A 144,179-nucleotide genomic window follows, 5' to 3' on the forward strand; every position below is an offset into this window, starting at 1 on the left:
AGGGGAGGGAAGGAATATGTGTGTGTGTGTGTGTGTGTGTATATATAGATGTATATATTTACTGATATATATTCAGTGCATATTTATTTATATCTATTTATGTACAGAAGTAAGAATCGGTATCTCAGGGAAAACCGAGTATTTTTAGTTAACATGAGAATAAATAATACTGTTTCTTAGGCTGGAAGGGAGCAATGTGTGCACACAAATGCACACATCCCTGGTGGGAACTGGAGGCCTGAACTATTGTAGTTTTGGTAATGGCTGGAATGAAAGACAACTAAATCCAGGCTACAGTTGCCACCACCATAGCTCATGTCCTGAAGACATGGAGAAGCATGAGTAGGTGCCACAGTGCTTCCCCAAGTTTCCCATGAGAAGCCTTCAGGGGAACCATGTGTTTTATAAAGACCTTGGTCACTGCACTCTGTGCATGTGAAAAGTGATTATAAGGACAATAACCACATTTGTCTCCTTTCCCTGTAATAAGGAGCATCTTTAAGAGACAGAGAGAGCAAGCAGGTATCTCACTCAAATTCCTTTGTTGTGCTGCACCCATATTTCCCTAGCTTTGGTTGAGCCAGTCCCAGCAAACACCAGCCCTGACCTTGAGTCTCTCTCCATCCGCCCCAGGGGCTCAGCCCCTCTGTGAGGAAAGATGCTGTGGCCCAAAAAATCAGCATGTCAAAACATCAGCCAGTGCTTTTATAAATAAAGAGCAAGACCAGAGGATAACCCCCCTCAGAGGCCAGGCCTACGCTCGGAGCCCACGCGTGTGCACGGACACGGTGCCACCTGCGCAGGTGGGTGTGCAGCGCACAGCGGGGCAAACCTCACATGTGGCGATGCTGCCTGACTTGTGCAGAACAAAACCCTCCACCAACTCTTCCAGAAAAGAAAACAAAAGCCTTGAACAAACCATCCCCGGGCCATTTCAGCCAGCAACAAAGCTAACAAGCAAATCAAACAGAGAAATACCCCAGCAGACCTCAACTGGCTGAACAAACAAATGGAGAAACTCAGGTTCCAAAGAGCAGGGGAGCTGGGTTATGAAACAAGATTTTTGATACAAAAGGAAGCTTACAGCTATCGCTGATGATTAGACACGGAAGAGAAAGGTCGCTCTGCGTGTTAGACCACACTTCACACACACACAGAGGTTATTCAATCAATATTTGTCCTGGAATCACATGCAGCGGAAAAAATTTCAAGTGAATGGTCAGCAGAATTTAATGCTCGCATTCATTCATGTTGTGCTCTTGGATGAACATGTGTTTTTATATCTAGCACAACCTCAGCTTTAGAATCCAGGAGGTTTTTAATCAAAATACAGGAAAATCTTGGAATTAAATGCTACATTTGTATATGACTTTCAAGTACGTTTTCAGCAGGACAGGAACCCCTCACTTAAAATTTTAGAAAGGGATCTGTAGTCGGAGGGAGATTATTTGAATCTCCAAGTTCTGGAACTAACAGGAAAAACAATTCAGTTAAGGCTCCAGAAAGACAACACTGTCAACAAAAACCTCCCCAAAGCAGAAGGGAGGGACTTATTCCTGCCATCACTGTGTTCTTCAGCCATGCTGCTGTGCTGGCATTAGAGGTTTTATTTAGGGTCACAGCAGTAACAGCGGGAAGATATAATCCTCTGATGAACAGGCAGCTGTTACCCCCTGCCTTTGTGAAAATGATGATCTCAGGTTGATGATATTGTTGCCTTGAATCATCATATTTTTTTATCCCCCTGCAAGTTTGTCACAACAGATTGTTTGCTTATATTCAGATCATAAGGTCGTGACTCAATTTTCTCCCCTCAGCAAGAGTTAAAGGAAATTTGACTGTAGGTGCCCTAACCATGGACTTTAGAATTTGGGTGCAAATAATGACGATTAAAACACAAACAAAGCAAAACAAAACCAGACAAAACCCAACTCTCTTTCCTAGTGACTTAATGACAAAATATTTGGGAGGCGCAGCACAACATCCAGTTCAGGTTGTGATATACCTGGTGGGTGGCATTCAGATGACTATCACAGAGGCAGGATGCCCCTAAGTCCTTCAAATAGTGTCTTTGTGCGTCTGAAGTGAGATATTCGTGCTCTCTAAGATTGCATAGGGGCTCATTTCAGCTGCACAGGGGATAGCCTAGGAGAGGAGAGCCCCAGTGAACAGCACAGAGAGTTACAGAATAAAGGCAAATACAGGGTGGCTGCTTCAAGGCAGAAGCTTTCAAGCAGAAGTTTATTTTCATATCCTAGCTGGAAATTCACCTGGAAAACAGCTCCATCGGCCCTGGTCAGGAAGAGCGCGAGGGCAGGGATTGTGTTCCTCTGGCAGTCTGATGAAGCTCCCGTGCTGCAGCACAGGACAAAGCGTTGCCACGTTCTGCATCCAGTGCCTGTGCTTTCTTCCTCATGCAGCGAATGCAAAAGAGCAAAAGCCGCGAGTTGGTCACACTGCGCTAAGGATCGCTTTGATGGACTTCAAACAGCCTGCTGAAATCATCTGCTGCGCACGCAGTGCCACTCTGCTGCCAGAGGAGATGCTGCAGGAGGGCAGGGCCCGAGCGGGGAGCAATGCCCAGGTCAGGGACCACGTCCTGCTTCTCTTGCAAACCATTTTTCTTCACGTGCCCACCTCCTCCCCTCTACAAACACCCTCAGGGCAGTGCTGATGACCCGCGCTGGTGGCGTGTGCGGAGAGGAAGCTCCCTATTAAAAGCGGGCACCCTGGCACAAAAGAGGGTTTATCCTGCAAATGGGCTGGCAGGTTTCACATGGGGATTGCTCTTTCTAGGTTTCACCCACACGAGGCTATTGAATTTGTACTTCATAACACTTGTAAGGGAATATTCAAAGCAGAGAGGGAAAAGAAAGATCGCCCGTGAATGTGGTTTGTGATTCTCAGAGCTTTGGCTCTCGCTCTGTTTGGCACTGAGCACTACAGTGTCCTGCCTCACTGGTTCTCCGGCTCTGCATTGGGGCAAAACTGCACAGATTCAGGCACAATCAAAATGATGTTTCATGGGAGTCACCCAATGTTCTGTAATGTATTTCCTTACATAACCACAGATTTGGCTTAAAATTACTTGGCTTGATGCCCTTTAGAAATGTCCACCTCAGAAACAATTGCAAGCTGAATTTGAGCATTTGGATTTCTGGGACCAATTACGCTACACATGTTTGTCTTCCTCTTACCTTTATGGGCCATCATCTTCCTGCTTGTCTCTGCAGTCCAGGTATGCTTTGTACAGAGCAATAAAAACAACATATCCCTCACCTGTCTTGTTCTGGTTGGCAAGCAAATACTGAAGGCTCAAGACCAGCAGATGGCTGTTCAAACAAATTCAGGTCTTATCGAGCCTAGAAAGGGTTGACACACCCATGTTTTCACTGTGCGGCTCTCCTGTGAGCTGTAAGGGTTGTTCTGAAGACAGAAACTGCAAAATGTTTTTTCCAATGGAAAATAGTAATGGAATATAGTATCAAATATTGCATTTGGTCCACCGAAATGCTTATTAGGTGTCGGACAGTTTAAAATTCCTAAACATTCCTAAGAACAAAAATAGGGAGGGGTGACAACATGTCATTATTGTTTAGAGCACCGTGAAATTTAAACCAGGAAATTTCTTGATACTAGAAAGAGGAATTTCAACACTAATTGAAGTTCTGCCATTTTTTAACATTTCTCTATAGCTTGTTCCTCTTCACTTTTTTCTCAGAAACATGCTTATACCTCCCAAAATAAACAATCACTCGGATGAAACTGTACAGGTAGGTGGCACCTCATGGCCCCTCGTGAGCTGCTGAGGTGGCCCAAAACACCTGTACCACATAAATCAGTGAAGACAGCTCCTGAAATGTGCTTCAAGTTTCTCAACACCAAGTGTCAATCCTACCACATCATGACCAAAAATGTTCCTTGGAGGCTTTTACTGGTGCCTTAAACACAAAGGTTTCTTAGGCACCTTTAGGATTTTCCTCTTAGGGCCTCCTCACCACCATCTTCCCTAAGGGTGACAGGGGAAATGGCACTCACAAATGGTCCCCATCCCTGCAGCACGTTGATGTCTCACCCTGGCCCCTCAGAAACTCGAGTGAGGTGCAAGAGAAGTTGTATTGATGTAAGAGCAGCAGCGAGGGAAACCAGGACTATGTCAGCAGATAGAGATGAACCAGGGCTAAGAACAGAGCTAGAGAAAATATCTGAGCAGTGGTTACAGGAGGGATAAGATCCCAACTGGAAGACACAATTCTGACATCCTTGCTTTATTTCTTTCCATTAGAAAACTGGTATTTCTGCACTCCTACTACCCGATGGAACATAATGAGACCACACCTGGGGTTTCATTTATAGATCTACTCTTGATGTACAGGACTTCTGACTCCATTTAACTGTATTTCCCCCAACTTACAATCTTGCCTTGAAATCTGAGTTCCAGCCTCCCTCTAACTTCCAGTCCATTCATTCATTACCTGCTGGCAAAGAACTGCAGGTGAAATTCTGTTTCCCTCATATCACTTAGACATAAAAACTACTTTGCTGGCAATTTTAGCAGCTTGGAGTTAAAAGTAAAGCACAGATACATTTGATCAGCTTCAGATCAGGGAACGAGCACTCAGAATATAGGTTCAAATAAGTATTTAGCTAGCTGCAGCAATCGCTCCGGTCTCTGACCAGCTGGTCAGAGGAATGCTTTTCTTCCCCAGAACCCCTTCTTTTCAAGGCATATCATAGAATTGCAGAATATCCCAAGTTGGAAGGGACCCACAAGGATCATTGAAGTACAACTCCTGGCCCCACACAGGACATACCAAGAATCACACCATGTGCCTGAGAGCATTGTCCAAATGCATCTTCAGCTCTGGCAGGTTGGGTGCTGTGACCACTTCTTGGGGAGCCTGTTCCAACCTCTGGGTGAAAAACTCTATTCTAATACCTAACCTAAACCTCCCCTGACACAGCTTCATGCCATTCCCTTGGGTCCTGGTCACCAGAGAGAAGGTCAGCACCTGCCCCTCCACTTTCCCTCGTGAGGAAGCTGTAGACTGCTATGAGGTCTCCCCTCAGTCTCCCTCTTCTCCAGGCTGAATAAGCCAAGTGACCTCATCCACTCCTCGTATGGCTTCCACTCTAGGTCCTTTCCCTTGGAGCCTCCTTTGGATGCTCTCTAATAGCTTTGTATCTTTCATACGTTGTGGTGCCCACAGAGGGCTCGTGGTAAGGCTGCCCCAGTGCAGGGCAGAGCAGAGCAGGACAGTCCTTGCCCAGCTGGCCATGCTGTGCCTGGTGCCCCCCAGGACACAGTCGGCCCTCCTGGCTGCCTCATATTCAACTTGCCATCAACCAGGACCTTAATGTCCCTTTCCCCGGTGCCACTCTGCAGAGTTTCATTCCTGTCTATACACACATCCATCCCTGTCTCAGGTGCAAAATCCAGCACTTGCCCTTGTTAAATTCCACAGAGTTGGGGATTGCCCAGTCTGATGTCACCCCACTCACTGCAACCCTTTGCACCCAACCCATGAGCCCGCTGCTCACCCATCACATGATGTGTTTGTCATATTCAAGACAGCTTTGAAGTTCCAGGGTTTGCTTCTATAAGCACTGTTCCTGCTATAAGTCAACATTAGGACAACATAAAACACTTACAATATACAACACAAGACCTTGTTTTTCAGAGGAGATCTGCATTTCAGGCAAACATTAACATAAAGCCGGACTCCAGTGTGCTCCCTCCCACAGAACAGTACTTAAATCAAGCAGTAGTTCCATTAAAGCCTATGGGATTACTCCTGCAGTAAGGTGCTTCTCAAAGGGGATAGATAGCATCATCAGGCTGCAGCTCTGAGAAGTAACACTGTGGTTGCATGGAGGGTGCAAACAAGTGTTACTACCTAGGACCTCCTAATTAGTCCTAATGACGGCTTGAATGTGACTGATTGCTTCTTGCTTCTTGCAGAGTAGAAAAGAACTATTTCAATTAGTTTTGAAAATGAGTGAATTTAATTAGAATACTGTAAATATTAGAATATTTACAGAATATTGAATTTTGTGCTAAACACCAAATTTTTAGCCAGGATTTATGTACTCTTGCTATAGAACCCTCTTGCTTTGAGGGAGCTTGTTCCCATAGGAACACAGTCACACTGGCCACATGGAGACAGCTAAAACATTTCCAAAATCAGCCAGAAGAATAATTCTGCTATATATTCCTTCTACTGCTCTAGTTTAGGACATATATTATGTCCTATTGTATCTAGTTGGAATTACATGCCCACAGGGAAAAGTGAAATATATATACATATACATATATATATATATGCACAAACACACACACACAGAGAACTAAAATCTTATTAATTCTTTTTGGTGTGTATCTGAACTATTTCCTTTGTATTTTCTTTTTCCTGAGGGACTGGCCCAAAAAACAGCCATCTCCAAAGACAGTGCAGTAAATTAGAACTGATTTTTTTATTACTTTGGAAGATGGAACTACCAGTGTGTCCAACATCCCAACAGAGACACCTGCAGATGCAACAAGTATGTACCAAATGCCATGCTAGGAGAGTGGTACCCTCCTGCTACATTGCCATTTCTTTCCGTTTCCTTTCTGGCCCCTAAGTAAGATTTATTTTATCGTAAGTTTTAGGATGGACCTGACAGACTCTTTCCAGCTCTTATTTCTTACAACTTATTGGATTTATCCTTTCCTTGGGGCTCAAAGAAGCTTGAATTTTAGTCTTTCAAGCTGAATGCCATCTGTCTCTTCCCTTACTTTCTTCTACACTTGAATGCTTCATTTATTTAATGGCCTCATTGATCTCTACATGAAAATTATTACACCGAGGTGCAATTCAGTTTGAGCAGAGAAAGCAGAAGATTTTGTATGTGTCTTGTCAGGGGATTGCCTTCCCATTTATGTAATTTCCTGCCAAAACATTCAGAGCACAAATGTATCCTGTTTAGACCATTTTTAGCAGCTTTAATTGCTATCAGACTACATAAAACTTGCATGTGGCAAGTTGTGGTTACTGGGGGTAGGATTGAGCTGCTGTTTTCACCTGCCATGGCAGCAAGACATCCCTACCCCACAGGCAGCCCTGCTGTCCTGGCAGACCTCACTGTGCAGCTGGGGCACCCATGGCCATTCCTCTGGAGGTAAATTTGCTGTTCCTCCAGCGGGTGGCTGGACTCCCTCCCCTTGCACCATGAAGGCAAGCAGGAGGATTTGGAAAGTGGAGGCAGCAGCCCCACATGAGCACCACAGTCATGGCCCAGGGCTGCAGGGAGCAGTGGAAGAGCTCTGGAGGGCTGTGATGGGAAGCCTGTGACTTGACCAGGCTGTGATGAGAACAGCAGCCGGGCACATGCCAGATTAGAGGTGCACAGCCTTTGGCAACTCACAGCCTGGGGAGAGAGAAGCTGCCCATCATCCTCCTCCCACCCAGCCTGCAGCTGAGGCTCACCCATATTCCCCTGCCACCAAAGCCACTGCCATTTCACCTTCCCTCTCAGGAGCCCGGTCACTTGTGCCAGCTTTTCTGACCCTGCTGGAACAGAGACAGAGCTGGCCTGGCTGGGTTTTATCATGTTGGAAATTTGCCAATGGCAAATATTTAGCTGGAATATTGCTCAAGGGATCCAGGCAGGCTCTGTGCCCTATCCTGGTGGCAAGGTAAAGTGGCTGCAGACCCTCGGGACTCCCATGCCGGTGGCCCAAGGTGACAGACCACAAGGATGCAGGCACAGGTTTTATTTCTCCCCTCTGGCTGCAAGCTTTCCACACCAGCCTGCAATGAGCACTACCCACGGAGGATCTTCCAAAGTTAAAATGGCTCTGAAACCTTCCTTGAAATGTCAGAATGAACCAAGTGTGGCACTCATGGGATATCATGTTGCCTGCAGACCAGAAAAAAGCCACAAAGCTGAATACAAAAACCCAGCTTCTGCCACCAGAAGTTTTCCATTTGATTCCTTCATTCCCCTTGGAGTCATACTCCTTGAATATTTTCAAGAGGAGGAAAAAAAAAATCCTTTGAACTTTCTGGGTTTTTTTCTTGGATATTAAACATTTCCAGTCAAGTTGAATTTGTAGGAGAGTCTCTGAAACACTCCCCCAGCATGTCCCTCTGGGAACTTCAGATTCTACTTATTTAGTGTTTCCACTCACTGAAGACTGTCTGAGAAGGTGTCAACAGCATTTTCCTTCTCATCCAGCTCCTTGGTGTGACTGTCCCGTGAACTGGAGGGTTTTCTTACCCTCAGCAGCCAGCAAACTGAAGGACTTGCCAACATGAATGTTTCAGAAACCTGCAGCCTGTTTTAAAACTATCCCAAGGCGATTAAAAATTAACAGACACTGTGACAAAGACGGATGTTCTTCCAGGCTTCCCTCCGAAATCTTAGTGTCCAGTGATTCTGTACTTGATTCCAAATTGCCTCAGAATGGTAAAGAACAGGATAAATCATTGCTGTCACTTAATGAAAACCTTAAAACAGCTCTTCTTAGCAACCAGTCATGTTTTTCTACTGCAGTTGCAAGTTGATTTTTATTTACACCACTGCCTAAGCAGACAGGACATTTGCCCCTTCCTCATTTCAATAAAGATGACACCATTTTGAACCTCACGCCTGTGTTAACTGACTATGACACTGAAAAAACCCAAAAACCAAAATCTGATTTCAAAGAAGAAAACTGCAGGAAGACAAGGACAAATAGAAACAGGGGTTGTTTTCTGTACAAATGCCCACAGTTTTTGTTTTTCAAGGGAGGGAGGAGCTATGTGGCCCTGTTCCCATTTAATCACTCCAGTAGGAGCCAGTAGGAGCCAGCAACAGCCACATTCCAGTTACAGTTCTGACATGGCCACCTTCCTTGTTTTGTCTAGTTATCCTGCAAGCTCACTGAGGCATGGGAGAGCATTTTAACAGCAGCCAGTAAAATGGAGCTCCCGGTTTAGTGTGGGTCTTTAAGGGATCCAATATTATATACAGTGAAAAAACAACAGTGGCAACAACAAACAAACTCAAAGCCAGCTTAAGTTGAATGAGGAACTTTAAAAACTCAAGCATGCAAGAAAAAAGTGAGGAGGAATTCATGCTGGATGTGCAAGCCCTCAGCCCCCCTGCCGTGTGCATGCATCCCACCTGAGGATGGTATTTTTTGCTCCTGCAGCTTCTTCCCTCTCCACATATGAACTGCCTGACCCTTCCTCCACTCTGTTTGTCCACTCTGCGCCCGTGGTCCAGCAGCCACCTCCAGCATACCCCAGAGCAGCTGAGAACACCCCTCCCGGTGATCCTGTAGTTCTGGGGACTGCCTGTGCCAGCCCCATCAGCAAAGGCAGAAGCCTGAAGTTCACTCCATGAAGATATATCCTCACAGGCACTGGCAGTTTTAGCTGCCAGGCAGCAGTAAGTCCCTAGTTAGCATATGTGAGCTGTGATTCAAAAGGCTTAAAATTGGACAAAGGTGGGTGGATTTCAACAGGAAGGGCACCCCCTCCTCCTTCCCCAGCCCCACCTCAGAGACAGAAGCCCACCTCCTGAATTCTTATCTCGCTGTGGGGATGCTCGGGTACTTCAAAGGAGAGGTCATAAGAATTTCTAATGTGGGCAAAGTGATGTGTTTTTCTTGGTCTTGCCCTTGGAGCTCACATAACCATTTTGACCAGTGTTCCAAGAAATGCTTGGCCTGAATTGGATCTAGCACGGATCTAGCAATGGAAAACATTAAGTACTCTTAATGAAGGTGCAATAAGTTGGAGTAATGGTACAGAGGCCAGTTTTGACTTAACTAGATTGCCCTAAATTCTTTAAGAGACAAACAACTATCAAATTGGTTCTACCACCTGTTGTGTGCACTACCAGCTTACCGATGATCTCAAGAACCCTTCAACACAAACACGAACACCACGTATGCCGCACCTCTGACATCCAAAATAATTGGCAGGTTGGGTGCCCTGACCATCCACACCTCAGCTGATCTGAGGATACACTGTTTCACCTTTGCTGAGGGCACCTGCCTCTGTGTGTCCTGCCCCACAGTCACACACACCACTCCAACCATGATGTTAGTGCTCACAGATTTCTGTCACTTTCCCACTACTGTATTTGAATTTGGTTTCACGTTAACTTGGCAACGTTGGCACCTACTCCGGAATGATGCAAACAAAATTAGGTCCTTCACAGAGAGGCAAGTGAGGACCAATCCTATCCAAGGAATGCTGCTTTTCCAAGAAGGCAACACTCTTCTTAGTGTCACACTTCTACATTTCAATTAGCAAAGGTGACCCTTAACAAGCAAAACACTCAGGCTCCTGAAAAATCACCAGTGAGAAGCGCAAGCACTTAGCATTTCCACAATCAGGCTAAATTTACAACAGACTGAAGGTTTGGGCCTGGCACTAAAACAGATCTTGCTATCCAGGCACAGTATTAGTCTTCTGTAAAGAATTTGTACTGTCTTTATCCAATTTCCATTCTTAACTATGGCTCTCAGTGAAATTTGTTCAAACTCCCCCAACTTTTTTTCCTGCCAGACACTCCTTCTAAACAGAAGGATTATTAAATTCACATTCCAAATCTTATTCCAATCTTACAACTGCTTTCCCCTTTTGAAGTACAATTCTCTTCTGCAAAGTAAAGAAAAAAAAAGTGTTTCTAAAGATTGGATTTTGATTGTTTCTCCAAAGTCTTGCATGGCAAGATTAGAGTACTCACAGGCTATGGGAACTCTGCCTGGCTATGGGGATCTGATAGTGATACCCAAGACCACTGGTAATAATGATCTCTCTTCTCACCTAAAGGAGCATCATCACATCAAGCACATCTTTGCTGAGCTTTGCATAACAGATTTACCTGACTGAGCCTGACAGTCAGAAAATGAGACCGTCAAAATTACAAGAAACAATTGCATTTATTCTTTCTTCCCCCAGCTGTCTCGGTCCCGCAGCTCTAACAAGTACCAGTGACAATAAGAAACTTGGTTTTTGTCACCAAAGCAGGCAAGCACTGTGCAGAGGCCACTCAAGAATGAGCCTGGTGACTCACACTGTTGACTCAGGACCGGTTATTCCCGCGGAGTTAACTCTCAGTATAACACAAATCTTGCCTCTAACTCAAATTTTGGGTGAAGTTTTCAACTCACCTGCAAAGGTATTTTTAAACTTGGCTTGACAAACTACTCAGGACCCCAACTTTAGCTCAGAGTCTGTGGCCCTTCCGGCTGACTTTTCACATCCTGCTGGCCACACCCTTGCCTTTCAGCAGGACTGCACTCACACTAGTTAAACTAAACTAAAGACAGCATGAGGATTCTACACAGGAAAGTGTTAACTTTCCTCTGAGGGCAGGTATGTAAAGGCACTGTTTCTCCAATCCCATTCCTCAGACTGGTAAACTGCTGAGCTTTTGTTTTTGTCCAAACTCCCTCCACCCTCTTTAATCTCTATAAAGAAAGCCTCTCAATCACCTGTGTTAACAGGTCCCCCAAATTCCATGCTGCCTCTGAACACCCACAAACGATGATTCTCTCTTGCAGGTCTTCGTGCACTGGATGAAAAAGCCATCATGCTCCATCACTCCCATTACCACTTGTCATCCAACCACTTACATAAGCTTGTGACCTCCGAAGTAAAAACATTTGCTTGCACTTGGGTAGAACTGGTTGGTTGGAAGAGAACTTGGAGCAGGAAATGATTGAAAAAACAGTCACAGTAGCAAGCTTCCAGAATGTGCCTTTTCGGTTTTCCTTTCAACGTTGCTATTTCCTCTAGTCAACCACTGCTTCCCCATCAAACAAAAAAGTTTCAACCAGCAAAATCAATTTGTTTAACATTTTCACATATCCTCCAGCACACAGGACTTCTATAACACATGCAATCGCCTAAAGTTTTGCTAAGTACAGATCAAGAGGACATAAGTAACTGGAAAAAAAATTCACATTATGTTGTGCACATTAATTTAAATTTGCTACCAAATGTATAAATAGGTCTAGAGATCCTGGTATTTCTAACGTGCCAATTATCTTTGTACTGTGGTACCCCACTCGTTATCAAAAACAGCGTCACTTCACACTGAAAAAGTAATTTTATTCTTGTACGTGGCTTTCTCAAATGGGTTCATTTTCACTTGCAGTAGAAGGGATGTTTTAACCAGCCTTCAGTGTGATTTCTGGAAAAAGCAGTCTGTACACACGCAGTACCCCCAAAGGCAGCTTGTGCATATTAGACCATGAGCATCTGTTTGGGTCCCTGGGAGTATTTAGGCTGGTGAGCACAGACAAGCACTTTGCAAAGCAACAAAGTGAGCTCAGATGGATGAGCCAGGCCAGGAAAGACCGACAATTTATCCTGACCACTCTAATTTTCATACAAGGAGGTTGATAGGCTCAGCTATTCACTTCAGTGTTCCTGATCACAGAGACTGTAAAAAATTGTTTTGTAGAATTCAGGTGCCAAAATTATCAGGATGCACATGTGGAAAAGGGAAGGGGTAACATTTCCCTGTGGGTCAGCTGTAGAGGAGCTCTAGAACAGAGGCTGTGGCTTCACTTAAAAAAATGCTTCCAACAGATAGCAACTTATCCCATCACAAGAGTAATTTTGTGAAAGGAGTGCACACTTCTGCACTCATAAAAATGTCCCAAGTCAAACCAACCTCTGGAATGCCATCTGGCATTTTGGTGGTGGTTCTCTTTCCCTGACCTGTGCATTGTGAGAAGCTGAACTTGGGAGATACACACCAGCACTCAGTTGCCATACAGAGTTTTTGAACTCCAAAGGAAAATACACACTGTTGCTGCTGCCCCTCAGAAATGCAAGAGAAAAAAATAGCCCAGTGTATATCTTGGTTCTAATGTGGGAGGCCTAAGTTTCATGACCTATTAACAATTTGATAGTAGTCCTTGGACCAGGGGTCAGCATTCAGTAATGTACCAACTACCAGGCTACAGAGCTGTGACATTTTTCTGTGACCTGGGAGTCCTACTCCAAAAAGTCCTGAATTCTTTTAAAAGTGGTAGTCTCAAAAGAAACCTGGAACTCCTCCACAGGAGCCAAGTGCATCAGTGCCCCAATATCTCACTGGTCTTCCAGGAACAACATCTTTGGTCAGAAATAGGCACTGCCATCAATGGAAGGTGGCAGGCCTGAAATTCCTCAGCCTTCCTCTCCAAAACAGAAGTTTGAAGGAACCACTTTGCAACCACAGGGGTACAGAGCATCCTTCCAACAGATGGGACATGTCAGTTAGGCTTTTCTCTGGGGAGGAGAGTTTAGCACTCTGGACTATCCACTTTCCATCCAAATGATCCATCCTTGACATGCCACAGGGACAGGCGTAGAAGTACCCACTGATAAGAAAGACAAAATCAGTGTAAACCTCAAGAGAGCAGACTGAAATGAGAATGTCCATCTCAAAATAGCACTCACCTCTCTTAAGAAGGTGTGTGGTACTAGTGTTAGTAGAGGCTGAAGGCTCAGAAATAAATTCAAGTCACAGAGCTGGATTCTAAAATCTTTGAATGTTCAAAATATCATTTTTGAGAGGAACACCTACCTGGGTCCACAGCTTCCCCCAACAATGGGATTAGTTTCTCCTTTCTCATCAATCCTTTTTTTTTAATCATCAAATTAGCAAGGTTTTGATAAAATTGTAGGGGACATTACAATATTTTGTGACAGTTTGGGACGGCTTGTGAATCATCCTCCAGCTATAACTGGAATGTAATACAAGCTATTGTAATGCTTTATGAAGAAAGCGCGTGTTGCTATCTTGCGACAACCATATGTTCCGCTGTTTGTATGTATCTGTTATCCAACCCTTACATAAGCCCTTGGTGAAATTATCATCACAGGACAAGCACACTTATAGCACAGTTGAGTTGATCACAATAAAGTAACGAAGAAATGAAGGAACTTTATGCTGACGTGGGACTGGCCGCCCGCCTTCCCAAGCCACAGCTGCAGAAGGAGGCAGCGTGGCTGCTCAACAGCCATCACTTTGGGGACTACACGAATACAGACACTTGGGGCTTGGCCTATATGGAAAAGGGCAAAAGTGCTTTCTCTGGTGCAGGAGAGAGGGAAGCGTTGGGGAGGGAGTTTAGGGAAAGGCTTGAGGGAAGGAGGTTGCTTTAATGGTTTAGGGAACCCGTGAGATGTTACTTGCACGCACAGAGGCACTCGCACACCTCAGACTGCAGGAGGGGCAGCAGCGGCCGGGACAGCCCAGGCTTGCCGCACCGTCGGCATCCAAGCGCACCGCCGGGGGCTGTCCCCCGTCCCCGACTCTCCTCCCTGCCCATCGGGCACCACCAGCGCCTGCCCCAGGTACCAGCCCCCACCCGGGAAAACCAGCGGGCAGCGCCAGGGCCGCTAGCACGGCACGGCTGCATCCCGGTGCCGCTCCCAGCGCTGCTCCCGGTGCCGCAGACGGGCCGCGCCGAGCCACAACGCCGGGTCCGGTGCGCTCTGCGCCTGGCTCCGAGGGCCATGTGCCGTGTACTACGGGCACAGACTCCACCTTCCCCGGCTCCCGCCCGCCCCCACGCATCCAGGAAGGGAAAAAGAGGAGGAGGAGGAGGAGGAGGAGGAGGGAAGGGAAGGGAAGGGAAGGGGGTGAAAGGGAAGAAAAAAAAAGAGAGAGGTTGAAAGGAGGGAGCTCGCTGAGACCCACCCTTCTCCCTCCTCCTCCTCCGGGCTGCTGGCCGGGCTTTTGTTTTCCTCCAGCGCCCCGTTTCCCACACGTGATTGCCGTGTTATTGCACAGGGCGCTCGGCGGCGCGGCTGCTGCACCTATAAATACGGAGCGGGCGGGCGGCGGGGGCCCGGGGCAGCGCGGCGCGGCCGGGCGGAGCGCACCCCCCGACACCCCCATGCACCCCGGAGGGACCGCGGCGCCCATGCCCCGCCGCCCGCCCGCCTGACGGGCCGGCAGCGAGAGGCAGCGCCCGGCCAGCGGCGAGGGGAGGGGGAGCCGGCCGACAATGGCGGCGGCCGCCACCGCCGCCAGCCCCGGTAGTCCCGCCGCCGGGCCCCTGCCGCCGCCGGCGGAGCCCTGCCCCAGGAAAGCGCCGCAGTCGCCGCCGGGGCCGCCGCAGCCGCCGCCGCCGGCGCGCAGCGACCCCCGCCGCAGGCAGGCCGCGCTCTCCTTCCTCACCAGCATCTCCCTCGACGGGCGGCCCCCGCCGCCGGGCAACGACGGCCCCGCCGCCCGGCCCCGCCAGGCGCAGCCGCCGCCGCCGCGGCTCGGCAGCCCCCCGGCGGCGCCCGCCGAGCCCCCGGAGGAGGAGGAAGACGAGGAGGAGGAGGAGGACGCCTTCGCCTCGGTGCAGGTGCCGCCCGCCGCCTTCCTGGGCGCCGCGGCGGCGGGCAGCCGCGGCCGCCTCAACTCCTTCACGGCGGGGGTGCTGCCGGCTCCCTTCGGCCGCACCAGCCCCCAGGGCAGCGCCGGCGGCAGCGGAGAGCTGGGGCAGCCCGGCCTCGCCGCCGCCTTCGAGCTGCAGCGGTCCCGGTAAGCCGCGCCGCGGGGATGAGGGATGCGCGGGATGCGGGGATGGGGGATGCACAGGATGGCGATGGGCTCGGGAGGGGCGGGCACGGCCGCCGGGCGGCCGCGGGAAGCGGTGGGGAGGGAGGCCCGATAGCCGCGCCTCCCTCCGCGGGGCCGGCTGGGCGCTCCGCTGCCGCCCGGCCGGGGAAGCAGCGGCAGCGACGGGGATGTGCGAGCGTGTAGGGGCAGGTCAGCGGAGGTGCCCGAGCCTCCCGGGCGGCAGCAGCCGGTCGGTCGGTCGTCCCCGCCTGGGCACGAGTGCCTGAAAGTTTGTCTCCCGGTCAGCAGTGCGGGCGTGCGGCTGCACAGCCGCCGTGCCCCGCCGCAGCCCAGCCAGCTGCGGAGAGGTTGTCACTCTGCTCTTCGACTGGTGGTGGATTCATCCCGCCGTGCCGCCTATCCTATAGACAGCAAGCTGGGATCCAGTCCTGAGTCAAGTGCGCTGTAGCCAGGTCTGTAGACCACAAGAGGGAAGGAAATCTTTGCATCGAAATCCGCGGATTACGGTGCGAGCGCATGGTTTAAGAAGCGTCTTGCTACCACCCTAAATAAGCTCCTTATCTACAAGCGCTTTGTTCCTCTGGGTCGTTTCTTGCCGCCAGGTACTCTTTTGCCTTCTAATTCCCAAAGGACCAACCTTACCTGCTTCAGCTCTCAAGCTGAGATTTCTGGCTAAGAAGGCGCAATCATGTAAAAATGTGTGAATGCCTGTGGATACAAAATCACCTTCCTTCACTTCCTCAACAACATACTCAGATATCAAAGACGGGGGGGGGGGGGGGGGGAAGAAACGGGGAAGAAGCTGAAGGAAATGACTGTGCTCCCCAAGCCCTCATCGGCAGCCACTCCCACATTCCCCATTTGCCACACTCCCTCCTTGTTTCTCCCTTGGACAAATAGGTAGACTTTGAGTCACATGTTATTGCAAGGGTTTATAAGGGTAATTGAGCATAGATCGCTGTAGAAAAGTCCCATTCAAAACCAACCAGCTTGGAGGAATTGGAGGTATTCCAGGAGAAAGTTATCTTAGCTGCATGCCCCACTGTCGGTTGTTTTCTTTTCCCTTCCATCTGGGTTGTATTGGTGGCTTTTTTGAGCCCCGTTTCAGGTGCTGTGCTAGGGAGCCCCACCTTCCCAAGTAAAATGCCTGCTGGTGGGTTACCACCCTTCTTCTCCCAGTCATGTGTCTCTCAAAATATTTTCTGCAGTGACAACCTCTAACTGCTCTGTGGATCAACTGCACAGCTATGTCACACGCACACTCATGCAGTTTAGTCTGTGATGTGATTCTGCCCACAGCCTTGAGGGGGAGAAATGACCCACAGTCCATGATTCGGGAATTGCTTTTTTACTCTTGAACTTAACATTTAAAGACTAGATTCTCCTTGACCTTCTACTTAGTGAGTTTATTATTGATGCAAGATTCCAGTGTTACTTTTCTGGATTCCCAAGGATCATCCTTGGTTTTCCTTTCTTGCATGCTTTGATCCTGTGCTCAGTTCTGGGAAGGATGCTTAGATCTCACTAGCATCACTTCACTTAGCCCTTCCTCTTCCACTCATTTTTTTCCTTTGCTCCTGTTTGCCACTTTCTGAACGTTTCCTTCCACAACCCATGCTTTTTTTTTTTTTTAAATTACATGAGAACAGAGTAGGGTTTAAGAGGGAAAGGTAATTGCTGTTCTTGTTTACAACCTAGAAATTCAGTCTTGCAAGTTCAGCTGCACTGCTAGCACGCAAACAAACTGAATGCATAGCCCAAGTCCATGGCAAGGGAAGTCACTTAAGGAAACCTTGCCAGGATGCTCCTCCAGTCCTATAGCGGCCATCATTTGTGCTGTATGTTTTCTTGCCATGCGGGCTGCAAGGAAAGTGCTGGTTTTCTCGTGCTGTTTTGTGTTTTTGTGTTCTTGAGAGCTAGATTTAGCTGTGGTCAAGACCTTGCATTGCTCCACTGACGAGTATGAGGCTCTCCGTCGTAGCACTTGCTTGAGGCTGACACGGGTGCAGGAGAGCTCTGGGTAATGTCCCCGCCTTTGCTGGCTGTGGTGATGCTGCACGTGTGCCGTCGGGGGCAGACTTTGGCCTGCCTTCAATAGAGCTGTTTCTGTTCTGGAAAAGGGGTTTATTTTTAAACGTCAGGAACGGGCAGCTACAGACCATGGAGGTTGCACAGAACGTTAGTGCCTCATCTTCTTAATGAAAAGGTGTGGTAGAAGCTCTGATTGCTGGGTTCACTCTTGGCTGCACAGAAGATAAATCACAGGCGTGCACTGGGCTGGCACAAGCCCAAGAACAGAGGGTTCAAGCAGCCCTTCTGCTGCACTCTTAATGCACAGGAAGGAGCCAAATCCCCGGCACACAGCCAGCCCTTCTCAGGGCGACAGGGTGAAAGTCACAGCACCTGCCCAGAGATAGGCATTAGCTCACCTGAAGGATGATGCAGAGAGGAAAATCAGATTTTTTTGGTAGTTCACATGCGCACTGGCTGCCTTTCCTACCACCCTTCTGCTCTCCTTTCAGTGAACTTGAAATTGAGTTTGAAGAGTTGTTTGACAGACTAGTCCTCTGTGCTGAGACATGTAAGTTATCTTCTGTGAAAGCCTTTTTCTGTTACAGTATCAGGCAAGACAGGCTGCCTTATTTTGTTATCTTTATTTAGTTTTCAGAAGCCATTGTGAACATATAATCAGAGTTCCCTGCCTTTTTTGTTTGTGTTAGCAGTTTGTATAATTGCATACTAGTTTATATTTAACAAGGTTATCATTAATGTGGTTTGGGTTTGTGCTCTATGTGTGTTCACAAGACACAAACAATACAGAAAAAGGAATGTGGAGCTTCTAGCTGCTTGGAGGCTAGTATGTAATTATATGTAAGTGGCAGAAATTAGGATTGTTCAGAAGTTGGCTGGTTGGTGCCAAAGGCTTCTGTCTAGTGTAGAAGGAGTTTGTTTCAATTTGTGGTGAACAGGTGGGTGAGGACATGAGTTTACTAGAAACTAGGGCTGGGGTTTCTTTCATGTCAAATTATAATTTATTTTAATAGCATGATCTTAAATTAGCGAGGAGCTCTGTGAAACAAGGTTTTGGCAGCACTGGTTTAAAATAATTTCACATCCGGCATATTAGGTGATTGTCCAGGTACCTGTTTTTATGTATGCCTAGAATTCTTGTTGCCATTCTTTTCTTTGGGAAAAGTATTGCTGTTTCCATATGTGAAGTTTCCTTTTCCAGTGGGCCAGGTGGTTAGAAACAAGCACATGGGGTTTTTTTGTGTTGTTTGGTTTGGTTTTAGGGTTTTTTTTCTTGTTTTGCTGAGGAAGCAATTTGGTGATTTGGTTTGGAGTTTAAACATTGCTTACAGTTGCATTTGTCTTTGTTGCTGTGTCAGGTTTGAAGGCAGATGGACAGGAGAGTTCCTTCTGGGAGCAGCAGGTGCTGGGAAGCAAGGAGAGAATATCTGCTGAGTAATCACTGGGGAGAAGTCCACTCAGAAGGACACTGAGGTTATCATGGTCCAAATAGATTTTTCTTCAGAATTTACTGACCTACAATAAATCTAATTTCCTGAGTAATTCTAAAATTAATTTACAGTTAGTAAAGCTTGTGAAAATTCAATTTATTTCTACCTATTAGAAAGGAAAGAGCTGCATTTGGCCTCAGTATTTATCTTCTGGAGAGATGCAATGAAGGGGGATGCTGGAATGGTTGACTTGCCTGACTTTTGTAGGGCTTGCAAAGTTCCATGGGTTGTTAGTGCTGGAGGAAGCCTCCAGGATGTTGTTGAGGGGCTGAATCCTGCTGTTTAGTGTTTGCGTTGGAGGGCTGTGAGGTCAGAATCCAGTTCTCCATGGCCTTGGGCAGGCAGTGCAGTTTCAGCCCACAACAGAAGATGCCTCCAAACTGAACACAAGAGAGAGACAAAAGAAGAGTCTCTCAGAAACAAGTGTCTTACAGGCAGAGTCCTGAAAGGGGAGCAGAACAAAGAGCTGGGGGCACCGTCCACTCTGTGGGGTCATCCCAGCATCAGGAGCTGGGTTGTGAGCCGCTGGAAGCACATCAGCCCTTTTGTGTGTGATGGACACTGCTATTCACTGAACCTAAAGCCCTTCAGGCAGCCTGAATTTCAGAATGATGTATACAAGCATAGCATGAAAACAGTGATTTAATGGTCTGAGAAGTCAATGGGAAGTGCACATGCTAAACTAAGTCTTTTCTTAGGTGTGTGACTTTGTATACCACTGGTAGCTGCTGCCTCTAAAGAAGGGGATGCTTATTGACCTCAGCTGTCACTCCAGGAGGCTAAAGGGCCATCCTGTGCCACCCTGAAGGGGGGATGTTCAACAACAGTGTTAAGACTCAGGTAGTAAAGGCTGCTTCAATAGTAGCACACAGTGTACAAGTTCCTCCATGAGTCCTGTAAGGAACACTGGGCACGCCCATGTCCTTCAGCACGAGCACACTGAGAGGCTGGGTCCTCACACTCACAAAGAGCTGTGCAGGGGCAGTCAAGCTTCTGGGTTTTCTGAGCTGTGCATGTGCTGAGCATGACCAGCCCCGCATCACACGGACCGGCTTTCACCACCATTGGTCTCTGCCAGCCTTTTCCCTTGTTCAGGGCGCAGAGGTTAGTGCCTCCCTCTGTTCCTTCCTTTCAAACTGGTGGACATGGGGTCATCTTCCAGCTGTTAGTTGAAGTTGACCAGTGGTTGAGAAGTCATTGGAGTATGATGACACACAGATGGATGGACACCATAGATGCAGCAGCCTTGTTCCCTTACTATACAAGCTTTTAAAAACAGATCCCACAGAAATTTGTTCTGGCATATTTTAGGCTCTTATACTATTTAGCAAGCATCTCTGTCAGACAAAAAAAGGTTAATATTCATCAGACAAGGAAAAAAACCCTTTGCTTTCGGTTCTGAGGAGTAGAACAGTGGGACAGAACATAGTGTTCATGAATACTAGGGAATTAATTAGAGAACTTCACAGAGGGACAGATGCTGAGAGGCAGCTGTGTCTGCCAGAGCCTCAGGACTCTGCAGGTTTCAGAGTGAGGCAGCCTTAGAGCTGGACAGGTGAGAGGGGTCTACCTGGGTGGGTGCACATTAGCCCCTGTGAGGAAACCTAACTGATAACACATGAAAAGTCATGTTTGTGTTGGCTGCCTTCACTGGCTGCCAATTTAAAGCTTTCTGGGTCCAGCCCTGCCATGGGAAGTGCAGTGGTTGTACCACACAGGTGCGTGGCTGGTGTGCGGTGACCCCTCATTAGCTGTCGGGAGAGCAGAAGGAGCAAATTTCAGCAGGTGTGCTTATATGGTGGATGCATTTCCACTACTTGATCTTTTCTTTTCACCCTTTTCTTTACCAGCAAAGCTCCTGTGCAGGCAGCCAGACTGGATCTTTCCCTTAGAAGCCTGCCATACAGCTTTCCTCTGCACCATAATACTGTTAAAAGCACCTTGAAATGATGAAGATTGGTAGCAACCATGTGAGTCACCAGCCCTCCAGACCATCACAAAAATGTAGTTCCATGGTAGATAAATAGGATAATGACAGATCATAGTTTGATGATAGCTTTTGGATATGAAGTATGGTTTAGTCTGCAATTATTATGACTTCGAGAACTCTTCTGGCGGAAGATATTGCTTAGCTTGGAACAGTTCAAAACACCTAAAACACAAATCTGAGATTGCCAAGTGTGCTCTCTGAAAGGAAAAAAACCCCAATCCTCTAGTAATTCCGTGATTTCCTTGTTTCAAAAAATAAATATCAGGTGGGCTATCTGGAGATTCAGTAGTGCAGTGAGTATTAATGGAAGGTAAAGATGAGAAGCAGAACCAAATCTTGATTAATTTAATTTTTTTCTCCCTCTGATTTCAGCTGCATTACTCTTGTAATGCAAGTTCTCCACTACACGAATGAAAAGACTGCTCTTTATAATTTAACCTAAAAACGCAGAAGTTTGGTTTTATATTTTGGGACTTGGGCACACTTCTGTAGGCACCAGCTTGTCCTTTGAGAAGTGTGGGAAAGCAGATTCTGTTTGCAAATGGGACAAGCTGGTGTCTACAGAAATCTATATGCGAATATCCACAGAATTCACCCCTGAACATTTGCCAGCACCTCTGAGGGTGTACGCAGCCTTTATGACAAACTCTTTTCTGGACCCAGAATTGCTATGGGTGGCTGAGGGGCTGCCACCAGATACCAGGCTTAGCAACGCAGCAGGTGCAGCAAGACACAGAGCTGGCTCTTTTTCACAACTCAACTGAAAAAACCCTTGCCAGCTTGCTGTGAGAAGTATTCTTTCTAGAAAATGGAAATGACATAATTTGGCATATGGAGAGTATCTGCTTGCTGGCCTGTCGTTTGCAAATAACATGCTGAGAAATTTAAGGAATGGTGTTTGTTTTCATAAGAAGGGCTTTCAGAAGTTTCATTTGGTTTTGTTTGTTTGGGGTTTTTTTTGCTGCAAGGGTAGGGTAGAGAGCCTGGTAGAGCATTTAGGAGAAGAAAATTTAACAGTAGTTGGAAAAAACATGATGTGCCAGTGGGAGACTTCTAGGACTCTCGGGATTTGCTTCACAGTGTGCAATATGCAGATTTAGGGGGATACATATTTAAGGAACCATGAGGTTCCTTTACAAGGGCTACTGTGTTATGTTCGTAGCAACTGCTTTCCTGTCATCAATGCTAAATGTATTTTCTGTTCTCATGATGTATTTCAAAGCCAGCGCTGCTTTTAGAAGCAATGTTTCAGGGTGTTTGCCTAAGGAAGGTTTTCTGTTATGGAAAATGGAGAAGTGAAGCAAAGGCTTCACTTCTTTTCTAGAAGAAATATTTTTTTTTAAAAATAACCTTTCACCTCGTCTATGAATATAAAGCACAATTGCATGTTTTTAGCAGCAGCTGTGTTTTTCCCTGTGTTGTTACAGATCAGGCTAGCAATTTTGTGAAATTGGGGTTTGGGGAAAGATTCACTCACCACAATTGAAATGTGTTTTCCACTCGTGTTGGATGACAGAGGAAGGTATGTGCTCTCTGACAAGGGATCCTGAAAACCCTGGGCTGTATGTTTACCTATGTATAAAATTGCTCAGTTAAATCAAGCACCAGTGTATGATGTTTTGCTAGTAAGTAAATCTCTGCAATATCAGGGCTTTGACTCTATAGTATTGGTGGGATTAAAAAATAGAAAGCTAGAGAAGTTTATCATAATTTTTCAGTCAACAATGGATTGCATTTTGGTGCTCCTAGAGATAAACGTATTACCAAGGTAAATATGATTAGGTTTTCAAATCTGCATGCTGTCTAGGCAAATCAGACATAGACACATCATTTTATAGGTAAAGGCATTCAAAAGAAGCATACATTTCCCTGCAAAGAAAAAAAAATAGCCGTTTATTGTGTAACAGGAAAAATCTGTAAGGTGACATTATGATGACTTCTTTCTGCGCCATGTAGCTGGAACTGAGCTGTATGAAACAAACAGGGATGAAGCTCTTGAGCTTGCTTTTCCCTTTCTCTGGTCTTTGGGTAGGATGCTGAGCACCAGAAATTCCTCAGTGCCACTGGGTTTGCAGCCTGCTTGCACTAAGCTGTTTTTTCAGCTGTCCGTGTGCTGCCTGCTGTGTGTGGCTTCACCCATGACTGTGCAGGTCATACCTGCAGATTTTTTTGTGTACAGATTTTTTTGTGTACACAAGGGATAGAGGAGTGATACTGGGATGTGGTGATGGTGTCAGTGCAGCCTCAGTAGGTATCGACCACAAGTACTGTTGCTGTCCTGGCTGCTTGCGTCTTCTGCAGTGTGGGAAGGCTGGTGACAGGTTTTTCTCTATCCTCTCCCCTCTGTGGGGCATCGTTTCCTTTCCCATTTCAGGATGAAGAAAGAGCCACTGAAGGTGGCTAACAGGGTTAGTAGCTCCCCGTAAGGAAAGTGAATGGACAAATGTGGGAGGCTCCAGCATTTCCAGCATCGTTGTTTCAGGGGAGTCTGCCATGGGTGGAAGTGCAGGGGGATGTCCCAGCCCTCCAACAAGGTTGGATGACACAGAGGTTGATATACAAGAAAGGGGAGAGGAGAAGGCAAGAGACCCCAAGCTGAGCTCTGCCTTTTTGGCAGGAGGTGTACATGCTGGCACGGTGGCATGGATTTAGTTTCATCACGACTGAAAGATCAGGTATTATTACCATTGCTTTTTACAGAGATAACTTACAGCACTGGAGCAGTCTGTTGCCCACTGCAGCTCCTAGCAGAGAAGTGGATTCCATCCCCATCCTGGTGGTGTGCCCTTTGAAGGGTGCAAGCAGCACAGCTTCGCCAGCCTGCTTCAGAAAGCGGCCTGCTGAGTATCTGCTGAATTTCCTGGGTGCATGGTGCTGGAGAATGGGAGGGCAGAGCCTCACTGCCCCAAGGAGACAGGATGCCTTTGGCACTCAGGGAGGACCACAGCTGGAGGGGTTGTCTGGTTTCATCCAGTACCCCCAGCACACGGAGGGATGAAGAAAGGGGGAGCTAGGAGGTGAATGTCACGTAAGGCCCTTTGCCTTCAGGCCTGCTTCAGTCACGTACGTACATTTGTGTATGCACAAATGCAGCCCGTAGCCACAGTTCACAAAGCTCTCTTTGCTCCCTGTTCACAGTGACATGTGCTGCACTTCCAACCCCACTGGACTCAGCCTGTGTGAAGGGTGTAGCATAAAGCAGAAGCTAGATGTCAGCTGTGGTCTGAAATGTGTCTTGAAAATATCTTTCTGGTTTTTTAACTTGCCAACTTTATTCCTTGTGTTTTGTCAGTCACAGACAAACTTTTATTCTCCTGTTGCTTTCTGCGCCTGTGTTAATACCTACAGATCCAACAGAAAAGGAGATGCATTTCCTCCTTTTTCAGTCAAGGTTGCAATCAGCTACACCCAGACAAATGCAGAGTGACAGAAGTATTGCCCACGTGTCCATGGGGTGTGGTGGATGTGCACAACAGGGAGTGAAGTCCTGTTTAGGTGAGAGCTACATTAAAATGAAGACATCCATCTTGATACCTGGGACGTGGGCACAGTTGAGGAGGTTTGGCAGTTACAAGCACACCCGGTAGTTCCCTGAATTTAGTTAAGTGAATGATACTGTTTCTGACTGCAACACATGTAGATGTTTCTTGGGTAATAGGAAGAGAATCAAAATAGCTTTCAGATGCTACAGTGCAAAGTACAGTTTAATCGCCTAGGTAGGTGAGTCGTGCAGGTGCTGCATCAGGTTATGTAAAAAGGTGTGGAAAGCTCTCTGTTATTAATAGCTTTGGAAGTGAGAACTTTAAAGCACAAAGGGTTGTCTTTGTATTTTTAAAAACTGAGTTCACGTAACCTTGTATCTTCAGCATATTGTGTATCTTAGAAACCTCCTTAATTTTATGAGGCTGTTTTCCTAAAGCAAAACTGGGTTTGATTTTTAATTGGTGGTGTTCACTACTTTGTAGAATCCCATCTTTTAGCATAAGCTAATCCAGAAGAAGTGGCAGCTCAGAGGTGGTTGCTTAAAAAGGCAGAATTATTTACAGCAGAACACAAAGTGCCACTGTCAAGTACCTCCACTGTGACCTTTGAGATTTATTTGGAAAATCCGTATTTTTCCATGTGCATGACTCGACTCAGGATAAAATATTCTTCTATTTTAAAAGGCACTCCAGGTACTGCAGAACTCAAGAGCAGCCTCACAAGTAGCAAGTGTCTGCACACATTTGTTTTAAGGAACAGACTTCATTGTCCGAGGCTTTTTGCTTCTGTTTGTTTTAAAGAGATTATTATAAATATTCGTTTCTTGTTTGTTCATTAGTTTCCTTATTGATGTAAGGCTGTTCAAGTCAAAGATAGTGCTAGGGTGTAACAGGGAGAAACTTCGAGCAGACGCATTTGAAAATAAAAAACACAAATTGTATGAATATGCCAGCACCTTAAATGGGCACTTTGAGGGTATTTTGAGTATTTTCTGTTGCTGTCCTCACACTCTTGTGGGAAGGTTGAATGGATGATGTGAATGGAAATGTGTATTTTCTCACAGTGTGTTTGTGAGTTCACAGGCTTCCTTCTCCTGGAAGATGTAGCATTGCAGCAGGAGCGAGGATTTTTTTTTACAGTGTGGTACCAATGCTGTGCTCAGTGCTGTACAAAATGCCATTACTCCTCCATATTCCTTAGGAGCTAAGCCCCAAGCCCGTGACCTCTTGAGTGCAGTAGGGCACTGCAGAAGGGTGTAGGTTGTAATTGGAATTCTCTCCGTTGGATGGGCTGAGAGCAAAGAGGCTGGCATGAAAAAGCCCTTGTAAGCCACTGCCTGCTTGCAAAGATCAAGGCGTCTGAAAATGAACAACCTTTGAATTAATTGCAGGGTTGCTCAGGTACAAATGAGAACAGGATTCGGCCTGTCTTTTCTATTTTAAGTGCAGAGGTAATATTTCCAACCTGTCGAGTGATTGCATATCTTGAATATCTTACTGGATAAATGAATGTGATAGCAGCAGTCGAGGGTGGCGCGGTCTTTCGTGTAACTGGCACTTACCTTGCAGTTGTTGCAGTTCTGTGTTTTGTATGACCCAGGAATATTTCAACATGGTCTTGTCTGGTTTTTTGTTTGTTTGTTTGGAGGTTTTTTTGTGTCATTTTCGTATGTTAGAAGAAACTATCTTTTGAGAGGCTCTTGACCCTCACATCCAGTTTCCCGAGATGAGGGGTTATGGTAGTGAAGACTTCACGTCCCTGGTGAACTGGGGAGGGATCTGTTTTCTTCTTACTGGTCAGTTGTGGGCTGTCTAGATTTTCATTTTGTAATGTGGTAGATTCTGCAAAAATGGATATTATTTTTTTTTAAATTCAGTTGTTCGCATTAACAGACATCTTTCCTGTCTGTTTAGTGGAAAAGGTGAAACAGGAAAACCAAAATTTCAAAATTGTGTCACATGTTGATGGCAGTTTGTGAGCTTGATCAATACAGAGGTCTGATGTCATACCCAGTATGGTTTTACCCTTGTCCGGGGCTGTTTTTAGATGTGAACATGCAGTGTCTGAGGAAGTAGTGGTTTCTGTTTGTGTGGTCTGGTGAGGAGGGCTCATTTGTTTAATCAAAAGAAAGTAAAAAGCCCCACTTTTATACAAAGTATAGCTGATTTCATTTTCAGTGGAAGCAATAAGGCAAAATTTTGGCTGTGACTTCTATGTAAGTAGCTACCAAATGAGCCTTCATGTTGGATCCCTCCAGAGATTTGGCAGGGGGAACCACACCAAGGTTTTGCACAGAGGGAGAGGGTTGTGGTCTTCCATTGGTACTGCTGTCTGCAGCTTCTCACCCTTGTGAGAAGCACCTTTGTGTTTCCCCCTTATCCCAGCCAGATGCAGATGGTGTTTGGCAAGCACATTTCTGCATTTATCTGTTGTGACCTGTCCAAGCACGAAGCCATTCCACTCTTTCCTCCATGTTAGACAAGCTTGTTATTGTTCAGGTCTGAGGAGGCAAAGGGGACAGAAGAAAACAGTACAAGTTTTGCATAATTTGGTTTTTTTCCTGCTGCTGTGGGGGCCATGGCCTTCATAAAGTGGCACTTTGTTCAACCTTCTTCCTTTGCAGAGACTTGTGGGGTGGAGGGAAGATGCTGCGGGTTCTCAGGCAGCTGAAGAGACAGCAACAGAAGTGCTGTTTTGGTTCCATATCTGGACAGATTCTTAAGGTTCTGCTGCTTCAAAATGAAAAATAAAAGCATATGAATTTCCTGTTTCCCAAACAGCGGTTAGCAGATCCTGCCAGGAGAGGAAATCTTCACAGTTCTCATTGTTGGTCTGTCACAGGTAGATGAATGCTGGTCTGTTAGCACTTGCATCCCTCTTTTTACTAGATGAGTTTGTGGAAATGGTTTCCTGGTGTCAGGATCGAGTATTCCAACTACCACTGCTGGTAGTGCTACTCACTGCCCCACAGCGTTGCCTGTGAGGGGACCTCAGCATTGTCTGCAAACCCCATGTCTGCTCCCCTCCCCACTGCTGCAGCCTCCTGACACCTTCTTGCCCAGGAAATCTTCACCACAGGCAGATGGTGGTAACCATCACATTACTTGACCATCCCTTTCCTTGCTGACATTGTCCTGGCAGTCTGCAAGGCTGCACAGCGCCTGTTGGAGCGTGGCAGGGGGCTGGAGCTGTCACTGTGAAGGCTTTGGATGTGCTTTTCTTCAAACAATAGCTGTGTGTCTACATTATATTTGTTCTTATTAGTACAATCAAGGATGTTTATTCTGTATTCATAGCTGTATTTATTCTTTATGAGGTGCAGGAATAAGTTTTTCTGGTTGCTAAAACAGTTTTTCCTGTCCAGAACTGCAGCAGTTCTGCTCCCAAATTTGTTTTCCATTTTTTTTTCTTTCTTTTTCTTAAAAACCTTCAAAACATGTATGCATGTTGTGGTTTGGTGAAAAATTAGTTCATATATTAAAAAGAAGGGAAGGAATACTCAGTCCTAGGGCCTCTTTCTTTATACCCCTTCTGTCTAATATGAATACAGAGAAGATTTTGTATGCAAGCGAGTTCAAAAGGATGTTAAACAGTTTCTTCATGTGCTGTTGTATTGGCATCAGGATACTCTTTTCTGTGTATTACTTAGCCAGATATTACATTATAGATAATCTGAAAGCTTTAAGTTACCAAAAATATGCTACAAAAGTGTATGTTTCATGAGCTCCTACTTAAAGCAAAGAGAGAGAGATTTACAGATGTACATTTATAGATGATAAAACATATTGTTGGGGGGAGGATTATTGTTGCTTTAATAGCCTGTCTGATAGCCTCCTTGGAAGATTAAGTATTTTTGGTAGCAGCTTTGTGGTCTGTACCCTGTTGGCTTAATAACTGTCATAAAATGATGTGACTGTTACTGGCGCAGGTAAAATTGAGCTTGTGTTCAGCTCCCCGGGAGGGTGTTGTGAATGGGAAACTGTTGTATACACGTAATCCCATTAGTCAATATTGTTGTTCAAAATCCTTTTTTTTTTTCCCTTTCTCCTCTCACAACAAAGCTCCTAGGTCTATGGTGAAGTGTTTTGTGGCACATTTTTGAATGGGCCTTTTGCCCTGCTTTCAATTCTTTAATGCAAGAAGCTTTACCAGGAAACAAGAATCTCTTTCTTCTCTGTCTGTGTTTTTTCATCTTGGGGCTGTGATGCTGAATATGCAGACAGACACACAAGTCAGATGATCTAAGATGTGTGATATTACGAGGTTATCCATTTCATGTGATTAGTATCTGTGCTGGAGTTGTTTGGTCTGCATTTCATGTCTGTGCCGTCTAAATATGTCTTAATCCTTTTTAAAGAAGAGATTCTTGTGTGTTTTAACACACCTTCAAGGATGCTATAAAGTAAATCTTCCTTGCATTATATTTAGTGCCATCTCTTGAAAGAGGCAATTAGTTGGAAAGAAGTATTTTTTAAATTAGCTTTTGTCATTGATAAAAAGCTGTATGAAAATAAAGCCTGATCCTGCGAACACTTGCAGATATGTTCAGTCTTACTTTTCCAGGTAACTTGTTGCCTTTGGCTCATAAAGACATTGCCTAAAATAGTCAAAATGAGTAGTTTTGTAGTTTCATTTGAGCATGGGCCCCGTTAGCTGAGGTTTCTGCAGAAGTGCATCATTAGTCATGCAGTTAGCACCTTTGTTAAGAGTACTGAAGTGCGTGAGTTTTTACAGGATCGGATCCATTTATTGGTATAAGTGACTCCTTTGCACTACCGGGCTGGTATATTTTAAAATCTTAGAGGGAAAGTTTGAGATATTCTTGTAAATGAGTGTGTGCAATTAGTTCTTGTAATACTGAAAGCTGAATGTAGCCTGTGAGAATACTGGACACTAAATCAGTGAAGTCTGTGACAAAAAATCATTTTTATCCAAAGTGGGGTCAAAATGAGATTTTTTTTTCAAGGCACTTTGTGCTTTATGTTCTTTTTAATATACTTAATCTTCTAAGAAGACATGATGAGCTGCTGTCAAACTTTTCCCCAGCTGGTTTTACATTTAAGGGTTTTGTTGTCTGCACAATGCTGCTTACAGAACAAAGATTTTTCTGCCTGGAGGTGCCTCTAGGTGATTTGGGGCAATTAAAGGGATTACTGGCCCCAAAGCAGAGGCTCACTGAAGCAAGTATGTTCACAATTCCAAGATTTTATTTCACAACCCAAAGTATCACCTTACTCAAGTAGCTGCTGGTTTAAGCCAGGGAAGAAGGCTGCGTCTGCTTTTGTATTACCCCACATTTAGGGTTTTCAGCTTTCAGAAGTACACAGCTTTATTGATTGAATGGAGTAGGAGAGCCAGATCGATTTTATGCATTTTCAGGGACTCAAACTTACTTTTCTTTCTGCATATGCCCGTGACTTCAACAGAAGTCAGCAATCATGTTTGGAAGGTAGCATATGCAAGCATATCACATTCCTGGCTTGGGGAAATGGAAGAGCAAATGACAAATACTGTGAGCCATGACTTAGCAGTTTTTAAGATTCTTAGTAGCTGTTTTTAAGATTTTAATGTTTTTTTCATTGCAACTGGAAACATTAGCAACATTTGAGTCACATGACCTGATAAAGGGTTCCATGTCTCCTCTCCATCTTTTTGGCAGAGGAAGTTATTCCAGTATTTCCAGCTCCAAAGTCTTGCAATCTATGGTAGAGGCTTTTTAAAGTTCATGGGCTGTTGGGAAGAGGTGGAGATGCTCAGTCTAATCCCCTTGCATTCTGCCTTTTTGACAAAGTTTCTGACTTTCAAGATCCAAAGAAAAACAGATTTAAAAAGATAAAGCCCTAAAGAGCTACATAACAGAAGGCAGAAAATAAGATTCATTATGGATTCGTAGAAATTCATGAATGTTTAATATGTTTTAGCTTTGTTTTTGTTGTTCAAACAGTCACAGGTCTCTCATGCCTTCCACTTTCAGAGAATCCGCAATGAATACTGAATGAAGCATACGAACACACAAACGCAGAGTTCTTCTGCATACCTTTCCATGGAGATCAGGCTCTCTGGAAAATGCTGGATAACACCATGGAAGTGGTAACAACTGTGGCCATCAAAGTGTTGCTTTTAGTGTCTGCCTTGGTCCTGCTGTCACGGGAAGATGCAGCTGTTGGGACAGCTCAGGTCCCAAAGTGTGCCCCAGGAGTAGGGAGGGCTGTCTGGGAGTTGCCTCTGCACCGGCATCTCCCATAGCAGGAGCCAGGGTAAGGTAGATGTGAAACTGGAAAACAAGCCAACACAGCCAGATGATCAGCAGTGTAGTTCCTGAGTTTATAGGAGGAAGTGTAGAGAAATGCAAGGGGAACAGTGCATCCTTCTGGCTGCTCGACTTTGTTCTCGCATCCTCCACCCATCCGTTGGTATTTGAGGTTAGGGTCTGAGTGTGTGGACACCTTTTGTTCTCTTCTCCCAGAAACTTGTGATACTGAAGTCAGTCAGGAGGGGCTTCTGATTGTATTTCTTTTTGTTACTACTTTTCCTTTTCAGCAAGGCGATTGCCTTCTGTTTCAGTAATGCTTTATTCTGTGGATGTGACCTGGGGGCACCATTGCCTGTCTCAATGAAACCAGCCAGCTGCTCTGGGGCATGCTAAATCCCCAACCGGTTGTTAACCTGTCATGAGATGGGGTCTCATCTCCTTCTGGATTGAGATGTTCAAGTAGAGTTTGGAGCTTTTTCAGAATTACCTGTTTCGTGGTCATACTGGCAGCGGTGCCTGTGAGTAGCTCACTGCAGCTGCTCGCTTGGGTTGTGGTTACCTAACAGTCTTTGAAATAGCACATTTACTGTCAGTGGTAAAAGCACCTTGAAAACTGAGCAGTGGCACTGCAGAACTGTCCCAGTGTGTAATGTTGGGATGGGACACACAGCTGTCCCTTGTACTTAAGAGCCTTTTTTTAAAGAATTTCTCTCCAGTTGTTGCTGTGGTCTGTGAATTGAAATAAAAGTCGTACCTCCTCCCAAATATTCATGAAATTAGGCAATTCCATGGCCAGCTTCCCAGTCCATAGCTTGGGAGGTTGGTATTACTGAATTTCCTTTCGGTTTCTGATTTTTTTAATGTGTGTATGGTCTGTTAAATCATTTGCCCATGGAGTCAGAAGTTAGAGTGAGCATCTTTGAGATCAAGATAAATATTTCTGAAATTTAAGTCTTGTTTCTGTGAAAAGCTTAATGGACATTTTGTTGTGCTCTGGAGTAGTTCACTGGGCTTCAAGTGAGAATTAAAAAAAAATGCTGGGAGTAACAGTTGTCTTTGCACAGGATTCTGCAGCCCAGCAAAAGATGCTGCTTCAGCTCCCCAGCAAAACTGGCAGGGACAGGGTAGAAGATTTGCAGGAGTAAAGGAGGGTAAGGCTTTTTTGTCTATCTTTTTCCAGGACAAAGGGAAAGAAAGTAGCTCCTGTTATACTCTATGTATAAAGGGGAGATCAAAGCTTTCAGAAGAAATACCAGATTGGGAAGGGGAAGCAGCTGTTTCCTTCTTCCTCCTACTTTCCTCTTCACTTCCCTGTCCTCCCCCATCGCTGGGAGGATCTCAAAATCCTGCAGAGATTTGGGCTCAAGACTTGTTTGTGGTGAGATGTGGATTGTGAGAATGGTTGAGGAATGTGGCTTCTTGTGATTTTTCCTACATTTGCATTAAGTGCAGAGCTGGGGGCAACGTTCCTGAAACCTGCCCTAGAGAGGCAGGCTGTTGTGATGTGATCCTTGTGTTGCCCTCAGAAACTGCAATTTCATTTACATAAAAAAGTGTCTCTTGACTATTCTTGTTTAAGAATGGGATAGATGATTTGGTGTTCAGAGAGTGTGTGCCTCCTTTGGCATGCAGATCTGTGGAAAACCAAGGGTGTGCACACTTGTTTGGATGCATATGAAACTAGGCAGATTGTTCAAATGACCATTAGGTTGGTTTCGTCACTCTCTTGTTACAAATGCTTGTGGCAAATAACTGGGAGAACTAAATTCAGAGCAACTCCTTGTGGAGAGGTAGAACAGTTCAGGAGATAGACAGTAGTATGGGATCCTAGAATCATAGAATGGCTTGGGTTGGAAGGGACCTTCAAGATTATCCAGTTTCAACTCCCCTTCCATGGTCAGGGACACCTTCCACTAGCCCAGGTTGCTTAAAGTCCCATTCAGCCTGGCCTTGAGCACTCCCAGATATGGGGCATCCACAACTTCTCTGGTCAACCTGTTCCAGTGCCTCACCACCCTCAGAGGGAAGAATGTCTTCGTAGTATCTAACCTAAACCTGCTGTCTTTCCGTTCAAATATCATTTTGTTTATCTTTCTGGATAAATATGTTGGTTTAGTGATGCTTTGTTATGGCATCACACTGTGACCAGATGGGCAAGAGGAGAGAAACCTTGCCACCTCCAACCGTTTGGACTACTTTGCAAAATACTTTGAATTTTTCTTTTTTTTCCCCTTTTCTGTCCTCCACTGGCTCGCCTGATAGCAGTGGCAGAATACCTCCTGCTCCTCCTCTGGTTACAGCCTGGAATCAACTGCTGAAACAATTTCTAGACAATAAAATTGAAAGGTAATAGAGGATAGAGAACAGCATGGCCGCACTTCATATGTTATCTGTGATGCCTAACAGAGCTTCTTTAATAGAAGACAACTCTTCTCTGCTGTCCTTGTGTGAGTGGGGCACAATGCTACAAGAAAAAAGATGGGATAAGTGAATATTAATGAAATCTGTCATTAATTATCACCAGAGCAGACTGTGGAGAATTGGGTTGCATTTTCAGTGGTTTTAAATATAACTTTGCTTATGCAATCCTGTTAAACATTGTTGAAGTATGTCACTGAGAAAGCTCATTATATTTGCTATATAAAGATTACGACTTTTGGGGGAGATTAAAGTTTTAGCAGTGGTTGCCATCTTTCTTGTGGCCACAACAGTGACCTGTTATATGTGGAACAGAGGGGGGAAGCTGTGGGTAAGCCAGATTTTCTGTCTGTCTGGAAGCACAACATTTAAAGCTGTTAAGCCAAACCACAGAAAACTCTGTGAACTTTTCTTCAGGAAGCAAAATTCTTCAGAAAGGGGGCATGTTCAAACAGTGGGAAACATTCCTTTGTTTTCCTGAGTATGTATCTTTTATATCATGTATACAGATGAGTATGTGTGCTTGTGTGTATATAAGAAGAAAAAAGAAAATTCAAAGAGAAATACTGGCTTCAGGCAAATCAAAATGCTCTGTCCCCCATGAAATAGGAGATTTTTTTATTTTTCTGAGAATAGTGTCTAAAATAAAAGCAGAGAGTCTGAGCCTGGGTGTACAGGGAGGCAGGGCTGCCTTGGCTCACAGTTTTGGTGTGCTGGGCTGTGTCTGAGGGGGCTGATGTGCTGACACTGTCCTGCAGTGTATTTTATTCACACCAGCCAGTGCTTGCTCCAACAAGTCATCTGCTGGTCTGAGTTAAAGCAATGTCTGCAGATGGATAGCTCTAATTAGACACAAGGCACCTGCTGTATCAGTGATTAAAAATAAGAAACATTATGGCTAGTTATTGTACAACTTGCGAAAAACCTCTGTATAATGATGGTACATTTGCCATCAGATTAGGTCATGAAGCAGCTTTACTGCAGCTTGGAAAATTAGGATCAAAAATAGTCCTCTGATTAAAACTTGAGCTTCTGAAAGCTCTTCAGAGAAGAAAGATATGCAAATGCAGATGTATGGGAGAAATTAAGCAATCTGCATATGCACGATTCTTGAATTTAAAGAGAGCAATTGATGTAACCACTGTGCTACTCATTTCTCACAGTCACCCTGTCTTAATACAATTAAATGAAACATCAGAATCATCTGGGAATAAGTTGCTTAAAATACAATCCATAATGGCTCAATGTATTAACATAGTGAACTTAGGAGTTTCTGTGGTCATGCAGCTGTTCTGCATGTACCAATATCAGCCTGCAACAGCAGTTTTCTTGAGTTAGGTTTATTAATTTCTCCCACATTTAAAAAAAAAAACCCATAACTTTATCACATATTTATCAGCAGTCAAATACTTTCTCTTTGAAACAGCATTTGCTTTCTGATATCATCAGGAGTTGGTCTCCTCCTCCTTTGCACTTTGCTGCAGCAGCAAGATTCCATCAACCTCAGGGCATCTGCAGGTCCCCTACGTCCTGTCAGGCAATTTTTAAATGCTGGGGGAAAAAAAGAATGTTCCTATCAGTAGAGAAAAATTGTTAAGTTCCAAAGACTGGATGTGATCCATATTAGTCACAGGCCTGTTTGGCATCTGTCTGTTGAGCTTGAACAAGTCCAGCCTATTCCCTGTGACTGTTTTAGATGCTGCTCACTGGCTGAGTTGAAGGAGGTACCCGTAGCTGCAGTGGAGGAAGGACTGGGGACAGTCAGCAGCTATGGGAGCAGCTTCCTGGTATGCAGGAACAGTTAATCACTTCTTGTGATTTGAGGATTGTTTTGGGCTGATCCCATTGAGGACAGCAGATCTTTTCCTCCCTCACAAAACCCAGTAGAAGCTGATTACTAATCACTTGTGTGCTTTCCTTACCTGGCTGGCTGCAGAAGACCTTCTGCTGATGTGATGCAGGGGGTGGTAGATGGCTGAAGCAGCATGGTGCCTTTTGGTCATAGCATCAGCTTATTGGTATGAATGAGGCTGTTTTAAACAATTTGAAGCTGTAGTTCACAGGAGGTCTGTGCAGGGGCTGACCTTTACTTCATTTAATCTTACTTTGATGTCAGTAGATCTCCAAGGGTTAAGTTGTCCATGAAGAGTTTCTCTGCACATCAAGCCTGCAGTTTCAGGCTGTTCTGCATTTAAGGTGTCAGAGTTTGGTAAGACTTGATGATACTCCCTTTTTAAAACCTCGTACCCATTTTAGACAAAATTCAGCACAGTGTTTCTTGACATCTGTTTGACTGATGTCTGTTTGCACCTGACCCCAGCCCAGTTTGTATATTAAAAGTGATGCTCTGTTGAAGTAGATGTTGCCTGTTGTCTGTGAAACGGACTTGGTTTATGCTACTGGTTAAGGCTCATGATCATGGTGAATCCAGTTGCTTCCCGCTCCCTCTGCAGCAGCCCCATAAGCCTGAACCACCTACAAGTGTGGTCTTGGAGACGAGCAAGGAGCATGGAATAGAGCATTACAACTAATGATACAAACAAGCAGTATCAAGTAGGATGTACCCCAAGTTCAAACACGATGTACCCCAAAGTCAGAGGTCAGCACAAATCTCGTGCTTATTCAGAAAATTGCCACAGGTTCCGTTGGAAAGGGCAACAGTCCTGGCAGTGAGCATGCTCCCAGTTAGCTGGGGCAGTCAAATTCCCTTGCCTGTTTATCAGTGTTCCCAGGCTGAAAGGCTGATAGAAAGTGCTTCCTGATCAGCATGATAAATGGAATTTTGCATGATAATTATGTTTACAGCAGGACAGATGTACTAATAACACGTTCCCTAAGGACTTCAAATGAGCTATAAAAGAATCAAATCTCTGCTGAAAATGCTGGCAGCAGTATTATTAATTGTGTAAGTTACAGCTGATAATTGTCTTGTTTCATTTGAATGAGGCAGTCAGCTATTAATGGCTTGTGCTCTCTAGTACCAAAACAGCAGACTGCGCAAAATTTGTCAGTCTGGATAATATAGTTGTATATTAGCAGCGAGTCCTAATGGACATACTCTAGTGGCTAGGGAAGGGAAGAAGTGTTAGAGTTAATTTCTAATGCCGTTTCATCTTTTCTATCAAAATTCTTGCTTATGTGCCTTCAGGAAGAGAACTGGTTTTTCTTATCTACAAATTGTTTGATGTAAGACAATGCCTGCAGTAAAAAAACAAGCTCTCTTTGTGGTTGTCGAGGATTGAAATGGAGAATGACTAATTATCTGTCTTGTTCCACTTACCTCTTCCACAGTGGTGAAATGAACAAAAGTCTTACCCTTGTTTTTATGTTTGTGAGAGATGCCACTGTTGTGCAGATCTGTTACAGAGCATCCCTAAGTGTGCAATTGCATAGAGATAAATATACATATAATAGAGACATGACCTGAAAATCTGTTAGAAGTTATCAGGCCTGATTTTTAAAATAGCAGTAAAATGAATTTCAAATGGGAAATCATGGTAAGTATTGTACCAGGTTTACAGTTAAATAAAGATCTTGTAGGTAACTAACCAAATTCAAAACCCCACTGCTGCAAATTGAATTACTTTTTGTGACATCCTAATTCATTTGCATTCCCAAAGCACGTTTGATTTCATCTGCGGTAAGTTGAGCTGCAGATAATATCCCAGAGGAGCACGGTTCTCGTAGTCCTAACCTACATCCATGCTCTGGCTGATTAATCTGAAAATCCTTCAAAATTTCTCTCCCCTGCTATTACATCAAAGCATGCCCGAGTGAAAAACATGTGAGTAGAATCCTGAATTGTGTTCCCATAGCATGAGAGGGACTCTTTGTGTGTTTCATCAGGCAATACTTTGGGATTTTTTTATGGGGAAACAGACGGTTGACTTTGTAAAGAGTGTGAGATGTGTTCCTGGGTTAGCAAAAGAGAGCTGATGGTCTGGAAAAACTGCCTGGAGATGCTTTGTAAAAATTGTCCTTGGTTCCCTGTGACCTTTCATCAACTTAATTCACTGCTAATGAGCTGCAAATTCATTGCAATTCATTGCAGAGGTTTAAAATTGCCGCTGAGTCAGATGACAGAGTGCCTTGTTTTATGTTATCAAGAAAAGTCCTCCGACTGAGGGAGGACTAGGCAGCAACGCAACTCTGAAAAAGAAGTCACAGACCCTTTGTCTCTAAAGGCTGCTGGTGGAAGTGCAGAGATTTTGAGAAGAGAAAGGAAGGGGGAGACCAGAAAAACTACAAGTCTTACATCCGCATAGGTTCTATCCCTATGCCTGCTCACCCTAGGGAAATGGTAATGTGATTGATTTGTTCCACACAGATAGGCAGAGCCTTTAATATCAAATATATCCATTTCTGCATTGGCTTAGTGGTTTTTTTCTCCCTAAAGCCGTTTAAAAAGTGCATGTATATAAAGAAATTAAACACCCAAAAGAAAAAACCCACACAAAAGAAGGGTTTCCGCTAAAGAAGAATTAAATGTGTTTTTGCATCTCCAGTCATGGCGTTTGCCATCCAGAGGTCTGCCTAAGCTTGTGCTTAGCATGGCTGCAGTTACAGCCACAACACTACTCCTTCCAGACCTGGAAATCATTCTGAGTAAGTCATTTCAGACTAAGTCAGTTTACCACACCTTAGCTTTGAAAGAACCAGCCACCGCATCAGCTCAGGTTCCCATGCCAGGTGCTTTTCAGGCCTGGTGCTGCGATTTGCTCCTGTGCTTCCCAGATGCTTGGAGACAGAGACCTTGGGCAGCCAGCTTTGAGTGCTGGGACGATTCGGTAATGTTGAGTGGTGCTTTATGCCCTTCTAAATGCTTTTTTAGTAAAGCTGTTAACAAGGGGAGGTTCTTCATCAAGTATGGGATTATGGAAGCCATCCCTGCCTCTCCTGAGCCTCGTAAGAGGAGGAGGGAGATGGACTATCAAGCTGCCTGTCCTGAGACTTTACTGTCATTTTGAGACTTTTTGCCCCCACCTCCAGTGTGTATAGATGTCTGAAGTAATGTACAGGTTATATAAACTCACCAAAGCTTAATGCTGTGTTGTTTGTTTGTGGTGGGGAGAGCTGGGTAACTCAGATCCTTCAGACTTCCTGTAAAGTCAGGGTGTGACCCATTGTCAATTAATCATCTCTACCAGGAGATGGGTTTGCAACTACAGTTAATTGTTGATTATTTTCCTTTAATGATTGCTTTATCTACTTCTTTGTTTATATGCACTATAGACTAGATCATGTTGAGGGCTCAATACACATTTGAAGTGGATCACTGCAAATGTTGGGGTTGATCAGCCAACCTCTACTCTTCCTTATTGCATTATATGAATGCAATGTATCTTTTGGGTGTGCTGGGGAGAAACGGAACAAGTCAAGAATCATCACTGAGGTTATTTGGTGCTGCAGTCAGTGCAATTTGGTGCTTTTAAGAGGCTGCCTGCTCTTGCATCTGCCAGAGCTGCTGCATCTGATCCTTCTGGCACAGCATGAGGGAACCAAGACAGAGCAGTATGGAAAATGAGATATTTGGGTCTTGTGCTGCATGGCAGTCTTTGTTGGCCAGATTGGTCACTGAGATGCTATTTTATTGCTCTGATAATGTAAAGTATCAGTAGACTCAGTCTAACAGAGTGCTCTGGCAGTTTTCCTCACTTTTGGTGTGTTAATGAATCTGCTTTTAGAATAAAATAAAATATTGCAGTTGGAAGGGACCTGCAAGGATCATCTAATCCAACAGCCTGACCACTTCAGAGCTGACCAAAAGTTACAGTGTGTTGTTAAAGGCATTGTCCAAATTTCTTGAAGTTTTTTTGGGTTTTCTCCCCTCAAAAACTGATTGAAAACTTATATATCATTGCTGAGTATTTGCTAGCTAGCCAACTTGCACCCAGAAAAATTCAGTTCTCCAATAATTACATAAGCAGGAGATTGCTCAGGTTACATTTCATAACCCAGCACTGGGACAGTATGTGGGGAATATAAGAAAATAAAAGGCCATAAATTTGGGAACCTTTTGAGTCTGCATATCCAGCTGTTGGTGGGTTGGCAGAGCAGCACGTGTTCCCTGACTGAGTGGGGATGGTGCCTTGGGAAGAGGCTGTTTTCAGCAGAGAGTTAGGGAGGTGCCTTTGGCCTCTGCCAATTGCCATGTATGCTCTTGGGGGCATATTGATCCCGGGAAAGGCAGTTCTCCAGCCTGCAGATGTAGGCTGCATTTGTCAAGTCAATTAAATGTTCATTAGGGTGACTGCTGGGTACTCTCTGTTGTGAAAACAGGTGGGCAGGCTTCTTCCCAGCTTCTCTCAATATTGGACCCTACTGTACCCACCATGCCTTAAAACAGAGCAACGATACAGCTACACAACCAAATGTTACCAGTGTTATGAGAACAATTCTTCCTTACTGGAAGTAGGGGAGGCGAGGATTCCTCATGGAGATCCAGTCTCTTAAATGTCACCTTTTAAACCATGATTAGACTTTGTTTGTGCACCTGTGATAGGCTGAACCATGATGTTCAGTCTGTAGCTGGTCTTCCACCATGCAGACCTAAATGTTCACAATGCAATAAACTGGGTTTTGAAAACATTTAAATTGAGAGTAACCTCAAACTGGGAATGAGCCAATTGCTGTAAGCTATGCTGAGCAAGGGACCTCAACAGAGAGAGAAGAAAATGATCTAACCCTCTGCTACCAGCAGAAACCCAGTGTCCAGTAACAGGGAGGTGCCATGCCCAGTCATGGTGGCAGGGATGGGGGAAAGAGGACTATGTTTGCTTTTCCCAGAGTGAAAAGTGCTGAGTGGCTCCAGTGGCACTATGCTGAGTGGCTCCAGGATCTGTCCCTAGTGAGACAAGCAGGGAAGAACCAAGCTCTCCCCCTGCAAGACTCAGCTCCACAAACTCACTGGGACATTGAAGCAGTTCTGCTGGAGAGTAAGGATCTACCTTTACCCTAATAAAGGATCTTGTGGTACTGTTTTTGGAACGTGTCTCCTGTATTGCAAATGTGTTTCTTAGTTGAGCATAAGCAAATGCAATATTTTAAGTAAATACGTATTTTTGTACTCGAAGGCCTTTGACATTGAATCTGACTGTGCATGAACTAACAAGCAACAAGGCATTAATTCCTATGGATGTAATAATGTTTCGAATTATGGCACTGGACTGTCTCACCTTATCACAGATTTCAAGAAGTTAAGAGGTCTAAGCTGTCCAATATGATAGCTGATCTCTGAACAATATGCATAGGCTTGGTCTTCAGTAATGAATGGCCAGGGAAAGCAGGGCATTGACTCTTGGGTATGTAATAGGATGCTGGGAAAAGTGCCTGATCCCAAGGGTATGTGTAGCAAGTGTAGCCAGAACTAAATGCACAGTATGCACCAGTGAACACTCAGATTGCCACCACCTGTGCCAGCCTTCATATCTCATGCCCGAAATGCCTCATGCTAAGCTTTCTCCTATTAGTTTGTTCTTTGAGCCCTGCTCACACAGGGGGCTTTTCTTTCTCTGTCAAGAACTCTATCAAGACCATTCACAGTGTCTAGGATATGTATTTTTAGCAGTGCAATTAATTGTATGTTCAGCTCTCTTCCAAGTCTAAGAATGTTAAGATGTGGGATTGTGGAATATGTTCTCCCAGACAGCACATGCGCATCTGGAAGTGAGACAGGGATATGAGGCTGGGCTGTAGGTAACCTAAAAAACATTTTAAATGGAAGAGGAAAGGGCTGGGGTCTTAACTGCATGGTTATGTATGCAGGCTAGAATTAAAGTCTTTTTTTCAGGTGACTTAGTAGTGCATGTCTGTGTTTCCATGTGTTATGGTATCTACTGCATCAAGCCTTGATGTGCAGGCAAGTTTCTCAGTTAATTACAGGGCTTTGGGTGTTGTGGAATACAACATTTTGTGATTTGATACTTTAAAGACTTGCACTCTGGCAGTGTGTGGTTTCCTCAGATACTTGGTTTAAATGTTTCTTCATTTCCCTGGGATGTGATGTTTAAGGGGAAACATTGCTTTTGAAAAGAACTAAATATTCATTGTTTTGCAATGCACAAAGTTCTGTCAGATGAAGTATCTGTTACATTCATGTTAATCCAATGAAGGCTGTTAGGGTGTAGGTTTTACTGCAGAAAAAAGGAGATAAAGATGGACAGTTTGTATGTTCTTTACAGTGCTATTGTATCTGCTTTGGCAGGCATCCTTGTTTTCATAAGGTCAGATGATTAATCTTGTTATTTACTTCTTTCCTAGTTTTGAGTGTCTCTAATTAAGCTGATGCCCATTGATGTCTTACCATGATAATATGTGTTAGGTTATAAGGTAATGGTAGTTCTGAAAAATATAGCTGTGGCAGTGTTTGGGCATACTCAAAACAAATCACTGCACAGAAGCCTTCTGAAAGCTATCACACTGCTGCAGAGTCAGTAAAGTGAAGACAGTGAATCTGTAAATCATTGGTTAAAGATAATAGAGGATTTAGACTTTTGGCACTTCGGCATCTCGGAGAGCTCTGCTGTGTTTAAATTAATCTTACTGAATCGTGGCTGTAGCTCCTCCTGTTATGGCTTGGGCAGAGCCAACAGAATGAGGACTGGGTGCAGAGGCAGCTGCCTGCAGTGGGAAGATAGCATCGTTAAATCATGGAATCCTTTAGATTGACCTTTAAGTTCATTGTGTCCAACCATTAACAAGCACTGCCAAATCCACCACTAAACCATGATGTTAGGTTTCCAACAAGATACATATTTGGCGAATTGGGAATCCTACTGGGGAAGATGAAAATGAAATGTCCCCTGGAGTCAACAACGTGGTGATTGCTCTTCTGTTCTCCCTAGACTAAACCCTGGGAGTTTTTTGCCTTCACTGGAGATTTCTAGAAATCGTGTCTTCTAGAAAGACTCATAGTGTGTCAAGTTGAATTGTGCAAGATGCTAAAAAAGCCCAAAAGTCCAAAATTCCTCTTCTACCATACCTTCTGTTTTTCTGCACAATTGCATATACACATTCACACTAGACAAGTACTTCGACAGTGAACAGCTTACTACTCAGAACTTCGAGTGAAAGCTCCTTGTCTCTTTGCAGTGCTAGTACTCTTGATTTTATATTTGATGTAACCAGACCGAGATGATCTCTCTGGGGCATTGGGACAGGGCTGTGCTAGAATTTTGTATGCTATTTGGAGGATCACCTGTGTAAAGTGCAGGAGGTACCCTGGTTTAGGAGGAGTGTGTAACATGGAGCCGTGTTCATGCCATTGCTCTTCGTCATCTCTTTGTTTCTGTCCATCTTCCTGCTTATGCCCAAAAGGTTGATGGAGACTGAGGAGACATTTGGCATGGCATTATTCTCCTAGTTATCACTAGATTTGAAGGTCTGTCTCCTTGCAGTTCATATCCCAAGAAAGCAGGCTGTTAAGGGTCCTGCTAGCTCAGGATCTCTGCTTCAAAGACTTTCCTTCACAGCCCACTGCAGCAGGCTGCGGTCTTAGACTATATTAGCATCCTGCCTGCACGTAGGTGACAGCTAAATGGAGGGCTCTTGGTGTGTTCTCTGTGTGTTTGGGTTGGGCTGCTGAATTAACAAAATAACCCATTTTCAGCGTGTGCCAGATGCTTTTAACTCCCATTGTGGGCAATAAGCTGCTCAGCGTGGAAGTCTTAAATGGAGTTTGATGTTCTTTGCAGATAATGGCTCTGCTGCATAATTATGATAGCACACAATTAAAAATGGCTCTATATCACTTTGGGTAGCTCCTGGAAATTCTATTTCCCTTAATAATTTTCAATAGTCTCAGGGTTTGTTTTTCCTGTGTTTGTCTTCCTGTAATATTGGCAAAAGATAGGAAGAAAATGAGCTGGGACATAAGAATCCCAGCAAAAACTTCAGAGGGAGGGTGAGAGGTGACTCATTAGCAGGTCTTTCATCTGAGTTCATGCTGGGGCATGAAGTCAGGGGTCAGGAAGTGAATGGGGATTCGTTCACAGCTGATGTCTTGTATCATATTTCAGAAGAAGGCATTAATTGTCACAGCTTAGCCTGGGAGTTTGGGCAGAGGTGTGCAGTGGGCAGGCTGAGGAGGGGTTGGAGAGAAGTGGCATTTAAGTTTCCCTGGAGTGAGAAAGGGGCCAGAGCTGCTGGGGACAGGGCATGGCCTGCATCTGGCAACTCTGCTCTTAGCTACTCCCCTGGCCCTGGGGGCGGAGAGAGAGCCAGCATCTGCACTTCTGTTCATACCCAAATCCAACTCCAAAGGGGTTAGGGAAAAGAATGGCAAATGATAACTTACTCAAAACACAGAGTAGCCTGCAAGAGATGTTTGTAGCCATATTATTGTAATATATAAAATACATATATATGTATATATTTATTTATTTACTTTTAGTATTTTTTTCATTCTACTACATAGAAGCCTAATCTTAGATCTCATTGAATATTCTCCTTATTTGCCTTCTACTGTTCAAGCCATTTTGGTGCTGGAAGGAGCAATATGAAGCCCAAATGAAAAGAACAGCCCTAGTGTTGCTGTTCCCATAGAGGATCACAGTGATGCTCTGCCTGGTTTGACCCATGGGAGCCACAAGTCCAGTGTATGTCTTGGTGGCTCCTCAGGGAGTGCTTGCAAAGGACAGGTTGGCTTTTGAGCAAGACCTCCTCTTTGAGTCTGGAGCTGGCACCTTTCCAAGGGTGGATGGATGGCAGAGGGAAAGCCTTCACTTACACCCCTAGGCAGGCCCTGAGGTATCCTTACAGGTATCCTGATCTCATTCCCAATCACTGCAGGTTTCACGTTTACTTTCTTTCCACTCCCCTTCTGCACCTGTCTAGGGTAGTGTTCCTATGTGCAGGATACATCTTTTGTGATGAAGGCACAGTGGAAATAAAGAATCCAACATTTTTAAAGTGTCAAGCAGTCCTGTGCTTTTCTGATGCTTCCAAGCCACATTATTATAAACACTGCTGTGATCAGAAGGTAATGGCACAGACATTTCTGCCCTGTGGTTCTTGCCCATTTTGCCTGCCCACCTGAAGGGAGGAGGTGGCCCAGTGGACGTGGGAGCTGCCAACAGTCTTCAGCTCTTGAAATGTCTTTGTCATCCCAAGTTCTCCCATGACTGTTAATGCAGCCAGCAGGTGTTCAGATGATTGGCAATCGTGTGTCCCATGTCACTGCGTCTGAAGGGATGCAGTTGTTTCAGACAAAGTGAAGAAGCTTGTCCTGAAGGGATGTTTTGTGTTCTGGGAGCCAGCAGCACTCTAGATGCTGGCTTCAGCTGTTACAGGTTTGTGGTCTTAACAGAAGCAGCGGGAAAATTACACCCCCAACATTCACAGAAAGTAGTGGCATTTAAAGTGCATCTTTTTCTTCCTGATTTTGTAGCTGTGCTAGAAAGTCATTACACGTGGGTTTATTTTTCCTTATCTCTTGGATTATCATTGGCTTCTTTCCTGCCTTCCTTCCTTCCTGGATGAATTTATCCAGTGTTCTGATTGCAGCTCCTTTTTTTTTTTAATCACCTCCTGTCTATGTGGCTTAAGATTCTGTATGTTTAACATAACTGAGCTGAGTATTCTGCAGCAACTGAGAGCAAAGATAATTTCCCACTGATTGATGGGGTGGTTATGGTCAATATATTTGTAGTCTACTAGCTTTGGCTATTTGCTGTTTTGGTTACAGACCTGCCTTATTTTGTTTATCCTTGTATTTAGTTTCTTTTTTTTCCCTTGTATTTTATTTTATTTTTGCAACTGAGCCATGTATTAATCTGACTTTGAAGAGGGGAAATGAAGAGAACATTTCAGCTTTTAAGAAACTTCCACAGAGATACAGACAGCATTTTAAAATACAAAATAGGTATCAACACAGCTTTACATCAGAATGATGGTGATGTGTGATATAAAACAGTTTGGGTTATTTCAGTGCAAGTGTCTACATATACCAGCTGCTATAGCATGCTAATCAATTTTTGAAAAAAAAACCCTTTTAGGAGTTGTATGGACCTGGCTGCTTGCCTGAAGAGAGAAAGATGATTAATTTAAATACTAAGCACCAGTTGAGGTGATTAATTCTTAATGAAGTCAATGAAAAACTGATTTTGCTTGTATTCCCTGGAAGATCCTTTCAAAAGCTTTGCTTTTCCAAAATTGTTTTTTGTCCCGTGTGTGTGGTACAGGATGTGACTTCGTTCACAGCAGGTAGGCTCATTAGTTGGCATTTCTAGTATAATATCCAGCTGTGGAAAGCTTATAAAATACTGGTATTTAGGTCATCTTAATTAGGCCTTGAAATAAAGATTTAAGATAAAGTGGAATAATTGCATATCCTTCATTGCGTCTGAGCTTCCTCAGTGAGAAGAGGGTGCAATTCCCGGGCAGTATGAACTGATTTCAACAGAGTTGCTCCAAATCTGCCTCCCCAGTGCTCCTTTGACAGTGCTGGGAGTTGAAGTGATTAAAACTAATGATTCTGGGGAGAGGTGAAAGATGTGGCAGTGTTCAGCTGGGTTGGGGGGTGGGCTGGATATCCTTGCTCTCACTGCTGCTTGTGCCAGAACCTTTTATGCGTGCTTTCTTCCTTCCTAGATGGATGGGTTTATCTAGAGTCACGCTTGTATTATGCCCTAGTTGAGAGGGAGCTCAGGGATCAGTGTTCCTCTCCCAAGTTCGGGTGAACAAAGAGCTTCCCCCACTCCTTTGTGCTGGCTCACTTGCCATGTAAGGTACCCAAAATGCTGCAAAATCAGTACTGGTGAAAATCAGTGTGAGGTCTTTCATGCCAAGAGGGGATGGCAGCAATTCCCATCCAGCCTATGTTGCATTTGAGGTTAGCAAGCAAAAATCAGGAGGTGGCATCCCCAGTGCCGGGTTTAAGAAGTTGAGACCAGCGAGGGAAGCCAGAGGACTCTAGCAGGCAACAACTGGATGAGCAGCTGGTGAAATGCAGTTGGGTGTGTTCCTGCCACTGAGCGCATCTGCCTTCATGACAGATGCACATGTAGGATCTTCAAACCCTGTCTGACAAACTGTCAGCAATGAGGCTGAGGATGGTGCCTAACTTTGGGCAAGGAGACTCTTGGAAAAAGGTTTCAGTGGCAACTGGAATATGCACCTGCTGCTGTACAAGCACCTGGCATCTACAGGAAATACAGTGTGACTAATTTGATAAATTTAGTATGAAGAAGGTGGCAAGGTTGTACCGCTGTTTATCTCTCTTTGACTAACAACATGCCAAGTATGCTTTTGGTGTTGTAACACTACAAGATGGGAGCATGCCATTATTTGTGTTATTAAGCTAATGATGTATGAAGAGGTATTAAAAAGCCAGCAGCTGTTGTCTGCCACGTCATCTGCCAGTGGTGCTGGTAGTTGGAACCTACAGCTTTTGCTTATGGGTCAGTGAAACTGCAAGTGGAGGAGGAGCTCCTCCTGATCTGAATTTCTTCCAGTAAGAGCATTCCTGTGTCCTTTCTGACTGTGGATGGAGCTGAGGGAGCACCCATGGGTGCAGGAGACAGATATTTGGTCTCTTCTTCTTTGTCTATGCCAGCACATCCTGAAATGCAGACTTTTTTTTCATAGCATTTTGAAGGTGTATCCTATCTTGCACCAGATCTTCTAAAAATCCTAGTTTAGACAAAGCCTGAGGGGATTTAGGTTTGCATATTTTATCTAAGAGGATTATGCTTCACACTTAGTTGATCTATAAATTGTTTGAGGGGTTTTCTGTGATTTTCTAAGTGAGAAAAAGCTGCATGCACATTCAAATTGTCCTGAAATGTATTGTCTATGGGTCAGTGATAGAAATTTGATGTTTGAATTAATGGCAAATGGAATCAATGAACCTCAGGGTTATTTTGAACTGAAAAACATTTCAGTAATCAGATTTGCAGCATGGCTGCCGGAACAGTTGTAGCAGCACAACTGGAGGGGCAAGGGAATTGCAGGAAGGATTAGAAACTGCTAACACTGGCATCAGAGTAGACAATTTACTGTGAAAATACAGCCCAGGAATAAATTAATGAGCACCTTTCCAAGCATATAGGAGCGCTCATAACATTCTGGAAACTCTGCTTGCAGATCAAGGGAGTAAGGCAGCTCAGTGGGAATTGGGCAAGAAATAGTGATAGTCTTTGAAGACTTTTATCACTGAAGTTCATACTCCGAAGTCACTGGTGAGGTGCTCCGTGCCTCAGCCATGGCCCCTGGGATTGATGGGTGCTGGCATTGCTCCTGCCAGCTGGGTGCTGGGGCACAGTGCCACGGCTCTGCTGGCTGTTGCAGCTGTTTTGACGCCCATGGACGACGGAGTAGTTTCAATGATTGCCAGCTTGATTCTTCTTTATGTCCCTGTGGGTGGGCTGTATCTTACGCATTCATTTATGGTATTTTTGGTGCTTTTTGGAGGGCTGGGTGCAGTTCTTGTTTTGTGCTGCTGTCAGGGTGTTTGGAGGTTGTGCAGCAGCAATGGCTGCTAAAACAAAGCCTGTATGGGGGCTTCTTCCCTGCCTGCTGCAACAGCCAATGTAATGCTAAGACTTCCATAATTATTTCTCTGAAGGTGGAGGAAGGATGTGACTCAGACATAGGAAAATGGCTTAAAACAGAGCCTAGCTCACCTGTGCTGCTCACAGGGATGGTCAGAGCTTCTGTTTAAACTGCTATTTTATTACCAGTGTTGCTGACACCATTGTCTTTCATCTCACTTCAGACACTCCTCACAGGAGTGATGAGATGGACGTCATGGAGAAACAATTGGCACTTACTTGGTAGAAAGTGCGAGGGGCAAAGAGAAGTGTCCCGTGTGGCAGTGTGAAGGACAGGCAGTCTCTGTGGATCTATGTCTGCATTATTTTGTCAAAGCAATGTACTTGTAGCATTGCCAGCTGTACTGCAGCACCCGTGGGACTGTGTTAGATGGGTGTTAAACCCTTGAAGGAAGGGAAACATGAACTGAGGAGGAGCTGTTGCGAAGCTGCAACTTCTGCTTTACTGTAGCAGCCTGCATGGAGTAACTTAGCTTCTGGGTGGAATCAAATACACTAAGATAAGCAGAATGGAACAAAATTTAATAATATCCAAAGGTATGGCTTGGCTAGTGAAGGACAGTGTGTGATCTTTACTGAATAACAGCTCTGAGGACTTTCTCGTGCCCTCCAATCAGCAGTGATTGTGTTCTGTTTTCTCTGCAGACGTCGGCTGATCTCCCAGCGATCTTCTCTGGAAACTCTGGAGGACATCGAGGAAAATGCCCCACTGCGGAGGTCATTTTATTTACTGTCTCTCTGGCTTCTTGTCTGTAAAGCACATGCATGGGCAGGCTTGCTCTCCCTCCTTATGTTGAAAAGTAGCTGGGTCTTCACATTGAGATGTTCTTCATAGTGAGTAAAAGTGTTGAAACTTCACACGTCCTGCAAGGTGGTGGCTGATGTGAATTGCGTGTTCCCTGACTTTAGGTCATTAAACAAAAAGGCCATATTTAAATGAAATGTCAGGAATTAAAATGTCAAATTTGATTAATAGAAAAGTATCGTTGTCACCTATATGAATGACGAGCCCCAAGTCAATAGTACCCTAACATCTGTGGTACATTTAAAAAGTATGTACAGATGGTTTAATATAGTAAGTTTTTGAAGGCTAGTATTTTTAATGGATTTTTACTGTTTATCTGTTTATTCTCTCAGCACATGCAAACTTATTTCAGTTACCAGCATTGCTGTCTGTGTGTTGGCTAGTAGGTTTGTGACTGCTGCCCCACTAATAAATCTGCCCCCATCCTTGTTATATTGGCAGCTTCAGTGAAGTTTGATTTCTGCATCTAAGAGACCACAGCTTCCTTCTCTGGGGACCACAGTAATTAGTCACTAGGCAATCCTCTGGGGTGATGGAAAATGGAGCAACTGCTTAACAGTTCAGAAACTGGCTGGTCAGTAATCTGACCAGTGCATGGAATGCTTCCAGGTCAGCTGTTTGGCAAGACAGCAGTCTAAGTTTGACTGCCTCTTTATCTTGGGACCTGTAATTCAGCTGGTTTATATTGGTGTTTAGCCTATAGCATGCAGATTGGCTGTGTCTCCCTACCTCAAAGCAAAGAACAGCAGAGGCTGTACCAATTGGCTTATTACCAAGTCTTGATTATTTTTACAAAGCTTACCATGCTTTGCTTACCAGCATGTTATGAATTGTTCCCATAAGTGATTCAAACATGTATAATTGGTAAAAGATATAAACAAAGTATGGTTTGCCAGGCAGTATTTTTACTTGCTAATTTGCAGAATTGGTGGTAGAATGTCTCTCTTGATGGTATTTTCCTGTGAAGAAGCTAACAAGGCTAATTGCAATCAGAGGGTGAGGGAATCTCAAGGTCTTTACCAGCAGGAGGAAGGCAGAAGTGGCAGAGTGATGGGGTGCCCCTCTCGGGGTGTGCCCGTGCAGCCCGATGGCGTTTGGGTACAGCAGTGGGGACTGGCACAGTGGTCTGTGTTTTCAGTCCAACATAACGATCTCTTGTGCTTGAGAAGCTGTAGAATTCTGCCTGTGCAGGGGAGAGGATGGGAAAATTGGTTAGGGAAGCTTAACACAGAGGGACTGTGCTGGTCCCATGCACCAGCAGAGGATGCTGGTCCCGGAGGAGCCACGGAGGATGCAGCAGCCGCGGTTGCAGCCCTGGACTCATCTCCAGTGCCTGCGAGCTCTGCCTCGCCTCGCAGTGAAGCAGCTCTGGATGAGACAGAGAACGCTTTCACATGCACTGTGGTTTCAGCTGATTAGAAAGAGCAAGGGTAGTGGAAGGCGGGGGGGGGGGGGAAGGGGGGATATTGCTCTCATCTCTCCTCCCTCTGGCAATTTCTTTCTGTAACTGCAATTTATAAAGCCCATTCAGATGTAAAATAGATTTAAGGCTTAATGTTTTGAAGAATTGTATTTTTTTTTCCTGGAGTAGTTTATTTTATTTTTAGTTGGTTTGTATGCTGTCAGGAATGTGAAAAGCAATCTTTAGAGTTAAAATCAAATAGGAATTATCCTTCCAAATAGGAGATTTTAAATCTTTCTAAAATTAAAACAAGAAAGAACTTCCTTCAATGGCTCCTTTATCAATAGCTGAGGAGCATACAGAAGCGTGGGTGTTGGTGCGAGAGGGAAAAATTGCATACTTACTCGGTTTTGGTTTGGTTTAATTTTTTTTCTTCTGAAAGCTTGGGCTAAACTCTCATGGCAGATTACAGGAAGTTTTACTTCGCTGAGATTTTTTATGATTTTTTTTTTTTTTTTGCATGAAGGGAGGGGGATGATGCCTGTTCTTATTATTTTAATTTTTTTTTTGTTTGAACTGTCCCGTTTCCAGACTTATTGTCTTTATTGTTCTTGCTGATTCCTAACACAGGGTGACTTGAATCATTTGTCTCGTCTTTCCTTCCTGCTTTTGTGTAGACTTCTTGGCGGTACAGCAGGGAACTGAGAATTTTTTTTTTCTTCTCCCTCCCCTCCCTTGCAACTGATTTATTTTTCAGATGTCGGACACTCTCAGGATCACCCAGACCAAAGAACTTTAAGAAGGTTCATTTTATCAAGAACATGCGGCAACACGATACCAGAAACGGCAGGTACTGTGTGCATGCAGAGGCTGCTTCTGCAGAGGCAGCCCATGGGGTGTGAGGGAAGGGGCAGGATTGGCATCCCCCTGCAAGAGCACAGCCACTGCCACTCACCACATATCTCCTAATGGCCTTTCAAATAATCTTTGAGGGTGCAGGCTGCAGTGCATGCTCCATCCCCCAGGGAAGTACCGGTCAATGAAAATGCTAGCCCGCACATTTTAAGACCTGTGTCTCCTTAATACAAATAACCTGCATAAAAGAAAAATCTGTAATGCTGTTGGAGTGAACTAGGCATAATATGGTTGCATTTCTTCAAGGGTGTTGCCAGGTTCTAAGTGTGAGAGGGGCACATAGCTGAACCTGCCTGGACCAAGTTTAGCCATGGTTCAAGGATACTTCCAACATCTTTTAGTGGATACAGCTTGCTGGTAAATGCCAAGGATGGTCATGGCAAAATGAGGCATGGGATCCTGGTTTCCATGGCAGATGTAGGAAGAGAGCCTTCCAGGGGATGTGTGAGGGGTGCACCTGTGGCTGCAGCACACCCTGAACTGGGATGTGGACTACCCAGGTTACAGCCATAGGCACTGGGGGGACATGTACAGCAGCCATTGGCTGGGGCTTGGCTTACTGCAAAGGCATGGTGTTCCCATGAGCTGAAAGTGTTTCCATCAGCAAAATGGGTTCTCTCTTGTGGTATCGAGCTCAGAAGTTAAACTAGCTCCTCCCTGTTTATAAAGAAGATACCTATCCTCTCTGATTTTTCCAAAGACAATTTCTCTGTGTGCCTCATGATATTTTTTTTATTCTTCTTCCAAACCTGAATAGGTTTGAACTAGGCCACCTGAATAGGTTGCTTGTAGACTAAACTATCTCAGTGAGAGCTGATCCTTGCACATGCCTGTTCTCATGAAGCTGCCATGGCTGAGAACCATGTATGCTCTGATGGACCAATTTGTGCCCGCAGCCTTTGATTTCCATCAAACGTGGAACCACATCAGTAGAAATTCTAACATTGCATTGAACCACAGGTTTTATGAATTGAGTTCTGGTAGGTGTTACTTGACTCAAGAAAAATTTTCTTCGCTGTTATTCTCATACATACAATTAAATGGAGTGAAAGGTAGTAATCAACATAAATGTTGCAGAAGGTGTCCCTGAGAGATTTTAGAAACAGCTTTTAGACCCAGCTTTTGTATCAAACAGACACATACAGAACTATTGACTTGACTATTGTCTGACAAGCCGCTGGTTATTGTCTTTATCACAAATACATGTGGAATCAAACACTGAAAAGCAGCCCTTTAATTTTAGTCCATTTTGTGCATAAGTAGATCTATTCTCTGGGAATTTCTTACAGCAAATTATACTTACAAGGTATTAGACAAATTCCACAGAGAACAAGTAATTTCTGAGATGTGCATGTAAAATCTAGGCATAAACTTGACAGAAAGTCAAGTTCTGGAAAACAATGAATAAATATTTGATTTGTAAACTCTTTTCTCCATGTTTTGCAAAAAAGTATTTGTAGCATATGTGCAACATTTTATCTTAATTCATAGATCAGGCATTATGCCTGAAAATATAACTGAGTATTTTTCTTGCTAAGACAGCAGTGAGAAAGCTTCTGTTATTCAACTGGCTTCTTATCTTTATCAGCAGACAGAGTTTTCCAGAATATTTCCACAATCATAATCAAGATCTCTTTATCTAGAATACAAATACAATAAGAAACACAGTTTTGGAAATAGTTTTCATCCTATGGTCATAGAGCCACAATGATACTAGCTAAAAATAAAATGCAGAGTTAACACTTTGTGTCACCCCTTTGTCTAGCAGTAAGTAATCTGAGTGCAGACTGTTTTTCCCAGGGGTCTGGATGCAGTCACTGAAGTTAATAGGCATTCTGGATGAAAAAGACCTCTAGAAATACGGATGGATCTACTTTATGTATTCATCCTAGAATCAACAGTGTTTCTGAGTACCTTAAAACCTTTGAAGCTGGTGTTCTCCCCAGTTCCCTGTGACACAGGGGAGCCACAGGTGGTGTAATGGATAGAAAACCCTCCTGGGGCTCCTTTCCATGCCTGAGACCTTGTCCCAGGTGTCTCATGCATGGTTGTGCAGGATGCAGGCACTGAGCTGGGCTGGAGTGAGACTCTCTGAGCTTCCTCCAAAACCCCTGACCCTTCTGTCACAGGATGTCAGTCTTTTACTTAAGATGAGGAACCCAATTTTGAAAACATCTACATTGAATATATTGTTGGGTGGTGAATTTGATGACTGGACTTTAAAATAGCCAGCACTTTCAGAAGTCTTTTCACTGGCTTGTGAGTGTCACAGAAAAGAAAACTGCAGTGTGAGTGATGGCTCAGGGCTCCTCTCTCAGGTAACTGCCCTTGTTTGCATCTCTCAACCTGTAAAGTGGTGTGTCCTTGTCCTGTGGCAATGAGAGCTCTTCCCTCTAAGCCTCAGGGATGACACGTGTTGAGCAACAATGCTCTGGGTCCAGCCTTTGGCAGTCCTGCAGGCAAGGCAGGACCCGCTGTGGTTAAAATAAGAGTTCATCTATTTAGCACAGAGAAAAAGCTCCTACAGAAAAATACACAGACTGGAGCTTATCAGCAAGTCCTTGAAAAGCTTCCTGTTGATAGTTCTGTTCACTGGTTAAACCGGTTTCTTTGAATTTGTAGGTCGTGGCTTATTAAAGGAGTTAGAAAATTAGGGTTCCTAGACTGTGTTACCAAAGGAGTCTTGTAAAACAGCACAAAATAAATTTGAAGACAAAGACAAGTCAACCCTGACATACAAACTAGCACAGGTAGCCACCAGCATGTGGTTTTACCCCTTTACTCAGCAGGTTTATTGGTGATAGCCTCCATAAACACTGAAGCAGAAGATCAGCAAAAATGAGCCACTGAAATGGCAGCCTGAGCCAGCTGAACTAACAACTCCTGGTGGGAATGGGACAGGAACAACTCTAGAGTTATTGTATAGAGCAGGTATAAAAAGCAGTAAAACAATGTTCCTCTCCCACCCCCATGCCACTGCTTTCTCAGTTTTTTGTTAGCAAACACATCTAAGGGAACACCAAACACCATCATGAAAGGTCTCTTTTGCTGCTCTCTTAATTGCACACACATGCAGACTAAGAGGTTGATGATTGGCAGCACCCTCACAGTCCATAATTGCTCTCAGCCACCTTCTAACAGCCCTTGAACTTGTGAGACTCCAAAATGAGGGCTGCTACCCCGACAGCATCCATTGTTTGTGTGTCCCCCTTTGTGTGCAGGGCAGCGGAGCCCTGGCAGTCAAACATCATCAATCAGGAATGAGGAAAGAGGCTACAGTCTTCCACCTGTGGATGGTGTATATGATGTATATCACACTGCCTGATGGCAGCCTTTTGGTGCAACACAATCCAGCCTAGACAGATGCTGAGGAAAGCAGACATTATTCTTCAGGTCTTTACAAATTACTGATTCTGTCGAGAACTTTGTGCTCATTAAGGTTTTTTTGCAGTATACACTTCATAAAGAAATTGGAAGATTAACTTTTATAGCCTTTGCATATTGTCAAAACTCTCTTGCAAAATAATGGTTGCTGTGAGCCATAGTGATTAGTACAACTTTTCGGTGAAATGGGAGAATTAAAGAGTGAAAACCTTTTTATGAGGTGGTTTTAAACATGTCTAGGTGGCACAGTTGGAATCAAGGCATGTAAACACTCTCACACAGCTTCTGAGATAGCTCCTTCAGAGGTGTGCAAGATTCTAGATGCCCTTTGTTGAAGAGTTGAAATCCAGGAAAATACTTTTCTCCCATAAGCAATAATTTGATTTTTTTTTGAACAGCAATGGACTTCTACTACAACTTCTTCTCCAAAGCAAGCTTTGTGGCAAGTTTCTGGGTTTTCTGCCCCAGCAAACCATTGTAGGCCTTCAGAATTTTTTTGCTTCCATGCAAGTCATCAGGCCTATACATAAAATGCCATTTTATCCCTCCATGATGAGGATCTGACCACTGATTTCCCTGCTTCCTTTCCAGTCCAGCTCCTAAAGCTGTTTTGCATCACCCTCCCTCAGCAGCTTTGCAGATGAGGTTTATGTGGCATCCTTGCAGTGGAGGCTGTGAGCTCCTCTCATGCTCTGCCTGGGAGATCTTTGTGTAAAGAGCGTCCGCCGGTTTATGGAAAGAGAGGCAATACTTGGGTCCCAAGGGAAAGAAATCTGAAAAAAAATAGAGGCTGGGCTGGTGCTTTTTATTTCCTTTCTTGTCTGATTCCTTCTGATACACACAGTTCTGTGGTAACTTCCTACTGTTGTCTTTGCTTGTGGACATGGAAGCACCAGTTTGTTTTTCTTTTAAGTATTAAGAGTTGAGTGGTATTTTTAGGGAGGTGTAGGGCGTTGGTGGAAGAGCTGTATTTCCAGAAGCAACCAGAGGGAGGGGGATAATATGCTTAGTGGGTACTGTGGTTTTCCGAATTCAAAGATGCTTTCTGATGTCAGCCTCGAAACCTGTGCCAAGTTTCATACATCAGCAAACAAGGCTCCCAGTGAACAAGCAAGCTGTTGTGAGTAGCAACCATTCAGCAGCAAGCAGTAGCAAGCACAAAATTAATCATATGCTGGGGTTTTTTTGCTTGTAGATTGCTGTTCTCAAATGGGAAAAATTATTCCTGCCTCCTCTATATCTTACTGCCACACCATGAGACTATCTTGTAGGATCTGAGACATTTCCCTTAGGTCAAGAGTATTACAGCATTCAGACAACAATGAAATGTACTTCATCTGCTGCAGGAGAACTTCCTAAAGCTGTATGCACATTTATTATTAGAAACCCTTCTTCATTAAAGGGTAAATCCCTCTTTGCTTTTAAACGGGCTTTTAAGGAAGAAAATAGGATTGCTGTAGCAGAGTAATCCAGGAGAAGGAAAATTGATCATTCTGCATTTTTCCAAGGATTATGTGCAGCTCTCTTGGGGAGCTAAACCTTTTCCAAGAACAATGACTAAGCTGGTCCCTTAAGGAGACAGTGCTCTAATAGCAGCGTAACTGGTGGGAGATTCATAGGTGCGTGTGATGGTTTTTGGACAGCAAAGAGCAAAAGTGCTTGTTAGGGTTTGTTGTCCAGCTTTGACCAGTGTAGGACAATGGATAAAAAATTCAGGTTAAATCCTCGCATACAGGTCTGTGGGACACAATGTCAGAAGAGTCAACGTTGGAGAGCGGAGCAAGGAAGTGCAATAGCCCTGACAACCAATGTAGCAGTAGGTCCTAGCATTTTCACCACAAGTGGAGATTTTTAGAAAGGTAAGATATCAGTGAATTCTAACACTAATCAGATCAGGAAACAGCACAAATTGCTGCCACTGTGTCTTAGAGGAATTTGACATGGTGCAGCCTGTTGGCCTTTAGAGGGAAGAAGGGTCAGTTGTACAACTGTACAATTCTTGGTGTCCTGAAGGTAACAAGGAAGAAGGGTATATTTGTAAGCAGTTACTTATTGGCATTTTGTATCTTACTGCTTGGTCAAACTTCTCTTGGCTTCTTGCAAGTCTTCGTCTCCCAAAACTTTAGTAGTGTAGCTACTGGCATTCCGCTCTGTTTTATGGAATGTGGGTCTTGACCTCAGGGTGGTTTTGATGCTCCTTAATGAAATGTCAGAGCTCAATGGCTGAAGGCAACAGTGTGGCTGTGTAACAGGTGGGCTACTCCAAGCTATTGGATTTAAAGAAAATGTACTCTATCCAAGCTGAAACCAGGACAGTATCACACAGTGGCTTTGCAGATGTTGCAGAGATTTGGAGACTGGTTAGAAATGCAAGGCATTTGCTCTAAGAGTGTCCTGGATTCTGAGATAAGCTCTCCTGCAGGTAGATAATGTATGCTTTCATATAGCCAAATCTTGAGCTAACTGTCTATGAGGAATAAGGGCAAGCCATGCTTAGAGGAGGAGGGATTCAGCCCTGACAGTGACCAAGACACATGTAGTGCTGGAGGACAAATGGCAGGGAACTGTGGGATCAGTTATGCCTGAGTGTAAATGCAACATCATAACCAAGAGGTCTAGTGTGATTATAGAGCACAGAGCGTGGCAGGGTGTCACGGCTAGACACTGATCTTAAAGGTAAGACTGGAAGATGTGCAACTGCTGAGGTCAGGGATAATGTCTGGAGACAAGAAAGGTGATGTGGAAAAACTGGAGAAGACTCAAGGAGGAAGCTTGAAAACAGTGAAAGGATCTGAAAACTTAGGATAATCGCAAACCTGATTGATGGATGAAGCCTATTTCAGGAACAAAAAGCTGACTATCCAGGGAGTCCTTTGGTTTAGCAGAGAAAGGTCACAACCAGCAGCCAGAGTGTGTATCACCTGGATTGCTGCTGGATTTGTCTGTTGAATTTCAGCCATTATAGTGAGTTGGCAGAATGATCCTGTGCCTCTCTGGGGGAACTCCTTTCCCTAAGAAAGCACCTATCCTGGATTCCAAGTCACATATTCAAGATGGTCTTCCTAGAAAGCCCTTAGAGGGAATGGGACCCCACTACTCGTTCACTGCTGATTTGCTGCGGCACAGGCTTTAGCACTTCTGTAAAGGCTCCGTAGCACAATGTCTGTGAGATGTGGAAGAGGATGGAGAAATTGTCCATTATGGAAGTTTTATGATTGCAAATTCCTCAATGGTAACATCTGTTGCTTTGATTATTGTGGTGGGATTTTTCAATGTTAGTCTTTGATGTCTTTTATTTTCTTTTATATTTTAGAATAGTCCTTATCAGCAGCAGAAGATCCTTCTGTAGCATATTTTCAGTGCTGCCATATCGAGACTGTACCCAAGTCGGGTATGTATATTTATACATGTACTGCATAGTCTTTCTGGGCCTGCATGTAGACCTGATAACAGACACCAGCATGATGGAGGCTAATGCTTTTTACATGTCTGCTCTGAGAAGAGATAAATGCTCTTAGGTGTATTTGTCTTGTGGACCATTACCAGGTTAAAACTACAGCTCTCAGTCCCCACTTTATATATATGTGTTGTGGTGTCTTTGATTATTACGCTGGAGAAAACTATCCCCATGAAATCAATGTTCTTGAAAAATGCACTGCTTTTATTGTTTCTTCTGACTTCACTCATCTTTGACAAAACAAAGACCCTAGACAGCACAACTTTAATTGTATAAGCCATCTTAGCTTTCTCATTCTCCCATGCAAACATAGTGCTACTGTATCTAGATTTTTAGAACTATAAAGAAATATTTGGATTTAAACAGAATACTTTTTAATTTAATACTTTTAGTCACTGGTCAGATTGTTCAGTCAGTGAAGACATTATTTTGGCCATAATATTTTACAGGTTCATAGCTGTCCCTGCAGCTCTGCTTTGCATCCCCTGACATGCTGAGACACTGTAGCTCTGATAGAAAAGTTCCTTCGGAATGAAGTAGTTCTCCAAAGACTGAGGAAGCTTTTAGCTCTTTCAGTGAAACCACAGAAGTGGAAGAAACTGGCTTTGGCTGGAAGACATGGCCTCACAGGCTCTGATGGTCAGCTGGGTGCCTTTAGAGGTGCAGTGCAAGGTTGGGGCGGGCAGTGCTGGTGGGCAGCTGCTCTGTGACCCTGGGACAGGGGGGAAAAGCGTGGCCACCACGGCCACTTGCCAGAGACCTGAGAAGTCCTTGTGGCTGACTTAGTGACTGCAGAACACAAAATTCATGGGAAATAGCCAATTGATACACTGAGGTGGGTTTGAAAGATCCACAAATCATCTAGAGTCAAATCTATCAACTGTATAAAAGATGAATTTGGCTCATACTTTTCAGCCATCTATTTAGTTCTGGAGAATGATTTGTCGCAATCTCTTTCTGCACCAGTAATTTAAAACAAAGGGAGATTATTTTTATTGCCCAAAGGAAAGGAGGAAGCACCTTTGTTGGAGGGTTGACTTGGTCTGCTCTCTTACAGTAAATTTTAATTAAACTCTGATGACACATCAGGGAAATCCTTGTCAGACTGGCAGATTTGTTCTTTGTTCTTGAGTATACTGTCATTCTTTTATGGTCATCATGCTGTGGAAATTGCCTCTTTATTGAAAATTGAATAATTTTGAAATTCTGATGACTGGTTATACCTTCTAAATTACACCAGTAATGAGCCCAGCTGCAAAACTAAATATTATTTCAGCATGTCATATCTTGTATTGTGCTTGCACAGCAAGAAGGGCATGGGATGAGAAGGTAGCAATAGCCAATACACAACAATCCAACCCTGTTCCCTCTGCTAAAAGGCCAAGATTTTTTAAAAATGCCCTCTGTCTTTCTTCCAGAGCATCAGAGGAAGAGAGAAACAATTCAGTGGCACCTCCTTCCAGGAACAGCTGGTGCAAAGAACAGATGAGGCAGTATAGCATAAACTGTGGCCACTCTGTTCAGGCTGCACAATGCTTGCTTACTTGCACATTTTGGATGTTGAAATAGGAGTGGGGAGAGACACTGGATACTCTTATGAAGTACTGTAGTGACAGCATCCTTTAGCTTTGTTTTCTCTGGATCTCTGGATTGCTAATGTCTGTCCCCAGGCAAGACATCCCAACTGGTTTGTGTTCTGCAAACATTGCTGAATAGTTAATGAAAAGAAGCAGGTCATTGCAGGGAGCCATGGGCACATCTGAAATTTGACTGGAGAAAGCCCCTGCAGGAGTGGGAGAGTAGGATGGATGAGCAGGCAGGAGGAACTGTTCCATGTGAGAGGAGCACACAGTGGGGCTGCTGCTGCTTCTTCACCTCTGCTCCAACTCACAGGCACTGTGGCCAGTGAGGAAATCTCCAGGCACAGCTGTTTTGTGGAAGCTGCCAGCCCATGTTGTACAGTAGGCAGTACAGAAGAGCTGTACTCTACCAATGCTCGTAGATACAGTCTGCAGGAGCAGATCCATTATAAAAACATGGTAAAAGGCACTTTCTGAAGTCACAACTCTATGTACCTGTCCTGTGTGGATGGGGCAGCACACCCCTCACCAATGAGGTGCAAGCAGTGTACTGTAGAACTGTGGCCCTCGCCTGCCTGCCCTCCATACAGAGGTCAAACTACAACAGCAAGAACCCTCTCCAAAAACCTCCAAACCATGTTTTTAAGTGGTTGTACCAATACAAATGGAGGTCTGGGCATTGCAGGGAGGAGAGCCATACAAGTACATGAGAAAAATAAGTTTGAGGTGCCCCTGGAATAAGTTTCCTAAATGCTTACTTTTCTTCCTCTGTCTAGACCAGCAGAGCAAGTGTGACAGCAGACATAGCCGGGTGAAAACAATGTAAGGAAAGCTACATTGCAAGTCAGGAGCTGAAGGAGGTGCTGAGTATCTTGCCTGTTGGCATTCCTTGGCCCACAGTTTCTCTTGATGTTACAACCCAAAGTCATCAGACCCTAGGCAGGGTTTAGTGGTGGCTAAGGGGAGTGATGCAGGTTGTCTTGCACCTGTGAAAAGGCTTGTAACAGTGTTATTGCCTCTGTTCTTAATTTAACAGACACAGAGAAAGATTGTCTGAGTGTTTGGCTTTGATGATGTCTTTATGTATTGGTCAAACCATAACACTTTATGACATACAAAGTCATAGTGTGATGCACAGGTTCAGGCAAGTGCTAGTACTGCAGGTTTGGTTTGTGCAGTTGTCTCTTTTTTCAATGTATGGGAAACCTTAATGGATAAAGGGTTCCTCTTTCTTCTTTAAATATAATATTCTGAAAGAGGTGAGATCGACTTTGTGAACAGTGTTGAAACTTCCTCAGTATCCACTTCATATCTTCCTTGCCACAGATTAGCATTAATCCCCATCTAATTCTATAGATGGGCAGAAAATTGGAGGTGTTGACCTCCCATTTTTATCTGAGGTGCACCCTGTGCATCCCCTGATGCTGCTGTGGCACACACCTCTGTCAGAGGTTGGTTGTCGCTGTGGAAGCTCACAGCAAGCAAAGTTGAGCCTTGATACTGTTCCGCTTCCAGGGCAGGGGAGCACGCCTCAGGTCTACAGCACGTAGCTGTCCTACCACACACACCCTCAGCACAGGCATATAAACCCCCATGCTGACCTGCTCTGGGCCCTCAAAGGGGATTTGTGTCATGGCAAACCAAAGAGTGAAGCTGTGGATTAAATAAGACTTGAAGGAATTACTCACTTGGAGATGGGCTCCAGATGGTTTGAGATGAATTGGATTTCAGGCCTTTGAGACAGGAGACGGGGATCAGACACAGCAGATATTATCCTTTTAGCCATTAGGCAGGTCATGCTCTGGACACTTGAGTCCCCAAAGAGGAACCATTACAGCCACAGTCTTCAGGAATGTTCCTGCAGATTTCTGCCCACCCCATTCCCCAGCATGGTGTGTGCAAGGGCACTCTGTGGACCCACCGTGTAGCCCCAGCCAGGATGGAGAAGAACCAGGTTCAACTCTGCTTACCCTGGAAAAAGCAGATATCCTGGGCAGGGGAGGAGGGAATCTGTTCTCCATTGCTTGCCTGCTCTTGAAGCTTTTCTAGGCACCACTTCTCCATCAGCTTCCAAGGAAACAACTCTGGCAGTGCCCACAGACATCAAAGTTGCTCCATGTGGCCAGCAGGACACGGTGGCCTGCAAAAATGCTCTGCATATGCTTGCAGCCAAGTGAGAACAATCCAGTCCTCATTAGTATAGCCTAAGCCATTTCAAAAAAAGGACAATGGTGGTGTATGTCTGTCACTGTTAGAGGTATAATAAAGGAGGAAGAAGGTACCGTGTTGTTTTTCTCCCCAAGAATAAAAGCTGTTGTGGTTAGTTGGGTTTATGGTTCTGTTGTGTGGGTTGTTTTTTATCTTTGGCACACACCGTTATGCTCCATGATTTCAAAACGTGTTTTGGAAAAGGGACTTTTTAGGCTTGTTTTTATCAATGGCAAAAGCATTCACAGATTGAAATCATACCTATTCTGCTGATATATTTTGTGATGTTGTAAGAACTCTTTTAAGAGCTTTCAAGTTCCTGTGAAGTCCTGTCCAGAAGATTAATCTGGAGAATCTGGGGGAGGAGGAGAGCTGGCGGTGTGACACAAATGCAGCACTGCAGCCTGGTTAGTCTTACATGGAACATTCAGACCTGGGCTTGCAAGTGACTGCCTGACAGCAGGGCTGGAGGTGATGAGCTACAGGACAGAAAACTCAGAGCATCAGATAGTGCACATCCTTTTAAAAATGGCCAGTTCACCTCATCTTTTATTCTTCGTGGCACTGAACTCATTAAGTGGTTAGAAAGTTACCTGCAGCAGGCATAGCTGCTGAATATTCGTGTCTTGACAAAAATACAGGTATTCATCTGATGAAACTTGCCTCCAGCTAAAGGAAATAATGCAGTATGAGTAATCAAATGGATTGAAGCCCAAGAAACAGACCGTTCTTCTGAAGTAAAGCAGCAAGTCATTAGATAAAAAGAATGTGTGTCCTTCTCAGAAATGCTATTAAACCAGCTTCATCCAGTTTCTAAAGATAAATCACTGCTGAATTTAACTTGGAATTTAACTAAATGCTGACCGGAACAATAATGTGTTCAATGATGCCAGGAGCAAGAGGTTTTCAATACCATCACCCCAGATAATACCTAACCAAAATGATCTGTTAGTCCATAGCCCTGGCATTCCGAACAGCCTTCTTTACCCGAACTCTGCAATCTTTGTTCATATTTAGTGTTTAAACTGGGTAAGAAAGTCATATGCAAAATGAGGCAAGAAGAAGGACTCATGTGAGGTTGTTGTGCTGCTGTCGGTTATTTGGCAGGTTAGTGAGTGTAGAAAATGGGGCAATATTTACAGGAGAAATTAGAGCATCTAAATTGCCATATGGATAGTAGCAATAAGCAGACAGCAAAGCAGGATACTCTGTTACATCCTTGCTGTTCTTCCCCAACAGATTTTGTATGCGAGGTAGTTTTGATTAAGTCATCAATCTTGAGTGCTTTTCCTGAGCATTTATCATTCTGTAGACCTGGGGAAGAACAACTATCTGTTTTTAGCCTGTGACAGGGAAACTGAAATATCTCTGCTTTTCTTTACCATCGCCCATTTTCCCTGCTTCTCGCAAATTGAACAAAAAATGAAACCAAGCACATACTAGCTTTACAGAAAGGCACAAATCTGAGGCTTTTTTTCTCACAACAGGACATTTCAAAACTAATCATTTCATGTATGAATTTTATAGAGCCACCATTGCTCATTCTTGTGAGTTGCCCTGTTCCCTTAGGTTGAAATTAACCAATAAATCTCCAAAAGCTAATAAGTTTAAATTTTGAACTTTAACTCTCTTTTGGGCAAAACATCAGGAAAAGAGCTGGCATGCTGACAGCTAAGTATCTTTGGAGAGAGAAAAAGGAGGCTGGCCCATTAGAGCCATCTTTCCAGGAGTTCTTTTGCTCCTTCTCCCTGTAAATTGCAGCTGGAGTTGTTCTAGCAACACTAATGGCATTAGGATCTGAAAGCTCTTGATCAATTATAGCAGGCAGTCTCAGGCAGCGGGAGATCTGCTGCTGGACTGACTGGCAGTGTGGCTTTTCCAGAGCTGTCATTGTCCTTGTCTTCATAAACAGAGATGATAAGTAGGAATTATTTACACTGATGGGTGAGAATGGCATCTTTTCTTGATGTCTCATGAACCTCTTTTGCTTTTAGAATAAATCTTAACAGTCAGGAATAGCTAAGCATAAAATACAGGCACAGAAGGCTGACATCTCTAAATAATAATTATCAGATTCCTTTTTGCAATAAGCAGAAGGCTTTTTCATGTATCTAGAAGTCTGTTTAATATTTCATGGACTCCTAAATTATTCACAGGTTAGAGTGCTCAACTGTTACTGTCATTTAAAGAGCAAGTGCCCAGCAGGAGTGTTGCATGAGACTTTGTAGATCACGTCAAAGCATAACATTTGGTTCATTAAAGAAGTGTTATACTTCCGAAGGTAACAGCATCCAATTTATACTCTCTTAATCCTGGCCTGGCTAATAAAAGACAGGATGAGATTGCTTGTTTGGATCCTTATCTATCTGCTCAGTAAAACTTTTCACCATCTGACAACAAATCTGGGATCTCATGTCACCTGGTATGGTTCCAAGAAAATCTGTGAACTCTGTTAGATGGAGAAACTGTAATTTTTTTCCTGCTAAGGAAACTATCCAGTCTGGCTGCTCAGGAGGCTGCTGGTCTCACTCCCAAGGCCAGAGATTTTCACTGCTGGGACTGAAACCCCTTCACAGCAGGAGGCTCCAGTGTCCCAGTGGGTCCCCACTTGACTCCTCACACACCCCATTCAGACCAGATTTCCTCACCAGTTCAACCCCAGGTTTCCCATGGCAAAGACTCAGATGTCTCATTCCATACAGCCGCTTACTCATGGTGCAGTAACACAGAAACAGCTCAAGCTGGTGCCTCTGAGGAGGATCCCCAACCAAGGAACCCCTGGGCTTTTACACCCTCACAGTCTCCCAGAAGTCTCCTCATCCTCCTGAGTCTTTGGCTCCTGCCCCCCTGCTCTCTGTGTCCATCCACCTCACTGGCTCATGGCCTTTATCTCCTTTGTTATCTCGCTGTGTTTCCCAGTGTCCATTCACCTGGCTGCTGTTACCCACCTCCACGCCCTCTGTTATCCCAAAGGCTGGCAGTTCGCAGCCTCCCTTCTCAGGCTCCTACCTGGAGCTCTGCATTTCAGTCTGCATCTCAGTCTGCAGCTTGTGAGCCTGGCTACTTGGACCAGATGTATTCCTCAACATTCTGCAGTCATGGGTAACTAAGACAATACATTTTGTTTTGAGGGTAGTTTCTAACGCTGCTCAGCCTTCCAGAAATGGTATCCATGAATAGAATACTAGAGCTTGACATTGATGTAAACCAGGGTAGCTCCCCAAACTTTGTCAGAAACTGGAATCTAGTTTTTTGCCTCCTAAGGAAATGTTATCCCTGATCTTCTCATTTTCTCAAGCTTTCCCTGCTCAAATAAGGTGAAGGTAGTAAAATTAAGTTCCCATGGTTCATTTTTGGTTTTGAGTGTCTGCTTGAATTCCTTGAAGTTTCTTAAACAGCAATTTTGGAAATAAAGCAGGAAAATCAAAACTGAGGAAGAGGAGGTAGGAAGTTTTCTTTATTTAAATGCCTCTTTGGCAAGGACTGTCTTTCCTACTCTGCATTTTCTAAGCACTGCTTACTACTGGATATTGGTTTGTGCAGTTCCTGAGTCCCACTGGTAATTTAAATAACTTAAACACAGTGAAAGCTTGATTTGGTTTTTTATATGAAGTGCCTGTCCTCCATATGCTTCTGCCTTGCAGAGCCCCTTGGCTGTGGTGCCGTTCCAAGGACATGTGTCCTAAAGAACCTGGTGGCAGTGGATGGCTACACTGGTGCAGTGGCTTTACCCAAACAACCATCCTGACCCTTCCCCAGGCACAACTCACCCTTTTGGAGTGGGCTAAGGGAAAGCATCCCCCAGATCTTTCCTAGTTGTTCTTGGGATGTTGGGGCTGTGGGGAGGAAGCAGCTGTGCTGGGACTCCCCCCAGCAGCGGGCTGGCAGCCTTTGGGCTTGCTGTCCCAGCAAGAGCTTTGCTGAGGGATTCTTGAACTCTTTGTCTTTAATAGGAGTGAGGGAAAATAAATAAAGGCTTGTCATGCAAAAGTTTTATTAGCTTGCTGTAGGTCATACTGATAGGGAACTCAAAAAGGATACAGTAAAGTTGCTTAGGAATTCCTTATGATGTTAACCAATTCCTTATGGTGTTAACCAAGATCTTTTATGAGAGAGAGGAGGATGTGTATAAGCCAGGGTGAGCCTTTCCGTTTATACACTCATAAGAAACTGCACATTGTTTAGCACTGATTTGCCTCAAGAGAGAGAGTTTAATTCTCTGGTTTATAGACAGTTTTCTCTCCAAACAGAATATTTTATTACTCCATTTTACAACACAAGCAGTCATATACTGTCGAGAAATACAGAGCATACGTAGAGAAGGGGAACACCCCAAGTAGCCTTTGCAAAACAGGGAGAATTACTGCAGTGTTGCAGTAAGGTCCTGAAAGGAGAGTCCTCTTTGGAAACATCAAAAAGATGGGGAAATGGAGGCATTAGTGTCCATCGATCTTCAGCTGATGTCCAGGAATCATTCCTGTGTGTGCTTGCACTTGCCAGCTGACCATGCTCCCTGCTTCAAAAGCTCTGATTTCTTTCCAGTCCCCAGAGCTGGCCTTTATTTTTTAAAGCTGCTGTACTGACTCTTCAAAGCGTGATGGATTTCCATTTGATGAATAGCAGAGTTATCCGTCCATGTCTGTTAATTACATGGAAAAATTTCTCCATGACATGTTTTTAGAGTTGTAACAGCATTATTTATTGCTCTGTGTCTGTAAGGTCTTGAGTGGAATGAAACTACACTGTTCTGGTGTCAGGTGGTTCAGATATTTGTTTTCATTTTGGGGTTCAGAGGCTTCCTCAAATTGTGTGTTTGTTTCATAGATAAGACCTGCTGAAATAGTTACAATTTGGCATTTATCTCTTTGAGAAGTAGCTCCCTTAAGCACTTTCTGCGCAGGAGCAGAGAGGCTAATACCATGCTTCTGACAGAGGGTTATTTTTACATAATTATTTGTCCAGCCCCTCAGTAACATGATATCAGGAAACAAGAATGATAATATGACACTGTGCTGAGTGAACTCCAATCAAGAAACTAAGAGGACTTTGTTGGGATTAGAAACTTGATACAATCTTTTCCTTTGTCACTGAAGTATGTTTTCCAGCAGATAGATGTGTTGGATTTTTCCAGCAGTGAGGTACATGACATACTGGGGACTCAGGATAGCAGTGCTTCAGAGAAATAAAATGTGTGATAGGTTGGAGAGGAAAGACAAGGAAAGAGGGTGTGTTGTATGTCAGAGCAGGAGATAGCCCAGCCCTGCGACTGGGTGAAGAGCCTGCGGGGCTCTCCCGGCCTCCATGTCAGCATCTCTCCCACGCAGAGTTTTGAGCACAAACTTGGACCTCGGCAGCAATCAGCCAGGAAAATACTGCAAGATAAATATTACGGAGTTCTGTACAGCTGTCATTAGTGAAGCACAAATTTGCTCCTGGTCTTTTTTACCTTTGCTCACATTTTATCATGAGGCTAAAGCATGGGATACAGCCTGCTTGTCTCAGGCATCTTATTTATCTCCAAATGGAAGATGCCGGATGGGTCAGTCCTTTTAAAGTAGATCCCCAAGTTTCCATGCCAGGGTCAGGGAGAACTGGGTTTCTCCTGTCAGTCTCCAGCAGCAGAGTCACTGGGCTTTTGCCACTCTCCTGTGTTCTTGGAGGAGCAGGAATCCTTCCTGGAATCTTCCATGGGAAATTACCTCTGTTTCATGGGTATGTGGCCTGGGAACATCTGCTGGCCAGATACATGGCAGTCAAGTGTTCAGGCTGGATTGGTGTATCTCACCTGAAGTGGATATGACTTCCAGTTCCTTCCCAGTGCCAGGTTCTGCCGCAGGTACCCAATGAAGGGGAACCTTGCTATGCATCGTAGGTGGGGTATGAGCTGCAACCGTGAGCAAAGTGGGGGTTTTCTCTGTTAAGTGTTTGGAACACACACTTTGGGAAGCACAACACGAGTGCTTCCCATAGGAAGAGTTGTCTGATCTGTGCTTTGCATTGGCATGTCGGGATTAATGCTGCACCTTATTTCAGCACTGGTGGTGGGAGGTGAACAGGGCACATGTATTAAGAGCTTTTTCTGCTCTTCTTTGCTTCTCAGGGATATGAAGCTGGATGGTGGACGCCAGTGCCATTCTACTGGAGTGTGTCTGAAAGACATAATTGGTCTTGAAGGTGTGGAGCTTGGAGCAGATGGGAAGGTGGGGATGCTTCAGTTCCTACTCGCTTACATTTTATTTTGTAAGGGGAAAAAATGGCTTAACTAATAACAAGTGCAAATATAATGCGCAGTGTAACCCAGTAGTTAGAGCACAGTATGTGCAACTGTAAATAAGCTTAGCAGAAATTCATGAGGACTGCCCAAGCTGTCAATGCAGACAACTCTGTATCCTTGAAGAAATTTGCCTCTGGCAATATCCAAGTCTGTAAAGCGTTACTGAATTACACAGCCTTCCCCTGGCTCTAGTAGGAGGTATCACTGCAGGGTATATTGTTAGGAGCTTGAAAATAATTTCTGGTGAGAGTTGTAGCTGTAATCCTGTTTGCTTTCAATTGTATGTAATAACATTTTGCTTAATAATATATTTTTCCAAAGAGCAGGAAGACAGTAGCACAAATCTGATGAGTCTTTCAAAATCCAGGAGTTCATTCTCTTGAATAGAATAAGCAAATATGAATCTTTAGGGAAATGATACATTTTAAGGAAATATGTAGAGGAGAGACAGTTTTGATCATAGAAGAAAATGTTTCTTCCTGAAAGCTGATTTACTTTCGACAGTTCAGTTTGCTCAGTCTCCTGTCATATATGGATTTAAAGGCCCTGGGTCAATGCTGCTACAGGTTGTGCTCACCTAACCAGGTGTCAGGCCAGACTACAGGCTGTAAATTCCTGAGGACAATCTGTCTGCCTATAAATAATGAAAGCTCACATTTTTTATTTGATACCTGTTCTGACCTCCTCATAAACCAGTCTAGAGTCTCAGCCTCAGTTTTTTCCTTCAATGCAATGTTATTTTTGGAAAATAAGCCAACAAGAAGCAAGGCATAGCTTTTTCTTGGCCAGGGGTGCAAGCAGAGAATCAGTGCACTCTAAAAATAATTTTGTCACAAGTTACTCATTCACACTTAGTCCATGTTGGGGGGTAGTAAATGATCCCCCACAACCATTGCTGTGAACTGGAGCTCACTTATTACATCAATAAGACTCTGCCAGACGAGGCCCTAAGGAAGAAAAATAGCAGAGAAAGTGCTTCAGTTTAGCAATGTTGAAGTGATTTGCCTCTGTGTGCTGAGGGACCTATACAGATGATGCTAGTTCAGTGAAGAAGCTGCTGAAATGTGGTACAGAGAAGGCCCACTGGAAAAAGCCTGACCAAACTGACATATTTTTAAATCTGACCCTTGAGTAGGATTTGGTAAATCCAGTGTATTAGAGCTTGTGCGTATGTGTGTTTGTTTTGCTGAAGAATTAATGCCTTTGCAAAGGCATTTTTTGCATGGATAAACTGACTGCACTGAAGCAAATGTAGGTGACTGGTTTTTATTATCTGTGCCTAACTACTAAATCCAGAAAATCCTCCATTAATTTGGCTTCTCTTGATTCCAGTTGGAATGCACCAAAGGCATCCCACTGCATCCAGGCTGGGCTGAAAGTAACTCTGTCCATTTTTTTTTATTTTTTTTTTTAGACAGTTTCTTACACACAGTTCCTATTTCCCACCAATGCTCTGGGAACTCGGAGAAACACGATAGATTCCACCTCATCTTTCTCCCAATTCCGCAATGCAAGCCATCGTAGCCTTTCTTTGGGAAGAGCTAACAGCACCCAGGGAAGCATTGATGCAGGTAACTTCTCAAGTGGCTTGTTTTAATATCCTTGGGTACCCTGATGGTAGGCAGTTATTGCAAAGGACTGATGTGTTTCAGCCCCCCATTAGCTTAAACTAAGTAAAATATGGTCTTGTGTTGTGGGTGGAACACAGTTCATTCCCTATTTGCTTAGAAAGCTTGCTTGTGGGGGATGGAAAGTTAAATACACAAGCACGTTGGTTGTATTGACAGCCCCGATGGCACCCGGCGTGTCTCCTCCTGTCATCAGCATTGTTTGTTCCTCCTGCTTCAGGCTTATCCTTACCTTCCTTTGCTATGGAAAATTTACAGTGGCAACACAGTAGTCATAAGCTAAAGGTGTAAATTCCACTTGTGACCTTTGTTAGGCTGGAAAGGGCTGTGTTTACAAAACCGGACACGAAACATAAGCCAAAGCACTATATGCTTAAGATATTTTGGCATGATAAATGAGATGAATCAAAACATTTGCTTGAACAGATGAAACTTGTTGCTGGGAATAAAAGCCGTTGTGGAGCTTTATATAATTCTGCAGTTCTCTAAGCCCTAAATTCACATTTACCAGGTAATTCATAAGCTGTAGGTCCTCTATATCTTGGCAGATCACCTTAGTATAGAAATGCTTAGAGTTGTCAAAATTTAGAGCAATTTTTCATGTCTTGAAAAAGTCTTGAATGGAGATAATATTGTGCATTATCTGTGAACTCGCTTGCCACTTCTGTTAAGTCCGGAGATTTCTTGATGTAATTAATTCATTTCTTCTATATCTAAACTGTTGTTTTATAGGTAGTGACCTGGGAGACTTTGTTGAATACGACCCAAATCTTTTAGATGATCCCCAGTGGCCATGTGGCAAACATAAGCGGGTTTTAATATTTCCTTCATATATGGTAAGTGATTCTGTGTAGGACAGAGAAATTCTGGTAACAAAATTCTGAAGGTTGAGGTTTCATTTGGCCATATTTTAAGAAGACTATTATTATTTTTAATCTACTAATAAGAGCTGTTCAGAATGCTTTGTTCTAAATGACAGTTACTTCTCGAGACATGTTAAAACAAGCTCATGGAAGTATTACAAAAGCAAACGCTTTTATTACCACTGTATTTCATAAATGCTTTAGATGAAAGGCTTGCTCAAACAATGCACCCATTCATTGGCATTTAGAGGAAAATATATACTTCCTCAAACTGGCATCTATTACAAAACAGGAGGATGCCCACTGGGGTTTTTCTGAAGTCATGAAGCTACGCTGTGTTTTGATGCTAATCATTCACTCTCTGAACAGCTTTGTTTCCCAGGTATTTATTTCACCATGGGATAGTTCTTCCTTTGATTGCAGCAATTGTGAGCAGAGTCTGTATATTTCTCACTATATCCAAACCCATAATGATACAGACATATAACTGTTCCATGGTCTGTCCTCTGACTAAATGTTTCCTTGGTGACAGACTTTTGTTGCCTTTTTTTTTGGTTCCTCCAAAAACTGTTTTGGCAGGACTGTTGCAAGATGCAGGGCAGTCATACACGTGTGAGCATGTATCTGTCTGGATTATACATCCAGAGTAATAGTAGGCAGTAGGGAAAAGATTCTTCTTTTTTTTTTTCCCCCAAAGTGGTGACCTCTACTACTCTTTTCTCTGTAAAGATATGACAGGATTTGAAACACTGAGGTCTAAAGTGTTGTCCATGTTCTTGTTTAATTTGGAACAGAAGACATGATTTAAGAAACTGCTAATGTATGTAAAGATACAGCCTTGGTATGTTCTTATCTGCCCCCACCCCAGGGGTAGTTTGGCTCTTGGGTGCTCCTTCTTCAAAATAAGCTCTGTGTTTCATGTAGGTTGAAGATTATTTCCATGCTAGCAGGAATGTTCTGTCTGTTGCACACAGAGGCTTAACTGAGTTCTGAGGCTGTGTTTATGCTAGATTTTCAAATGGGAAGTCCAGAATGTCCTCTGCTTACTTGCTGCCAGTTTTCCTTTAAGGGTTGGCAAGTTATTTTTTGGCTGCCAACCCACAAAGTGGCAACCTTTTATAGCCGCTACATCTGTGTGGGAAAATATTTGTCAGGTTTTGATATGGTTACTGGACAGGGAACTATCTTCCCTCAAGGAGAAAGACATTATTAGCCAACATCCAAAGGGAACATAGCTTTAGCAGTCATGGCTCTGTTTCTGACCTTCCTCAGGCTGCGAGTGTCTGCCAGGCAGTACAAGTCCCCATGGATCACCTGAAATCTTTGATCCCTTTGTAACTTGATGTTGTCGTGGACATGGTTAAATGAGTCAAACAGGGGCAGCCAGGATGGCATCCCGCAAGGGAGTTCTCCACCCAGGAGTGGGTGTTCAGTGCCATTCTTCTCCACATGCTGGTTAACCACAGCGTTTCAAAGTCTTGTATTTGTACTTCTATTGTGAAAAAAAGGAGCTGCCAGGGGTATGACTAGATGCCCTAAAGGTGAAAAATGGACTTCAAGGACAATTGTTAAAATCAGTGTCAGTGTTTATCTAGAATATATTTGCATCAGCAGGGATCTCCCTGCTTTTTAATTTTCTCTAGGGATTAATTACTGCTGTGTCTGGAATAATGTCTTACTTCACAGTTGAGGGGTCTTTTCTTGACTTTGCCTTCCAGATATCACCTTTTCAGCACTGCCTGAGGGTCTGTGGGACGCCCGTCTCCCTTTCTGTAGGCAGGTACTAATCTAAGAAAGCATTGAAGGACATTAAGTGCTCTGTTTCTTTTGTTGAGGGGAATCACAGGCAGGTGCCAAGGTCTCTCTCAGCTGGGGTTTTGCCAGCCCGCAGCCAAAGCAGCATAGCTGTGATGCCATGCAGGAGCTGCACGGCTTTGCAAGAAACTGAGGGGCGGGTGGTTTTTCTTCAGTGCTCAGCTGAAAGATGTGACAAGGTGCTGGTGCTTCCTTCAGCTGGGAGAAGGGAAAAAAGGTAGTGCTGGAGTGTCCTGGGAGCCTGTGGGTTAAATAGGGTTTTGCAGTTTGGGCAAGGACTTGTGCATACAGCTGGTGAATCTAAGGCCATACTGGCTATGCAGGAGACTTTACTCACATTGTTTTAGACTTTCCTGACTCTACTGCATTCCCTCTCCCTGCAGTTCACATCAGTGCGAGCAGGAGCATAATAGGCTGGTGATTTCAAGTCATCTTCTCTCCCTCCCCCCCCCCCCCCCCCCCCAGTATAAAAATCAGTGCACACTACAATTAAAGCACATTGCAGTCTGGGGGCCAGCGAGAGAACTGTGGTCTTTTCCTGACTCTGCACAGCCACTGCAGCAGTGCCAGACCTCTGCCAAATGACCGCAGAGGCCGGGAGCAGCCGCTGGTCCTGGGCGGAACGTGGCTGTAATTGCTGCCTCTCGCAAGCGCCAGAGCAGCTGAGAGCGGCTCTGATGTCAGCTCCCAGCATTTTGTTGTGCGTGGAGAGCCGCAGCTTGTAATTAAAGTTTCGTTACTTGGCCAGGATTTAGCATTAATGCTTGGCAGCTGCAAGCTTGTAGATACTCCCCTCACCCCTCCTTATGGATATCAGAGCAATTAATGAGGGGAAGGTGTGGAAGAGGAGTGGATGCTGGGCTGCGGCACTGCCTGCGGGATAGAGCTACATGCACTGATATTACTCCCATGAGCCTGGCTTGTGCTTTGCAGGCCAGGATTTCTCTGCTGGGAAAGCTCTGTTGAGGTCTGTGTGAATGCTGCATCAGTAAACACTGCAGGCTTTATCCTGAGGCATAAGACAGACAAAATGTGTGGTCTGGCTTGGAGTTTACTCAGAAATACATGCAACTGGCACTCTATGTGCTCAATTTTTGTGGAGCCCAAGTTTATCATCACTGTCATTGACTTTATAGTCTTTTAATTTTACTGAGCTGAATTAGCCCTGACTCTTGGTGAGGAGTGTTAGCTACAAGTCCTCAGCTGTTTTCAAGGAGGAGCCGAACTTCCTCCTTGAAGATAGCTGTGGGGAAGAAGTGCTTTTGGTTTGGTCTCTTTTTTTTTTTTTTTTTTCTGTAGGGAAGTCCCAAGCTTAAAAGAGCATACACTTTCCTGTCCCATTTCTAAAAGTAATACCCACAAATTGCCTGTCATAGGACAATTTTGAAAGTATTCTTCAATACTTTCCCAACACAAACTCTACAGCTTCAATGAATTGTATTAGTTATATTTAAACTCTGGTCAGCCCTGGAGAAATTATTTCATTTTGTGTTGTCTTTGTAGGAGAGTCTGCAATCTCTGCTGCAATATAAACAGTAAGAGGTAGAAAAAAATCTTGCTGGGGGTGGGGGGGAAGGGAAACATCATGTCATGCTTAACAGATGTCTTCCTGGCTGATACTGCTGAAACAGGAATTCGTGCAGATTCTTAAATCTCTCTAGAACAGGAACTTTATCTACCCGACTGAGCATTAATTTCTTTCCTCGAATCTCATGTTGACTAGCATACGTGCGGACTCATCAATGCCCCCTGGTCTCTCTGCATTCTTTCCAGCAGGAACTCCTTCTGTGCTGAACTAGAAAACTCATTCACAGCAGGCTTGAGGTGATCCTGCAGTCCTGCTTTCGTTGGTAACACAGAAACACAGGAGCATGTTAGCTGGTCACTGCATGCTGCCAAAACTTACAGCAAAAGAAGAAAAGCCCAGATCAGCAGCATGTTGACTTTGAGTGACCCTTCTGTAGTTGAATCCCTGTAATATCCATCCATCTGTTCTCAAGGGATACACGTGGAATTAGGTTTGGGTACTGAACTACGATGTCACTGTGTTGGTTTAATAATATAAAAATAAATTGACATCTCCACAGCACTAATAAGAAAAGCATGTCACAAAAGTCTGCAGAGCTGTTACAGTGCCTGTCTGCCAGCCTGCACTTGCCAGGTACCGCTGTAGCAGCGAGCACAGCCAGGCTGCATTATTTAATATTAGTCCTCCAGTGTGATTTTCAAATTAGAACTGCTTGCTGCCCTGGCCCTTTGGTCTAACAAAAGCCCTGCATGATGATATAATGCATTTGGTCTCTCATTCCCCCATTCTGTCTTTCATGAGGAGCACCAAGGTCAGGAAGACTCCGCTACAGCCAGTGTCCTTCAGTGCTGTCACCCTGTTCTTCGAGCCACTTCCGTAGTTGTATATTAAGTATCTCCAGACTGTTTTTTTATCAGCTGCTGACATTGTACCCAAAAGTCTCAGGGAGCAGAGGATTGCAGTGGTAGATAACCGTATTTAAACCCTGTGCTCTATACATTTGATGCTATGTTTGGCTGAGACTCCAACAAACAATTATTTTGTAACAATGACACACTGTATTAATTGAGAATAATTCCAGAGTGTTAACATTATAAAATAAACTGGTGTCCTTCCATGTATTTAATTTCAAAGAGGCAGTTTTGAGACTATTTGCCTTGTGAAATTCAAAATCTTTCAGTTTAAGGTCCTTGAATGTTTATAACTTCGTAAAAACAGAAACATCTTATTTTAGTCTATCTTTTCTTTTTTTAGAATTTTAACTATAATTCGGAATCACTCCCATTTTCCATCACAGTTTAAAGTCTCTTCACTATCAGGAATTCCCTTATATATCCATCATAAGCCATAAGTATATGAATTAGGTTACTGGCAGTTGATAGATACATAGCTGGTCACTTATGGGATGCATTAGTCAGAGAATGCAGAGTCATTGACTTCTTTTCACTTCTTGTGTGGCTGAGAACTTATCAGTGACCTACTGAAAGTCTGTTTCAGGTATCAGTCTTCCATCTGCTCTCTGTGGAGTAGATTTGTCAGGGGTACACAGTAACAACAGCTGAAGAGAGCCTATCGTATATCTTTCATTTTATTCACCTATTTTATTCTGATTTTATCCTTCTTAAGCTAAGAGATAGAGGCATCCAAGGCTGGATCATCTTTTACTGGTGGCATGCCAAAGTAGGATTTATTTTCAACAATATTTCATCCTGTCAGTCTTTCCAACCATTTCAGGAATCCTCTCTCCTCCCATATTTATGAAACTATATATACAGCTTTCCTATGAGAAAGCAGCTGCTTGAAAATGCTTGTGAGTAACACACGAGCTGAGCTCCAAGTTCAAAACTGCCAGCCACGCAAAAAGTGTGCAGAGTAGAGACTTGGGCTGAAGCGTTTATCACGCTGTCCAGGCATCTGTCAGCTACCATATATCAAGGCTTTCATTTGTCTTGTGCCTTCCATGGCCAAACTAAAATATACATACACAGACTTGTATACAGAGAACGTAACAGAGCCCACAAAGGAGTATTGCTGAATGCTGAACTGAAATGTGTTCTGTGCAAATAAGCTGTGAGAAACAAGACAGACGGTTCTGGATGACAGAAGTTAAAAACATTGGAGATTAGAGTATGAGAGACAGTTTAGTAGTTCCCAGTGCCTTTTTCATGTGTCTGACAGCTCTGGGAGTACAGAGTGCCTGGCTGGTAGGGAATAATATTATGTAAAAGAAAGCATGTTTGGAGATAGAGAAAAGCTGTTCTCCTTTTAGGGAAGTATTTGCAAACCCTTCATAAAATTTGGAGCATCAGTATTGATCAGAGCCCTGACACAGGCAATACCAGAATTATCCTGGACAAACAGACGTGTATTTTTCTTCCCATGGCAGCTTCGTTTGGGACATGCAGGCAACTCAAGTGCAATGAGGCGGCCTGAAACAGAAGAGCAGTGTAAACGTTGAGCAGGGAGCAGGCCAAGAAGGATGGCGTTGTGTCCAAGCCCTCCCCTGTCAGATCCCAGCTGGTTCTTGTGGGTTGCTGAACCACCCCAGAGCTATCGTCTGCTCCTTTACTCGTGGGCAGGGGCAGTAGTGAGGGTTGCTGCTCAGTGCCAAGCTGTCTGCAGGGTGCATGAGGTGCCCTGGGCAGGATCAGGGTTGGGGACCAAGATTTCTTTGTAGCGTCATGAGTGCTGTGCCCCAGCAGGAGGGGTACTCAGGTGCCTGGTCAGAAACCATCTGAAAGGGTAACTGATTGATCACTCAACAGATGCTAATTCAGCATTGATTTTAAATTACCTCTCAACAGATATTCTTCAGGGTTTTTTTCTGCCTGCCTCTCGGATGGGCAGGGTCCTGCATGCACAGGATGCATTTCTGTAGGTACCAGCTGGACAAGCAGCATCCCATTGCTCAAAGTCTGGCTTCTACAGCAGCTACGAAGGAAAAAAAAAATCAAGGAACAAAAAAAGAACTTGCACAAATTCTTTTCTTGAGAATAAGGGCAGTTAGCTGAGCTCTCCAGCATGGCACTGACAAGATGAGACAGCTGCCTTAGAGCCAGTGTGTTCAAACATGCTGCCGTTATCCTGTTACATGAATCAAAACCAGCACACACCAGCTTTCATCTGGATTTCATTATTGTGATTTATATCGTAGAGACTGTTGTCTCGCAGGAAGCAACAGTATTCAGAGTTGGAGAGGGGGAGATTCTTATCAACAGGACAAAATTGACAAATCTCTGTGTTTAAAAATAACCATACCTCTTTACTGTTCTCAGTTTTAAGCTGCCTGCTTAGTCTCAAGCCTCTGAGTGCTTTGCTTTAAATGAAATTTTTAAAAAGAGCTTTTCTCCTTCCAAAAAGCATTTAGCTGAATTCTGGCAAAGCTCCCACAGGCTGGAGGAGTCCCAGGTAAAACAAGTCAGTGCCTGCAGAGCAGCCGTGGGGAAAGGTGCATGCCAGGGGGCTGCTGCTGCTGTCTGGCAGAGCCCAGGACTCGCTCCCCCTCTGCACAGTGGCCCGCAGAGCTGGGGTCACCCTGATACTCACTTGTTAGAGGTGAAAACAGCTGAAACTCGCTGTCTGGCACAACTTCTGTGCAGCCCTTCAGCTCAGGCTGGAAGATGGACAGGGCCTCCCACCGCTGCTGTTCCCCTTCTCTTGGGAAGTGGTTTCTGTTGTGCACACAAGCAGGGGAAGAAGATAACCTGGAGAGAGCTCAAGGCAAGTTAATTAAGATAAAACTAAGAGCTCTGGTAATGAAGAACAAATAGTGGGCAGTTAGGTTTGTAGTTAAACATGAAATAAGGTGTCAGGTAGCTTTGTACAGTAACACTGAGCTCACTATATCTAGGATTAACCAAGACAACCAAAAAATACTGGTAGTAACTAAAATCGTCTTTACATTTAGTAGGATGTATGTGCTTTGTGTGTCTCTTGACTCTGTAAGCAAGAGCAGCATGGACCCATGTTTCTGTACCCCAAGTAGCAGACAGCAGTGGTCTAAATTAGAGGTGGCTTGTTTTAGTGTCCTCTTGTAGGAGTACTGAGAGGAAGCCTCTTAACACATAAAACTCCCAGCATATCTGTACATCAGCAGCACCCAGCTGCAGCACCCAGCTTGCTGATGATCGTTTGGCAACAATACCAAGGAGTAGGCAGGCAGGCTGCAACATTCCAGGGAAAGAAAGGAAAGGAGTAGTTGTTAAGATCTTAATTCTTCTTCTTTAGAGGGCTGAGCCGTGCCTGGTGAGACAAAGCATGTGAGAGGCTGGCTGCAGTGAAGGGCTGCACCATGCATGCATACATCCTTCCAAACTCATCAGGGTTAAAACCAGGCAGGCCCACACATTCCATTGAAGGCTTTCCCACCTATCCTGGGTAGGGCAAGGCTTCTCCTCCCTGTCTTTTCCTCTCTTCCTTTTCTTCAGGTGTGGCAGCACTTTTCCTGCTTCAGCATCAAGGCAGCTTATGAATTTTTAACCTCAGGGGAACTGCACTGTCTGCCTGAACCTGCAGTCAGACTCATCCCTGCACATGCAGGGCAGCAGGTGTGGCTGAAGGGTGTTGATGCTGCAGAATGGCCCATGTTTTCAAACATGTGCACGACCATAACAACACCCCATGGCAAAAACTTGGTTTTCCTCTCTGTTACAGTGTGTTTGCCTCAAATACTGCTGGGCACTATTCAGGGGAAACACATGCTCTGCTCTGTTTTAAATTCCTATAATTCCTAGTAATTCAGTACCGTATCTCCTAAATAAAGTGCAGGAAAAGTTAGGTGTGTTTTACTCTCCTTCATGCTTATTTTGGAAACAAGAGAACAACATGACTGGATAAAGGGAATTGTCTGCTTTCTCTCTAGAGCCATTGCACTTTGTATTCCCAAGCCCTTCCATATATTATTTTGATTGAAAAAAAAGCCTGAAAGCATATGCAGTCAGTCTTTTTGGCTGATTTTGATTCCCATGAGGGTATGTTACAGCAGAGCTCCACCTTCTATAAATGCTTAACATGCAGCAAGGGTTCTGCATGCCTCTTTCCACCTCCTGTTATTTGGTGTTAACAGCCCTTTGCCATAATACAAATTAATCAAAACCAGAAATTAGAAGGGAAGTATTATTTTACAAGCCAGGAGAATGCACTGCTGCTCTCTTACATGCTTGACGCTGGCAGGGAGCTGGATGCCTGGGGACTAGGCTGTCCCCCAGGTGCCCAAGCCTGGACTCTTCTCCACTTCTGTCCACTTCTGCCAAAGCATGGAAGAGAATTGACACATTTCCAAGATAAAGGTTGGTTTGTTGTTGAGCTGGTAGATTTTGGCCAGGTGAGTGGTGACAGAGGATTCGGGCAAAGTGCTACCTGAACAAAGACTGAGGGAATGAGAGAAGTGCGGGGCACCCGCAGATGCAGGTGCTGTGTTGGCCAGGAGAACCCTCTGCAACCTGGGGAGATTCCTTAGGTTGTAACAAAAAGGAACAGGAAGCTCAAAGGAAAAAGACTGTGCACTTTGAATGTTGTCCTGACTCTTCTGTCCGCTTACTGCCTAACTTAGCACAGCATAACTGCCTTCCACTCTACTGGGTGACCTGCCATATAAGCTAATTACTTGCCTTATCATAAATGTATGCTGCAGCAGTCAAGAGTTTGTACCAGTGGTTTCTTTGAAGAATCACTTTGAGAGAAACTCACAAATGTGTCTCAGAACCACATGGAGGTATGCCCAAAAATCTGGTCATCATATCAGTTATTGTGATGATTTTTTTTTGTTTTACAAGACTTCTCAGGTAGGTTTCATCCAGCCACATATAGCTTAAACTCACTCTTAACAATACTTGGAGGATGCTAATGAGGTATGTATTGTTCAAAGCTTGTGCTGAACAGGTCACTTGTTTTGTCAGTCACAAATAAATAGATGCCTTATTTCAGACTTAATTTTCCTGTCTTCTGAAAGCATTGGGACTGACTGGCACTTGTTTGGCATTCCCTACTTCTGGGAATCGAGTGATCTTCTTCGTTACAAACTAAGAGAGTAATTCTCTCCTGACATGTGTTACAGACCACGGTCATAGACTACGTGAAGCCATCTGATCTCAAGAAGGACATGAATGAGACCTTTAAGGAGAAGTTCCCTCACATCAAGCTAACCTTGAGTAAAATAAGAAGGTACGTTGCAAAGCTCAATAAGGCTGCGATGTGATGCAGCTGTCTCACATGTCAGTGAAATTCCTGCTGTACATTAGGGGAAGCACAACACTGATTGATCTTCCAGGAGCAGTGACCAGCAGAGGTGCAGAGTAAGTCAGATGATTGCTTTGATTACTGGGATGAGCAAACAGGATAGAGGAATGTGCAAACACACACTGGTCAGGTGTCAAACACAGCGTCTAACGGCATGAGGATGAGAGCTGGGCATGCACTATATTAAAATACCCAGAAAAACAACACAACAGAGTCTCTAAGCTCTTGGCAATTAGCTTAAAAAGAGACTGAGGAAAGAGAAGTGCTGACTTTTGTGCCTTGGCCAGAAGCAAAAAAAGAGTTGGCTTCACAGCAAAGTTGTAATATTCCATCTCTGTTTCCAGTGTAGCAGGCTAGACATATTGCTCCACTGAAGTAACGATAATTTCATTTGACCCTAGTGGCCAGAAGGACACTGAGCCACACTGCTCTGTAACCAGAGAGTGCTGCAGTACATGGACAGAACTGTCAGTTTGGATTTGACCAACCATAACCAGCAGCAAAAGCTGCATACAGAGCACCAGAAATCAAAACGTTGTTTCTAAACAAACGGTATGCAGCACAGGACCTCTGATGAAATATTGTTGCTAAAAATGTCAGAGCCTTTTTGGTTGCTTTTATAGCTTGACACAACTGTCTGTTAGGGGCAGTGAGGGGGAAGGGTGATGTAAATATGTGCTCTGAAATGTGCCTCCAAAACAGCACAAAGATATCTGCCCAGTAAATTATGTTTTCCCTTCCATTTGACTAAGCAGGAATCCCTGAAAGCATGGGTCTTGGGGTGAAATAAGAAATGCTTTAAAACTCATCTCACAGCATACTTGTCTGGTCTCTTTACTCAGCTTGAAGAGAGAAATGCGCAAGCTCGCTCAAGAAGAATGTGGTTTTGAAGAGCCCACAGTGGCCATGGCCTTTGTCTACTTTGAGAAGCTCGCTCTCAAGGGGAAGCTGAACAAGCAGAATAGAAAGCTTTGTGCTGGAGCTTGTGTTCTTTTAGCAGCCAAAATTGGCAGTGACCTCAGAAAACATGAAGTGAAGCATCTTATAGATGTACGTATCCATAGGTTTCCGGTGTTCCATCTACATAAAGTGCCAGTGTGTGGTCTGTGCAAGCCTGTTTGTCAATGGACATGCTCTCCTTCAGGCTTCCAGATGTACAACCAGCTAAATATCTTCTTTTGTTACACATTTTTGTGGTGGAAGTAGTAGTGATCAGTGTTACTCCAGAGGCGTGGGAAGCTTTTTTGATGGGATAGAAGGCCCTGGTGTCAGATACTGAGAGGTTTGAGATGTATCTGACCATCATTCTGTCAATACAAGGCAAAAGGTGAACCCTCAGGAAACTAATTTTCTTTTAATTATGTTGTCAAGAGTTCCAGTAAGGATTCTCCTATTAAATATAGATACTAATTTCAAATGGAGTCCAATAGACATTTGCATTTCTTTTATCAAGTTCAGTGTTTAGGCAAGAAAACCTAAGGAGGTGTTCCCATTAGAACACCTCACTCTGGATGTTTTTTGTAGAGTAAGGGGTTTGGTCCTCCAGCCGCTCCATATGGAAGAGGTAACATGGGGGAGTGTTAGGAGATAATCCCCTGCAAGCACCGAGGTACCAATCTGATTTAATGCTACAGACGGTTAGGTCGGTATCTGGGTATGTGGCTACAACCAGCTCACTCCATGGAATAAACATGGGATCATGGATGGGGGGCAGGATGGGCCTCATGCCCTCCTCCCACAGTCACAGAGCTGGGTTGGCAGTCAGTTTGTTAGAAAGCCCTCTGAATAACCACAAAAAAAATCGGCCAAGTGGGAATTGGAAGATCTGGCCTCTCTTGCTATCTTGAAACATCGGTCCATCCATAAGACACATTGAACTTTGCAGTACCCAGTGGGCAGAGAAGTAACAAGCCAGGGAGATCCTAAGAAGAGGATGAGGGGGGAAATATCCCTGAGCAACTGGTTGCCTACTTGTAGCATCCAAATCCAGTGAAAACAGCAGAGCATGTGGGAGGTTTAGTACATTACAGCACAAAACCGACTATAAAACCCATCTCATCCCCCGTGAGGATAGCAGTTTCTATTACTCACTGTTCTTGTGGTTACTGCAGATGACACCTTCTGCCTCTGAGGTATTAAGATCAAATTGTGGCAAAAATCATTTCCCCGGTAGGGCGTTGTAGCACAGTCTAATGCTGAGAGGAAAACTAGTGATTTCAAGTGGTGCAGGAAATTTATGGACAATTACAAGATGCGTGTCTTCTATTACACAAGTGATTTTGATGTTTGCATGAAGCCAGGAATTTCCTGTTGTTGCAGTGGTAATCACTGTGATCGGTGGGATATATCTGCTGGCAGTGGAATGAGTGAAATGACGAACGTGTCAGAAATAGCATGGCTGGCTGAGCTTTATGAGTTCATCTTCACAGTAAGGATCCGGTACATCCAGTTCACACAGCTCTGATTTTCTAAACCTAAGGCTGTGCAAGTTGATCAGGACAGGAGTTCAATGACAGCAGCACGCGTGTTTTGAATAATGTCATTTGTGGAAAGCACTAGAAAGGCAAACCCTCATTCCTTTTTTTTTTAATTTGTTTTTTGCCCCTTGGCTGTGGCTGCAGAAACTGGAAGAGAAGTTCCGGCTGAACAGGCGAGAGCTGATTGCCTTCGAGTTCCCGGTGCTGGTGGCCTTGGAGTTTGCTCTCCACCTTCCCGAGCACGAAGTGATGCCACACTACAGACGCTTGGTGCAGAACTCCTAGCGCTGGCTGCCCTGCGGGGAAGGGGCTCCTGACTGTTCCCGCTTGGCTCTCCCGAGCCACAGTAACTACTGGAAATGCAAAATCAGACTCCTAACACTTTGCGCTCTCTCTCCCCCCAAAAACAGTTTTTCTGGCTACATACAGGAAACACTGCATCGACTCTCGGCTTTGATGGATTTATGTATCATTACTTTCTCAAAGCAGGTGAATACTAAGCTGTTGGTAAATAGTTCATGTGCTGAAACTGGGTGGCAACTGACCCTACCTGTAGGGACTACAGCTATAAAAGTAGGCAGAAAATAGAAGGGCAGCCTCCATGACCACCCCTCTCTCCATCACACAAACCCTGGAAGCCCACTGAGTGCATTCTCGTAGCGCTTTTTCTACAGACCTGCTGCAAATTCCAAGAGGACTTCTTAAAGTGAAAAAGCTTTTAAAGAAGATATCTTCACTGTGTCAAAACGAATGTGCCAATCTATTTTTGTATCAGCAATTGAAAGTGCACTTTTTCCTGTGGGGTATTTGTGTGTGTATCCGTGTGTGTGTGCGTGTGCGACACTGAACTGATCTTAGTCCAGGTGGTTGGCTTAGCTGTTTCCAAGTGTATCAGTTACTGATGGTGAAGATCAAGGTGACCTTACACGTTTACTTCTTGAAAAACATAACTACTGGAAAAGTGGTAAATGGGATCATTTTTGGACACTTGGGTTTTTTTATTCTCTGATCTTTCCAACATTGTACCTTTGAAAGGATTACACTGCTACTACTGCGAGAGAAGGATCAGCAACTGACCTTAAGTTTTCAGTCATGTTTGTGGTAAAGATGAAAGCATTAGTATAAGATTTCCATGTCATGTTTTTTAAAAATATCTTGTGTTAAGCCACATGCATATTTTTAACCTTCGCACTTTTCCCACTGTGGAGATGGTTAGACTTGCACTCTGTAGTGTTGTATTTCTGTGCTCTATGTTAGAGTGCGTAATAAGCACATTTATTGTGCTCTATCTTAAAACAGTGTTTTATTAAAAAAAAAAAAGAGTAGGGCTCAGCAGTATAACGGGTGTCTTCAGGCTCCAACAGCAGGGGCATCAGCCATTATAGTTTTAGGGTTTTAATTAGGATTGACTGTGCAAAACCTAAAATCTGTGCCCATTGAGATTCAGTTCCTTTAGACATTGCAGTACTGGAGTTTTACAGTAAAATATCTTGCAGCTTCCCTGGTTCTGACTGGACACCCAGAAAGCTTAAAGGCTTTATCCAAGCTCCTGATGCTATATCCACACTAAGCTAATGCCGTGCTGATGGACATTGTTCAACTGCTGTTATCACGTGAGATTCCACCCCTGTCCAATCTTCTCTTGTGCTGGTTCACTTAACATGCCTTGCCCTCAACGTGCCCCACATGGATCCGCTAAAGTCAAGTTATTACATTTGTGGTAATTACAAAATAAATAATAGTCTCAACTGTGAGATTTCAGCTGAAGCCTTACCTCTCTAAGTTTGGGAGTGCTTGCTCAGAGTATGGAAAGGGCTTGTGAGCAGAACATAGAGAAGTGGGACATATCAGAGGATGCAGACACACTAATGCTTACTTTCTTTTGCTCTTGCTTTAATCAGTTTTATTATTTCCTTCAGTTAGGCCAGGAAACATCCAGTTTCTTTACCAGCTTTGACTCCTTTAAATTCTAGTATGAAAAAAGCCTGCATACGATTGCTATACAGGATCTGGAAAGGTTACATGTCGGGACAAATGGGAATTTGTTTGATGCTATTGCTCTCCCCCCATTCTAAGGGGGAGGGTGACTATGCTAGCTTACAGTTATTATTAATACTTACCTGATTACTGATATAGATACATTCCAGCAGGATTGGGGAGGAGGGAGTAAAGAGAAAAGTGTGCACTTAAACCTTCCCAGTGTAACATACTATGTCACTGCAACCCTTGCGTCACTCAGCCAGCTGCAAAGTGAGGGGAGGGGGGCCCTTGACAGAACTCTTTCTCCTTCCTCCTCCTTCTCCTTCTCCTGGCCCCCTCACAGCCGAGGAACGGTGGAGCCAAGAGCCTGGAGCACACCTAGAGCCTGCTGGTTTATTCAGACCAAAAGGCAGTGGGTGTAGTATAGACCTACGATCCAAAACAGTTTGTGGGTCAGCTAGGAGGGCTTCCACCCTTGGTCATATCCCTTTCCACCCAAATTGTGTATATACGTTCAACATTTGTTTCTGATTGCAGAGGTCTGTTTCTAATAATGACCACTCAAGGCTGAGCAGAAGCTTTACCTTTCTGTGTAGGCTTCTACCTTTTGCTTTTGAGTCTGATTTTTTTCTTATATTGCTTTATAGCATTGCAGGGAAAAAGCAAATTGTGATTGCAAGATGCAGACTAAAGAATGACAGTCTTACAGTAGTCTTTAGAGACGCTGTTGAGTCATGCTGTCACATCTTTCGTCTTCTGTGCTGCTACCCAACCCTGACCTACAGTTTACACAGATTTCTGGGATGAAATCTGATTGCTGGAGACTTTCTGCTTTTCGTTGTTATTGCTGTTGTTTTGGGGGCAGAAAAGGGGTTCAGAGTGATGTTCAGTTACAGTTTGAATGTGGAATAAACACTTAAGGTGGTGATGATGTTGCACTGTTCACTTAGGAACGTATATAAAGCCATATGTTGCTAGATCTCAGAGCACAAAGCTTGGTCAGTACAATTATGGTTAGGACAATGGGCAGGATCTGTCCCCCTTTTCTGCCCAACCCTGGGAAAATTCAGGCTAAAGAGGTAGAGAAAATCTGTACCAAACAAAAAACATGTTGATTGTTTTCCTTTGTCTTACATGGCAATGAGTGTTGATTTACAAATGATTTTAGGTTCAACTTTAAATAGTTTGGGAAAATAATCCATTCCATATAACTTGTTCTGTTTTGAAATTATATACCGTATACTCTACCATGCAGAGTTTATTCCTTTTCTAAAAAAAATAAATAAAAGTTGTAAAAAAATTGAGAAACACGGACTCTTTTCCACCAGTGACAGTATGTAAAATTGTTCTGTCTCTCATCTGTATGTGAAAAGGAGTTTGGTTTTGTCTCCCTCTGGGACATAGAGCTGCATAGTAATAAGCCAGTGGTGGGATTGCCAGAGGACCCTGGCCATCTCCTGGCGTTCAGCTCCCTGCAGAGCCCTCACTTCAAACATCTTCCCTCCGCTCAAGATCATAACCTTCCCAGACCACTGTTTTGAGTTCCTTGGGATTTTAAGCCCTTCTTTTTGGCAGCACCTGAAACTGCCAGAAGCAGGTTCTCTGAGTCCCAGCTGTCGATATGCCAAAGGATGAGGCACAGGCAGGCTCTTCAGCACTGTTTGTATCTCATGACCCCTTGTTCACAGGAGAATTCAGAATATGCTACTTTGGTTTAGTCCGGGTGATGGTAAAACTGACAACCAGCCCACGTGCCAGTTGTAGTTCACGAGCAGCTGCTTCCTGTTTGGAGCTTGGAAAGTTGTGTTTTGGACATTCATGTGTTGCACACCCAGTTGCCCACCACGTGTTTGCATTCAAGCTATATTTTTTTACACCTATGACACCCCCTAAATCCAACATCTGTCTAGGTGGTCTCATCAAACACACCCATTTACTTGCATTTTCATTCCACATTAATCTATGAGAAAGGTTTGCCTCCCTCCCTTTACCCATCACTGCAGAGACTCACAACTTTAAATCGTATGTGTGACAATAAAAACATTAGCGTGATTTAAACAGACCCTAGAACATACAGATATACAGAAAAATACTTGGCAATCATTTTCCTAAACTTACTACTAAATGGCAATGGCTTATTTGGGATAGTTTGTAACATATGAAGTGGCACAATTTAAGCTAATTGCTCCAGCCTCCTAAAATAAAGAACTCACAGCCTGAGACTTCTGTGGAAGCAGTGAGGAGTGGTTTGCTAAGAGATGATTGCACCTTCCCACGATGCTAAAGGATTTTGGCACTGGGCCCCACAATAAACATATAAAAAAACACAAACAAGGTAAAAGTAGTTGAGCGAGGCGAGAGACTGAGCAATCGGAGTAACAATGCCAACATCACTAGCTGAGACTGAAATCTGTCCCAAGTTGCATCTTTGGGAAGGGAGGAGAGTGTGGGAAGCAGATTTGAACTTAGTTTGTTCATCTCCCGTTGTAAACTCTGTACCAAAGAGGGAGAAAAAACGAGGGAAAAAACCATCAGATGCATCCTTTCGCAGAATGTTGTATGCAGAGCAAAAAGGCCTTTGTGAAATCCTAAACTGTGGTGCTTCCCACTGACTTCATGTGAGCCTGTAACAGCCAGAGACCCCCACCTCAGCCTGGCACCTGATGGTCTGGGTGAGCTCAGAGGAGAGCTCTTCAGTCACTGAAAAAAAACAGCAAACATACACCCTGCCCAGACCCCAGCAGCAAATACCAGGACCAACAGAGAGAGAGGAGAAGCAGTGCTTATTATGTGGTACTGGGAAAGAGCAGGAGCTATGATCCTGGAAAATGGCCTGCGCCCCTTCAGAGCAAGGCTGGGGTGGACCAAGAAGTTGCTCCTGACTTGAGCAGCAATCACATCCTCCCCTTAACAAAACCTAAATACTGGCTGCTATCATAAGTTGCCCTTCCTACATGTTCATCTAGCCTGTGATAACACCCCTTTCCATAGTCTTGTTAAACACCATCTTAAGCCAGCCAGGACCCTTGCCTCTGTTACACTGTTTAGATAGATGTTCCAGGACTTAATTCCTCAAACCTGAAGAAGTCTTCCAGTTTGCAGTCAAATTTCATTGGTGACCAGTTTATAACTTTTTGAACTCATGTCAGTATTTCATCCAACTTGAAACTGAAATCTTTCCCCTAAGTGAACTCTGGGGTGTGGTGCTCCTTAGCAGTAATCCTTAACAAAGTTCTGGAATTTAGTTAAGACACTAAAAGGAGAAAGTAGAGGCAAGAAAACCAGTCCTCTCCCAGGGGCTTCCAAGTGTAGTGAAATGTTGTCTTGCTTAACATCAGTGCGTGTGACTACCGGGGAAGAGGCTGTACAAGTCAGGTTTTCACAACCACTGATGTGAGACCTAAACTTCCCTCATTTTCAATGCACCAGCAGCCGTGAGCTAGCCTTTTTACCCTTCTATCCCTTCTTTCACCCAAAGGGCAAGTTTTCCTCGTCTCCATTGCTTCCCTTCACCAACAGCTGGAGACTTTAGAGTTGACTGGGAGAGCAAAAGGATGAAGAGGCAGATGGGTTTATTTGCAAACCAGTATTAAATCACCCATGTTCAAAAACAAAGACTGATTTACCAGGAATGGATCCTGTTCATTGATGTAGGAGAGGAATACTGGGATTTTCGCTTCAGTCCTGGGCTGAGCTTTAGATAAGCTTTTCTTTAGGCTGGAGCCTTCCAGCAAGGAAATGTTTGGAGACATCTAGACTAACTCAAGCCACCTGTTCTTCCCCTGTTGCTGTAGCACTTACGTTGCCCGCAGGGCTGAACTTTGCTGAGTTTTTACAAAGGACAAAGGCAGAGTTTTGCAGCATAAAAATGACAGGCATAGCCTCAACTTTTAGTCTCTCACACCAGAAGACTAAAAGAACCCAGTTCTGGTCCCTAGATCTCTTCCCATCTGTTTGTGTATCAGGAACCCCTGGGAGTGCATGGGTCTCAGCTCTTTCTCCTTATCTCGCACTTCTCCAATCATCGCATACATCCAAATTAAAATAAAAAGGAGGTGAGGTGGCAAATCGCAACATATTTATAGAGTGCTAAGAAAAGAGCAAGCTCAGCTCACCAAACACTAAGCACAAGACTTTCATGCTGGTTTTCTCCCTTCTTGCAAGGAATGCTCGTGGCAGTCCCTGGCTGGGGAAGCAGCACACTCATGACGGCCTCCCCCAGCCCTTCACAACTTAACATGCTCTTAACTAAGCAGCCACTCTGGATGGGGAGGGAAGATAACACACCAGGAATAGATTCAGAAGAATTGCAGAGCTGAACAGTCTGACAGGCTGCGTGAGGGAAGGAGGAATGGTTTGCAAAATCATAAATACCCAGAAAACAATGGGAGGCTGTGGTTTCTCATGGTATTTTTTTCGTTGGCAACCAAAGAAGCGTGAGTATTAGGGTGGGATTTTTGTTAAAAAAGATAAAAAACTAATGAAGAAACAGTAGCTATGAAGCTTTAAAAAGTTTTTTTCATCCCACTCAGGCAGAAATGACTGAATTGCTACCATCTGAGTTGGATTAATGGTCTAGACCATGCTGTTTTCCCAGTCCCTCCCCACTTGCCAGCACATCCGTAACCAGAAGCCTGAACCCCAGACACCTTTTTCACGTTGCCCTGCATCTGTGAGTGAGCGTGCAGCCTGTGAAGCAATTAACACCTGTCAGTTAAACTGCCTCATGCAGTCCTTTTTAATTGGGAAAGATGTGGTTCTGTCCTCAGTGCAGGGCAAGAGCTCATGGTGGGCCTGGCTCCCACCTGGATACATAGGCTGCTGCTTAGTTGCTTGCTGTGGTAAGACCTGGCTGTGCACCCACTCGTACCCATTCAGCTTCCCTTGAACAGGAAACCCTCAGCACTGACAAGAAGGGAAGCAAGAGGCCATCACCTCAGCTGTCCATGTGACACCCCTAGAGGAAAAGGGAGAAGGAAGGAGAACTGAAGCAGTGACCCACTCATCATTGTTGTCATTATTGTCAGCATCATCTTCACCTTCATCTCTTCTTAAGAAGTGGGCTTCTCTTCTCCCACCAGCTGTGAGAGGACTAAGAGGGTGCTGAATGAACAGCATGGTTGAAATGCAACCATTAGCAACCTTCCTTCTGCCTTCAAGGTCTAAAGTGAGCTATTCAAAGAGGGCTTAGTCTGAGCTCTGACCTGCCACGATGCAACCCAGGCACTGACTGCACTGGGGCTCCTCATGGAACACAAGTCTTTCAGCAAAACATCGAAGGACAGACTTAGACATTTTAGGTGGACCAAGTCCAACACATTTCCAAACATCAGTGTGTTGTGGCAATGTCAGTCTCTTCTAGTTGTGAGCATTTTTTCTAGTTAAATCTAGATCAACTCCAGCTTATAAGCAACCCCAAAGCATTTACATCATTTACATGCAGATCTTCCAAAAGCACAGCATGTTTTTGAAAGCTTAATATTTAATGCCTTCTTCCAGAGCAACATTCTCCCAGCTATCCTGAAACATCCTCCCATGAGCAGCAGAGACTATGGTGTCAACATCTGGGGTTGTTTCCATGGGCCAGGGTGGAAATGCACACAAAACCAAAACCGGGACTGCAACAGCCTGGGAGGTTCATTAATGTTTTCTGAATACAAGACTCTGCAAGCTGCCATCTGCCTATCAGGGTGACCTGTGTATCTGTAGAGAACGGAGGTGAATTAAGACAACAACCCACACAGAAGAAAAAAAGAAGAAAAAAAAAAGGGGTTTTTTCTGTTTAGTACATAATCTTTCATTTCCTCAAACCTGAGAAATATCATGCCAAGTCAGACCTCCACCAGTCAGCAGAGCATAGGAGGCATTGTATTCAGAGGTACTTTCTAAGGAACATTTCAGATCACAGTTTAAATTATGGATCATGCAGATGGATTAAGAACTAGATCCCATTTCCTGGTTTATTCCTTGTTATGTGCTTTTCTCTTGAATGCTGCTGTTTAGGCATCTTATTTTCCTTCCCCCCTTTTTGTTCACCTTTTATTATTTCAATAAGCACACAGATAAACAGAAAGAAGCTGATGCAGAGCTGGAAGTTGGGTCTGCCTGACTCTTTCACATGGTGCATCTGGAGCTGCAGACTCCACCCTTCGTCTGATTTATTTTAAAAGCCTGCTGTGTCCATTAATGGAAAATTGGACCCTTTTCAGGCTGTGATGGTGTCCATGGACAGGAAAATGGAAAGTTTCAGATTAAAGCTGCAGGGGACCAGGAAGAAAAATATCTGGAGAATTTAATTGATGGTGGCAGTGCAATAATTGCAGACAAATATTTAAGAAATGGCAGTCTGTGACCCAAAGCAGATCCCTGGGTCACAAGGAGGGGAGCATGAACATCTGCAAGGCCACAGGGCTGAGAAATTAAAATATTCCTCACCAGCAGGAAATTCAAACATTTCACAAAACAGAACACATAGGATAGAACCACTATCACTGTGATGTTACATTTGCTAACCATCCAAGTTATTCACCTCCTAAGATTTGAGACATATCTGATGACACCCGTCTGATTTGAGAAAGTGATAGGAATCTTGGAGACAACATTCTGCAGTTTCATTAGAATAAACAGCTTAGAGAAGTCACCTTTACTGAAAACCTGATCAGACACTGGAGAAGCCCATCAAGGCACATGGAAAACCATCTACACCTGGGTTGCTGCTGCCCATGGAGCAGAAGGCAATGAATCAGTTAAGAGACTTCTCAAATCCCAACCAAGCTTAGAGACTAGCAATGGGATTTCTAGAGGGAAAAATAAATACATTAAAAGCTGTAAAACCAAGCAGAATTGCAGCTTTTAAACCCACTGATTTGTATAATAACAATACTGTCCTCGTACGATGGGTTTTTTTCTTTTTTTAGCAGTTAACAGAGTAGCAATAAAGTAAAAGCATAACTGTAATTATGGCTATTTATATAAGACTACTATAGAATACAGGAGAAGATAAAACCAGTATGATGAAATGGAACCTTAATATATTCTACAAGCACCCCCCTCGCCCCCCCTCCCAAATTCCAAAACCTTAAAGAATGCTCTAGCTGAAATCGCATGCCATGCTCTTGCTTTATTGTTTGTTTTTAAACTGTTACATGGAAAATGATGATAGAATTCTATAGCAGGAACATATTTTTGGAGTTGTCAAAAATATTTCGGGCTACTTGGTACCTTCCTATTAAGGCAAGACAGCCAAATCTCCAGCCCATGAAAGAATTTGTCATGAAGTGAGCTCGTGACTTTCAGTCTTTCAGAGAGACCAACATGAAAGACACTGGCTCTTTAAGAGCATGTTCCCCTCTCTCCTTTCACTAAGAAACACAAACACTTGCAAAACCTTTCCAGTCTTTACCTTTGGATGCAACGATTGCATGGACTGGGAGCTGGTGCAACATAATATTCCATTATTTTCCTCCTCCTAGATGAAGTCACAACCTAAGACATTCCCATCAGCACAGCCATCTGTTTACAGGAGCTGTATCTAGCCTGAAGCCCATACAAAGTGAGGTGAGAGGAACATGATTGATACAGCAGATTCAATATGCATCAGTTTAAAAGTTGTGGCTTATTAACTCACAGTGCAGAACACCTTCCTTCAGTGAGTTGCCTTTAGTCTAGAAAACTCCCCCTGTTTTCCCATGATCTGTTGAAGCCCCAGACACTGGCAGCAAGAGGTTACACAATCATCTCAGCTGTTTTCCACTGCATATACTCACTCCTTTAAAACAGGCTTTCCATGGTTTCAAAGAGGGGTTTGAACCAGAATGGTGCCTTTGTGTCATGTTTTCAGAAACAAGAAAAGTAAAAAAACATGAGAGGGATTTTGAAGGGAAAGGGGAAGTTATTCTCTAGCTTTTACAGCACTTTCTGTAGCAGGAGGTTAAGGGTTCCTCGGTCAAAATTTTCAGTGGCACTGCCTTTGCAATTCAGCATTTGCTCTGGTGAACTACACCGCTTCTCTCCAAACATTTCTGAATCACAGAGGGTTTGTTTTATGGGTTTGTTTGTTTGTTTTAACCCAAAAGAAAACAATATAGTTGAGTTTTTTCCATCTGAGAGACTGCGGTAAGCAACTTACCCATACAGACGGCTATTCACAACAAGAGCCATTCAATTCTTTGCTCAGCAATTTTAATATTCCCCTTTGAATACAGCTGAGCCACATGAAATTCTGTTGTGTAAGGCTCTCCTTCAAAGTAGAGATTTATTTTCTTTGGTAACAGCTCATCAAGTCTTGAGGCTACAACCATCTGTGTTAATCTCTGCACAGTCTGTTCTTATTCGTCATCAATAATAAGACCAAGGAGCGTCCATGCTGAAGACAGTCTGAACAGACAACTATAATAAAGAAATAAAAGCTGCCTTGCTGAAATTTTTAGCTTCTGTGTCTATCCTACATCCTAATTCTTTGACCATAACTGGAGACATCAAATGAGGGAAAACAATTAACTTCACCCTGAAGGAACATAATGTTTGAAAGAAAGTTCAGCTATGTTTTCTGAGTGGCCATTATGGCAGTGCAGACCTCAGGCCTTGGCAGTGGGACAGCCGGCAGCAGAATGGCAAAGAGAAGAACTTGGATGCTGTTTGCTTCTGCCTGCTTATTTTGTCTCTTACACTACAGCTGTGGGGATGTTCTCTACTAACTGCTGAAGCTTCCTGCACAAGCAGACTGGGTCGCTCAACTGCTGGCAGGCAAGATCCAGGGCGATGCCTGCAGAGTCACGTAATAGCGTTACCTCCAGCTTGATCTCCACTGACACCAGAATGGGGTTGTCACTTCTGTTGTTCAGCTCAAATGAAGAAACTCACTGTAAGGGCTGATCATGCTGAGCATCCTTGGCAACACGCTGATAATCTTTTTCCTGGCATTGGACTGCCCACAGGCTTGCAGACTGACAGGCATGAAGGGTCTCAATTAAAATTTCTTCTGTCTGCTCAAACCTGAAGGAACTTAATTTGCTAACTTGTGAACTTGTGGTGGCAACTGGTGCAGGGACCCTTTCCCTGAGAAGGCAAAGAACAGTCTAATTTCTAGGCAATCAGTAAGGGAGAAGTGACTCCTTAAGAGATGTTTTCTGTGACTTGTTCGAAGCCAAAGCTCATCCCTTGGTGTCCCAGAAGGCATGTGACAGAGAAACAGCAAAAATCCCTTCTGGTTCCCGTCTCTAGCCACCAGGACTAGAGGGGACGATTAGCCAGACTTGCTTGGTCTCCACAGCTTTCAAAGGAAGGTCTGAGAAATATTTGCCTTGAGGTGTTTCCAACCCCAGTCAATGAACGTTTTCTGCTTTTGTGACGTGACTGCTAGTTACAGCCACACAGTTCTTACAGTGGACATTTGCAAATCCCCAAAACATTTCTGCTTAACAACTTCATGCCTGAACCACAGTCCTCTTAGCCGAAACTCCAACCCTTTTGTTAGTCTAACTGGTGTCAGTGATACTCCTGTGCTTATGCATGGCAAACAGCATTCCCAGCTCTCCGCCTTTCCTTTCCATCTTTGTTGCCTAATGACCAGTTTCTCAATCTGAATAACCATTTCCTCCAAACAACATCAACCCTTCTCCTTATCAGTTTCAAAGGGGTTGTGCTGGTTGTTTTATTCAGCCAGCTTGCTCCAGGCAGGTGCTGTTCTTACACAGTATCACAAGGCACTGGTTGCCTGCAACTCCAGCATAAACAAACTTGTTGGTGCACCAGCTTTCCCCATCGGCAGTGGTACAGAAATCAGAAGTTTAAGTGTAAACAGGGATCGAACTCCTACAGGAAAATGGGCCTTGCCTTTGATTCCCAAGCTGTACTGGCCCTCAAGTACTTGAACCAACATGAATCTTAGAGTAGAGCAACCATTTCTTCACCATCCTCACCTATAAACGTAAAAGTTTTCTTCCCTCTCAAAGTGATGTTTGTCAGGAGTCATGAAAGGTACAGGACTGCTGATGGCAGACAGGAAGCAGAAAAGCTTGAGCAGTCACAGGGTCTCTCACAGTCACGGCTGTGAGCGCAGTTACGGGATTTCACCCATTACCTGGCAGGGGCACAGGGAGAGATTGGCACCCATTTCACAACATTCTTCTATATACAGCCTTCTCTATATGGGCAGCATGTTCACAGCTGAACAAGTTCTGGGCTATATGTTTTCAAATCTTAATGACAGGACAAAAGACAAAATATACTAATCATGCTCCCAGTCTGGCTTTCAAAGGGGTTTTGTATACCATCAAATCAAGAAATTAACATGCCGTCTGGCTACTTCCACCTACTCTGGAAGCCAAGAGAGTTACTAAAAGGTAAAAGAGTAGTGTAACTTGTTCCCATCACAGATAGTGAAGAGGAGCCAGACTCCCCATCTTGGTGATCAAGATGAGAGCACAACTTTTTAACCAGCATTATTACAAAAACCACTCCATTTTCTAGAAGAAATCAAGGCTTACAAAAAGACACTTTAGTTTAAAAAAGGGTTAAGCTTCTCAAACCAGGAAAATAATATGGAAATAGTTACACAACCTTCATAGGCTCCTCTAATTCCTTTTTGGGACTAAACAGACATGTATTTGTAATACACCCTAATTTAAAAAAAGCAAAACAACAAACCCACAAAGAAAAGCTCCAACCCCCACTCCCCCCCAACCTATGAATAAGAAACACATTTTCAGAAGCAAATCTCATCCCATTTTATCTTCTTGTACAAAAGTATTTCAGCCCTAATTTTTTTCAATCCTGCGCCCAATCTCCTTCCCCTCACCCACGCCTTCTTTTCAAACCAAATGAGCCTGTCCCTGTGTCTGTCCTCCGGAACAGGATTAAAGTTTCACACTGAGCCTGCTGCCTCGTTCACAGTAGCAGATGATCTGTCTGAAAGCTGTTCATTCAGCTCTGGGCAAGGCAAATTTGTTATGGAGTTTTCTTCAACCCACCATCTCCCTTAGTTTACAGGTAAAACAATGCTGGAGGAAACCTTTCCTCAGCACTCAGTACAGCTCCCAGCAACTAACTTCTCTACAATACTTAAAAGAGCATCCTTTCCAAAGCATGTTCTATGTTGACATCACATTACTTGAATTCTTCAGATCTTCTTGTTTGAGGGTGGGAAACAAGAATGTAAACAAACAAACAAATAAATAAATAAATACACTTATGCACCAACTCAGACATAATACATAGGTATTACAAAAAGTAATGGTAGATCAGAATTCTATCCCTTACCAAATGTTTTAACAGGTCCAGAGTTTCTTTTAAAAATAATTTTAAAGGTTTTCCTATTGCATTTTGCTAAGATCACTTGTTCTGCAGATTTTCAGCTTCAGTATTGGAAGACTGGCATAGATTCTCTGCCAACACAACACAGCAATAAGCAACAACAGAATCACTTCAGTGTTAAGAACCAGGTTCATTTAATTTATTTAGTAACATTTTTCTGCTGGAAGCTATGTTACAGCAGCCAGATTGTTTCAAAATAGAATCCCTGTTGCCTGCATTTTTGTAATCCACTTGTAGTCCATATCCAGCAGCTTTACTCTTCGAGTCTTCTTTTCATGGCACTTGGCTTTAAGCACAGGCTCTTTATGATGAAGGCCAGCCACATGCATGAGTCATGCCACTGCAGTGGGTAATACAAGCCTTTTCCCAATTACTTGGTAAGAAAAAAAAAGACGCTTGGAAAATAAGTGTGAGCAAGGTAGGATCAAAAAAGGTATGACGTGATTCAGGGTCTTCTCTGCCAGTGGTTTGATCAAAACCAGCAGATGTGAAAAGGGCATGATGGAACAGCCTCCAGCACCTGCTGCCTCTCAGAAAAACCAGCAGACTCCAATTTTTCTCTCTAGTCTCATGTGTTGACAACCCAAGAACAGTAAATTCCTTAAATGATGGATACCAATAAATCTGGAGGGTTTTGCATCAGCTGAGCTACAGACCCACCGCTTTGCATCCAGGCATTACTTGGTGTCATTGCTTCTCTGCAACGTAAAGGAGCTCCTCCTTCCTTAGAGCTGTGTGTTCGGCACTTTGTATTTTTGACCGACTGGAAAAAAGTTCAGTTAGATATAAATGGTGCACCCTTGCATATTCCTGCTCTAAATTACTTAACATAACTGTTGACTAGTCTTGCAAGAGCTGTTTTAAGCTTGAACTTCTGAGGTTTTTGGCTTTGAAGATCACTTTAACAACCCTGAAGTGTGTTCTTTATTATGCAGCACCCCTCCTTCTGTGGCAGGGCTGAATTAAAGACCAGGGTGCTGCTTTCTCAGGAAATCGCCAGGTTTGCTCTTCCCCCTCCCCTCCAGTCCCCAACCTCTGCAAGCAGCCAGTAGGTTCTGAAGCAGGTGGGGGTTGGTTCGAAGGGTACTTCCTCTTCCCAGTTGTGTTCGAAAGAGAACCCCAACTTCACTGACTCTGGTTCTTTGATTTGCTTGTGTAGCAACCAATTTAAACCTGCACTTTTTACTTACCTCAAGCAGAGTCTTAGAAATGCAAGCACATTGCACTAAGGCACAAAAAAATGCAGGCAGAGGTTAAACAGTTCAGTGTTGTTTAACACACATAAGTTAAATAAAAAGGCAGTTGCCTTACTGTGCAGGGGTATACTAATGCAGTATCTGCAGGGACTGAATTCCCCCAGAGCCCAGGCAACATAAATATGCCTGTCACAGCTAAACAAGCTTCCTACAGCCATCCAAAGATGCCCTCTGATCAAAGTGCTACAGCAACCCTGGCTGCTGGTTTGGCCTCTGCCTTTCCACTGAGACCACAAGAAAGCAAATGGGTGTTCTGCTTTGATAAACTGCTATGAACAGCACAGGCAAGATAGAGGAAGAAAAAAAAGTCAGACTGCTGCCTATCCTTAAAAATTATGCAAGAAGAGAGGTACACGATGAGCTTTTCCCACAGCAGAGGTTCCAGCTACGATTGCAAAACCTCAGCAATCACCCAGGGACTCTTCCATGAGGTCTCCTAGGGTCACTATTCACTCCAAAGTCAGCAGAAAGGTGGCACGGCAAGGGTTCTACTGTATTGCCACAACTGGCTGGCAGAGAGAGTTGTCTGGGCAAAGCCAGAATGCTGCAGCCATCACTCCCAGCACTGTCTGAATTTACAGACTGGAATGCCATGAGGATCCATGGCTGGCTGTGTCATGGCTCACTGGATGTGAGGATGGGCCCAACTTCCCATGTGGCTCATTTTGGTTTCAGGACTAGGGCTCAGGTTTGAGCATTTATTTTTTCATGCTTGTCCCTCCCTCCCCCTTTCTTCCTAAACCTGAGTTTTCCACCTGGCAAAACAATGGCTCACACCAAACTCAAGCCAGAGTGGGACCCAACATGCATAGTCAACATACCAGTATAAGGAGACCTTTCATAATAAATTGAGATAAGCTTAGATACAATATAGACCAGAGTACTTCTCTTTTAAACTACAGCATTTTTTTTTTCTGAAAACCAACTAATCTTTATCTAAAACTCTCCAGTCATAGAAATTGACCGCAAACATTTGTAAAATTTATCTTCTTTGTTAACCTATGGTGTTTTATTTGGAATTAAAATGTAGCCATATTTTCAAGCCCATCTGGTGGAATTTGTTAGATTGAAGCAGATATGCCTCTGGTAACTGTAGCCTTGTAGAAACCATGTGTGTTGTCTACACCAGTCACCTGGTGTCTATCTACTGACAGATACACACTGCCTAACACAGCAATCTATTCAAGAAGGACGTGAGGGCAGCCCCCTTTCCATTGACTATGAAGGAAACTTGGTCAACTTAGATTAAGGGACTACACTTTACATACCAAACATCATGTGAGACAAGTCCCTCTCCTCCTTGAAGATTTGTTACCGAGTTCCTTTTACCATGTAGACCTTTCCCACAATCTTGTAAACTCATCATTTAATATTATTTTCACATATATTGGAGGCTGTAATATATCAAGACTTATTTCTAACAGCCATTAAGCAACCAGAAGTGCAATTATTTTAAGAACTCTTGAGATTCATTTCCTTACACTCTTTATGACATTCATTCAAGGTTCGTGTTCTTTGTTTCCTCTTGCAATAATTTAAGAGACAAACCACTGCTGGGAACAGTACGTGTCCCTCCACCCCCTCCAGCTGACAAAAACTGCCAGAGTTCAAGAGAAATTTTGGAGAATGGGAGACGAAAAAAATTCACAAAGTTCAATCACTACAGATATTGAGATTTATTGCTGATTTTCACTTTTTGCAAAGCTGTCAAACTGCCACAGTTCCAGAAGGGGATTATCTCCACAAGCCCCTTGGCCTCAGTCCCTGTACCAGTTCAGACAACTTGACTAGAGACCTGTGTGGCAGCTTGCCGCTTACAGAACAGTTGGAGGCAAAATCCGTCCTTCCAGATCCTGAATTTATGGCAGGATCTGGGCTCTGACATTGTTTGGTATGACCTGCTGTCTGCTTCAAACAAAAAAATCCACCGGGGGCATCCAGTGGGGAATGCTGCTTTTCCTGAGTTTAGTTCCCTGTGCAAGAAGCTGCTACTGAGTGGTTCTCACACAGAGCCATCAGCATGAGACAGTGCAGTTTTTCCTTTACCACATCAATCTGATATCGTTTGTCTTGTGCTTTGAGGCAAAGGCTCCTTACCATCTTTGCCAACTATGCTGCTCCTTTACCAGCACTATTAATAGCATAGGTTTTTTTCTTAATTAAAAAAAAAAAAAACAGTAGATCCCTTTCCTCATGTTTGGTTGCACTTCTTCATTCCTGCTGCCGCATTTTTTTCATGATAGCTCTAGGCTGCAAGTCAGCTCTTTTCCAGCTGCTGAGGTCTGGTTCCTCTTTATGTGCCTGTCCTTTCAGTGTAAACAAGCAATGCTTCTCCAACTCCACCAATCACAAGGCTGTAAACAAAGTATATCACAAATTTAGCATCAGGCAGATCCTTCTACTTGATACAAAAAAGATATTATTTTTTCTAAACACATTTCAACCTAGAAACAGTAACCCAGGTGATTTTTTTCATTTGTCTTTAATGAAGAATTGCTGAAACCCAAAATATCTTATTTAAATGATCTCATCAGAAACTACCTTTCCTGTGTTTTAGGGCTGGTGGTATTCAGTGAAAATGCACAGAAAGGAATCTAAATAGAGAAGGTTGCCCCTAGTTACAAGAATAGCTGCTCACCCTTACACTAGTAAGAATAGGAAAGGAAGGCAAGAGAGTCTGAACCTCATTAGCTTTATGATTCCCTCTTGCAACTTCTGTTTGTGTTCTGTCCTGAAAACTTGCCAACTGACAACACCAGGAGGAGATGTAAAGCCTAGGTTTTGGGGACAAGGGAAATCTGGGAAAACCCTTTTGCGCTGGGGTGATCCCACTGGCATAGTGAGGCCAGTGGAAGCTCCTGTCTTTGCCTCTCTTGGTGAAGAGCCTGGTGAAAGGAGCTGCCCCAGCCAAAAAGGCACATGGGCCCAAGCACTTCCTTCCTGTGCTGCTCATGGCACAGCAGTGGCACTAAGGCTGCTCCCCAAGACTCAGCCTAGGAGCAGGACTCTGAGTCAGGATGAATGGTTTTACAAAAACCTTCACTGAAATATGCCATCAACCCACTCAATGCATGTAACAGTTAATAATCCCTGGGTCTCCTCTGTTATCTCTCACAGCTGACAGGAGTATGGTAAGATGCCGACTTTTCTCCCCTTTTATAACAATGCAAAGCTAAGTGTACTGACCTTTCATCTTAGCCCCATGGCTTAATTAGCTTATGAAACAGAAAAGCTCCTTACTGAACTTTATAAACAAAACAAACTTCTGTTAAGTTCATGTCTAAGAGTACTCTTTTTTTTTTTCCTTGGAAAAAAAAAGCATGTAAAGCCGAAGGCTCCTTGGTCTAATAGCATTACATTCACTTAAATCGTAGCTTTGGTGAGCTGTTTTAAAAACCACATAATCGCCCTTGTTCCAGAGAGGAAAAAAAATTGTATAACAACAGCACAACATCTTATAATTACACAGTAAACAGCCCTGGAAAGTAGGTGCTACAGACAGTCTGGGATAGTCCACTGGCGAGACAGAATAGCTTTGGTGTGGAATTACCAACAAGGAGCAAAAGGCTGCAAGCTTTTCAAAAAGATTTAAACCACTGAGTCTGGTCACCTGCAATCGGTAACAACTTCTGAGTGCTTTTTTTCTGGAGAGGGTAAACCCCCATGTCTTATTTCAGCTCCAGTTATAAACACACCCTATGCATTAATTCCTTTGGAAGCTAAGGTTGGATAATACATTCTTTATCCTAAAGAAAAAAAACCAAAAACAAAACACTACATACAGAAGACCTAAACTCTAAAGAGCCTTAGAAATTTTTTTCCTGTTTCTACAGATGTGTTATTTTATAATTTTTTAACAGAGACCATTCTAAAAATTAGACTGGCAATTATGTACAAAAGACAGTAAACTGCCCAGCCTTGTTCTGGAAAAAGATGCTTGCACCTAAACTGCTCTTTAATACCATATGTCTTACATCAGAGAAGAAGAATCCCTTTCTGAAGGATTTGAAATCTTGGGTATCCACATGAGCATGCAGTCCAAATTACTAGGCAAAAGGAAACCATTGTTACATCTTCAAGATGAAGCAGAGCAAAAACCATGGCTAAATGCCAACCCTTGATTTTACCTTCAATTTACCATCTGGCAAATCCTCCAACTTCTGTTTATAGTGGGGTGACAGCTAACTGCATTTGCCCATCGTTCAAAAATTAACATATGATATTGTCCATGACCACACTGGAGCAACACTAAAATCCTCAGTGATTAATGTTCTCATGAGTGCTTTGCAGCTGCTATCATCCAACAAACTATTTCCAGAGCTTTGCTGATAAGCCAAGGCACTGCCAATGCACAAGCACTAACAGAATTAAAATTTAAAAAAATGAATTAAAGAAATTGTTTTCTTTTTGAATTATGACAAAGTCTAACAGTGGCCCATGGGCTAAAGCAAATTTTCTTTTAAACATACAGGTGTGTTCATCATTTATAGAAGTTTCAGTCCATATAGGGCAGGTGGCATGTGTGCAACTATATGGGTCTGTGTGCTCACATTAACAAAGGTACACATTAATTTTTAGTGCATGTGTCAGTGAATACAGAGATATAATCAAAGCCTAACTCTAGCACACACATGACGGACCTGCACAAACACATGTGAAACATGGTGAAGAGCAGCAAGTTAATGGCATAGACTAGGAGTGTTGGGGGTGCATTGATATTGGTTAAGTCTCTGACATGCACAGGCTGCATGTATTCCTAGAGCTAAAAGAATTACACAACTTACTTTAGCATTTGAGATGACATGTGCCTAAAATACAGATAGGGATGCATATTCACACATAAGTAAATGGGGCCAGTCTGAACTGGAGATTCTCCTTTCTCTAAGACGCTTATCACACCTGAAGAAAGGATATGCTAATTCCATTCAGTGAAGAGATGAATATTTAGGATGGCAATCAAACTGAAAGAATCACAAATCAAGTGGAAAAAAAGAAGCCTAAAGCTTTTCAAAAGTAAGTAGATTTTTATTTCCATTAACAAATCTGTCCTCAGAGACACATGCCTCACCCCATATTGAGATGTTATTCGTATGGTAGAAGCATTTAGGAGCATCAGCCATGCTCTGTGATTCCTTTTCACTGGGTGCTATACAAACATAGATCAAAATCACTTCCTTTCACCAAAGGAGTTTGCACTCCCATCCTTTATATTACTACCTAAAAAATTCATATTAGGTGATTTGTAATGTGTGGCCACGCATCACAAAATCCAGATACAGCTTTGGAAAAAGCTTATTATCATTATTTTTCTACTGTTTTAATTTTATGCATTCACAGTGCACAGTATGTTAGGGAAATTTGAATGCACCCTTTTGGTTAAAAAGATGCTGTCAGCAAACCTTGACTCCTGTGTTTTACTTCCAGTTCTGTCACTAAATTGCAGCATGACTTTGAATGGGTCATTTATTTGCCTGTTGGATCCATTTTCCTCACTGTAAAATGTGCTGAGTGAATTGTGGTGAGGCTTTATGTCCAAAATGTCCATGTTCTCCCACAGAGGCAGAAGAAACACTCTTCTATTACTGTACTGCATCCATCACTGCACACCTGGTTCTCCTTACATGCAAAGTAATACTGACAGCAATAGAACTTGACATTTAAAAGTATTTCCACATGAAGCACTGTGTGAAAATTCATCTTTACTGTTAAGCAAAAAGCTCATGTAGGCACTTACCAAGAAATTGTTAGTACATTGGCAGTCATGACAAAGAAGAACGGTGATAAACCAGCAGTGATAACCTGTTAAATTGAAAAGAAGGAAGAAACACTTTGTGAATTTGTGATATCACAAATGAAAACTTAAATACTTTTGCTGAAATTTAACTCCCATGCATGCAGTCATACTTTTTTTTCAGTTGGAGAAGATAGTATGATAGTCACACATCACAGCTCGATTTTGACTCTGACAGAACCAAGGACACAGCAGAGGCAGGGCAGGGAAGCAGAGCAGGGCATCCCTTAGCACATATCCTAGCCGGCTTGGCCTAGAAGCCTGCTGGCTTTTACTTGCCCACAGCAGACTGGGGAGAGCAGTCGGACCCCAGGTTTGGAAAGCCTTGTATTTCTGAGGAGAATGAGAGCTTGAAATGTGTTTATAGGTGTAGAAAAACCAAACAAAAATTAGCAGGGTATAGGGTAAAGAAAAATATCACAACTTCATTTGTTTATATTAAAAATCTCTCGTTACCCCCAGGTGTCCTGGGTAGAGAAGCTAGAGACAAATGACTTTATACTTTCCAAGTACTGATTCCAGAAGCAGCTAGATCCTGACATACAATGGTTTGTAACAGATCCCTGCCTCAGCAGCTATGGAGCTACCACATCTGCAGCCTGCGTGCAGTTTTGGATGTTTTGTTGCCAGATGGATAATGTAAAATGGAAAGAGTTCAAAGAACAGTGACAGTCATTAGATGGGGGGATTGATTTTCAGTCAACAGTTAGGATAAGCAATGCCTGTGGGAAAGGAAGACTTGGTAGTGGTTTACAAATACTTGGGAAACACAAGCACTGAGGAATGAAAGGAACTATTTAAGTTAATACAAAATTGCCCAAGGAAAAAGATGAAATTAAGAAACAAAACATTTAAACAATTATCAGCTAAGATTTCCTAATCATTGTTTGCCCAGTTGACTCCCAGGGGAGACAGCAGAAACTTCATTCTGTAATCTATTACTTGTTAAAGCATTACTACATGTGCAGTAGGGAAGCAAATGCCATTTCAGTGTAGATTCTGTGCACCAGAGCTTGGACTAAGAGTGTGTTAGTCAATACCTGCTACATTTTTTAAGGCCGCATGTTAAAAGGCAGGCTTTGAATCTGCCTGGAATATAATCAGTGCAGGTCCACAAGCAGCAGTGGCAGGTGAAGAGAAGGTTGTGTGTCTTCTCTCCAGCCACACTCTGAGTTAGGTGGAGAGGGGACAACAATCTAAATGGAGCAGTGAGACCATGCAATGGCACAGGAGCAAAGGTGTTCAGTGGGGACTACACAAGGACTACCTCCTCTGGCCTCTTTAGGGATGTTTTCTACTTCAGGGAGATTCAGGCGTGCAGGTGGCTTTTTTCTTCCTAGACATTACCGTAACTCACACCCTGACTGTTCTCCATGTGCCTATAGTCCAGGCACCTGACTGAGGAAACGAGGCAGGAGAAGGACTTGATCCAGGCAGGATAACACACGACTGCAGAACCACTCCAGACCCATGCCATTCCTGCAACCAAATTTCTGCTACCAATACAACCACAGACACACTGATACAAACTTCATCTAACTTCAGTGTTTTCACACAGCCACAGCAGTGTACCACAGAAGCAATGCTGTATAGTTCTAAGCCAACAGAAAAAGTGAGCTCCCACTCCTAGGGAAAATCAAAGATACATATCCTACCTCTACTCCTATAGTCTTGGATCTGTATATGTACACAAACATACAATTAAACATATATACCCAAAAGAGACTGACAGAGGACAAGGAAAAATCACAAACAGAGAGTTACGCTTCAAAATTCAAGATCATATTGCAACTGTGCATGTTCAGTGGCATGTCTCATAGTCATTTGCAGCCAGAGAGAGCTGACACCTACTCCAAACAGTGGAAATTAACCATTCAGGAGATGAATCTTTCATGCACTTTACCTAAAAACCAGCTGCGAGGCTGAATACCCGCTAGTTCAAAAGCAGTGCTCTAAAATACGTTTGCATCTTGTTCTAGTGGGCTGGATTCTCCCCTTACAAACCGTGCAGCAGATGCACTGACCTACAGGGAACCATTTCTCATTTACACTGGTGTGAATGCTCGTGGAATTTATTGTACTGAACTTATTTTAGGTTAATGTTAACTTATTACATAAAAATATACAATACCAATTAACGACCATGTAAACAGAAACTAATGAAGGATGGCAGCTGTGGTATGCACAGAGCATTCTTTTTTTAAGCTCTTCTCCTCAAAGAAACTGAAGTGCTGTATCTGAGAAGTGGCACTAGTTGAAGTTGTGTCACCCACTCCCTCATAGAGATTCCTGTTTATTAGAAACTTGATAAGAGGCCAAGAGCAGAGAAACAGACATTTAAGAAACGTCCAAAAAACAGGCCCTATCAGAAACAATACACCATTCTGTTTGAGATCATCCCAAACCTCTGCAAAAATGCAGGCTGTAGCCTTTTGGACTATTATAGCTGAACACTGTTGTATTTTTGAGAAATTATGTAAGAGTCTCTCAGTGCCAAAGACAAACAAAATGTGGGTTGGAAGAGCGCATGAAGTAAGTGTGTGTAAGGAAAGAAAAAACAAATCACAAACAAACTAAAAGGAAAACACATTGCTAAAATGTCTACCTTTGTTTGTCTAAAAGAAGAATATGTTTAAAAATGAAAAAGAAGTTTTCAGAGAAGCTAACTATGTAATGTGTTCCAGGGGAAGAATCTAAATTCTAGGGACATAGTAGAGAAGGTAATTTTATTTAAGTACTTCAGTATTATCTGAAGTGTTTAAAGTGCACATTTAGTTTGAAAAAAAATCCCACCTACACTGATGTTCTGAATGGCCTTTAAAAAAAACCAAACCAACAAAATAAAATCAAAACAAGCTAAGTGCAGTAATCTCTCTTTCTTCACTTTAAAGGTCACAGTTGTCCTCCTAGGCATTCAGATGCTTTAGTAAAAGGAATGAGCTTTCAAGACAAAAGAAAGCAAGTTAAAGGACAAACTAAGGTTAATGATTTCCAAATATATTTTGATGCTGAATCTTTAAAACTAAAAGGTGGAAAAAAAAATTTTAATTAGCTATAATATGCCCATTTTGAACAAAGCTCCCCAAGATTTCGACAGACAGTCACTAATTCTATCAAATGATACAGGCTGGATGGTTGAACGCCAACTATTTTAGAAACAGCAATAGCTCAATGGACTCTGCCTACTTTTAAAGGAACTGTGACCAATCAGTATTATAAAAGCTTCTTTAAAAACATTCAAACCCTGAAATTTTCTTACAAAATTCTGACATGGCTTTTCGTGATTAGGAAAAAATTCAAGTGTAGTATAACTTAACAAAATATTTCCATGTGAGTTGAAATATTTCCTGAGAAATCATTTCAAATTCTTACTTGAATGAAAAAAACAAAACAAAACAATACAAAACAACCTCCCCTTCAAGACTGTTACTTAAAATAAATCACTCTAAGTTTAATGTGTCATTCCATTGTACTGTGAAAACAAGACCCATTTTAAAGGAACACTTTATTAGCACCTATTTGCTGTTTCTGTAGTTCTAATCACTGAGTTATTCACAAGTAATTTTAAAAATGATCAAAAATCTTGGCATTTCAAATTGTGCTTCTTACCTCAACCAAAACCAGTTCTAGTTATTTACAATGTGCATCAGCATTGAAGGAAATAAAAGTATCCATGTACTGGGATGAGGTCTGAGGAGAGCGGGCTGATCTCCTCTGTATAAGAGATTGGGCCTGAGTAGTCAGATAACAAAACACGTAAGTACTCTGGTATTCTTCACATAAATACTCTAGTACAAGGGCTGGACAAGAACCAGGAGAAAAAAACGGAGCAATTCAGCCAGTTAGAGGTTTCAAACTTACTGGTTACAGGAGATTCCCAAATTCACGTCTCCACATAAAAGGACGAAAACTTCAGTTGTCCCCATTATTCTGGGAACCAGAGACAGGCTCTGTAATGGTTTGGTCCAAAATACTCATTACTTACTTATTTACCTTCTGTGAGATAAGAATTAGGAGAAAGCAAAGCAGGCACAAAACTTGGAAGAATATAAGTAAGTTTATTAACAGACCTAAAAGAAAGGAAACAAAAGGGGGAAAACCCCCCCCCACCTTCAGAACACTTCTCCCCCCACCTTTCTCGCTTCTCCCACTGACAATGTAAAAAGACAACCCTTGAGATGTTCAGTCTGTTTACCACTTCTATAACAACCTTGTTCAGTTCACTTAGGGAGAGGAGTCTCTCTTGCTCATGCTATGGAGACATCTCCACAAGAAGTTTTCTCATGGCTTCAGTGTCACAACAAGACAGCTGCCTGGGATGGTTCTCTGCTTGCATGTGAGAGTCCCTTCCCTCAGCTTGCAGCTTTTCCCACAACTGCTTTTGAGGGTCCAATCTTGAGCTACTGGGGCACCATTTTAAGGTTGAGCTGTTCAAAATCAAAAGTTCTCTTCACCCATCTCTGGGAGCATCTTCATCTCTAGAAATAGAGGCCCTCCCCCTTCCCTGGGAGCAGCAAGGGTCCTCATCATCTTCATCTCTACGAATCTCTCTGGGAGCATCTCTAGGAACAGAGGTCTTTCTCCTTCTGATTTGGAGCAAGAGTCCTCATCACTTCCATCTCTCCCTGTTCAAACTTCTCATCAAATTACAGCTGCTTCAACATTTGCTTATTCCAGCACAGGTGCTTTTGCTCACAAGTACAGTTTGAACGCTCCACCCCCCATGCTTTCATGAAATTACAACGGGTACTCTGATATATCATAGTCCATCACCACCATAGATTTACAACAGAATTTCAGCTCTTAAGCATCTCCTCTTTCTCCTCCCTCAGGTTTTCAGCTCTTCCTTCTTTACTTAATGTCAGCAGGCTTCATCTGTTCTGGAGGAAACTTACAGCACTAAAAGGGTTAATCTCACCCAGACCTTGCAGCTGGAATTCGCTTATCGCTGTTGGTCACATCATCTTTGCCGGGCAGCTGGGCAGCTTCAGCTGAATCTTTGGCTGCACTGGAGGGGGTTGGGTTGTGTAGAGCTGGGCCACGCCTGCATGGAGCAGGGCTGGGGGAGGCTGTGGGTGGAACAGGGCCACACGGCTCCAGGATGGCTGTGTCCCGGCCCAGGCCGAGCAGGGCCCGACACGGGCCTGCGGGGCCCCATACCTGTCCCAAGGCTGGAAGCAAGAGAGAGCTTTCCTGGGGTCTGTCCATTCTTAAATGTGGACCACAGAGGCAGTCAAAATTCTAAGTGGCTTAAGAAATTGTCAATATTCAAACTAGCCAGTTGATAGGTTCTGTCAGGTCATAGAGGAAGCCATAAGCACCTCTTTGCAAGAAAATCACTTTCGGAGCTATGCTTGCTAACCCATGACAGGCTCAGATGACATAACACATTCCACACACTGCTTACATTGCCATTTACATTTAAGAAGCCCCTCTCAAGGACAACACAGCACCCAACTTGAGGATCCAAAGAGATTCATTCAATTCTAGATCATCAGTTTGCCCATTATCAGGCTGAATGACTGGCAACTAGAAAAACAACAGCATCCTTGAAGTGCTGGGTAACAGACCAAGATCCATAAAGCAGAAATATTCCAGCGTGTGGAAGAACTTGCTGCCCAGTAGGGATAAATTCAGCACATATAATCACCTCTGCACAGGAAAAAAGGAGGCATAGGAAAAAATGTGCTCTGATGCGTCTGCTTTTTCTAAATCTGCTTTAGTGATTCCTGAGTGGAGGAAGACACAATTACCACTAGTTTTAAGGAGTTCTCAAGGAACTTTGATAGACAGACCACTGCACAACTCATGACATGAATGCTTTCCTCCTTTCTCCCCGTAACATTATGGTCAGATAAAAAAAAGTTTCCAAAGAGAAAGTAAAATTTGTCTCATAAACGTTGCTTTAAGAAAATAGGGGGGAAATGACATTTATTTTAGAATAAGAGATTAACTTAGTTTACAGATAACAAAATAAAAATAAAGACTGGAGAATTTCTTGCTGTAGACCTTAAGAACAGGCAAGATAACTACTGAGCCAGCTTCCCTAATAGCTGATTTTCTTGAACATATAATATCAGAAAACTCTGATAAGTCTGACATGTGGCTTGAAGACACAAGGAGATGGCATCCTAAGGGTTCCTGGTCCTTGACAAAGCAGGACTTTGGATCCTGGGAGATAGAGGAATGCGAAACTGCATTCTTCGCTGCCTTGCCTTCTCCACTGACCAGCTCTGGTTATACCGTAGCCTCCAGAGAGTCCAATCTCAATCAGTTCAAACCAGACAGCACTGGCCAGATAAATGCATCATTCTTGGCCAAGCTATCATGGACCCCTTTCATCCCTGACTTTACGATCACTTCAGAGAAAGATTTTCAAGCTACAGAAGCTGGCTCTAGATTTTGAATATCTAGCATTTCTGAGTTGTTCAGGAACATGTTGTTTATATAGCCAAGAAAACAGATGAGGACATTTTCAAAATTTAGATTCTGATTTAATCTTCCTATCTGGAATGGAAAGATATGGTGGGGATTTAGTCCTGACATGACCATGATTTGTTAATATTACAACTGTAGTTGTACATTCCATATAAAACTATGTTTCCTCTGAAACTTTTAAACTGCTAAGAAGTTAAATATCATAGTTCTCACTGTGAACACAGAATACTTTAAAAAAGTTTTCTTTAGTTTGTGTACGCAGAGCCAACTCTTGTAACTTCACTTCCTCAAACTGCCAAAACCCCTGTCCTTACAAAAAAGCATATTTTTTCCAAAGAGAGTGTTTTGAAACAGCTTGTCAAGTTCATTCAGTGTTCAAAATAAATCATTCTATTTACCATTGGGTCATCTTCTCAAAACATCAGGAAAAAGATTCTGATGTACATAACCTTTGTTTTCATTCTACTGTCAGAATTAAAGCAATATCAAGCTTTTTATAGGCATAATATTTGTTTTGTCCCTCTTCTGCATGGTTTAGCCAGCTGCTAAGATAATCATCGAAAAATTACCAGGGAAATGGATCATTGTTAGTGCCACTGAAAACAGCTTCATCAAGATAATCCAGTACTACCAAAAAGATAAAAATTACAGCAGACCAATATCAGTAACAACATATACTTTTTTTTCTTGAGGGAGAGCCACTGAAATAATTTCCCAGATTTCAGAGTTACATCTCTTTTGCACATACATTTACTTCAGAGTAAGCATATGTAACATGTGCACACAAAATGTTATGCCAGGTATGGAAATATGGCAAAACAAAACCAAAATCTTCAGAACAGAAAAAAGGAACAACTAATATTTTAATGCCATCTTCTGTATTGATTAATTCACATTAATTTTCTAAGCTATTAGCATAATTTCTCTTTGTTTACATACATTTTCCATCTTAGATGGTCTACAAACCATTTCTATCTAGCTCTCCTCTGCTTTCCTTCATCCAGATTTAAGGCAATGTAACATTGCTGCACCTTAGCAAGAATACTTTCATTCACAGACATCCAGCAGCTACAGAACCAGATGAACAGATGAAGGCATTGACTGGGACAGCCAAATACATGGAAGAACACTGAGGGACTGGGATCTCCCCTGTCCAAACCCTGACTGAAATGGTCCAGCAGGTACTGAAAAGTCTTTTTGAAATAACCCAGACTTGAGAGGAGATCTTTATAGAGCAGGTGCTGACAGTGAGGTTTCAAATGGCAAAAATTCAGCAATGAGCAAGGAGAGGCACCAATGACCACCTGTAAGCTCCCTGATTGTGCAATGCTGGTACTGTCACTGGAAATCTGCCATGAGTTGGCAGCAAAAATCCCTGCTAAAGATGACAAACCTGGTACATATCCTGCCTCACAAGGAAGAGAGGATGGGACTAGAACTAATGTCAAGTCTGACTGGATTTCTGTCAATTAGGACAGGGAATAAACAAATAAAAACAAGCTGTGTAGAAAAAACCACAGTTTATAATTTTTTCTCCATGGTCAGCAAACAAAATAAAGCACCATTAACAGCTGCAGATACTGTGCACTGGAGATGTCCTCCATCGTGAGCAGAAATAATGTATAGCTCTGAATGAATCCTGCATGCTGAACCAGACAAAATCAAAGTAGCATTCACTGTTTAATTTTAGGTCAGCTTTGGGGATGATCTACCAGAGAAATAAAAACTTCCCTGGAAGCTTTCAATTATATTGACTATTGCAATGACAAAACTTCCTATGCAATCATTCGAAGTTCAAAGACTCTTCGCAAACCGTTTTTACAATACCAAGGTCAGTCTCTGGTTAAAAAAGATACAGAAAATTCCGGCAAAATTCCTCTGACCAACTCTCCTTTAAAGTCTCCTCCCCATAGATATTAATTTAGTTGTATTAATCAATACAGTGAAATAAACTGTGAGAGTTTTCAACTTTGTTCTGAGGGTGTGTTGTTACCAATCAAAAAGCAAGACAAAATATGCTGCTTAACATAAGGGCTTCAGGTGATAATGCAGCCCCTGAAGGAGCACTACTAATAAATCCACTGACAAGGAAGGATTTCAATCAGCCACACAACTTTTTGCAAGGAAAGGTAATGAAGCTTTAACCTTGAACCACTAAAATAATGGCTCTTCCCAAAGGAAACAGCAATGCTGTGATCCTGCCTGAAAAGCTGAGCAGCCCAAACAAGGGAAGGAAACATTTCAAAGTGAAATAGATTGGAGGAAAAGGGAAAGCAAAACAGGCTTCACTCTCAATTCTGCCCGTTAGTTTAACATTAACTTGAGCACATCTGCTGTGTTACCCTCAGCCTGACCAAAGTGCAGACATGCCCTGAGGGATTTCATCCCCCATCAGACTTAACTGGAGACTGTCAGTCTATGAAATCAGCAGACAACACAATGAGTTTGTGCATTACTGCACACTTAGGTACACATTGCCCATAGGAGGACTCTGCTCAGCTCTTCTCAAGGAAGAAAACCCTTTAACCCTTCTGAAATGCAAGCTGTTCCTTAAAGGATAACCTGGTGATGCTGGCACCATGGCAACAGTGGCACCATGGCAACGGTGACAGAGTCAGTAACTTCATGATACGCACAGCTTTGATCCAGCCACACAGAAGTTTTTTCAGATGCTGTAAATTTCTTTGAGAACCTTTATTTCATATTTGCCTAAATGTCTGCATTCATCTCCATCTTCTCTAAAGCATCTTCTTTTTCAAAGGAGGTTTTGGTCACTCTCTTCTGTCCTTTCTTTATATTTTTTATTTCTTCTTTTTAAAAGCAATGATGGTCAGTTCCAGGGGTTAAGAACACAATTAATTCCATGTATTGGGACTCAAAAGTAGCCAGAGTTTAAACGTGCCTTAGCAGTCAAATGCCTAATGATAACGATAAAACTTAGTTCTAGTGTAAATTAATCTATCTGGTTTTCATAGCAATTAGCTTCTGACAAAGCTTAAAATCACCTACGTGTTACATTTAAAATATAGAACATGCTAAAAACAGAGGGAGAGGGTAGATCAAATGACAAACACAATCAGCCAACTTGCCCTCTAAAATGTTTTCACAACAAAAGCAACACAAATGCTTGCATCTAGAAAAATCATCAGATAGTTTAGGGTGGTTTTTCTTTCTTTTTCTTTCTCTCTTCTCTAATCCCTGTACTGCAGAGGAGTGTTTCTATATATTAGCTTTTAGACTGCTATAAGAAAGTAGATTTCTTAATTAGCCTTGGTATGCATTTAGAGGGAAGATAATCCTCCGCATTTCTGTGGCTAGGTACCTATATGCAGTTCCTGTATTTAAAGAATTTGGTATCCATCCTCTGCTTTCTATCACATTTATGAAGGTTATTTTAGTGCTGTTTTCTGTAAGTTCTTTTTGTTTCCAGGATTTGATGACCAATACAACCATGATGATGATCATGCAAGTGCAAGGTTGGACCAACAGGTGGTTGCATCCGTAAAGCCGCCTTAAAGTCATTGAGCATCCTGTCTTACCAGATTAATACATGAGTAATGTACAATCCTTTCAGATCAATATGCTACAGTAACTAGTTTTTAACTCTGAGCATCATGTGAATATCAGAAGAACTGCTGACTGCTGTCTAATTTCATAATTTTAAAATTCCATATAAGACAAAAGTGTCCAAGCTATTGTGCTTGCACCATATGCATCTCATTAGCAGTTTGGCTGCAGGAGAAAAGAAACCATTAAAGGATACTGAAGCTGTGGTTACTAGGTCGTTCTGGAACCCAGCTGTGTGCCCAGCCCCATCCTACAATTCAGAAAGGGCTCAGAAAAACCTGTATTCTTGTGTTTAAATCACTTCTAGAGAGTCCTCTGCCTTCACCTCTTTGAGGTATGTGGCACCTGTCTTACAGCTCTCAGCCATACCAAGACTTTGAGTATAGCTCATGGATAGCCATTTTGATTCTTGGCCTTAATTTCCTTGTCTCTCTCTTTTCTTAACTTTACAAGAGCCACCACAAAGATATGATGATTATTTTATGTTGCAGAAACACCTTAAAATGTTAAAGTACAGTAAGGAAAGAAGGATATGTGGGTTATGCAGTGTAATTAAGAGAATCTGTGTGAGAAAATTTTCCTCTTATGAGAAACAGGATATCATGGTCATATTTACAATGATCGAAGAGGAACAAGGCAAGGCAAGACAGGACTCTTCCTTTTCAGAAAGACCTACGTCTATCAAGGTATAAACATGTATCTATATATGCATTCATATATAAACATGTACTATATATATGCACCATAGAAATACATAAACATACATCATTGATGAGCTAGGACTGAACTATTACAAGTACATTATAACTTGTTTTGCTTTCCCCAACAAAAGTGAGACATTTAAAGAAAATCAAAACTCTTTGCTCCTTGGAAAATACCACATTGGGTTGAAAATTATGGTAGTGATTTCTTTCTGAACATCAAGTAGCCACTTAACACTAGCTTCACTCAAACATAAAGATCAGACTTTCTGGCCAAAGCTGAAAGAACAAGCATTTACCCTCCTCTATTGGAGATAATGGCCAAAACATCCATCTTCCCTTCCTGTGACTGAGATAGCTGGAGAAGGGACACCAATCCTCAGCCTATAAAGTGTAGAGTGGTTATAGCACAGAACACAACTTTAAGAGTACCTCTGCTCATATTTGAATATTTCTTTTAAATGTTCCCATCTGTAATCCAGATACTGTTACTACTTTCAGCGTTCCAGTTCAGTGCTAAGGACACAAAGGGAACAGCTGGCCCTAAGCGTGCTTTGCTGATATGGAAACACGATCAGTCATGATTCAAACAGGTGTGGGCACATGCACCAGACTCACAGCATCTGTTCAGGTCAGTTCTGCAAACGAGAGGCACAATCCATGTAGCTGAAGCTTTGTCAAGTAAGGACAACAAAAGTGATTTAACAAGGATCACAAGAAGGCTTCTTTATACCAAACAAATTTGATTTTCTTTGAATTTGCTGAGAAGCATTTTGCCTATTCTTGCTATTTCACCAAACTAAAGACCCAACACCTCCTGTTTCCTGTAAATGCTTCATGCATTATAATGTTTAACTGTTCTTTTCCTGTATCTTTTCAGCCTGTCAAGGAGTCTCTTTTGCTTATATGCTACCTCATTACTGCGAAGGTCAAAAATGACTCCTGACATTTAGCTTCTCCCCTGGAACCTCTAAGTTCAGAAGATGACAGGGCAATGTGATTCATCATCTTGTTCTTACTTTATGAATTATTAAATATTTGTGTAATGGAATAAGGATTTCAACAGCAACAACAACAACTGTAAAGTGTTCTACCCACTAGGATCTCAGACACAAATTAGATTGGAATAAAGGAAGGTTTAATCAAGTCAATACTTGATTGGCAGAGAATTTGGGAGAATTTATGATTCTCCCTTCATGCAGCAAGTCTGGCGTCAATGTGCACATCAGAAAAAAGGAGGTGTTTGCATCTTGACCTTAGTTGATACAAAATTTACATCTCACGGTATGCAGTTTATTAATCTTTCCCCTTTTGTCCTAGAAAAATTTCCATATAATGTCTACTACTGCTAAAATTGTTCACTCCTTGGAACCTTTTAAGCAGATCCAAGTCTGTTAAAAATATACACCTCTCTTTACTTTCACTCAGTCTCAGTATTATCTTCTGTTTGAGACACTGAATTTTACTGGTCAATGATATAGTACATTGTATAAGATAATTACTTTTTCTATCTGATTTGAAAAGTATTGATTTTCAGTTTTGGGCAGCAGTCAGCTGTACTGACCCTCTGCTGCTGTAAAATACCACAATAAAATATACTTCATCTTATGTTAAGCTCAGCAAGAGCTAGCCTTTTGGCATTCCGAATTTTTCTTCATCTCATGAGATCATGAAGGTAACCCAGATGAAATGATCATGCTTTTTGTTGTCACACTTAGCTGGCGAATTTAGCAGCCAAACAGACAGTTTGCTACGTATATCTGGCACAAAAGCAGCTGCCTCCTTGGGAAGGAACGAGGCCAGCATCTGTCTGTGCCTTACTTCCTCCCAAGTGCTAGATGCCCATGGGTGGGCTTCAACCAGGAACTGTTACTATAAGTGTCTTGCAGGAGAGGATGCACTTCCAAACTCCTCACAGGCGGACCATGACCTCCACAGCTGCAGTTCAGTGGTGACTCAGCTGGCATCCAGGAGAAAAGAAAAAGCTGGTCCCAGGAGATGGAGTGTTTTTAATAATGGGTTGTGATAACTCTTCATCATTTAGCTACTTTATGTGCACCATTTTATAATTCTTACTGAAGTCCAAATTAACCAGGCTGACTAATTCAATCCCTGTCAGTCTGATCTCTTTGAAAGTGCAAGAGATCATAGTTCAAGGACCCACAACTTCTGAAAGATAATTTTAATGATGAGGTGGCTAAGGCAAAAAAATGGGGCCAAATGCAGATGTTACAGGCTACATCAGCGTGTTTCCAAGCATCACAAAAACTGTGTGTCTATTCAAAAGTCAGCTGGACACTCAGCCCAAAGCCATGTGCTGAGGTGTTGCCCTATACTAGGTAATACCTTCACAAAACAGACCAGAAGCCTGAGAGCAGTAAATGCCCTCTGAGCAACCTAGAAACCCAACAGTGAACTTTTCATTTCCCCATAGGCATCAGGAGGGTGAACATCCACTCAGCTGTGCACTCTGAAGTCACTGCCACAACTGCCTCAAATGACTCAGATGGGAGCTAGCCCAAGACTGGTAACATCTGGGGCCCTTTGCTGTAGAGGGGGGTGTTGAATGGGAGGCTGCACACATTCTCAGAGATTGCTGTTTCTGTGTTAGATTCCCCGAAGGTCTCAAGCTGAACACTGCAGACTGAGGCCATTGTCAGTTCAAGATCTGTGCATTTCTTGAGTGCATTTTCAAACCTCTCCGTGCCCCTCAGTGTCGCTGCTGTAAGAGAACAGATCCTATGAATGCTGCTTGACTTATTCATGGAAAGCCCAAATGCTGCTGAAAGGGTTCAAGGGGGCTGTGAGAACCAATGAAGATGCCCAGCTCAAGGGGAATATTTTAGTGAAAAGCCGTGCAAGGCAATTTTCCATTGTTAAAATCTACAGAAATGCGTGAAGTGCCTATGTTCCTTATCAGCATTATCAAATGTAAAACATTTTTCTGTCATGACTAACTCAGAACTCTGTGGAGGATATCAGCAGTATCAAAATAGCATAGGAAACTTTGGGATGCACAATCAAGGGTTTTTAAAAAAAATCTGTTAGCAAAAATAGCAAGTTTCCATCAACTTCTCTCCCAGATGACACATTTTGGTATTTCTATGCATGTATAAAGTCCATTTCCTATTGTATTTCCCATCTCACAACTCCTTCGGGAAAACCTAATTCATAAACAAACAATTCCCAGAGCAGATAACTAAATCTCCCTACTGACCCCTTTCCATACTACCCAACAATAATAACAGAGGCACAGTCTCTGCATTGCCATTCTTTGGTGTGTTTATGCTGTTTTAGTAATGATGTAATGGAAAGAAAGTGACATGCTATTATTACTATTATTATGCTAAGGACTGCAAGGAAGAATTGGTATTCTTTAAGGTTTTATTTTTCCATTTAAAAATGACAGTCTTTCCAGGGCTTCTTAACCATTAAATGTTGCAAAAGGTCAAAATATTCCATCAGAAACTTTTTAAAATGTGATACTTGAAAAAATGCTTTTTTAAAAACATTTATACTGATCAATTTTGAGAAGTGCCTTTTATGAACAATGTCACAAGATTACACTGTGGGCCTCAGCAGTCTCTGTGTGTGCCATACATGGGAAGACAGTGACGGAAGTGACTATAACTGACTATACTCTTGGCCTTCCATTCCTTCAGAAAGGGCTGGGGAAGCCTCTGCAAGACAGACCCATTCCCTTCTAGCCCCTTAGAACAACCATCCACAGCAAAATGATGTGTATAGGTCAAGAACAGCCCACAGTCATCTCCTGAGATTGTCTGAAGCCTATGTGACTTCCCTGAGCACCACATATTTCAGGAACAGAATGTAATCCATTTAGCCTGCCTTCCCTAGAGCTCTATGGCTGTTTGCTGACTTTTGTTGGAAGTCAAATCTAATCCTTAAACAGGTGTACAGAGTTGGACTGAGAAATGAATGCACTTGAGGTTTGGCAAAGAGCTGGTATGAGTTGGGGAGAAGAGAAAGACACAGAGACCTGTTTCAGAGAGCAGCAGCTGAAGTTTCTGAAGGAAGCCACCTGAAGTGTGACACCCAGTGCCTATCACAGAGGCCAAGATCTCTGAGAAAGCCTGGAGACATTTCACCCATGAAGGTATTTAAAAATCAACAAGACACATCCTGAAAAGAACAGAGAACCAGCAAAGGAGAAGAATGTGGCTATATCTTGCTTGTTTTTGGAAGCCCAGCCTTAGCTAGCTTTGGAGCCTTCTGCATTAGTATGTTACACAGTGCACAGTTCTCCCATGTAATTTTGGCACTTACATCAGTGCATTAGCAACAGAAATGACTTCCAAAACAGTTCTCATTCTTTTGACTTCTCTTTGTCACAATAATGATTCATCTCCCAGCCTCAGCTCTCCATATGCAAGTAACTCCAGGAGACTAAATAAAAACATGGGAGACCAAGAATCTATTATGCAGAGGAACAAATGAACCTGCGTTCTATGCAATTCAAAATTCTGTTTGATCTGAAGAAAATTATTTTTGTATTGTCATTTTCTACTGTCGAGAATATAGACATGGCTTGTTAGGGGTAGGGATGAAAAAGTACCTTCCAAAGATATGGTCCAAGCTCATGGTTCTGCCTTTAGCTTTACATTAAAGAAAATGCCAATACCAAATGTACACTTCGAAAGGATAGCATACTAGATAAAAGGAAACAAACTATTTCAGAGCATCTCTTAGGGCTCAAAGTTAATGTCTGCTGAGACTGGATTTATTATATTGAGCACAGCTGAAAACTGTGCTGCGATACCACCCCCAAGTCACACCACATAACTTTATGTACTTATTTGTGTGACCATGTCATGCCCAAAAGCTGTGTAGCTGGCATTTTTAGTGGACACACAATTGCAGCCATTTACACCGCCTCCACAATATTAAAATTTTCCATTACCTGGAGATTCAAAATCTCCAACAAGTCTCAGCTGTTCTTACAAGACAGCTTCCTTAAATTGCAACAGTGCCCCAGGGAGCCTGTGTCACTTAGCTTAGTGGCCATGAAGCACACAATGAAGTTGTTATGGAGACTGATATCTCCCAAGCAATTGTAAGGTGTAATTAGTGTTGGCTGCTACAGCATTAACTATCAAGCTGTCTCCATGGAAACTACCTGAAAACCGGTATTTTTAAGGTTTCAGCAACTGATCTTCTTTATAGACCCTTACTATGCAGTGAAGTTCACACTGATTGCCTTCTCTGCTTGAAGCTCAGCTGAGAAACACATTTTCTTTTCCAAGGTATTTGCATAGTCCCCATGGTGACTCACAGGAATCAACTATGTGTAGCAAGAACAAATGTACATATTTCATACAGTGAGGACCAATCACAAAGCAATGAGGGTTTTTGCCATTTTTAGTTAACTTTATCCATATATGTGTGCACATCCACATGCATGCCAGTGCACAAGGTGTGTAGACTGAACAAGTTCAGTTCTTCTCTTATGAACCCCTTCTTGGAATCCTTGAAAACTTCAGGGTCACAGAACCTCTCTCTCTCAGATTAGAGATGCACTTCTACCCACACTGGTGCCACAAAGAGCTCCTACCAGTAGAGTCCGGATGACTCTAGCACACAATTCTCCCTCTCTCCCAGGGCTTTGGCTTGCAGCTGCACAGTTTTTCCAGATTGAGTGAGCAGAGATCTTGTGAAAGTCTTGCACACAGTGCAGGATCTTTGCCGAATGAAAACGCACTGTGTTTATGGAACTTCAGTGGGAGTTTATGACATTTTTGCCTAAAGCTTTATGAGGTCCAAGCCAAGAAAGTAATGTGATTTTCAGCCAAGAATCTCACTGTCACTTTTGCCTGAGCCCAGCAGCATGCAAAGAAGACACTGCTTCAGTCTACAATAAAACCAAGTGGGCAAGTGCCAGAAAACCAAACACATTCTTGTTCTAGTTATGATATACATATAAAATTTTTAAACAGACTTTTTAATTCCAGAATCCTGTTCCATTAGGGCAGAGAAGAACAGGGGAGAGACATTACCCATGGCAGGACTTTTTTATAGATTTTCTGCAAGTAAATAGTCCCCAGCAGAATATTTTCTAGCACTTGCATGCTAAGAGAGGAATTAAGAGGTATACAAATTGAAGCACATGCTTTGGCAGAGGCTTTAAATTGCAACAACATGAAAAAGCATTAATTCATTTTATTTCTCTTGATTGGTTTGCCCCTGGAATTACAGCAGATAAAATTCTCATGTGAACTGCTATGTGTGAAGAGAGGTGCAGTGAGCATAACTAGGCTAGGAGCCCCAGAAGACCTGCAGTTGTGGCCTCTCAATTTTATGAGAAGCAGAAAAAGGAGAATTTCTCCTTTAATAGAAACATCAGTACTTCTCCAGCCATTAAGATGGATATCATAAATTTTTTTTGCACTGACATGAAGAGGGATCTAGTCTATCCGTTCTCTTCAAGACACCATGGGGAGCAAAGAAGCAGAAACACAGACACAAAATATAAAATCCAAGACTACAGGAGTCATTCTGAATAGCAGGAGGGATTCTGAACTGCCACTATATATTTTGGGGGAAGACTAAACCTGCTGGGGTCTAAGTACAGTGGGCTACAGTTGGTACACAGAACCACAGATAAGAGATTCTTTCAGACACTCCTGCAAAGCTGCTTTCACAATGTCTGGCAGCCAGCATTAAACACAGGATGACCTGGGGCAAACACATCTATAGTTAACAAACAAGGAACCAAAGCAGCTGTCAGAGGATGCTTTTTTGTATTAGGGAGCCTCCAACACTGTTCAGATAAACTATAGATTATATAATAGTGCCTGGGATGGTTATATAGAAAATAGTTGCATGCTCCTGATCCGATTATTCTGTGTTTCCTTCCGACCCATGCATAGGAAAATCAGTGTAAACCTCAATGAAACCTGATTTCAGTTATTCAATTTCCTTTCTTCAGGTGAGGGAGGAAGAAAAAGAGAATTCAAAATCCACTGACCTTCCCATTTGTTCTTCCTATTTATAACGAGCTGCCTCAATAGGTTCCTACTGGAAACAAGCTGAATTCCCTACTGCAAGTTTATTAGGATAACACTGAACAAGATATGGGAATATGAATTCAGAGTAACCAATATCTTGCTGAATTTTTCCATTCTATTAATGATTTAAACTATTTCTGCCGCTTAACTTTTAGAGACCCTAACAGGCTTCATCACCAGATATAGATTGGCAACCTTAATCAAAACAAACTCACTGACAGCACTGTTAGAGCTCATTAGCATTCTCACCAGATGCTTCTGTCTGTATATATGAGCATCTCCAGTTTTTTCTTTCCAGTACATGACCCATGATACTAGCACAGCTTTCAAATTAAAGCAAGAAATCTCAGTACAGCTTCAAATCCTTGCTCTTCTGGGGATTAAATCTGTGCAAGGCTATGACAAAGCATTTCGTATTTCTTGGTCTTCTTAAAAATTTTTCTTTTTGGTTATACAGATCACTTCACTGATTTTTTGGCATGTCTCACAAATTTATACAGATATGACTAACACACACACTATTTGCTTTCACAGAAAAAGTGCAGAGAGCATTTGTCACTATAATTATCACACAGGACTATATACACAGATGAAACCTGTGCTTCATCTGTCTCTGCAGAAAGCAATGCTCTGACATGAAAGCTGTCAGAAATGATTACAGGGAAGAATTAAAAAACCTCATGCATTGATTAAGTTGCCGTGGTCAAAGTAAAGATCATAACAACAAGTTAAGACCCAGCTCCAGTTTTTAAGTGAATGAAAAATTAGAGGACAGGGAGGCCAAATATGTGGGCTTCACAAAGAATGTGTTCTTGGATATGCAAAGCAGAGCTGATCAGATCTCATGGTTAGTTTATTGGAAATGAAGCTGTGACAACGATCTCAGCCCCAGCTCATCAGTCACATAGGTACAAAGTGTCCAAATGGAAAACAGATTTTCCGATTCTCTGCACCTCCCTAGAGGCCTGTGCTGCTGTCTGAGGACTACAGCATTCTCCTATCTTGGCTCATTTGCAAGATAAACATATTCTGGCCTCAAACGCTGCTCCTTTCCAACTGCTGGTGAAAACTGCAGTCAGTCTGAGAGATTGAGAGGATGATCTAGGGCACTACTCAATCCAAGAAAAATGCTCATGTGGGAACGCAAAGCTGTTGTTGTGACCAGAGGTGTTTTGGTTTTTTTTCAACTGGATCCCATTCTGCAAGTCCAGCTACAAATACTTTCTATATTTATTCTTTATCCGCTTAACTTCCTTCCTTTTCTTTTTTTTTTTTTTTAAAGGGAGCCAGACACTTAGACTTAAACACATTTTTACAGTGCTAGTTAAATGCTGCTTTTCTGCACTTACAGTGATTTAAGATACGAGTGACACAGCCCTCATACCTGGGCAATGCTGAGCTGGATCAGTATGTAGTTTTAACACTTTCAAACACCTGCAGGAAGTAGTATTAATGACCAGACAGATGGGACTCAAATCTTAACTGCACAGTACATAAATTTATAGTTCCTTGTAGATGCAAGGTTCCTTGGGAGAGTTTTCTGGGAGCTGGTAGATCAGGCCCTATCCTTCAGGCAAGCTCCAATTCAGCTCTAGCTTTCTGCCTGTCCATCTCTGTCTCTGCAGTTTCTTTTGATCCCTGTTCTAAAACTGATGTATAGTGCTTCCAAACTTTTCAAGCATTCACTGACTTATAACTCCAAATCAGCTACATTTCAGCACTTGGAGCAGAAGTTCCTCCATGCTCCTCATGTGTCCTTAGGCAGGTATGGTAGAACCCTAAAATCAGTTGCATAGCAAGCTTTCAAACACTAGTGGATGACATTTACAAACACTAGTGGACATTTTAAACACTAGTGGAGAAACTGCTAGCGTTGATAAAATTATTAGTGCTACAGACAGATCTCATCTCATGTCTTCATTACTTATTGCCCTCTTCGAACTCAAGATAAGCCATATAATTTGAGCACTGGGTTAGAAGCTACAACAGGAAAAGGACTAATTGCTCTGTTACAAAAACCTTCCAAGCAAGATAATTAAACCATGTACATTAAAAAGCACTTTTAAGGCTAAAGAACAGATCAAATTCTCACAGTGACATGGGGACAAGTTTTTAGTTGCTATGAAGGCACATAATTCCATTGATAACAGTGACTAGAACACTTAGGTCTAAAGATGGCTAAATCCCCAGAAATCTAGAAACCCTTGAACTCTGGGAAGGCTTTAATCCAGTCCAGACTTTGTGGCTCTGATCCACTTCAGCTGGGACGGACTCAAATCTACTTAAAATATATTTCACAACACATCTTTTCTGCATTTTTCTCCAATAGGTCATAAATACCACATGTAGAACCATTTACCCTCATTCACAACACCTACCAGCAGAGCCGGCTATTCCAATCTCCAACCCAGAATGTTAAACAAACACCAGCCAAAAAAAACCCCAAAAAACTCAAGAGCAAGTTTTAGATCAGTTGACTTTGCTACCAAGGAGCAAGAAGAAAGCTAAAGTGCTAAAATCTGCACAGTCAGAATGTTTGGAAGAAATTCAAACTAGTGAGAAACTGCATGTGACTTCTACAGTGGGCAACAGCTTGCAAAGCACAAACCAACTCATATCACTCCATGCTTGTTATCCCCAGAAAAAACAGACTCATTTGACTACAGTTTCTAGAGAAGCATATTATGCAAATCTATGGTTTTGAGGGGTTTTTTGATAACGTAATAGCTTCATTCACTGTAGTAGGAAAGGTGAGATCACAAACCACATAGGAAGGTTGTGGTTTTCAGACATCCTAGCTGAAAGTGATGAAATTAAGCAAAATCTAACCAGGGAAAAGGAGTCTGACAAGTTCTTTTGACTGCACTCACCACCGATAATTTAAAAACTGAGTTGTTAATAGCTTAAATCAAGTACAGCCAGACCCTAGATCCACAGATCACAGGATAATTCCAGTAGGAATGGACCTCAGGAGGTCAGACTGGGTTGCTTAGGGCTTTATCCAGTCTTGTAAACCTTCAAAGACGGAAAGAGCACAGCCTTCCTGGGCAACCTCTGCCCTTGCCTGACTTGTCCTTGGGGTGAAAAAATTTGTCCTTGTACCTAATGTGAACCTCTCTGTTTATCTTACACACACACCCCTACGCAGCACTGTGAATAGCCTGGATCTGTCTCCTGGATGGTTTCTCCATAGCTACTGTGTGGCTGCTGTTTGTTAGGTGCTCCCAAAGATGTCCCTCTTCCAGGCTGAACAAGCCTGGTCCAGCAGCAACTCCCCAAAATGCAAGCGATCCAGTCCCCTGAGTTTCTTGGCAACCTTCTGCCAAACTCACTCCAGTTCATCAGTATCTTCCCTGTATTGAGGTGCCTAAAACAAGGCTCCCTATTCCAGAAGTCAACCAACAAATGCTGAGGAGAGGGTCATGATCACTTCCATGAATGTACTGTCTATCCTATTATAAGTACAGTCCAGGATACTTTGGGGGTTCTTAGCTGCCAGGGCACACTGCTGCCTCATGTGTAGCTTGCTGTCTACCAGAATCCCAGGTACTTTTCCACAGAGTTGCTTCCCACCTGGCAATAATACAGTCCTCAGGCTGTATTATTGCCACCAACTCTTCCTTCCCATGTGCAGGGCTTCATATCTGCCCTTGATGAATTTTCAAAGATTTCTGTTGGTCCATTTGTCCAGCCTATCCAGATCCCTCTGGAAGGCAACCCTAGCCTCCACTGTTATTGACACAATTTGATGTCCCTTGGAAGTGTGAGTGCACTCTCTTCTCATTCTTCAATAAAGATGTTAAAAAGGAAGGGACCCAGGACGTATCCCTGTGCCACTGCACTTGTCACAAGACTCCAGTTAGAGTAGGAATCATTAACCTCTACCTTCTGAACCTGATTCTCCAACCATTTTTTTTACCCATTTAGTTGTCTGCCCATCCAGACTGTAATAGTCTGATTTTGATATAATAATATTGTGGGATATTCTGTCAAAAGCCCTGTTAATGTCAAGGCAAATGACATCCTCAGCTCTCTCCTGCAACAAAAACAGCAAGAGTTCTGGTATTGAACTTCAGGGAATTAGTTTTAACTCCTGGCTTAGGAAAGACACACTGCAAACAATGGCTGGTGCACGCACTCTCAGAAGGACTATTCTCCGAAACACCTTTGGAACGTATAGGTTTGTGTTACTGGGATTCAGTAGTCCAAATCCTTAGCTGCAATAATCATCTCAGTTCCATTCGACTCAGTCTATTCACAGTATTTCATTTCAGATAATGATCCTGGGATATTACACACCTGATATTAGTTGTGCAGGTTGCACAAACAGGACCTAGGAAGCATCAAGGAGGAATAGCAAGAGAAACTAGAGAGATGCAGAAATTCCTCATTTCTCCTGGGAGATGCACAGATCCACTGTGTTCCTGTGAGGGTCTTTCTCTTACCTTTGCAAGGAAACTCCAAGCTGCATATTGCCCTGAGGTTGTGCTGCTTTTTAGCTTCACTGTGTGCAACATCAGAAAGAATCCCAACAGTCCACTGCAAGGGATGGGGAAAGCTTGTTAATAAAATCTCTTAATTTCAACTAAACAACCTCTTATAGGCATTTTGGTTTTCCTAATGCAGAACTGCAGTTTTAATCCCATTTGGAGAAAGAAAGCTGGTGGACAAGAAGCTTACATTATGTCCAGTACATCTTGGGTTTTGTTCCGTCAGTGACTAGAATCTGAGTAAAATAAGTCTGTGCTCTTATGGCTGGTCTCTAATGCACTTGCATAATCAGAAAAGTAGAGATTATTGAAAACATGAAGTGAAATATTAACTTCAGGTATTGAAATGGCTCTGAATAACAGCAAGGCTAATTTCAGCAGGAACCACACATATTTGGCAACTAACTCACTTCAATCTCCACAGAGCCTTGAACTGAAAAAATAACCACTGGAAAGTTTCTGCCTGAAGCTTTCAAACTGTTTAAACTTCATGAAGGCTAAATTCCAATTAGGAAGTCAAATACATCTCTACTGTATAACAAATAGATGACTCAGTAGTGCTGGGAACAGGATACTCCAAAGTTTTCTGCTGATAATTAAGGGACTTTTGATTCTCAAGTCATATAGGACAGCAGTCCCCCGTGCTCCTGTAGCCAAGATTACTCATAAGGAAATTCTGTTGCACACTTCACCAGACTTTATGGAGTTGATGGGGTTTGGCTCTGGATTTTGTTTCACTTGTGACATTTGTACAACCCCCTGATTGTAGCCAATGTAATGGTGTAAACCAGCAAGCAGGGAACAGAAAGGGACTTCAAACTACGTAAGGCACAAATTACTGAGACATAAGAGATTACAAAGTACTGTGGGAAGCTGCATGGGAAACGAGATAGGATCAACAAAGCATGCAGGTGGTGAAGCAAAAAGTGCCTTGGCATTGGCAGAGGGTATGCTGTTCTGGATAGTGATGCCATGTAGTTGGGCCCCTCTCTACAACAGCAGGAAGTGCTGAGCAGTAGAACATTCCACTGAGAAATGAGTGAGTTCAGTGTACCAACAGTGCCCATGAGTCCAGTAGCTTACGTTTATTCCAGATCTTCTGCCCTGCTGTAAAGAGCTTTCAGTCAGAGAGATCTGAAGATGTTTAGGGTAACTCAAGAAATTAAAAAGTAAAACAGCGAATATTGATGCCACAATTAACACCAATTTATTTCATTAAATAAATTGAGCACTTTGCACCTTACTGCTGATGCTTCAGACATTCTGCAGAGGCAGTAGATTGAGCTACATCTGTTGCCCTTACCTTACATTGCATAAGGTAAGGTAAATAAATAATAATAATAAATGTATACTTACATTTTCCTCCAAATCCTACATATCTACCAAGCCACTAGATTACAGTATGTTAAGAGAGCAACTGAGATGTTTGTTTCTCCATCTCACCATTCCTTTTCCCTTCCCGTAGTGTACAGTGCTATCTACTACATATGTACTGAAGGTGGGCCAATGGAAGCAGGAGTGGGAGACTACCACAGTGGTAGTGTTCTAATGAAGTGAAAGAGAAGAATATCTGGGCTAGACAGATATCCATTAGTGCCTGCAATTAGACTTCACTTTTGAGAATAATAGATTTCATCTACCTACAGAATACCTAATTGCAAGTTACTTGTAGTGTGGATAGACCACACTTGGAAAAACATTAAAAAAACCTATGTGCATTGGAAATTATTTAACAATCATTCTCAATATCCCCTTTCAAGGGAAAATCCAGATACAAGTAAGAAAATCCCTATCAGGAAATATTTTTGCCATTAGTTACCATGAAAATATCTTCTTCACCCTCTAAAAAAAACCCAACTTTCATTTGATGAAAGAGTGGGAGGGAAAGACAGGAATTTTTTAAAAAATGAAGATCTATGGGAAATATATTTATGTTGTCCTGTGAGAACTATGCCATTATGCAGTGAACTTTTGCTAGTCAAAATAATGGAACACTTCTTGAAGCTTTACCTTTTTACCCAAAACAGCATTCTGCCAAATAACAAGATGTACAGGCAAATAAATCCATGTACACCCATATACTGCTGAAGACTAATACTTAGTAATCCCTGCGAACAGCAAGTGTGGGCTAATCCCAGACTTCAGAAGCATTTGAGAGATGCTATGTATCTAAGCTTTACTACACTGGGTAAATATTATTTTAATGGTGACTGGGAACTCTCACCATCAGAATGAATTAACTCAAGGAAACACATATACTTTCAGCATATTTGAATCTCAGGCCATCAAATGCACATCCACAGACATGCAAAGATATATTCTCTGCAATTCTACTGGCTTATGGCAGCAGAAACTAGTATAAGTAAGACTTTACATGCTCCAAAATTTTTAACTGAGAGTATAGGCTGGAAGTCAGTGGGATCCCTTATTTTGAAAACATTTACATGACCTGTTATAGAGAGGTTACCTGGCACAGCAGCTGCTGTGAAACCTGTAGAAGTACAGGAATGGAAAATCCAAGGCACTGAAGAGATCACCTGAGGCACAAAGCAATACACTCAGTACATGGTGGGAAAAAAATTACCCACTGTTACAAGCAAGGCAACAGCAATTACATGGACATTACTAGTTCAACATTCCTTCAAGCCTTTACAGCTGGCTGAGTTTTCATTTATGATGCTTTCCACATTTCTGGTGTGTTTAATGATTTCTCTCTGACCTTGCTTCTAGCCAGTTCCTGCCTTTGGTTGAAAAAGGGAAAAGGGATACCTAAGAGTATTCAGAAGGTCCTGCTTAAGCAACAGTGGACAGACATGTATCATATCCACTTCTTTTATTGCACAGCTTGTGATAGTTCCTACTGAAGCAACAGGAAACACAGACATATGGTGGCTGCTTCCCCCTCTGGCATTTGAACTCTGTAACAGAGAGCATGTTGAGAGGTTTAAATAAGTTCTCCTAGGTCTAAGTAGGGCACTTGAGTACTTGCATTTCCAGGAACCTAAGCCTTCGTTGCTCTTGGTTGCAATTCCAGGAGTTCTCTGGCCTTCAGGCTCTACAGATTTGCAAGAAGCTCCATCCTTCACTTTTAGAAATATAGGACTGTTTCACTGAACATGTATGTCTATCCTGGTGGGGGTTTCCTATATACACAATCTGCACCACCAGGCAAAAGGAGGAATTTATGTTTCTTTAAATGATCCTTCTTTGTTTTTCTGGCTGAACAAATGTTTAATGAAAGCAAGAGATAATCATCTTTACCCTTCTAACTATGAAAACACAAGTATGGTAGGAATATTAGCCACCATCAAATATTAAATCACTCCATATTTACCACTTGATGTGCTGCTATTTCAAGTCCTGCTATGGGCCCAAGCAATGGGATCTGTGTTATGAAAGCAACGAAACAAAATCTCTGCATAGCACTGAGGACAATGAAAAGAAGGAAACACAGTTCTATATGGATGGCTGGGACATTGCTCTGAAGAGGACATGTTGACTTAGGAAATCCTTGTTCTTTACCATGCACCACCTCAAAAACTGTCCTTTGTTGTCTGTCCCATGCTGATTTTTTTGCAAAGGGCAGCTAAGAATGGTATTGGGAAATATCATGCAAATTGCACCATGTTATATACTCTTCTCTCCTCTTCCTACATGATAATATATATTATTGGTCATATTCAGGGCTAAAATCCTAAGAGTTTGGTCTCTAAAAACATGCATGGAGAGCAAAACCAACATGGAAACCTACAAAAGAAACAACTCAGTTCACTTTACCTGCTGGATGGGATGCAGAGGCCAACAGCACCACACTAAAAAAAAATTTTAAAAAATTAATTGGATGCTACAGAATTTATGACATGGGCTGAAGACTACAAATTGACAGCTTTGTGTTTTTTCATGGTGAAATTTATTTCAGTTAAGTAGAATAACTGAGATACAAGTATCAATTAAAAGAAAAGAAAAGTTGATTGGGAAGGAATGTCTGGGGTCACTTAATAAAATTTCTGACTGAAAGCAGGAGTATCACGAATATTTGTTCATGCTCTCTGGTTCTGTCTTAAAAAGGCATGTCTCAAAAACCTACCAGTACAGAGATTCCACACCCCTCTGGGTAATTTGTCCAAGGGCCACTCTACCCTTCTAGCAAAGAAGTTTTTGCTGTCCCATTTTTAAACCCCCGAAGTTACAATGTATGGTTGTTGTCCCAGATTATGTCAAATACTGCATTTAGACAAGTTTAAAAGCAAATGAAAATAAAACCAAGTACCAGCCCAAATGATTCACACTTTTCAGAAATATACAAGTGAACAGGAAAATCAGCTGTGACCAATTCTGCATCTGAAGTATCACTTAAGATTTCTGAGGTCTTACAAAGGCTCAAGCTCTTGAATTTGTGGTATAGAGCCTTTTTTAGTGTTACTGATCCTTCTTGTAAATTTCTCTCTCTTTTTGTTTTTGGTTTTTTTTTTTTTTCTTTTCCTATTTTTCATTCCAAATTGTTTCTAAGGTTAGAAGGCTTCTGGGGTGCTGTGAGATGAGATAAACATGCACGTCTGTAGAGCTACAGCTTCCAGTTACCAACAACATACATCCATGACAAACACTAAGGACAAGTGGGAGAAGAAGAAAAAATTATCTGGAGAGTTTGCCTCTTGATGAGCTGCAAGCACTGCACTTAGAGACGTAAAAAGACATTCATTAATGTCATGAACTCTCAAGCATTCCAGGCCAACTCCCTTTTCCAATGTTAACACAGCTACTGTTTCCAAGCCTGTTCACTCACAGCTGGTCCCAGCTCTCTACAGGACCAAGCTTCCATGCTTGGTGACCTGCTCTTGGCAAGCTTGGTGAACCCCAGAATCATTCACAGAGTCACCAGCAGCAAAAGGAACTGCAAAGAGCATGGAAATCCCACGGCCAAGGAAGCCCTGGGGGAAGGTTGTCACTGAAATCAGCCATGAAACACAACATGATGAAGGAGGAAAGGGTTTATGAGGGACAGACAGGCAGGTATTTTAGGCTTTGCATTTTATAAGTCTTTGAAAGGCGTCAGCTGGCACAGTATGTTCGCATTCTCAATATTTACACATGTTTTTGAAAGACGTTATTGCCACAACGGCAAACAAGGCAAAGCAGACCACTTACAATAGGTAATTTAGCCCACCTCTCCTCCCCACACATGGGTGCTCTCCCTGTCAAGGGATGCCAAGAGTAATTCACAATAAACAGGCCCAATTCCTCAGTTTCCTGGTAAAGAGAGAAAAGGAAGCAAAGGTCTACTGCTTTTGTTTGAATAACAGAGAAAACAGGAGACTGCAGGACAAGTGAAACTGTATCAACAGTGACGAGAAGTAGGACTAAACCATGTCTCTCCACTTGCTTTTTGAATTATTACATTTTAAACAAAACAGTCAGAAATACTCAGAGAGAAACTTCCTTCTGCATCCAAGAGGAATTGATAACCCTAACAGACACTCCACATTTTGGTCTAAAGAAAACACGAGAAGAAAACAAAACCTTATTTGTGAAGCGCAGGGCAGGTTAAGGCAAATGGATTAGATGGCATTACAGCTGCTCTGTAGCTCTGCTCTGAATGAAGCATCAGTAAAAAAGACACAATGATGTTGTAAAACCAGATTAGGGATTCAGAGGTTTCTAGCAGGACAGCCCGGATATGAGGCTGCAGCAAAAACAAATTCCCTGTGCTGGATTTCTCTGCTCTTCTCTTTTTTTTCCTGTACTCAAAACTGAGGGCTGGGTCACCTGTGGTTTCCTTCCTGGCTAAAAAGAGGTTTTGTCAGCAAGAACAGCAATTTATTCCTGCAAAGCTGCCCTCCCCTATTGCAGAAAATCTACTGCAGCATTTTTAATTCACAGAAGTGACAGATTAGCAGCTCTTCCAGAAGCCAGATGTCGTTTTGCTGCATAGAGTAGAACCTTTACCTCATACCTTTGTCAGTGTCACTTATTCACCATTTGAAATTCTGTATCTGTTTTCTCCTCACCAGTGGCTGCTAGGCCATCTGGGCATGCGTTTGTGAGCAAATATCTGACAGGGACAGATATTGGGATGTACTGAAACTTCCTTGCAGGTTCTTCAAAAACAGTAAAATATCTCTACCTGCCTCAGCACAGGAGAAAGCCCAAGATGAGCTACAACCTGCTCCTAAGACACATTTATGTCTCCCTCAACATGTCAGGCAAGCATTACTGCCCCTCCCCTCATGCTACCCCTCACCAGGTATGGGGGAGAAATCTGGCTCCCTCTATGATAAGAAGTGGGGGAACACAAAGGAATAAAAGAAAATGTAAGATTACCAGAAAAAAACACTAGGAAGTAGAACACTAATGCAGAAGTCAAAGTACAGAGAAGTACAGAGAAGTACAATACTGTAGTTTAAAAAAGGATGTGGGATCAAGAGGATTGAAGGATTAGAGGCAGGGTCTTGGAAGTACATTGACCCTCTTCTCTTCCTCCCTGCCCCTGCCCAGATGCTTAAACACAAGGAAGAGTAATGAACGAGATGGGGCTGGACACTGAGAAGCAACATCACCCCTCCTTTCTCTGCATAGCGCAGCTCTGCTTTCCCTCCTACACTTGTTCCTGGCCTGGCTCCCTTTTTAAAAGCCATTGAATAATCATGTTGGAAGTGATGAAGTGAGAAGAGCACCACACTTTCAACATCAGCAAATATTTTTTCAGATCTGTTTTATTCTGGAAAGTTCCCATTCATGTACATTTACTTAGGGTGTTCTTCTCTCCCAAACTGTTCCAGATTTTAAAACAAGAAAGAGTGCGTGGCATATAAGGACAGCATATGTTAGGAGACTGCTCATTTCAGTTGCACTTCTGCAAGCGTCCAACAGAGCCTTCTTCTCTTTTATATTTATTTATTTATTTATTTATTTTATTTTACTCGAACATTTATTTATTTCTACTCTAACATATTGGTAGATTCTAACATCCAGTAATTTGTGGCAGATCTTTTAATCTGCTCTATGCAGGCAGTCTCTACACTCAGTAGAGTACAACTGTGCTTTCATACTGAACTGAGAAACATTTTGAACAGCCCCTATTACAATAATCCTATGTATTTTTCCTATGTATTAGGAAAAATAACTTCACTGAAAGGCTTATCAAGCTTTGGAATAGGTTGTCCAGGGCAGTGTCTGAGTCACCATCCCTAGTGGTATTTAAGACACATGTGGTGCTTCGGGACAAGGCTCAGTGGTAGGCTTGGTAGTGCTCAGTTAATGCACTCAATGACCTTAAGGGTCTCCTCCAACCTAAAAGATTGGATGATTTTAAACACTACCTGGCTGTGCCCACACAGCTGTATGTCTGCTGTCTGATCTAGGTTAGAAATAAGAAGCTTTAAAGACCTATTGATAATAATGCTAAGAGGAGAAAATTGCACTGGTACCACACTAGCAAGTTCCTCCATACATCATAGAATCATACAATCGTGCTTGTATAGACAAGGCCTCCAGAGCACATTAAACTGTCCTGTCCTGGAGGTGAAACTGGGGTCCTATCATGGCCAGAACAGTCCTTGAGAAGGCCTGAGAAGAGGAAGCAGTATATACCTTAACACCTTCTAAATCACACAATTTAGTGCTGGGCACCCTCTGACAGAGATAATCCATGTCTACAGTAATTCAGGCCCAGAGCTGCCTGGAGTTAGTGCTCATTCAGAGAACATTCCTTTAGTCAATGATATTTAAAAGTAGTTTTGATTGTTTTCTACAGAATTTAAGTTCGCGCAGTAAAGCTGTGTGTACACAGCTCCACACAGCTCTCAAACACACTAAACAGCTCCATCCAGATTTGGGAAGTGGCAGTGATCTCTGAGATAAATACATGTGCAGAGGTCTCACACAGAGACAACCCCTGCCAGTGCCTCCTGCAGCAGAAGGGTCCCATTAGACACCGGAGGTGGCACATCATGGAGGTTGCGGACAAGGAGAGAGCTTCTGCCAAATTTTACACCCTTTCAAACATCATCAGCTAGTTTGACAAAACAAAACTCTAAAATAAATTAGATGTCACTTACTCCATTGTCCATGGTACTGCTTGTTTTCCCCAGGCAAGATGAGGTCCAAATGCTATGGATTGTGAGCTTCTCTAACACATAGAAATACGTGCACATACAGATACATAGACATACAGATATACACAGACCCAAGCCAAACAAGTAAGCATTCAGTTTGCTACCTCCCTTAAGCCACCTGTTTTCCAGCTTTGCACCATCACCTTGTAAGCTATGCTGACCTTTAAGCCTCTTCTTGGGGAAAAACTTTGGAAGCTTTGTTAACAAATTTTTGCTCTTAAACAGATGCTGAAGATAGCCATCTTCCAATTTGCACAAATCGACTGTTGGATTGTTTGTTAGTTTGTTTTCTGTAAAAAGAACAGTTTTAAAATACATATACCACTGCACCTCACAGTTCCTTAGCGAGAAGTTTCTCCCTTTCAAAAGCTTCCAAATAAATAATCATACTTTCCATGGAATGTGGGACTCCTGCTCTCTGCTGGACACAAGTTCACAGACTTCAAACTAACAGAGGAGCAACCCAGCCCTGACTTTTCAATCAAAGCTGAAAAATCAAGACCTTTGGACAAAATCTGAATTTAAAGGTTCAGGCCTAGGTGCAATTTTCAGCTAAAACTGAGACAGACAGGCAGTTGCCAAATGAAAAACCAATTGATTTTACTGCTTGGTTCATGATTTCCCTTCAACACACAGAAGTAGCTACATCTCGTTCCAGACCTCATAGGTTATTTCTGCATGTGGCAGCGCATTTGCAAATTCCATGACTAATTCTTCCAAAGGTTCAATAAACACACCTACCTTCTTTGCGTAAAATTGATTCGCTTTGCATTTCATAGTAGATGGAAAACAACAACTGACTTAAACAAGAGCCTACTTCAAGCAAACTGATATTCAGATATTGTCCATAAATGGGACCCTGGTGAATCACAAAGGCAAAAGCAGAGGCCTGCATTACTAATTTATGGAAATAGGAGATTTGATTGAACTAAGATAGAAAGAGATACACAGTGCTATCATATTGATGATGCTCACAAGATAAACAGGAATTAAAAGGAAGCAACTGTCCTACACTGGTGTCCCTGCTGTATTCCTATCAAGGATCTTTCATGTGATCAAACAAGAGCATACATCCATCTAATCAAATGGACTAGCACAACTAGACTTCCCTTTTGTTATGCTTATTCCCAGCTTCTGCTGCCTCTTTCATTCCTTCTGACCACAGAAGGAATTTCTTTGAATTTATTATTCATACTTCACAGTGTTCCCAAATGACTTTAGGTATGAACCCAAGAAAAGAGGCCAACATATATTAGATGTGATTACGGATGGAGGAGAATTGAATCAAGTCTCTAGATCCCTTATTTGAAATAAAGCCTCACAAAAACCCAGCAGAAGCCATGTACACTGAATGTCCTGGTTTGTGGCTCTTTGAGGAAAGGAGTGGATTTAAAAAAGCAGGGGAATATATGGTCAGTGACTCAGGCTCTTTCACTAGCTACAAAATAACAAGCCACTCTTATATCTCCAAATCAGAAAAACAACTGAAAGTCAGAATTACTCAATCCCACTAATGACACTCTGAACAATAAGTTACTGCTCATGTTCTTTGCACACACTACTTTTGTAATCACTACCTCCTCTTCCGGAAATTTTGTACAAGTTTTATTTTCTGAAGTGGGATATTGCCAGGGAGTTACTCTGTAAATATTATTTCTGGAAGTGATAGATCACTTGTGCACGTGGTGATTTAAAAATTCATAATTAACACCTCGTTACCTCCCCAGGTGTATATTGGCATGTCCACCTACAACTGGAGCCAAAAAAATTCAGATGCTAAGACATTCAGCTTAGCACTGTTCTTTCAGTGAGTGTCCTGCTAAATAAATACATTTAAATAGGGGTAGCTATGAGTTTCTTCCACAAGCCACAGTTGAAAATGAAAACATACACCACATAAAAACAGCTATGGTGTATCAAAGACTTATTCATTTTACCTGAATACATAGTTGATGTACTGTTGGTCCAGATCACTAGGAGATGAGGGAAAGAGAAAAAGGTGGGTTTTTTAGCAATGCACTTCATTTGGTGTAACAGATCTGTATATTAAGCAGTAATGTACAGTAATGCTGTAATATTACATTATATTAATTTATCTAATATATAGTAAGGTTAACATTAGGTAATACTAACATTATATTGTAATTATAAACATTATAAACATAATACAGTAATAATTTTATCAACACAAGTCAATTAATTATCATTTAAACAACATATTAATTAACTCAGAATTCACACATTATTTCTGTTGTTACTGTCCATGGAAGTTTCATTTAAAGTGAAGATAAAGTGAGACTGATTAAAATTTAGACCCTTTAACCAGAGATGGAAAATGGATTTGAAATAAATCAGCTTATCCATGCATGTATATTATACATCATGTGCAGTATCAATACATCCATCTCCATCCATACAGAGAACTGCAGATTATAGACACGGTGAACATGTAATGCCACCTGATTCCAAGACTGCTGTTGTGTGGTTGCAGTTCTAACATGCACATGGGATTAGTGCAGGGTTTCAAGGTGTTTAAGGTACTCAGTCATTCCCTCCCTGTGGTAAGTCACCAGCTGCTGAACACTTTTGAGACTGTGTCACAAAGGGAGATACTGACAGATTCAAACTATGCAGCTTTCCATGTGAACACAGACTAACATTTCCTCTGAACACCTGTGCCAGTAATTAGGGGTTTCTTTTCCAGGGCTGAGTCATCACCCTTGGATAATACACTGTTAGAACTAATTCAGTGTTCCAGTTAGTAGTATAACTATCAATAACCACATGCTATTGTTACGAACAATAAATAAGGTTCATCTTGCAAGAGAAGTTATTAATGATTAACCAGGAGTGGCCCAGCTCCTGCTGATCATGCAGAGCTCCCTACATCACAGCCATCTCTCCTTATAAAATAATAAGAAAACACATTACCTTAAAGAGCCAGGTTTCCACAACTTGTGAAATACTTTGTAAGCCCCTGTAATTGAAATGGCATGTGTAATTACCATATCGTGCAATCATTCTGACAAACAACAGCTTGTTTGGCCGTGGTACTGGCAGAGATGGAACCCCTCTGAATTACAGTTTAGCAACATGGCACAAAGGATTTCTAAACCATGAGTAAAACGAACCTGTTGCTTCAAATTAATGGTTTTCAAAGTGTTACCAGCTCTGAGTACAGTCATGCTTTGTGGTTCTGCTAGTCCTTCTGAGGTCAAGACAACTTCTAGCTCACAGCAACAACAAAGGAGAGACTCTGTGTGTGGGTTTGTGTGTAAATACATACAGTGTCACAGAATGGGTTCTTCAGCCCACACCATTTTGGGGGTAAGTTCTGTGACATATATGTTCATCTACACAGAGCTGTTGGCTCTGATCCGTCTTTCCTATTTAAAGTTCTCTCAGCTCTAGGGTCTCCAGGTCCTTTACATTCTTGACCTGCCTGTCTACCTCTTGTTAGCTTATATTTCTGTTCTGGGTAAAGATTTGAGCGCTCGTGGAAGAAACAACATAGCTTCAGGCTCTATTTTTGCAGACCCGTTCTTTAAGGCTTTGGGGTGATTTTTTTTTGATTCGCAGACAAAACTAGAATATGAAAAGTAAATGCAGTAGAACACTATGAAATAGATGTCCTCAAGTCTGCCTCCATCAGACAAGATGAAGGGTAGAACACACATCCTTTCTGTAATGCTCTGTCTCAATTTACTATGCAGTAAGTGAGTTCATTTGTTTGCCCTTTCTCGTAGCACCTTCATTTCAGTTGATAGGAAATCTAATTACACAAATAACTCCCAACAGCCATATCAACAACTCTCAAAACCAAGAGATGGAAGGCAGCTATATTTTCAGCATAAACATTATGTTGGCACTTCCTACACATTTCAAACACACAAAAGAAGCATTCTGAAGACTCTCTAAGTTATTTTCCACCTCCATGACCAAACTCTGCTTTACAAATGAGACCCCTTGGCCTTGAGAAAGAAAGAACATCGCTCATTACAGCAAACAAGTATTTGAAGTGGAAAATCCATAGCTTTTACTTTTATATAAATGAGCAAATGTTTACCATATAATATTTCTCAAAAAACCACAAAACTATTTCTTATTTTTACGTTAACAACATTTCAGATGGGGATGTCTAGACCTCCCTAGACAGGAATACATATAAACACATTACCTCTGCCCTGAAAATTTTACAGTATGAATAGAAGAAATAAAGAAGGAATCATCCCTAATCTGCAGACAAGACTTTACATATGAATGAGTCACTCAGTATATAGGACAGATAAGAATCAAATACAAGTCCCTTATTATCCACCAAAATACTCCAAAAGACAAAAATCTCCTAGTTAAATATTACTACTCTTGTTTTCTTCAAATTTTCTGGGTCTGATTGTGTCTAGCTTTTCAGGGAAGAACTACGATTTATCCAAATCAATGTTTGGTCTGAAAAAAAAGACAAAAGAAAACCTGATGGGTTATGCAACTCATTGTTAAAATTTTTTAAAAATGCATATGATTGCCTAAAAAACCCCAACATTTCAACATCCTTCCTCTGGGACCATATTCCATGATATTTTAGTATATTTTTGTCAGTTTTTAAATAAAATCTGTGTGTGCAATAAAGTTCCAAGTACAAGTTATTGCTTGTTTTTTTCATGTTTCTTCTCCCCTCAGAAAGAAGTCTCTCTCATTATGCAACCATCAAAAAACAACCAGAAAAGTTTAGTGCTGATTAAAATTGTATGTGCATTTTCCCATCCACTGTTAGCAGACTGCAATAGGTAGTTTGTTCCGTTGCTGTTTTCAACATAAAAGCTATAAAAAGAATGCACTTTCTTATATTTACTGATCTTCATTCTTTCCAAGTGTTTCTTACGTATAGAGTCTCAAATACCAGTAACTTCATAATAAAGCTGGTTTCGCCAACACATTTACCCTTCCTAATTATTTTTCTAGAAGAAAATTACTTACCAACACAGATCAAGTGAATTAGAGCCCATAAATATCCATTTGGATCAAACTGCAATAAAGAACATCTACATAAATAAAAGCATGATCGTGTAAATACACATATTGCAATTTCCCTGCAGTTAGCCTTGCAAAGCAAGTACAGTAAGTGGGAGCAGTGCTACAAAGACAGGGAAGATGACTCAAGAAGACTAGGAAGACTGAAATTCTTCCTGTCACACTTAGAAACCTGGCATATGTTGGTTATTCATGCTCTCAGCTCGTCTCAGCAAGGATAATTCTTTTTCCTTCAGATGTGTACACCAATTTAAGTAGTCTGAGCATATGGACCCCAGCCTATTTGGTCTTGTATTGACAATCAGCGACAGGCAAGATGATCAGAGGACCATCACAAAGGTTTTTGTCTTGTCTCCTTTCCCCTCTGAGCCTCTGCAGCAGCTAAGCAGTTTCTCTACAAGGCTCCAACTAAACAGAGTATCCAAAAGAGGGCTTCAAATGGACGTCTGTCTGAGCAAAGTAGGCCCTCTTCACAATCAGTAGGGAAAACCAAACATTTTTGAGAGGAATTCACCTGGCATATTTTAGATGTCTGCTTTCAGATGAGATGAATTATGTACCAGGAGATCCTGCTCTGCACCATGGACTATGATGAGAGCGAGTGCAGGTGCAACACCTCCGATGGCCACATTTGATCAGATGTATCCAGACAAGTTCCAGACTCATCCAACTTCAGATATTAACTAAGGTATCTAAAGCAAGGAAGCAGCTTTCCTAAGTGCCTGAAAGAGAATCTCCAATGAATAGATCTTTGCTGGATGGAGCACTCTCTGGAGGTACCTCCTTTCTTTCTCAGGTAGATACAGAAAGTGGATACAGCGAAAACAAAACTAATTCAGGAAATTCCTGAAAGTACACAATTAATTCAAACCTATGTGATTTGCTGTAAGCCCTATTAAGAAGTAAAACTGTGGTTTCCCCTGCCACCACCTTCACCAAAGAGCTGTATGTCCACACTGCTCAGGGGTTTTACTATGATGCGAACACAGTAAACCCAGCAAGACTACAACACAGCAACAGCAAACATTTACAATTCCCTTGCAGGAATCCTACTCTAGCTTACAAGTAAAAGCTGCATCCCTCATATGCTGGCAAGATGTCAAACATCAAGGCCTAACTAGAGCTGCTTTACAAAGCAGAGCTCACCTGTGTGTCACAGAAAGGAAGGCACACTGCTGCTGCCAGGAGGAACAGCACACTGTGGAAAAGAGAAAGAAAAAAAAAAAAAAGCAAGACAAATGCTTTCAACCTGGTTTTGTACTCTCAGCAAAGTAGAGGCAATTCCAGTCAATTTTACACCGACACTTCCCTTACTTAATTTTCTTATTCCGTATTTAAAAAGCAATTCCTGCCACCAAAATTGAGTTTTACATCATGCATTCTTCGTAACTTGTACACAGCAAAGTTTTATGGGAAGAGAAGCAGCACAAAACATCACAGAAGTGATGAAAGCAAGTTTTTTTAGTGGAGAATATTTTTCTTCACTAGACATCTCGGTTCGCTAGGCTTTTTCAGAAAGCCAAAATCAGCCAATTTCTGGTTGAATGGCTACCAAAAACTTCTTTCATTAAGATGAATTGCCTGTTACAACAATTCCAGCAAATGTGACTCCGTTACAAGTGACATTGTTACTCCAGAACACAGAGCAAGGTGGAAGTGACTGGTATTACACTAGAAATGTCTTAAGGACAGCACAAGTCCTCTCCTAGTCCACCGACTCAGGCTAAATAAATTCTTAACCTCTGGCTGAGTCAGTATTGGTTCAAACTACATGGAATACACTGATGTGGAATTTCTGTCGACTGTCACTATTAATACTAACATACAGTTGGTTTTGCAGCTTATTTTCCTACTCTCTAAGGGCATGGGAAAAGACAGAATAAAGATTATAAAAAATAATAGTATCCTTGACAATAATCCAGTGGTGAAGACAAGGCCACAGTAAGTCTGATAATGGAAACAACAGGAAGAAATTAGGAAGATAATGCCTCTAAGTATACTAAAAAATAACCCAACATTATCCATTCTTAAGCACAGCTAAAAGATTACAGGATGTGGAGGACAGCAAATATCCATTCTTCAAGGAGATGTAGGGGGCACAGAATCAAATTTTTAACATATGACTGGTTGACTTCTGCTTGTCCCTTTCTATCTCCTTTTTGAAGCCTAAACAACTAGGGCCAACAAGGGTTGGCAGCTGTGTAGCTTAATATCACAGAATCATCAAGGTTGGAAGAGACCTTCAAGATCATTTGTCCAACCATCAACCCAGCACCACCATAATCAGCCTAAACCCTATCCCCAAGTGCCACATCCAAACAGCTCTTGAACATTTCCAGAGATGGTGACTCCATCACCTCCCTGGGCAATTTATTCCAATGCCAAACCACTCTTGTAGTGATTTTTTTTCCCCTAATATCTGATCTGAACTTCCCCTGGTGCAATTTAAGGCCATTTCCTCTTGTTCGTTCACTTGAGACATGGCAGAAGAGACCGACGCCCACCTTGCTATGAATGACTCTAGCAGAAATGGGTCTCATTTACCTTTCATTTCTAAGGAAAGGCATTTTTAGCTACTTTCTAACACACTAATTATCTTTCTCTTACTGTTTATGAACTTCAAACTCACTGGAACTTCAAACGTGGTTTCCGTCTCCTTCCCAAAAGCATTGTTATGAGCACTGATTTTTCATTCATTTCATTTTTGTAAGGAGAAAAAAACATATCTATTCAAGCAATTGTTAAAAAAAAAAAAATTAATTACTCCTGTGTTGCAATTCAGGCTCACTGCCCACAGGAATGCGCCTTACATTCTTCACTGTTTTGGTGTGACATTATCTGAAGCAACTACAGAAGCTGGAGCCAAAACAAGTCTGAATCTGAATCTGAGTAGTTTTAAAAGCTTACCTACAGACTTTCAGATGAGAGGTCTGCTGTAAAAAAGAACATATGATTAAAACATTAAAATTTAATGATAAAAATGGTAAAATAGTGTTTTCTCCTTCCAAAATCTGGAAAGTGATGACAGCTGATCTTACTGCACCACACACATTAAAACTTCAACAAGCAATATTCAAAATTTGAGCACTGCTTAGCAAATTTAACTTGACAAAGAAGAATCAGGATTACAGATAAGCCTACTCCACCTTGACTTATATTTTCAGATTGCTTATCAGCAAGTAAACCTAAAACCAGACACGAACTTCATACCTGCTCCTCAAACTTGACTTGAATTATACCAAAAACGTGTAAAATATGTACTCAAATATTGAGTTTTCTTAATTAGGTACTGCCCCATTCAAATCAGTCTTGATCTAAACTCATGAAATTTTCCCAATTCTTGATATGGAATTATTCCTGAGAAGCTTCCAGTTAGGCCTGTGTTTGCATTACCCTTGTCCGTAGTGCTTTTGTTTTTAAAGAGAGGAGTCATAAACTTCGGACATAGAAGGAAAATATGAAACACTTTGACAGGGACACTAATCAGAGGACAATGACACAGGGACATGCCATGGTACACACTGCTATGTCCCTTAGGTATAACCTTAGTGATCTCTTCTGTTGTTAGATGTAGTACACACTCATTTATCTTTCTTCTTTATAGACAACAGATATAATGAATGGAAGATGCCTTTCACAGCAAGCCAAAGGCCACTGTAGAAACAACTTTGTGATGAATGATTTCCCACTCTTAGATCACACAGCAGCTCTGCAGTTAGTTAGAGAAACATTTCAAGAAAAGCCTAAAAAGAAGGCTCCCCAATTCAGTTTGTGAGAAAAATACCCCAGCTCTTACAAAAGGGTGCAGGAATGATTCTCCTGACTTTCATAGGGGCAGAATCTCAAGCGTTCAAAACAAATTCAAAAATGTACCATTCCTTCTGCATTTTATTTGGAGATGTGACCTATCTGTAATCATCCAATACACTGTATCTATTATACTGATTAGTTCTAAGGACATAATCCTCCTTCCTCTCAGCTCAAACAACGAGATTTTTATGTGGGGCATGAGAGAGAGGGAATATTAATTTCCAAAAGGAAAAAACAAGCAGGACCAAGCCAGTCTTAAAAATGCAGATCAGATTGGTGATATGTATTTGCACTGCTTCATCAACTAAAGGGGAAAAGCAAACATCAGTATAGATACTTGTCAACAGCAAAAAGCTCTCTCTGGGTCTCATTAATGAGTAGCTATTACAGTGAGTCTAGAAAAGTAGATGGCACTAATGCCTGTATTCTATCACAGGAGTTACCTTGACTTGATCAATTACCTCTTTCAGCACAAACTTCTGGAACCCGCAGGTTACAACTTCTGCTGCGTTGTGCACAGTGAGGAACACTGGGATTGGCTGCCGTGGAGAGAGAACAAAAATGCCCAAATCAACCCAGAACAGTCACACACATAGGAAGGGGCACTCCTCCCAGAGACAGCTGTCCCACATGTCTGTGGTTTGGGGTTTTGTTTTTGAAGCTGTAAACCCATGCCACATTGCCTAAAAGAGATTTAACCCATTCCAATCACTACCACATGGTACAGGCATCTTTAACTGCAGACCCTGCTGCAGACCTGCTTGCTGTGTCTCCCACTGCTGAATACTCAGTCAGTTTGTTTGTACACAGCTACCCCAGCAAGATTTGCCCCAGGTTTCTGCCTCTAGTTTTCCCTCTCTGATCCAGGATCTTCAGCCTCCACTGTAAACAGTTCTCATTTGTTGTCCCATTTCTGTCTGCTGATACTAAGAATACAGTGTGACTCCTAGCAACAGAACTGTGGGCAAGATGATTTTAGGTGATTGTTTTCAGTTACTGCTAGGAAGAGCTGCCCAAAATTAGGATAGAAATGCAATAGTTCATATACAAATGATGTCGAAATTATACCCACTGAAGTATCTGGACACCATCCCAACATGAAATCATTAAGAAACAAACCCCAACGATAACAATAATGAATCAAACACCCATTGCCCTGGGCAAACCCAACCAGAATTAGTGGTTCATAATACTTCCTCCAGATCAGATCCATGGTCTCTCAGACAGTTGAAACAGAAGCAATTCTATGCTCTGATTACGATAATCTAAAGACTAAGCCAGTTTAGGAAGCAGTATTTCCCCACTAGTGTATAATATTTAAATCACAGTAGCAGAGAATGAGTTAATTTCTCAGTGATGTCCAAGCTTTTAAGTATCAGATGATATAAGCAGCAAATATCTCTCAAATGTGACTTTACGTATTTTCTGTAATTCTCTTTTCTTTACCATGAAGCCAGATAAGCATTGCTCATTGAACATTTTAAGTCATAATGAGAACCGGGGTGGATCCATAAACACAACAGTTACACCTAGATAAGAATGAAAAGCACACAAACAAAACTGGCATGAAGTTGTTGGACCTAGCTTCACCAGTCCTGAAAACCAATTCTCAACCCTGCTGCTGGACAACTGAGAACATAAACCCAGAAGCATCTAACATAAAAGCACTCTGAGCTTGACACAGCGGTAGGATATACAAGAAATACCCATAAACAAAGGAAAGTTGACAGCAGAATTTACATTCTTCCCTTCATGAAAGTAAATTTGTTGGGTTTTTCTTTCCTCCCTTCTGCTTTTGGCTCTTCCAAATATATTTTGGAGCCAACAATGGCTCCAGTTTGCCTAGCCCAGTTAACCTTCTCCATATGTCTATTGCCTTTGATGCAAGTAGTTCTTAAATTTGTGAGTGGGCTTAATGCTTATGAAAAGAAAGGTTTACTGGCTGGGCAGGCAGAGTGAATAGAGACTGTACAGATCTCCCCTCACAGCTCTGCATACTTTTTTTAATGCATCACAGTCCAGAGCTAAGCAGTCCTCCTCCAGTTCTAGCCCTGAATCCTTGGTCTGGGGAGATTGCCAGCACCTCTAGGAAGAGGCACAAACAGAGATTAAAGTTGTAGCTTTGCCAATATACAGGAGTGTTTGAAAGTGGGTCCCCTTGGATTTGATAATAAAAGTACACATAATTTCTGCTTTAGGAACAAACCCACTTAACTCAAAGATGCTGTTGAGATGAGCCAATTCAGCTATGATTTTGGGAGAGTCCACTTTCCTTCTCACTCTGTCATAAAATTGTTGTACACAAAGTTATTGTAAGCAAA

At 42.7% G+C, this 144,179-nt stretch overlaps 2 protein-coding genes across 3 annotated transcripts in view; one reads left to right on the top strand and one right to left on the bottom strand.

The window, feature by feature from the left end:
* Positions 1–14,992: 14,992 nt before the first annotated feature.
* CABLES1 (Cdk5 and Abl enzyme substrate 1) lies at positions 14,993–85,547 on the top strand (the record flags this gene model as incomplete). The annotated part of the gene is made up of 10 exons (XM_082281505.1): positions 14,993–15,519; positions 48,418–48,489; positions 50,737–50,829; positions 57,592–57,669; positions 67,624–67,723; positions 69,212–69,368; positions 70,158–70,261; positions 79,687–79,793; positions 80,711–80,918; positions 82,490–85,547. 10 exons carry the CDS (start codon positions 14,993–14,995, stop codon positions 82,628–82,630), a joined length of 1,587 nt encoding a protein of 528 aa, XP_082137631.1. The 3' UTR covers positions 82,631–85,547.
* Positions 85,548–98,555: 13,008 nt separating this feature from the next.
* TMEM241 (transmembrane protein 241) overlaps positions 98,556–144,179 on the bottom strand; it is a 56,429-nt gene continuing 10,805 nt past the window's right edge. The window contains exons 5-15 of one of the 2 annotated variants that reach the window (XM_082277719.1): positions 142,320–142,397; positions 140,956–140,978; positions 139,195–139,246; positions 137,995–138,043; positions 135,952–135,997; positions 134,958–134,993; positions 128,684–128,718; positions 127,374–127,443; positions 124,862–124,955; positions 102,629–102,693; positions 98,556–99,248 (exon numbers count right to left, since the gene is read on the bottom strand). In XM_082277719.1, coding sequence (XP_082133845.1) covers positions 99,188–99,248; positions 102,629–102,693; positions 124,862–124,955; positions 127,374–127,443; positions 128,684–128,718; positions 134,958–134,993; positions 135,952–135,997; positions 137,995–138,043; positions 139,195–139,246; positions 140,956–140,978; positions 142,320–142,397 — 609 coding nt within the window. In that variant the 3' untranslated portion in view covers positions 98,556–99,187. Of the gene's footprint in view, positions 99,249–102,628; positions 102,694–124,861; positions 124,956–127,373; positions 127,444–128,683; positions 128,719–134,957; positions 134,994–135,951; positions 135,998–137,994; positions 138,044–139,194; positions 139,247–140,955; positions 140,982–142,319; positions 142,398–144,179 lie in introns of both variants that reach the window. The other variant, XM_082277718.1, reaches the window with a different exon arrangement.

The sequence above is a fragment of the Coloeus monedula genome (genome assembly GCF_965178545.1).
Source record: "Coloeus monedula genome assembly, chromosome: 1".
NCBI lineage: Eukaryota > Metazoa > Chordata > Aves > Passeriformes > Corvidae > Coloeus > Coloeus monedula.